Source organism: Nesoenas mayeri (assembly GCF_963082525.1).
Source record: "Nesoenas mayeri genome assembly, chromosome: 1".
NCBI classification, from domain to species: domain Eukaryota; kingdom Metazoa; phylum Chordata; class Aves; order Columbiformes; family Columbidae; genus Nesoenas; species Nesoenas mayeri.
In genome coordinates, this window is record NC_137541.1 from 148,372,042 (window position 1) to 148,516,220 (window position 144,179).

Genomic DNA, 144,179 nt, shown 5'->3' on the forward strand with positions numbered 1-144,179 from the left:
ATTTCTTGACCTAATTTGATAGTTATGATATAGTTATGACTTAGGGAAGTCATATAGCTATGACAACTGAAACAATTAAGGATAATATTGCAATTAAGAAGAAGTTCTTCTGGTGCTGGGCTAGGACATGGGAAGTAGTTCAGCTCGTGCTCCTTTCCAGAGCTCGTGTGTGACCACAGAGAAATTGCTCACTGCTTGAGCATGAGCTGCAGGAATTTGGTGACACTCGAGCGGTGGGAATGGGAGTGGATGTCTGTAGCTCTTCATCTTTCTGAGTGTCTGAGCTTTCAGTAAAGAATCCAAATAAGAGAGTGCTAATGCCTGGCATGCTGACCTTGTCTGTCCATCCTTAGGGCTGTCTGCAGGCAGCCTGCAGCTCGTGCTGCTGCCTTTGTGCTGTGTGCTGAGCCACGTCTTCATGTCTGCAGCAAATCAGACCTTTTGTTTCTGCTTTCATTAGCAATGCTGGAGAGGTATGATGAATGACCACTGCTTTGGGGTGGCAGCAGTCACAGAATCACAGAACTGCAGAATGTTTAGGGTCAGAAGGGACCTCTAGAGATCATCTACTCCAAGCCACCTGCTAAAGCAGGTTCATCTAGAGTGGATCACACAGGAATGTGTCCAGGCAGGTCTTGAATGTCTCCAGAGAAGGAGACTCCACAGCCTCTCTGGGCAGCCTATTCCAGTGCTCTGGCACCCTCAAAGTAAAGAAGTTTCTCCTCATGTTTAGGTGGAACCTCCTGTGCTTCAGCCTGTGCCTGTTGCCCATCATCCTAATGTTGGGCACCACTGAAAAGGGTCCCATCCTCTTGACATCCACCCTTGAGATATTTATAAGCATAAATAAAATCCCCTCTTAGCCTTCTCCAAGCTGAACAGACCCAGATCTCTCAGTCTGTCCTCAAAAATGAGCAGCACTCTTTCTCTGTATCTTCACCTCTCCTTCATGGCAGCAGCAGCCACGTCAGCTCTCCGGGAGCTTTCATGTGCATGAAAGAGGTGGCAACACTGCAGCCAGTTTGTTGCACCCAGAGTTTGCTCCCGCAGGTGGTGTCCTCACTGTGCCTTAGTCTAAGTTGTCCTGCTCACCAGATGGGAGAGGGAGGCTTTGTGCCAACTGGAGGTCTGCCACAGTCATACCCAGGCAGCGACTAGGCTGCCTTTGTGCAAAACTACATATATTTTTCATTTTAGACAAGAAGGGTTGTTGTAACACTTTAGCCTTTAAGGAGAGGTGGGATGTGGAGGCATCGGGGTTGTTGCTTGTGTATCTCCATGGCTGACAACAGCTTTAGCCAAACCTGTGGCTGGGCACTGAGGTCAGTGCAGTGACGTGGTTTGGCCAGGTATGGACCAGAAAGTCTCCAGCTCAATCATGTCCCTTTTATGGGCTGTGTCTTGCAGGTCCAACAGCTGTAGAAACTTTTTATAATCACTAGTTTAAGAAGACATATCTCTGGATACATTCAGGGAGCAGATCTGTTGAGGAAGCAGGTGCCAGTTTTCCATAGCTACTTTTAAGAGCCAAATTGTGCTTTAGTGCTGATTTTTAGTTTTAAGGCAATATTGAGAATTTAAAAACTCTTCTTTTTAATTTTTTTAATTTATTTTTTATTTGATCCAGCTGGAGCTTGTACTTCCTCTTTAACTTTTTCTTTTATTATTTAAAATCCTTAATTATCTGAGACAAAATTGGTAAGGAAATCTGCAGAATCTAGGGATTCCACAGAGCTCTCTCTATAAACACTCAGGCTATTCACTGTTGCCAAATAGACATGTGCCAACTCTGAAACACCCACCCACTCCCTCCTTCTGCCGCAGCAAACTAATAAGCACATTGATTACATTCATTTAAAGAAAAACACTGCTCTTTTAATCTTTGCATTCCGCATGCTTTAGATTTCTGATTACGAGAGATATCCTGTTTATCACACATCATGTGGTGAAAAAGCTACTTGACACACCTCAACACATTAGATATTTTAAAAGAATATTTTATAGGGTACCAGAAAGTGGTAGTAAGAGATAATTATCATTTCCTGCAAGCTGTTGTTGTACTATTCGCAAGATGAACAAGAGGTCTCTTAAATGTGATTTTTGTAAAGGTCACTTAAATGCATTCAATCCCCCCAAATAAAAATGTTCACACACAGTTTCTCTCTTCCTCCCCTCTCCTCTCACTGATTTTCCCCTGCCAAACCTGGAAGAACTTTGTTGTAATGATATGAGACAACAACATGACGCTTATTTTATTGCTCTACAGAAATCAGTCATTAAGAATGACAATTATATAGTTTTATATAGGTGCATATATATATATATGCAAATGCAAAATCATATGTATGTGTTGAACATGCCTTGATAAAATACATAGTGCATATTTAAACCAAACCTGAAACTCACATTTTTTAAAGAGTTGAACAACTTTTTTGATTTGAAAACTGGCAGGAGTTAGGTGTGAAATCCTTTCCAAATGTCCCATACGTAGACACAGCTTGCTTTGTCTCTGTACATATGTACATATGTATATAGACCAGCTTGCTTTCCTCCAGCAGACAGTTGTGGAAGGCCCCCACTAAACCCCACGGCCATGGCAGCGGTGCTCCCTGGGGTCTGCCCCAGCCAGGTCTCCCAGAGCTGCTGTTTCAAGGAGGGGAGGTGGGCAGGTCCCCAGAGGGCCAGCTGGTGCTGGATGACACCTCAAGCAGCTCAGAAACGAGCAGCAGACACCTACCAAAGCTGAGGAAAACCTTGCTTAAAAACTCTCCTCTGGGCTTGTTTGAGTTTGCCGCCATGCATTTTGGATCCTGGCTTTCCGCACACCTGAGCTGCAGTGATGTATTGGCCATGGCACTGCTGTACACCTAAAAGCATCCAGCAAGGCCATTCCTGATTTATAAAGGTGCTGAGGCTTCCAACCATGTGAAGAGGCTTTCACAGCCTCTTGAAAAACACCTCAAATCCAATATCTTAGACCAGGTTTTTAAGGTATTTACTTATGGTGAGTACGGGTGTCCAAGTATGACCCCTGTTTGGGATATAAGGCTTCACTTGTCCTTGCTTAGGGCCACTCTCAGACTCAGAGGGAGCAATGCCCCACTCCGTCAGCATTCCCATCAGTCCCCAACTGAGACCACCCTGAGGAAGGACCAGGAGCTGGTTCTTGCCCCCAGCTCAGATTTGATGATAGTGAATGCACAGCCTGTTCTTCTGAAGAAGAAGAAGCTGGCCTTGCTCTCCTAGCCCATCTCTCCTTGTTTTGAAGCGTGCCATTCCCCACGGCAATGGTGATGTCATTATAACAGCAACAGTTAAAGCATCTACTGGTAATGATTGCCATAATCTAATGTCAACCTGCAGTTTTTAATAGGAATTTCAGAAAGGAGCCTGGAAGTGCTGGACTAAGAGTCCCCATGGAAATTCAGGTTGATGCACAAACAGGTTCCCAAGAGCAACACATGGCTCAGTATGAGTGCCAAGTACAACGGGATGGGGAAACAGCACTGAGCTGTGGGTAAAGGGAGAGAAGATAAAGGGAGACCTTTCTGCAACTATTATACATTAATACAAATTAACAACAGAAATTATGCTTTGCAAGTCAGTTGGAAAAGTAACCATGCAGCTGGTAGTGGGCCTTAAAAAATTGATTTTGGAGGCTGTAAGGGAGACTCGGAGTGAGGGTGCTGTGGAACAAGGCAGAGTGTGAAGAGAAGAACCCTGGAGTTACAGTCTGTCACTTGCTCTTGCATTAAACCAACAGGACTGGAGGGAACTGGGAAGGGTGTTGATTTGTTAAATGGGGAAAATACCCCAAACCTAAGTAACACACCAGAATCCCAATTCATTCCCTTCACTTGAAATAACATACTTCTGGAGAGGTTCGATTCTAGGACACCAGCCACATTTGCTAACCAGCAACATGCCCCAGCAGTGTTGGTAACAATGCCCGGCCACAATAGTGCTGTGTTTAGTTTACAAGTCTGAGTACTTTGCACATCTGACCAGACCTTGACCTTTAAACTGGCAGTGTCCCCCAAGATCTTGCCAAGGGATTAAATAATTGATAAAGAGGCAGAGGGATGTTGTCTGTGGACTCCCTGGCGTCAGTCTATGCAGCACACCTGTGTGGAGGAACCATCCTGTACAGCTTTGTTTTTCTTTTTTTTTTTTTTTTTTCAGAAAGGATAGGTTATCTGCAGGTAGTAGAGAAATCAGTTGGGATCTGAGTTGTCTTTGCTACTGAAATTTGATATTTGGGATTCCACACTCGCTGTCATGTCTTACAGTAATAGAGTGCGGAGACCTGTGCATCCATAAAACCAGCCACCATAACCCAAATAACTTGTGGGCACGAGGCGGTGTGAGTTCTTAAAACCTACTCTGCTCATTCCTCACCTGGAGTACAACCTGTAGGGTTAAAATTCATTTGAGGTCAGAAGTCCTGTCCCTACATCACGCATCTGCTCTGGATGCATTTGGGTTGACGTTTCCATAGCTTCTCATTGATCAGGCTGGTGCCTGCTCTTATTTCTCAGTATAAGCATGTACCCTCAGCTGCTGATTCATTTTGCTAGTTACCTTTAATACAAATATTTATTATTAGCTGAAACCACAAATACATCTAAAAAAAATATCTTTTTCCCCCATTTGCTCTGTTGTCCTATACATTACTAACATAGATTGAATCACTCACTTAAACCCAGCTAAAGACAGATATTAGACTAAAATTGTTTGATTTTTTTTTTGTTCCATATATGTACAATTTTCATAGCTGCTCTAGTAGACTTTTAAAGGCAGCACTTACTAAGAATTCTTCCTAATATTTTGACTGCTAACAGTGTTTTTCCACTAAGAATAGCTTTTCTAATGGAACAATTCAGAAAAGGCACTATCATCATATCAGAATGTACCACGACAAGAGCTGTTCAGCTTTACATTTTGGCATTTAACGTATTCTCAGCTCTTCACCATGGCTGGCAAGGGAGACTTTAGCAACCAATATTGTAGAGAACTAGTTGCAAAAACTTTCTGTAGTAAGTGATCCAGGACAAATTATAGCAAATCTTCTCTTGCTGTTTTTCAATTGTTTTTAACACAGATGTGTTTCTGTCTGACATGTTACAGCAAAACTACAATATGCCATCTGAAGACTTCTATGACTCCCCTCTGCAAAGTTCCCATAGACTTTCCAAGATTTACTAAAGATCATCTCTGTCCTTGGAAAGAAGGGGCCGACTAGCTCACATAGAAAACCCAAATATTCAGAAATCATGGCTCACGGTAGAGGGATTTTGTTTGTAAAACCTAGTTTGCTTCCAGAAACTTAATTGAACTGTTGTCTAAATATGGATTACTTCATTATGGGCTTGGATATATATATCAATATAATAAAAGGGAACTTACAAAGCTAAATAAAGAAATAAGGAACTTACAAAGCTAAAGAGTAGACTGAATTTTCAACTGCTGACAAAAAGCCCTCTGTGGGTCTCAGTAGAAGTTGTAAAAGCATTTGTCTGAGACTAAAGGACTTGGAAACAGCTGAAAACATAAATTCATGCTGTAGAATCTTATTCGTATCCCCATGTATTTTTGTTGTTATTCCTGTTGAGACTTTCTGCTGTAGTGATCCTTCCAGGGAGGATTCCCAGAGGCCTGAAACCTTTCAGATCATATTGCTCATATTTTTCTTTTCTTGACTGAACAATATGAAATAGTTGACCTTGCCCACAGCAATATCAGTAAAGCTAAACAAGGCGACACTTGTTCTGTGTCTTGGTCAAGATCTGTCTAAAACACTTTCTGAGTTCTTGTGGAACATGAAGAAAATTTTTAGGCAGTTGAAATGCATGTGATTCTAGCCAAATGTTTCTTATTTGAACATGAATTTATGGGTATATTAATATGCGTGTTTAAAAAGCAGAAATGGAGTGGCTTGTAACTCAGAAGCTCATCCTGAATTTTTTATTTCTCATACAGTAAGTGAAATTCAGACTTAGATATCTACAACAGAAGAACCTTTGCTCTGAGCTAACATCTCTGCTTGTCAGGTGACCAGTGGAGGTCTGTCAGGATGCTTTGTCCCTCACATCAAATGTTGAAGAATAGATGGAGCCCCACTGACTTTAGGTACTGTCAATTGCACTTTAGTCAAGGTGAGCGGGGAGCCAGAGAGGACAAACAGAGGCCAACGGGGAAGGGGAGTACACAGCAACTTTCTGGATTAAACACAAGAAGACAAAAATGAATTATTGACAGACAAAACATCTAGTCTTCCTTATTTTCCTTTACTTGGAAAGGAACTCAGCACATGTTACATATAGGTCCCATTCATGCAGCCTTTGTGTCCACATGCTTAACTGGGCAAATATTTTAAAGTTCTAGGTCTCTTCACCTCCTTCTCCCCAGTGCCCCTGGGTCAGTATTGCAGGGGTTTATGCCCACATCACTTCTGTTATGATGCTTGGGCCACCCAGTGGCCCAGGTGGCCAGCCTGGGACAGGCCAGGGAGTTGTAACTGTCCATTTGAGGAGCAAGATGCTGCAACTTGTTCATGAAAATGTAGAATCATAGAATCATTTTGCTTGGAAGAGACCCTCAAGATCATCTAGTCCAACCAATAACACAACTCTGGCACTAAACCGTGTCCCTGAGAACCTCATCTATGCATCTTTTAAAAACCTCCAGGTATGGTGGCTCAACCACTTTTCTGGGCAGCCTGTTCCCATGCCTGACAACCCTTTCTGGGAAGAAATTTTCCCTAATATCCAACCTAAACCTCCCCTGGTGCAACTTGAGGCCATTTCCTCTCATTCTGTCACTTGTTACTTGGGAGAAGAGACCAACCCCCTCCATGCTACAACTTTCTTTCAGGTGGTTGCAGAGATTGATAAGGTCTCCCCTCAGCCTCCTTTTCTCCAGGCTAAACAGCCCCAGTTCAATCAGCTCATGAGACTTGTGCTCCAGACCCCTCACCAGCTTTGTTGCCCTTCTCTGAACTCACTCCAGCACCTCAATGTCTTTCTTGTAGTGAGGGGCCCAAAAGCGAACATGCAGAGAGCATGAACAAACCCCTACTTTGGACAGAGTTTTCCTTACCTGTCTGCTCTGGCTAGGTGAAGCTCTTTTACTTCAGTTCTCCTCTCTGCTTGCACAGGATGGATAGCACTGAGAAGAGGGAATCACAGAATCATAGAATCATTTAGGTTGGAAAAAGCCTTTAAGATCATCGAGTTCAACTGTTAACCTAACACTGCCAGGTCCACCTCTAAACCATGTCCCTAAGAACCTCATCTACGTGTCTTTTAAACACCTCTAGGAGTGGTGACTCAATCATTCCCCTGGGCAGCCTGTTCCAGAGCTTGATAACCCCTTCATTGAAGAAATAACCTCATAAATAAGATTATTTTCCTTCCTGGATCACCTTTTCTGATGATGTATTAGCTGTTGTGTATTTTTCCCCATACACCAGAGCCTTGCTAGGCTGGAGTGCCATTCACGGCACACTTCCCGTCCTGGAGATTGTAGTCAACACAGATGGCTCTTTGTTGCTAAGTATATGTGAGTGCTAAATTGAATGTGCGCTCTTGTCTAATATTTAACAAAGCACATTGAGTTAATGACTAATGTTTCATTATTGCAGGAAGCTTTTAGTACCAAAAGGTTAAGTGGTTCATTTGAATATTGCCCAAGTATCTTTGCCCTGTCATTTTTTTTTTCTAAAGTTAATTTGCTATTGTTGTGATCAAGTCTGACAAGTGGTGGGTAAAAGCAGAGGCAGGTTATGTGGGTCTGTTTCTGTGACATAATTTTATTGGTATTTAGCAAATTGGATTTTACTCAGCTGAGTATCTAATTTGCATGGACCCTTATTCAGGGTTGAAAAGCCAGTTTTGAGCATAGGCTGTCTTCTTCTGGGAATTGTTTGCATCAGAGGCAAAGGACATGGGGGGCAGTGATAGAAAAGTGGGCAAAGTCAATACGGCTAGAAGAGGTTACCAGAACTACCAGAAGAGATTTGTTATGCATTCACTCAGGTAGAGAAGTAGGCTTAGGACTTATTGTTTATGTAAAATTATAGTGGCTGAGTGCTAGTAAAGCACCATGGAAACACGTTTTTGCTACACTGACATTAATGATATAAACTGCTTGTAACACGTGGTCATGAAAGTGAAAAAAAAATATTTATAAGAAACAAAGCCCCCGTGTTACTTTGGTTATCTTGAACTCTTAGTTCTTTGCATGAGTTTTTTTTCAATGAAAAGCAGATTTCTAGTAAACTAGTTCACCACATCTTTTTCTGTTTTGTTTGTTGACAAGGGGAACACACAGGCACATCAAACCCACACAGTCCCACTTTGCTGCTTTCCTGTTTGCAAATTTGGCTTCTGAACCTCACAGGAAAAACATGGCTGTTGCAATTCATTATTCTTTTAAAAATTCTATAGTCACTGTAGTGAATTTGCCACCCTATGGCAGAATGTAATGCTAAATGTTCACCTGTGGCTTTGTAGCACTGGCATTTTCAGCCTAACTGCTTCTCAGGTCTGTGTGCTCCAGTTGTCTTTTGAATAGATTTAGATACTTTTTATTCTGAATCTTCAGTTCAAAATCTTTTTTGTTTCTGATTAATGATAAACCCCTACAGCTTTACCCATCTGGAAAGGGGATCTCACTAAGCACAGCAACGCTAATACCAAGAAAAAAACAATCAGAGAGTCTTTGCTTTTGAGGTAGTGTGTGTGTTTGTTTGGGGTATTTTTTAACTAGTTCATTATTACAGTTTCTACATCAACTCTTTAAAGAACTCTTTAGAACAAAAAACTCTTTAAAGAAAAAATGTAGCTTTTCAAGTAAGGCTTTGCATTGTTGCTGAGCCTTTAATGTTGATAAACTCATGTACCTCCTGGTTACATATTGTTGTTTAATATGTAAGACAGAAATGAAGCTTCTTTACGTGCGCTAAAACTCTTTGAATTTTGGCTGTTTCCACACCTAAGATGTTGATATACTAAACTCCAAAATTTTAAAAGAAAATTAAAAAGACTCATGTGCCAGTACAATTAACTTTTAAAAGTAAACTAAATAGACTACTTTGGCTGAATAACTGTGACAGCAGAGGTTTCTAATGAAGAGTGTGAAAAGTGTTTAATTGTTAAATCCAGACTAGAGACACATATATCATCTGTTGCAAGACAGCCAAAACATGGTCATCAGGAAACCCTTCAGCATGTAACAATCTGATCTGCCTTAAGCACTGGTAGGGAGAGTATCCAGGAGCCAGACTGAGAACAACTATGTCTGTGCACTAGTATGGGGGATCTAAATTAACTGTTATCAATTAATCTGACACACTTCCAGACCTCTTAGTCATAGCACTAAAAAGTTTAAAGTTCTTTTGAAAATACTTTTGTGGCCCTTTGAGTAGCCCTTTAAGTATTCCTGCGATGGAGTGATGCTTCTGCCCAGGAACATGTGTCTGCAGTGCTCCCTTAACTCAAGGGAGAACTACTAAACTACTTCCCCCAGAAATAAACCAAATTTTCTCTTTGTTTACTTTGTAGCTGGAAATATTCCCTCAAATGGTTCTCAATGGCTTCCTACGCGTCTTTGGAGCACAATAAACAGCTTAAAGATCAGCCTCACATTTTTCATGTTTCAGGAGTCCAGAGAATTTTGAGCTAAAATACCATTTTCTCCTATGTCGCTCAAAGTACTCTCTACAGGAAAAAACACTGATGCTTCTCTTCCTAAGTCGATATATTTAACTCCCTTAAAGCAAAATCTCCACAACTGTTATCAAAGCATTGTAATATCATACTGATTTCTCTGTAAGTGCTTTGCTAAGTCAAGGTTATCTGTGCATCTCAGCATCGAGATCCTGCAAAGGGTGTCAGCCCTCCTATTACAAATTCAGATCAAAAATGGGCACGAGGAAGTATTTTTGTAAATGTACTGTAATTCATCAAAAGGTATTACTCTCTAAGACCTAGTGAACAAGATGTTATGGGATTGACCTTATTTCTCTCCTTCAATATCATCCTCCTTTTTTTTCTTCACAGCTTTTTTCCTGCCTTATTACATCAGTAGATCCCTGCTACTGGTGGTATTTGGTCACGTCTGACAGTAAAATTCAAAGCACGTGTTTTAGCAAGCTTCCTCAAAACAGAGTTAGGCTGCCAGCTAAAACATGGGTACAAACTGCAGTCTGTATCAAGCACCATTGCAAGTGCATATCCTGAGCCAAGACACTGCGTCCCATTTAAATGACCAAGGAACAACCATTTGTTCACATTCTCAGGACCACTTCAGGAGGGACACCAAGGAAGGGGTGACCCAAAGATACGCCTACACTGGAGCACACACATCCTCTGATACAGAGCAATGTAAAATAAACATTTACATCTAAAGCCAACACTTCAAAGCCTCCACAGGTTCTTGTGTTCTTGCGATGCTTAACTCCACATACCCCATAGAAAAAAGTTTATGTGTTGTCTTGCATCCTCTGAAACAGATTTCCTCAGAAGACGAGTGCTTTTTTTTTACCTTTTCGTGTCTATTTGACTACGAAAAGCCAAAAAGGTTGAGAGAGACCTCAGAAGCCACTAATGCTTCCCTTATGTGACAGTAGACTCTCCCCATGCAATGTGATCTAGTCCTTGACTTTACTCTCACTGAAAATAGGGAACTTTGCAGTGTTGAGTAGCTGTGTATAGTTACTTATTCTAATGTATTTTCATAAGTTTACCTTTCTGGGCTTTGAATCAATGTAATGCTCTTCCCAGAGTCCTTCTGATTTGAAAGTTCCCTACTTATGTGTTACTCTAGATGTTGTTTTCTGCCATTCCTGAGTGTATCTGAAGTTCTCTAAATCTCTTTGAATTTTGGCTGTTTCCATACCTAAGATGTTGATATACTAAACTCCAAAATTTTAAAAGAAAATTAAAAATACTCATGTGCCAGTACAATTAGCTTTTAAAAATAAACTAAATGGACTACTTTGGCTGAATAACTGTGACAGCAGAGGTTTCTAATGAAGAATGTGAAAGGTGTTTAACTGTTTAATCCAGGCTAGAGACACATATATCACCTGTTCCAAGACAGCCAAAACATGGTCATCAGGAAACCCTTCAGCACATAAGTAACCATCACAGAACAGCAGGGAAAGTATCCTAATATGAGTTATTATCAGGGCAAAAGTGGTCTAAAGACAATAATGGTTAACGTATAGAAATCAAAGTAGGCTTCAGAGGTAGCCTGGGATGGATTTTGGTTTCTCCAGTGCTATAAGAAAATTGTATGGCCTCAACTCTTCTGCCAGCAAGGCACTGCAGCTCCAGGTCCACTCATGTTTTCTTTCTCTTTTCACCCAGAGGGTGGTGGAGCACTGGAACAGGCTCCCCTAGGAGGTGTCACGGCCCCAAGCCTGACAGTGTTCAAGAAGAGACTGGACAATGCCCTCAGACACGTGGTGTGAACTGTGGGGTTGTCCTGTGCAGGGACAGGAGTTGGACTCAATGATCCTTGTGAGTCCCTTCCAGCTCAGGACATTCTATGGTTCTATGATTCTATCTCAATAAGCCAAAGGCCTTGCACATGCTGAGCCCCCATCTCTCAGGATGATACACTGGCTCAAACTGCACGCTCATGGCAGGTCAAGGCTCAGCAACACTCTGAAGGACTAAAAGCATTTTGGTCATTAGTCATCTGTGTAGACATAAAAGACAAACTTATTCAAAGTAAATGCAGGAAGCTGCCTTAGGCTGCTTACCTCAACATGAAGACAATATCCTTATTTTTCATGCATGTCAGGACCCTGTCAATTGTTTTAGCAAGAAGGAAACTGAAAAGGGTCAGCAATGAAGTGAGGCAGCTGTGTCAAGCGCTTACAAAGCTGGCTAACACCCTTTGCCTACAGAGTTTTCACCACTGCAGCTGAGCTTGGTTTTCCACAAGCTTCTGTCTAGCTGTAACCTGCTGAGCTTTGTCTGTTACCGTACGCTTAGAATCACAGAATAGAATCATAGAATAGTTTTGGCTGGAAGAGACCCTCAAGATCATTGAGTCCAACCATTAACCTAACACTGTCACTAAACCATATCCCTAAGGACTTCATCTACACAACTTTTAAACCCCTCCAGGGATGATGATTCCATCACCGCCCTGGGCAGCCTGTTGCAATGACTGACAACCCTTTTGGTGAAGAAATTCTTCCTAATATCCAATCTAAACTACCCCCGTGCAACTTGAGGCCATTTCCTCTTGTCCTGTCACTTGCTACTTGGGAGAAGAGACCAACCCCCTCCATGCTACAACCTCCTTTCAAACACAGCATTTCTGATAGGAATTGTGTCTAACCACTCTAGTTCAGTGGTCTTTTCTGGCAGCGGGTGCGGGACCAGGCTGCTGCAGGGGAAGGTGCTGCCCAGCACCCGTGGGGCAGGGCTGGCTGTGCCGGCTGCTCCCGGGTATCGCCCGCACTGCTCTGCCGCCAGATGAACATCCTGCTCGCTCAGTCACTTCAGCAGATGTGCATGATTAATGGATTATTTACCTTTTGCTGCCTGATTATTATTTTTTCTGCCTCTAACCTTTTCACTTTTACAAATTTATTTTGACTTTGAAATTCTGGGGATTCCACTTATAACCTTTATGTTTATTGGTGAATTAGCTATTATTAGGCTCTTTCCCCCCCTCTTTCTAATTCTGGAGTTTAATTATATTTTTCCTTCTGCCTTTTGGTACAGGTGCAGTAATTAAATGGCATTAAGTCTGTTTCATCATCATTAAGTAGGCTTGTTATTGTCCTTTTTGTATGTATTTGAAGCTGCAAATAAGTCACCTTCCTAATGAATCCACCTGGTGAAACTTCAACATATCACCAAGATAGTGCTGCTGTGTCTGCATGAAGAAATGTCTGGAGTTAGGTAGAGTCCCTGGCCCTTTTCAGCAATCAGCACATAGAGGTCGGGGTAAAAAGGGACTGCTGCATTTGAGAGTATAGTATACAACTTGCAGATGGGATGAGCCAAATGGAGGAGGGGAGGCAAAGAGGAGAGCAGCAGGACAGAGATGTCACTTAACTCTCAGGGGCAACATTTTCAAAGCTCCAAGGCCATGTGTGGGTGTCTCCAGCTGGAAAGGTGACCCTAAGAGCTGAGTGGGCACTGAGGGATACTTGCATAATCTGATTTTTCCTCTGCCTTTCCTTTTTCTTAGCCTTGGCTTTTGTTCTTTTCCCCATCCTGCCAGCCCCATTGTCGAGGGTTAAGATTGTGGGGTGACAATAAAACCCTGGCAGATGTATTGTTAACCCCCTCTTCCCTCCCCACTTCCCCCTTTTTCCCCTCCCTCTCCCCCCTTCCCACTCAGGACAGGCTATCGGGAGGGAAAGAAGAACAGAGAGAAGAGAGTTGGAAAAAATTAAAGATGTTTTACTAATGCTACTAATAAGAATAGAGAAAATAATACAAAATATACAAAATCAATCTTGAAAGTCTCAGCAACTGCAGAGTCGGCACCCAAAGTCCTGGATTGGACTCTGCAGCCAACCAGAGCTGGATTCAGTCTGTCACTAGGCCTCAGTTCGCAGGGACGACTAGCAAGGTCCTCTCCTAATGTCGGCCATAAGAACAAGAGAAAAAGGGACGAGATCCTCGTGATCTCCCATTTTATATGAAGTATTCACGTGAATGGAATGTTATACACAGTTGGTCAGTTGTTTCTCATCGCCCCTCTCGCGAGATGTCCATCCATGCTTATCAATAAGTTTGCATTCCATTGCTAGGTTTTACCAAAACATGTGTCTTGTTCTCCAGGAAAATGCAGCTAATGTGAAGGCTTTAGCTGACAGGCAAAATTCACTGGAAGAGAAACTTGTTTTTAACAAAACCAGGACACCCGTCCAACCTTATCTCTGGATTTTTCATGACATTTCTATACTTTATCTGCTATGACACATTGTACTGAGTCTTTCCTCAGATTTCCTTCGGAGTGTTTCTCCCTCTCACTGCCTTTCTGATTGTGTGTGCACTGACCAGGCACAGACACTCCAGGGCCACTTGTTATGTTGTAGCTTTTCTCATGCATTCTCTCTAAAATCCAGTCTGAATTGTGCTGAACCTTAAATAATAAATTCTTAAACCACTGGAATTATTCAAGGATGAGTTTGTTTTTAAACTCAGGCTTGTGAGCTCAGGCCACTTGGATGAAATCCCTGACATTTTCTGTGGGTGTGGGTTATTTTCAGTGTTTCTAAAGTGCTGTTAATGGGAGAGTGTAATGTGAGATTTTTTAAAACACTGTTTAAGGTGTGAAACAATACATATCATATTGACACAGTGTGCATAATTTCAGAAAGGGTGAAATAATCAGCTTTATGTGATAGTTGTGCAGAAATGGAGCTTCCATTAATACAGACCACACACTTTAAAATACTGTAATGGAAGACAGCAAATGTAGTAGAAATGTCCCAAAGGTGAACAAGAGTGAGGAGCAGGGAGGAAAAAGAGGGTCTTCTTTGTAGCATAACTCCACAGTATTAGTGCTCTTTCCTGTGCTAGCTGAGGCTGGAACTTTGATCTCCATGATTACATTAGAAGAAAAATATACCCATTTTTTGGAAGGCACATACGCAGATTTTAAAATTTTCTTGTAACAAAGCACATAGAATTAAAAGCATGGACCTGAATAACCATTGCCTCCATGTGGTACATACCTCTTCATGCCACAAAACATATAAGTGTCAGTGTCTTTTGGATTGTGTGGATCTGTTTCATGACCTTTACCGGTGCCATTAGAACAAGGGGAAGTACGTGGTTTCTGAGGCCAGGCTGGGTAATTCAATGGTGCAAACAGCTCAAGTGCAAGAGCAGTTGGCTGGGGGCATCACCAAGTAGGCTGGGTGCTGCCAGTCAATTTTGGTTTTTTTAATACCATTGTTATTGTTCAGCTGCAGGGCCCATGGGACTCTAAAGTTTGTGCTGGTCTTTGGTGCATCTCTTCAGTCAGTGTGTTTTAAGAAGAACAGTGGATCTGTTGTATGGGTCTTTCCTTGGGTTCCTCCCACCAGCTGTTGGACTTGGTTGAAAGAAAACCTCCACAGGAGAAGGCCGAGTGAGCGACGGCCTTGCAAACTGCACATTTTGCTGCACAGCTGAGGACACATACAATCATAGAATCATTTCAGTTGGAAGAGACCCTCAAGATCATTGAGTCCCACCATTAACCTAACACTGGCGCTAAACACTGTCCCTAAGAACCTCGTCTAAACACCTTTTAAACACCTCCAGGGATGGTGACTCAACCACGTCCCTGGGCAGCCTGTTCCAATGCCTGACAACCCTTTCCATGAAGAAACTTTTCCTAATATTCAATCTAAACCTCTCCTGGCACAACCTGAGGCCATTTCCTCTCATCCTGTCACTTGCTACTTGGGAGAAGAGACCAACCCCCTCCATGCTACAACCTCCTTTCAGGTGGTTGCAGAGAGAGATAAGGTCTCCCCTCAGCCTCCTTTTCTCCAGCCTGAACAGCCCCAGTTCCCTCAGCCGCTCCTCATCAGACTTGTGCTCCACACCCCTCACCAGCTTCATCACCCTCCTCTGCACTCTTTCTAGTACCTCAATGTCTTTCTTATGATGAGGAGCCCAAAACTGAACACAGGATTCAAGGTGGGTTGACCCTGACTTACATGTCTGCCTCTTGTGCCGGAGCTGGTTCTCTCTCTCTCCACGGCACTGGGGACCTGCAGTGGGCAGGGTTATACAGGTGAGGACTTGCCCTTGTCTTGATGCCACCTGCTTTCACTACAGCCTGGTTACATCACCCATTGGAAAGTATGGTCAATAGAAGACGGTTTTAGCACCACAACCATCACTTCATTGATAGACCATGGCAGTATTCAAGGAGAAATGAGGTCCTCTTCTACTTCAGTTTCAGTTTTCTTCCCCTCAAATATTACAAAGAACAGCAAAAAAAGTTATTTGTATGTCAGAGCATTCCCAATGCTCCAACAACAGGAGAATAGTTGTGTAAAGCAACGGCAGGTAACAACGTACAAAATTAGCATATCCAAGTTGGTGGGATTTTTTTATGATTTCCTTTTCTGGAACAATGTGAAAAAGACAATTTATAAATTTTCTGTGGTGGCTCTGACCCCACACTGCAGGGAGCACACAACACTTAGGTGCCATGTTATACCAGAACTGAAGTATCTCAATAAGATGTGATAACATGATAAAAAAATATGTAGAGCATTTAGCTTGTCCTCACCTCCCTCAGCTTACCTCCACCAGAGACAGAGGTCAGCCCAAATGGGCTGAAAAACCCACAGCACACAAAATTTTTTGCCTGAAACCGGCATGAACTTCAGGCTCAAAATATTAGGCTAAAAAGAGAGGTTTTCTTCTTTAGGAAAATGCCATGAAATGATGAGAACTGCCCAAATGGGCTGGGTAGCTTTTGCATTTTGATGTTATGCTGATGTCATGAAAGAAAGTTCAGATGTATTATTTGTCACCTCTGTTGCCAAATGTTACTGCCTACTCTGTCACCCCAGGGCCAGGGTCTCAGGCTAGATGCAGAAAGGCTTGGCCACGAAAAATGAGGAACAGCCCAGGTCCCTGCACATTTGCCAAATATCCGTCATGCTCTGGTGGGGAGAGATCATTGGTTTGGGGTTTTGGAGACGAGGAAGAATGAAAATGAAGTTGAAGGTATCTCACAAACATTATTCCCGTAAAAAGCGTCCAGTAATTAAGCACTGGCAGTCCTCACCCCATTCCTTTTAGCCCAAATCTTGCTACTAAAGAGTAAAATGAAACAAAACTTATGGCAGGTTCATCTCCATTTCCTTCAGTTCAGAAGATGAGGATGTCTTTCAGATTCATGGCTTCAGGACTGGCAATTTTTTATTCAGGAGACCTCGTCTAAAACTTTTATTTTGCATGAAATCAGCACTTGCTCTTTATTGTATGCTGCAAGTCCACATGCAGGCGGGCTGCTCCTTGGCTTCCTCAGACTTCTGCAGACAGAGCTGGACAGAATTTGGCAGGACTGCTTATGAAAGCCTTCAGACTACTTCCAGTATTAAAACAGTAAGTTGATTTGTTAACCACTGTTTTCCTAGTAAAACCACTAAAGATGACATTTCACCATAAAGACTCCATTAAAATAGTGAGTGTATAGAAATGTTTCAACACAAAAGAAAAAATATTGCTGTCAAGTTAAGATACCTTGAATTCCTGTGTTAGAGCACAGCTTTGCTCTTTATTTAATTCAACACTCATTAATAAAGTCAGGAATCTCAATCTAGTTTTACTTTAATTTTATTTTATAGCATTTTACTAAAGCTTAATATCACACCACTCGAAGTTTTGATACAACTCTGGATGGGAAAGTGCTCAAACCCTGGCAGAGGGAGCCTCTATGGGCAGGGCAGAGCCTGCATCGCCCCGAGAGCCATGCAGCCCTTCAGCCAGAGATGGTGCCTGGAGAACCAGGTGCAGCCAAGCAAGAGAAGCAAGTGAGGAAGCTGCCAGGGACCGATGGGAACCTGTCGGCCCAGCGGGGTCTGGCAGCCCCTGAGAGCTGGACTCCATGAAAGATCTGGACCTGTTGGAGAGGGGCCAGATGAGGCCACAAAAATGATCAGAGGGCTGGAACAGCTCTGCTGTGAGGATAGGCTGAGAGAGTTGGGGTTGTTCAGCATGGAGAAGAGAAGGCTCTGGGTCGACCTTATTGTGGCCTTTCAGTGCTCAAAAGAGGCCTGTAAGGAAGATGGGGACAGACTTTTAGCAGGGACTGTTGCGATAGGACATGGGGTGATGGTTTTAAACTAAAGGAGGAGAAACTCAAGCCAGACATGAAGAAGAAATTTTTCACAATGAGGGTGGTGAAACACTGTCCCAGGTTGCCCAGAGAGGTGGGAGATGCCCCATCCCTGGAGACATTCCAGGCCAGGCTGGACGGGGCTCTGAGCAACCTGATCTAGTTGCAGATGTCCCTGATCGTTGCAGGGGGGGTTGGATTAGATGACCTTTGAAGGTTCCTTCCAACCCAAACCATTATATGATTCTGTGAGAGCTTGAGCAGCAGGGTTTATCCACAAGGGAGAAAGAAGAGGCTGGGTGGAGAGGGTTTTGCAACTTAGGAAGCAACCAAAGTCTGTTCTGAAGCCCAACATGAAGTTAAAACCTGATCTGGCAAGACCCAACATGGTGTGGGGAGGTAGAATTTGCTTGCAAAAGTCATCCTCACTACCCAACTCATAACCTCTTTTCCATTTTGAAATTGTTCTAGCTCATGATTTCCCAAAGCCCAGTTTTTGCATTCAGAACTCTCTTGGTGCTTTGGAGAGTACTCACTTTGAAAAAAAGCCCTGGAAGGTCTTTTTGGCTTCCTTTGCATCCTGTCATGCCATGGCTTCAGTCAAGAAACTCTTTCCCTTTCTCCTCACGCAGGGAGGTAAGTTGTCAGCACATGTGATTATCTGTACTAAACACTATGCACACTTGTAAGAGACTTGGTATCAGGCAGGTGGGAAAACCCAAAGCACAGGATGTCAATGTATCAATAACTAATTCCAGCTTAGCAAGAGAACTCCTCCCTCCTCCAGCACTGAGATTCCTTCAATTTGTAGTTTTTAGTTTTGACTATCATATTTCTACGGCCATTCAGCATTACAGAATGAGCAACTGCTGACAGAAAAATTTCTACTCCTGACATGATCACTGGAGTATCTAGGGGTGATGTACTGAGTGGCTGCTATCCAGAACAAGAGCTTTCAGGAAGCTTTAGAAGGAGGAACACTAAACCTTCTGCTTAACAAGCAAGTGTGTCACAACAGGCTGCAGAGGTGCTTTGAAATAAGATATGACAAGTTAAAACCTAAAGATGGATTAAATATGTACAGAAACGAAAACCTTCTTTCCTCTTTGCAAATATAAATCCCTAGTGCATAATGTTTTTTTTTTAAGAAGCAGATACAAATCCATCCTGTGCTCCTCCCTCCCCATCTTCAACTGCTTGTGGTTCAAGTAGAAAAAAACCCCAAAACATACTTCTGTCAAACTCTGGCAGCTTTCTGGCACGACACTGCAGAGTAACCTTTTATGTTACGGTTTGTGACTTTCAAACAGATATAAAGAACTTGCATTTTATTTGAATATATTTCTCCAGGTCAGAGAAGTGCCAAGAAGACATTCTTGAATCTGTCATCAGTAGCTTGTTATTTTACAGAAATTGTCTGTTCAATCGGTTGTTCTGTGATATCTGAAAGAAAGAAATTCAAACAAGTCCTCCAAGACAACGTACCTTTTAGCCATTTATCCACCACAGGGTCTTGTGGATGCTTAAGCAATACATAACTCTGGCGAAAGAGCTGACCAGGAGACATTTGAACCCTTCCCCATCTGGTTTCAAGCTTGTCATTACTCATTTAAAACAACACAAACAACCTGACACAGGCTGACCCTGTTTTGAGTTGGGCTTGGACAACACCGTCTCTGGAGAACCCAGACAGCCTAAATTTTCTGAGGATTTTAACACGCATCAGGGTGGTCGGGTCCCACCCAATGCAAGTACCACGTTGACAAAAGCAGTATCTTCAGGGGGTTACTGGCAATTATAGGCAATGGTAGTGTTGTTCATGATTGCTATTGGATTTTTTAGGCACAGTTATTATCAGCCTCATTACCTACTGAAAACCTGCTGTGTGTTCAGCTATCAGCTTTCTGTTGGCAGCCCTGGCCTCTGACCCTATGTTGTTCCGCAGCTACGGTTGTTGCACTGAACTGGACTTCTGGGGCTCGTTTCTGCCAAAACTCAGCCATGCTCTATTGATTATTTGTCTTGGAAGAAGTTGCCATCTGGATGATTAGCGTGGACCATTGTCTTACCACTGTCTAGAGGCAAAATCAGCTGAACTCCCACCATGACAAAGCCATAACTGCTTTTTTTTGATGTTTTCTGTGTTGCCTTACCCTCCGCTGACTGGATGGATGGTTGGGGAAATGCAGACCAGGGTGTATTTCCTGCTGGCTGAGCTAATGAAGAGATACTAGTTGCGGTAATGTTTTTCATCCCTTTCAACATCATGCTGCAGGCCAACCTTTGCATCCCAAACACCCTATTGTGTCCTGGGCATCCACCGATGCTCTCGCAGCCTTCGCTTCACCTAAAGGAACAACCTTGACCTGATAGGGCTATAGAAACTTTGCCAGGCGAACGTAGACCTGAACTTCAAAAGAAGAGCCCTTCACTGCAGTTAACACTGTTGGATTTTTACCCCTTCCAGCTCCCCAGCTACACAGTGTATAATCTGCCTTCAGCACCCAGTAGATGCCTGCAGCACTACTGGCACCTGCATTGCCCAGCTGAGGGCTTAGCCTGTCCTCTACTGCCTGAGCACCAAGATACTTCAGGAGGTTTGAGCTGAGCTCAGGCATAAGACACCCAGGATTCTCCCCAAAGTGCCTAAATGAGGAAAAATAATACAGACTATGCTTCTGATGAGAGCCACTCAACTGTCTAAGCAGTGGTTTCAGAGAAGTAGCAGAAAATCAGGGAAGAATTAACCTAACTGCACAAACTTTGTTTCCGCATCTTTCTTTCCGACCACCCCATGAGTTTTTAATGCACAAACCAAACTAAAGAATCAGCATGTTCACATTTGTTATTTGGCTTTGAGACATCAAATAAAACCACAACAGTGCAATACTGTGGAAGCCAAACTTGCAGCTAAGCCCAGGTTGACTGAATGGCTTCTGCTCAGCAGTCTTTATGGTATTATTTCTTTATATAAACTTATTTTTGGCTAAAATTGCAGCAACAAAAAGGTGAAAATACTGTGTCTGCAAACATGAAACAAGCAGCATGTCCTGATGATGAAACAGCACACTCAAAGAGCCAATTGATTGGCCTGGATGGCTGTTTTCTTCACTGAGTGAGAACTGGCTGGATGGCTGGGCCCAAAGAGTTGTGGTGAATGGAGCCAAATCCAGTTGGCAGCCAGTCACGAGTGGTGTTCCCCAGGGCTCGGTATTGGGGCCAGTTCCGTCTAATCTCTTTATCAATGATTTGGATGAGGGGATTGAGTGCACCCTCAATAAGTTTGTAGATGACACCAAATTGGGTGGGAGTGTTGATCTGCCAGAGGGTAGGAAGGCCATACAGAGGGGGGATCTGGACCAGCTGGATCATTGGGCTGAGGTCAGTTGTATGAGGTTTGACAAGAAAAGTGTCGGGTCCTGCACTTGGGTCACAACAACCCCAGGCAGCACTACAGGCTCGGGGAAGAGTGGCTGGAAAGCTACCTGGGGGAAAAGGATCTGGGGGTGTTGATTGACAGCTGGCTGAACATGAGCCAGCAGTGTGCCCAGGTAGGCAAAAAGGCCAACAGCATCCTTGCTTGCAACAGGAATAGTGTGGCCAGCAGGACTAGGGCAGTGATCATCCTACTGTACTCAGTGCTGGTGAGGCCCCACCTTGAATCCTGTGTTCAGTTTTGGGCCCTGCACTACAAGAAAGACACTGAGGTGCTAGAGCGAGTTCAGAGAAGGGCAACAAAGCTGGTGAGGGGTCTGGAGCACAAGTCAGAGGAGCGGCGGAGGGAACTGGGGCTGTTTAGCCTGGAGAAAAGGAGGCTGAAGGGAGACCTTATCGCTCCCTGCAGCCACCTGAAAGGAGGCTGTAGCATGGAGGGGGTTGGTCTCTTATCCCCAGTGCTAAGTGACAGGACAAGTGGAAATGGCCTCAAGTTGCACCAGGGGAGGTTTAGATTGAATATTAGGAAAAATTCAGGAATGAATGACAGAAACCTACTTAAAAGACTTTTTATTAAAAATCAATGTATTTATACATTTGTACATTCCACATAATGCTGTAGATATTCACCAACATAACCTTAAAGTCAGAAAGCATTAACAGTACAGATTTCCATCTGAACAAATTGACTGCAGGGGAAACTTCAGTTTTGTAATCAATCACTTTACAGAATGTCATTAACTTATTTTCTTCCTTTTCTTTTAGAAGTAGCAGCACATTTAATTATCAGTGTTCACAAGGCATAAGCCCCAAAGTGTTGTACAGCAAGAGAAAAATTAATTAGTAAATAGAGGCAATAGGAGAAGAGCTCACAATGAAAATGTATTAGTTGCTGTCTATCATAAACAGCAGGATGTTAATAAAACACTTCAAGCTATGCTGAATAGAGACTGCAGCGAAGTGTGAAGAGTAATAAAATAAAAAGTTTCTTCTTGATACAATTGTATAAAATAAAATATTTTTAAATGTAATTCAGGACAGAAGTTCTGCAAAGAACAGACATTACTATAGAGATTCAGCAGAATCAGGATAATGCCTTTGTTTTCAAATATGTTATAAAGGTCTCAGAAAACATATGCATACTCCATCCTTACCACCACCTTTCCACAACTGATGCTATTATATGAACTATATGAAAACCTAATAAAGTGACATTTTATTGAACAAAGACAGATGTGCTCAGGGGTCCACCCAGACCTGTCAAGATTCATGCCCATGCCAATTAAGTGGCAGAAGAGTGACATTGATCAGGCAACAAAACTCACCTGAGCCACCACAACACCGTGGGGCTGCCTGAAAAAGTCACTTCACAGGTACCTGTGGTGAGCTCTGTGTAACAAAAACCCATTGCTTATTTTCTCCAGACTTTGAGATCAGTATTCCTGTAACACTATCAATGTGATATCTTATTCCCTTTAAATCATAGAAACTAACTGAATTCTTTCTCATAAATGTACAGCCATTAATCTTATTTCTAGCAGAGTGCCAGACTCTGGGCAATTTTTTCTCATTAGTATTTTTCCTCTCTCTTTGACTTAGAGGGAGGAAAAAGCAGCATATGATGATGTATACACATCACAGGTAATTTTTATGTGAGGAAGCATGAAGATATAAAAGAGCAGAAAAGAGTTTAATGAGTGGTGTTTGTTTGCATTGGTGACTGTAACAGAGGATGGCTAAAAAATAAAGTCAGAGCTGCAATATTTCTGTCATTAGAAGCTACATGTTAAGCAAATGTGACTCAATATCTGCAAAAGCATCGGTGTGAGAGACTAATCTCATTTATTCTGTCCTGAATCACAGAGACACTGTCACATAACAAAACAAAATCTGCAGTATTGTTTCGGTTTCCACACACAAAAAGTTGGAGGAGACTCAGCAGGGAAAAAATAAAAAGGTGAGAGAGGTGAATTACAAACACAAATAATTTAGCAAGAACTAAATTATAAAGAAATATTTTGACAGAATCTCCTCTCTCCACGGGGAGGTCTAAGACATCACGTTCCCTAACTGCAGAGAAGAAGATTGCATCAAGCTTAAACTCCCAGAACACATTTAATTTCCAAACTAGAAGGATGGCCAAAGAAATATTCCTCTTTCCTGTCTCTCCTCCTTCATGCATCCAGTTGGCAATTCATAACTAGATTAATCATTCATTCCCTCCTTGCTGCTGCAGCCACACCAGAACTTACCACAGTGGCGATGCTTTCCTGGGGCTTCAGGTACATAAACGAAAAATGAGCAAACTGAGAGTGCCAAAATAAAAGGTGGAATGAACTCCTGTTCTCCAATGTGAAGTTCTCCTACCCAAGGTTGTCCTACCTAGGGAAAACTGAACGCAGATCCTTCATGAATCTCCTGGTGATAAAGTACAGAATATCACGCACTGTTCTGACATTGGCTGTCATCTCCTCTGGTCAAGTATCACTCGAACTGGTCAAGCGCTCTGTGCATGTACAGGAAGAGCATCCTCCACTTGCCACCTCCCTGCTGAGCTCTGGCTCTACCTCAGCCTCACGTCGTTTTTTCCTTTGCTTTTTCTTTCTGTTACCATTTGACTTCCATATTAATTGATCCAAATGAGCTCTGGTATAAGATTTAACTAAGAAAAAGGTAACAATGTATGAATCAAATGTCAATATTTTTTCATTCCACACTTCTGAGGGGTTAGAAAAATTAGATTCCCCAACTTCAATATTAATCACCCTTCTTCATCATCTACGATTGCAAATATGCTACCCCTGCGTTGCTCCGATTTTTGTATTTGTTCTGTATGTACGATTATTGTTACTGATGCATTTTAGCCAAAGTACAAATCTGAAAAAAATACTGAATATGAATAAAGAATTGTTTAATCTTTTACAACCATACCTTTTCATGCAATAACAATTAAGAACTTTCTCGTGGTCTGGAATGATATGATGGCTATTCCATCGCAACACTAGTTGACAAGACTAATTTCATGGCTACCTAGTGGCTAGAATTAGTCTTAATCAAGGAGAGTGGTCGTCATTTTAGTACCTCCTTATGAGATATGAACAACGAGCACACTGAGGATGCTTGCAGCAAAAGGAACTATTTCTTATGAATTGCATGCTACTGTACGCACAAGGCTTATCGCATCTTTGTAAAACCACTTCCTCTCTATCAGCAAGTATTTCGAGCTCTATCAGTAAGTATTTTGAGGACAGGGGACTACAAATTTGCCTACGTCATCATTGCCAGTTGTATGCACAATGTTTGAAAACCCTGAATACAATACAGAAGAGTCTGCTCATGCCAGTGCCACAGGAGAATCGCTCATGCCAGAATTAAGTCAGAAATGACCACATCTGTCTTTTCCAAAGGCGCCTTTCACTGAATGTGACTTGCATGTCTTTGTAGAAAGAGCTATAGAATTTCTTAATGGGATTTTATTTATTTCTTAAAACCCAAACTGCTATACTTCTTTAAATGTTAAACTCTGGCAAGAGAAAGATCCAAAGGCCTTTGGTTCACAGACAAAGAAATTGATATCTTTTTTCCCCTGGCCATAGTGTGGTTGCCCCTTCCTGGAGGCAGCACCGTGCTTGCAAGGCTGTTTCAGAAGCCAAGCCTCTTCGGAGGCTGCAGATCATGTAGATATCCTGTTTTGCTGAAAGTCTCTACTCTGATTTAGAACACAGAAACAGGGAGCAGTTGTTCTAACTCAATTGCATGCTGGTCAGTAAGCTTGGTATTTATTAGAGCTTTACAGAATTGGAAGAAATGCTTTGACTTGGGAATACTTCACTTCTATTTATAGTTGTCATTTTTGAATCTCTCTTGTGGGAATCTGCTTCTTTAAAATGGTTAAGTAGCAATACAAATACTTATGAGGGAAGTTAAATAAAGGATTTTTGCTGTTACTTGAAAAACATTATTTTACAGAATGTTTTGTAAAATACAACAAATCCATTACCCCTGTAGTGCACCTTTGTAGATTTTTTTCCCAATTATACCTTCTTTACATGATTTTGATTGCACGAAGTCATCCACAAGTATTAAAGCCTATTCTTGTGGAGTTCCAATCTGCCAAAGTTATAGCAAACATTTAGTATATAACCTGTACACTTATGTATCAGCTACATCTTTATTCTCCAAAGAAACTCTAGAACGATACAAGATCAATTTATTCAACTGTATGTACAGTGTATTTGCATATTAATAAATAAATCAATATTAAAGTTAAGGTCTCTTCCCCCATATAAAAGTGACTACAGCCTGATCAGATAAGCTTTTTTTTCTTCTAAGCACAGCTGTGTGACTGAGGCTGTTTCCACTCAGTTTATTACAGTAACTGTAGGAGTAGAAACCTAACAGATCAGTGCTTACATGTAAATTCTACACAGCAGAGGGGGCAAAATGTGTTAAAAAAAGTGCATCAAAAGCCAATAATTTGTAGAGCAAAACCAAGTTAATAGTGTGATCCTGGGGAAGAGAATCCAGCCCAAAAGAAGACATGCTGCAGCAACCATTACAACCAACACACATTTTTGTCTTGATAGTAAGTTGCATGATGCCAGTCTTGTCATGTAATGTTCCAAGAATTCCAACTCCAATAGATGCCATCTCCACCTCTACAAATTTATCAACACCACATTCAGTGCAAAGTGACATTTCTTAAAATAACTGTTTGCCTTGTCTCCATAACATTCATCCTTACTCTGAAGAAAAGGCTCATTTTCTTTTACTGTTTATTAGTATATACAGAAGAGCCTATATTTGCACCTCTCCATTTCTGGTAGTGAATTTTCTATCTACATTCATTAGAAATCAAAAAGATGAATGGTGATATTTCATATTTACTGGAAGTCTTCCCATTAACCTGAAGACCAGCTGTTCATCTTGATTTATACCTAAAGTAGCTGCACTTTGTTCTTTTCTGTAGCCCACTTTCTATGGGGTATAAGTCACGGGAATCTGTGAGACCAGAACACATTTCAAGTCTGATTGCTGGAGCTGGAAGAGTGATGAGTCACGTTTGAATTCAGTTGTTTGTTTGCAGCACAGTGTGTGTGGACCACACCTCCATTTGGGTACCTTACAAATACAGGCTCACAGAAAGGATTTTGGCACACTTGACAAACCTTTTTGTCTGAAAGAAGAATTGGATTTCCTTTTTGTTTAACCTAAAGAGAGGGGAAAAAAAATCCAACCATGAATCTAGCAAGAAAGGAAGAAAAATTATGAGGCATATAATTTCAACTGTACCAAATGGATAAACCCAGCCAACAAAAAAGGTAGTAGGAAAAAACAGCCTCAAATATTAAACTTGAATTCATTTTCCAAATTCATACTCATCCTATTTTATGTTTCCTCTTAAGTACTGCTTTTTTCTTTTCTTCTTTCTCTAATTAAAAAAAAGCACTCACACATTTAATGCAACTGAAAATCTGATGCAGCTTCCTAAACAAGGTCACAGGACAACTCCACAGGAAACTGAGCACTGATGCTTTTTTATTCCAGACAGATTCTACTGGATATACTATCATTAGAACTAAACATTAAGAATCTGCTGGAAGCTTTAAGCAACACAGCTCTAGCTAGGAATAGAAGAAAACTTCACAAGTGAATTTACCCCTAACTAAAGCTTCTAACAATCTTCAAGTAATACTAAAGTGCTGTATAAACTTTTATGCAAATTCTGACAGGTCTCAATCCTAGTGAAAAAACCCTAACTCACATTTGTTAAAGTTCCAGCAAAAACTTCCTTAATCTGTAAATCCCAGATTCACTTTCATTCAGCCCAGAGTTTAAAGTTATTACTATTTCAAGGCCCCCCACCTTCCCTTTTGTTTTACAGAGAAAGCATAAAATTAAGTTTAAATCTAGCAGTCACAGCAAAAAACTAATAAATGCAGCAAGTAAAATGGCCAAGGACAGGAAGACAACTTTGTCCTAATTGCACAAACTTCTTCTGATTATCATGTATCAAAAGACTTAAGCGTAAAACTTCAAAGTGCATCTATTAAAAAGGCAAAATAAAACCACAAAAACCAAAAAACAAAGCAAACAATAACTACCTTCTCGTATTTGTAGATTAAGTTTTCAGCTTGTGCTAACCCAAGTGCAGCCTGAGTCATTCTTTTTGTATGAACGCTTTGCCTCACTGCTCCAGCCAGGAACGGAGAGAGGAGCTGCACTGACCAGCTGTCAGGCACCAGCTGCAAAACTAGAGCCGCATCGAATTGGGCAGCGTGGTTATTCAAGAGATCCACAGCAGGCGTGACCAGTGCACAATCTGACGTGCCTGGGTCTAGGTACACTGACAGCAGCAGATGGAAAAGCCTCCGTCTGTACTGCACATCTCTGTTCTCGGAGTTCCACCTACAGTATTCTTCAGCAGCATGGAAGTCCTTTAACCTGTGGACAAGGATATGCAAAGCCTTCTCATGTTCTTCTAGTTTTCCGTATAAAATTGCACTTTCCATGTGAAGGTCTGTGCCCTGGATTTTATCTGTTAAATGAGAAACAAGGCAATATTTACTCAGTGGAGAAGAAAACTACTCCCTCTTCCAGAGTCAATGCAAATTAGCCCAAAGAACTCAACCCCTGCTAATTTTGCAGGTGTGCTGGCTGTTATAAAGAGGACAGATGTTTATGACAATGCCTAGATGCATGGAAACACAGTATCACAGTATGTTTGGGATTGGAAGGGACCTCAAAAGATCATCTAGTCCAATCCCCCTGTTGGAGCAGGAGCGCCTAGGTGAGGTCGCACAGGAACATGTCCACAGCTCTAACAAGAGAGCACCCAAAACACAGGAAAAAGAAATGACTAAATATCAGGTGATAAAAGGTGTCACTGACATCTTTTACATTCTAGCATGTCAGCCTTGCACATTTCTGCACACACTGCTATGAGGTATGATCAACTGTAAGATGAAGCTGTAATATTCTTAACCTCTGCTTCTCTCAATATTATAGAAGATTACAGAATAGTTTAAAGTCCATTAAAGACAAAGATTGATAGTACCTCCCTTTAAGAAAAGGACACTACAAACCCTTAATCCTGTCTGACAGTTTAAAGTTAAAGCGTCAGCAACAGGCAGGGGGAATGGCAAGTTCATGTGGCATTTCAAGATAAAGTAGAAAATACTCTACTTATTGTAAAGGCGATAAAGATTTGGCATAGGCCTCTGTTTTTCTCCCCAGAATATTTTGGTAATTGAGGAAGAACACACTAGCATGCATTGATCTCACCTCACTTAAGAATTGTCATATAAGAAATCCTGTGTTTTGAAGTACATGCATTTAAAGAGAATAATCCATCTTGTAACTCTTGCTCTTAAAAATTTGGTTAAAAATTAAAAGATGACAAAGAGCAAGAGTTTCAATGACTGTGTTATACTTGTACATTATCTATCACACAATGTTTTGTTGACTGGAAAGGTAAGCGGACATTGAACACTGGTAACTTATTTTAGTTGCTACTCCGCTATTTTTATTTCTACATCCACTGGATTTTTTTCACTGAATTTCAAAAAAACATATCACACCTTTCAGTACAATGGCAAGTCATTTCCTTTTCATTCACTGCACGGTACATTAAGAAAAGAGCCAAGAAAAAAAATTAGCTTATCTGTTGCTTGCCTTATACAAACAGCAAGATGCAGTTTTCACTCAGAGATGCTCATATTTTTGGTTAGCATGAACCCCAGCTTTTGGGCTGAGAACGGGTTATGGATGAACAAGTCCTTGGTACTCAGATTCCTCAAAGCTTTGTTTCAGTTCCCTGAGAAACAGATTGCTTAACAAATAAACCTGTAGCTCTTCAATTTGCAAAAAGGTTGTCACAAGTTACATGCTCATCATTAAAAAGAAACTGACTATAAATTAAGAAGATAATTGTATGAAGATATTTTTTCTAGCTAGTTACGGTATTCTGTCTTTGGTGCAGTGGCAAACATACCATTGTATCTCATGAGCTATAGAAGATCAAAGACAATACTAATAGATATGCTTTCTAAATTAACTTGTGTCTGTGAGAAATAGAGATGGGCAAGCCTATCAAGCAAAAGAAACCTCAGATCTTTTAGTTTTCTAACCTTAAGAGGATTATTTTTTAGCTTCCTTATGGAACTGACAGAGTATCTACAATAAACAACATGCATCTTACCCAAAATGAAGTGAATTCTATAAAGATCAGATTTCTGAAGAAAACTGCGTAGTTTAAACAGCAGCTCAGTTGTTTCTGTACAATTATCTGTGCTCATAGATTTTAGCTGAAATATTGCCTCCAAGTATAAGACAGCTAGATGAGTATGGTACTTTTCTTTCTACAGATGAAAAGAACAATGTTAGCTCAGTTTACAAAGAAAACCCCTTCTTCCCACCCATAACAGTGATGAATATTTACATAATTACATGGACACGTGTTTTAGGACATCTATTTAATTCCAGTTAGTCATAAAGTCTTTTGTTCATGAAGATAGACAACTTATTCAGACAAATTCCACAAGATATAATATGGGATTTGCTTTCATTAATATGGTTATTTCTGAAATGTAGATATGGAACATCTTATTTCTAAACCTCATTTCACCTTAAGTCAACAAGATCTATAAATAGCTTTTCTTGTGCAAAAATTACTTCATTTCAAAAGTTCATTTAATGAAAGACAACACAGTAAAGCTCATCTCCCTCCTTTGGAGCACAAGTATGATCTCCACTGTGTCTTCTCCTTTTGTTCCCCTTGTAATATGAGTAATTTTTATCTAATTCATTCGTCTTCATATTCAGGTATGTTCTTTGACCTTTTCTATTTCTGCAATAGAATTTGAGAAAGCCACCAGAGGCAGACAGGTATTCTGAAGGCACAGTGCTTTTTGCGTTATCCACTACCCAATATTCATCAAAACAAGTTGATGATTTGACTGCTTGAAACATTCTCACTAAAGCATTTACAATAACCGAGTACTTACCAAAGAGCAAATAATTTATAACCCAGCCTTTATGAGCAGGTAGAGTAGATTAAATTATAAATTATTTTTGTTACAAATATTCTACAAGGCACAACGTTTACCTCAATAAGCTTGTTTGAAAATATTCATGACATCAGAAACCAGAACATTAATCTGTCATGTTGTCACACACCTTGACATATTTGCAATAGTGACAGAGGGAAAACATGGATCTAATATGTGTATTTGAAGACTGTAAATTGGTGAACTGGTCATCAGGTCTGCAGAGTTCTTTCAGTGTTCATTTTTTTTGCTTTATTTGCAGGTTAAAGTAATGTCTCCTGTGCTCGAAATGTTTCGTAACCAAGTACCATAATGTTTGGCTGCTTCTGTATTGTGCTTGAAAGGTCAAGGGTAGAATACAGTCATTTATGACTTGTGAACACATCTTCTGGGCATTCAGCATCTACAGTGATTTGGAATCCTACAGTGAGAGGTACATGGTTTATTTCTATCACTAATTGCTCAAATCTCTCTAGAAGGACAGAATAAAACATATCTACTTGAAAAACACTAAATTAGCAGTTTTAATGTATTGCTGCCACACTCCAGTAGAATTAGCAGTTGCTCAACCGTTTTTCTATTATCTTATCAGAGAGAGGTTTGAGCCTTAGCAGTGAAACAGAAAAGTACACAATAAGCAGATGTTGATAAAAAACAGGAGTTGAAAACTTATAAATAATGCAGATATCTGCTCATCTTCTACTTTAATCTTAAAGCCATGCCCTCCCTACTCAGAGTACATCTGAAAGCCTTCCAATTATGCTTATTTCTTCTAGACTTTGACTTTTTCAGTTGTACATCACAGTCTGCATTCTGAATCCTATGCTATTTTTAATATTTGTAGCACTCACCTCTATTTTTCTTTCCAATACAAGATGTTCTAGATATTTAACACGTGCTTTAGGATATTTGTTAAGGCAACTGATTATATCATCTGGATTAATGTTGTTTCTCTCCTGTTCTTCCAAAGGTCTTTTAGTGAAAATCTGTACGCCAACCTACAAAGAGTTAATTGCATTTAGGAATGCAGTGACAATAATTTTATTACCTTTTAATTTTGAATATTTATCTAGTAGTACTATCAGATTAATTAGTACGTTATTCAGCAAGATAAACAACAGAAAACCTTGCTCTACACCACCAAGATTACACTACTCTGTGCTTACCATGATCTCACTTTACTCCTGTCTCCATTACCTCAATCTGTAGTCTACATGTTATCCATCCTATAAGCCTCATATTGCGCACATCCTCCACAAATAGTAATACAAAAAGTATTTAACAGATCTGAATAGTGGCAGAACAAGAGACTTCAGCTCTTTGAATTGAGAAAGTGTAAGTTAGAGGCCAGAATGTTTACAGCCTCATCACTGTGTATATCATCATATTTAAGACACTTCTAAAATAACCAAAACAAAAGCTTAGATAACATGCTGTATCTTTCATTGCACAGAATGACCTAAACTTTGTTTTCAGAAGGAAAAGAAACAATTATCACCAGCACTTGTTAACAGAGGGTCTTAGAAGAATTTAGAAAACTGGAAGTTTTCTTCCAATGATCACTATTTAACTGGAACAAAAACATTCTGTAAAAATGGTACAGTTAGCTATCAAGATGGAACAATGTTAATGAACACCTGAACACCATTACAGGAAGTATTTCGTATTTATGATGTTCTGGGAAAAGTATACCAAATCACAAACCTCTTCATTTTTTTGTAAAACCCATTCAGAATATTTCCACACTAGGTCTTGGTCTGAGCAGAACGTAAGGAAGTCTACTATATATTCATAGAGATCTGATCGTGTAGAATCTTGAATGTCTCCATCAACTATTTTCACCCATAACTGCAACAAAAACACACAAAGATTAAAGTGCTTAAAACATGTACGAACTCCTCCAACTAAAAATGTACGTTGAACTACTACAACACTTAGTATTAGCCATTGGTACCTGTGGAATTATGAATGGCTCCTAGCAAAAACAACTGGAAGGGCTTTAGGGGTCACTAAATTCATGCCTCCTCTCCATTGCAGGCTTTTCTTACACTTGCCATATTCAACTAATTCAGACATGGGTTCTCACATTCTGAGAGCGACTGGCTGAATACTTCAGGAACAGATACAGTAATCACAAAGAAAGCTTTTGATGAAAGTCGTTTTCTCCAATGTATGGTATAATTTTCATGTGTTCTGTGTGTGCAAAATTAAAAGCAAACAATATAAACTATTCAGAATAAAACCCGATTTTTTGCTCATTTAATTTTGACTGAAAAACTTTAATTACCATGTGACATTATTTTTATCTAAATTGTAACTGGAATTAAAAGGTGCTATATCTAACAGACCAGTTTAGCAATAAACCTTGTTCCTTGAAACAAACAGGTACACAATGGTTTTGTTGTCCTTGCTGGTTTTCTGCTGGGGGTGTTGATTGACAACTGGTTGAACATGAGCCAGCAGTGTGCCCAGGTGGCCACAAAGGCCAACAGCATCCTGGCTTGTAACAGGAATAGTGTGGCCAGCAGGACTAGGGCAGCGATCATCTCCCTGTACTCAGCACTGGTGAGGCCCCACCTTGAATCCTGTGTTCAGTTTTGGGCCTCACACTACAAGACACTGAGGTGCTGGAGAGAGTGCAGAGAAGGGCAACGAAGCTGGTGAGGGGTCTGGAGCACAAGTCTGATGAGGAGTGGCTGAGGGAGCTGGGGCTGTTTAGCCTGGAGAAAAGGAGGCTGAGGGGAGACCTTACCGCTCTCTGCAACCACCCAAAAAGAGGTTGTAGCATGGAGGGTGTTGGTCTCTTATCCCAGGTAGCAAGTGACAGGATGAGAGGAGATGGTCTCAAGTTGCGCTAGGGGAGGTTTAGATTGGATATAAGGAAAAAATTCTTCATGGAAAGGGTTGTCAGGCATTGGAACAAGTTGCCCATGAAGTGGTGGAGTCTCCATCCCTGGAGGTGTTTAAAAGGTGTTTAGACGAGTTTCTTAGGGACACCGTTTAGTGTCAGTGTCAGGTTATGATTGGACAAGATGATCCTGAGGGTCTCTTCCAATGAAAGTAATTCTATGATTCTGTCCTATGAAATTACTACTTACATAACTGATTTGAATGTATTCAACAGTGTTACTGTGATTCACAAACTCAAAAAGTCACACAGTAAGACAAACTACTTAAGTTACCGGATATGGTCTGAGACAAATATGTTATTTATTCACCAAGAACATATTAATTTTTTCTAGAGGAAGTTTTGCAGACAGAAATAACAAAATTATATAGTCTACAGACTGGTCCTAGTGACATCAGAAGGTGGGTGTTCAAAGAGGTTACTAATGCAGCTGAAACCCACACATCTTGCAGACTCTGTTCACTGTCCATTATCAGATAAGGAAATAAACACCCAGTTGCTGTCAGTGTCTGCAATGAGATTAAAATACTGCTTTGCTGCGTGTATAGGCTAATCAGCATAGGATATGTTCTTGAAGTCTCTCAAACACCTTTTTAAGTGATCTGATTATTTTAGTGCTTCTGACCATCTTTCAGAGCACAAACACATGTTCTGGTATGCCCAGTTCTGCTTAAAAAATAGCATACAAGCATCTAAACAGCCGTCATCTTCAGTAAGCTCTTCATGTTTTTCCACATGTAGCATACTGATTTATTCAAGGAAGTCTTAGCATGAGCTTCTCTTATATATACGCATCACTAATTTTCAAGCAGGCAAACTAGCACTTCAGATTTTATCTCAGAGGTACACTGGTATTTTTGGAATGGTATACAGACTACATTAAAACCTTTATTCTAACCTGAAGTGCTGCAGCATCCTGAGCATTGTAGTGATACAGGAGACCAAGGGCAAAATACCTTTAAAGAAAGAGAAAACAATATTAAAATTGCTAGATCTTCCAACAAATTTCATTATAGTTTGATTAACACAGAATAACAAATAAGTGCTTAAAATGGGATCTTTAGGTGACATGTACAGAGCCATGTCTACACTTGAACAAGTGTCTGTAGGCTCTTTTTCAGAATCAGAGAAATTCTGTCCTAGAAATGTCTGTGTCTCTCCTGTCTCTGAGGCTCCAAGTTAAAATGTGCATCAAATTAGAGATGATTCCCACACCACTCTTTGAATTTTATATACAGACTTAACACACAGCTCCAAATAATAAATACTCCTCCAATAATTAATCAGGTGTCATTAAATCCAATTTTTATGATGCTTTTACTCAGAAATCTGGTTTAGTGTCAGAAACATGTTTTCTTTACTGCAGCATGAAATCAAGTCAGGCAAGAAAGAGCTTTGTACAGTGCCAATACAGAGGTGTTTTTGTGTACTGGAATAAAGGTAAAGTTCTGTAATGGCTGTTTTCATGGAATGATATTCTACCATTCACATTTGTAAAACTTTGCCACACAAACCATACTTACCAAGAAGATTTAACAAAAACACCTGAAATAAATGAAATTACCCTAAATCGAATCACAATTAAAGACTTTGCCACCATTGTAGTTGCTGCTACCACATGACACAGTTTGAAGATTAAAGAAATTAAATCCAAGACAGAGACACTACCTATGACTAGAGTTTGTAGTTTACACATTTACTATCTAGTGTTTCCTGCTTAATGAGTAAGAGCCTATTTTCCACCTGCTGGCATTTCCAATTTGAAGTCTTTTGCAGTCATCTTAAGCAACCTCCTTTTGGTCAATCAGCAGGAGCACAGAGTGTGCTGTTCAAAAGTAAGATCTCTTTCCCTGACTAAAGCAACTACAAATTTAAATCCACTACCTGGTTAACAGCTTCTACCTGAGGTAGTGCATGCTTTAAGGCATATTTTTATTCTGTCCCTGTGCTACTACTGCATCCATTCGACTCACACATTGTCACAAGGGCAAACAAATCAGACTTTTTTCTTTTTTTCAGATTTGTACCAACCCCTTATTTTTGTGTTAAGACACAGAGACTTTCAGAGAGAACTCTGTATTTATCAGCATAACCATCAATTAATACCTTTTCACTAACATTTTTAAATGCTGACAAGTCAGGCTAAATTGTCTTTTTGAGCTGAAAGCACAGAAGCTATGAAGATTTCAACATGTTACTCTAGAAGCCAACAGCATTTAAGATATCTTTTCCCTCTGATCTCAAAGGTGCAATACTCAAAAAAATCCACTCACTTTTTGTGTTTTTCCAGCCAGGCAGCACTATCTGTTAAAAGACAGAAGTTCTCTGAAACGAGCAGATCCAGTAGGCTTTCATGATTTGCCTCCGCGTACAGTTTGAGTAAAGCTGTGTCAATATCTTCCTTGTAGCCATTTGCAACCTCAGTGCTGCGGACTTCGTTCAAGTAACTCATGAGGAAACGTTTGCATTTTGTCATCTTCTCCTGGTCCCCTTGGGTCAGCTGGTTTAGGTCCGCGTACTCATGCAGAGGGGGATGAGACCGTATAAATGAAGAGGAAGTAGGCAACAGGAAGGGGTAGAGAGAGATCAGCTCCCGGACATCAAGCTGGCCGCTTCTGCAATTACAGTGTCAAACTAGATGAAGCAAAAAGAAAGAAAAAGTATACATAGGCACAAAAAAATAACATACTGGGAATGTGTGCACACATATGCTTTGAGTTAGGACACTAACAGGTTGTCAGTTTCTGAAGTTGTTGCCTTCTATGCTGGAGAAAATATACCCAGAACAAATTTGCAATTGTTTTTGCTATTTCTATCCAGACTTGTTTATCATTCCTTTTCCTCCTTTAGACATTGAGAGCTCTGAGAATTCAGAGACTGGTCAGCCTTTTGCTTCTGACATCCCACAGCTGTTCTGTGGTATATACAAACATCACCTGAACAGCCTTAGTGCAGTTCCTAGGACTGTCCTAGACTTCATCTGTACATTATGGGAGCTAGCCCTCTGATGGAGGCAAAATAAAATGGAGAGAGTGAACCCTTTCAGGCAAGCCACACTGTGCAAAAGTATAATTCTACAGAAAACAGAAACTTCTTGTAGAAAACTGAAGTTATTGGACCAGGTACTTTGATGATGAAACATTTTCCCTAACACTGAAAAGCACCAGATTCTTCTTTAACCAACTTCTTAAGGAGGTTCTGAAAACAAACAGTGAATACTGATCACGCACCCATCTAGCCAACAAGCACTAGTCTATTCTATAGGCATAGGTCTTGGGTGTACATCAATGGCAGCTGCTACGGTGGTGCTACCACTTTGCTTGTGAAGGGCATTAATACTTTATCCAGGAGCAAGTTGTAAGACAGATCTCCTACACAAAATTATTTCCTTTCAGCCTAGATTGAAGAAATTCCTCAAGCATTTGGAAAGTGCATCTTGGGACAGAAGAATAAAATGAGAAGTTTTGTCACACATGGGAAATAACTGCCCAAGTTCCACAGCTAGAATGAGTCCTCCTCCCAGGCTTTGCTTTGGACGAATAGCAAGAAATCAGGATTTATATTTTATTTCCCTGTCAAAATCATTACTCAGAATTCATCTTTAAAGATGAACAGATGATAATGTTGCTGAAAAAAACAAAATCAAAATGAATGGAAAGTTCTCTAGAAAAACGCTGGTTAGTTACTATTTTGTTGCAAATTTTTTAAAATTGTTCTTATCTATCCAGTGATCAGCAACCTCAAAAAGATTTCCTTTTCACAACCTTGATTGGAAAGAACTCCAAAAAGATAAAAGTTGTAACAACAGAAAACAGATGAAGCAGTGGATTTCTGCAAGTAATACAGTGTGAAAGATCCTCACCATCAGGCTCAGCCCTTTCCTGCTGTTGTAAAGTAACTGTGACACTGGGGCATGTCCTGAGTTGTTCACTTCTTGCCAGAGAAACAGTTCCAAAACCATCCAGGAAATACGAACTAGTAGGAAGTATTGCCACAACAACACATACTTAGAACTTTAAAAAAATTTAAGACAGTAAATACTGTCCTTTGGCTACAAAATCTATTCCAGAAGAACAAAATTCTGGGAGACAGCAGCAACTGCCAATTTAAAAGCAGAAAGTACATGGTTTGAGAACCTAGCGAGTGCAAAGCATGGGAACAGCAGCACAATCAATACAGGGGACCACAACAGAGAAAAAACTGAATGTGGAAAGCCTCCCTGTGAGAAGAGGTTTGAATAGCAAGCTTTTCTGATTCGTTCACACAGAGCTCCTACTGAACACCTCCACACTATAAAGGCCAGCCTCTGACCGAGAGTGAAGTGTTCATGTCTAGATTTCTGCCATTGAAATTTCCTTTTGGTCCCTCTTTTCAGACTTGATATTTGGTTTTGAAATTCTTACATCTACATTATGATAGAAATCACAAGTTGATGAGGACTTTTTTTTTTTTAGGAGGCAGAATAACCAAGAAGGAGCAAGTTCTGTCAGTGATTCAAAAGTGAGTTCAAAGATGGTTCAAAGAGCATTTGGGCTTTCAGTATGAACTAATCTAACTACAGCTTTGGCTAGTCTGACTACTGCTGAAAGTTTAAGCCTTGTGGACCACCAGAAAAAATATATTACATGAGATGTATTACACTAGAAAATTAACCCCATTTAAAGAGATTTCCCCATAACCAAAGGTTCTTCGCTGATTTCTTTTATAACAAAAGCTAGCCCGTAACTTCAACAACATCAACAGTCTACTCAAAATTAGTGCAGAAGCAAGGAGTCTTGATAAATCTGGAGAAATTCAAGTGTAAACATTGGATCCATGCCGGCTGTGCTGTCAAATATTTGGAGATGGCCTAAGCTGAGATGAAGACTATGACCACGGAGACAGATGTTGTTAAAAATGCTATATTTAAGATGACACTTTTAATAAGTTTTAAAACATTTTCTACCTTCTGTATCCTTTAGTTCTACCAACTAGCCTTTCCTAGATGAGGAAGTAGACAGCTGCATCACTTCTGAACTTTGTGAACTCTGGCCTTAATGACCATCTGTTTCCAAAGGAGGAAGCAAAACCAGCTTCCAACTCAGGGTACCCCAAGCCCTGGGCTGTGAATCACCAGTGGTTCTCTCAGGAGGTTTGACTCAAGCTCATGTTGTACCGTTTTGCCCTCCCCACAGCAAAGATAATCAGCAATCAAGCAACCCCCTTAAAATCATTGTATCATGCAGAACAAACTTGTTCAGAAAAATATTAAATACCAAATACTAAACAATGACCCCACCTGCATGGATGGTTCACACTTATCTCAAGGCTTATGGCTCCTGGGATCTATGGATGCCTTTTTGCTTTGGCTCCTTCCACCACATTTGGAGGAAATGGATTAGGAGAAGTCTATGCAACTTAGGTGCTTTGCCTAGATCCCACTGGCTGTAATAAAAGCTTATATTCTTGAATCAATTTTGAGATGCACATCTTGCACTGAGTTCTATTTCTTATTTCTGGTTTTTATGCCATGAGATATTTTTTAACCTTTCCAGTACAGGAGTGACTGTAGCTATAAGTCTCTCTATAGCCTTTCCCAGCTGAGATAACACTGGGAAGAGTTAACATTTTGTTTTTAGAAAAGTTCTAGTATCTGGTGTGTCAGATGTAAGCAACACCTAACCAGTGAAAGCAAACCAAACACACTGGAGAGGAATGGTTTCACTGTGACAGCTACCAACATCTCAGTGAGACATCTAGAATACAGCAAATAACCTGCTTGGTCTAACTGCATGCAAGCCTCCAATAATATAGCAAACATATATTATATAAATCACAACTATATAACATAATCAGAATTCTGTTATTGCTTATAACAGAATCTGTCAGATAAAAGAAGTCCCTGTGACAGCTCACTGAGTTTAATGTTAATGTATCCAACTAAAGAAAGTTCTGCTCCCTTTGTTGAACTATTTGAGTTTCAATAAAGCTACCACTTCCTTCCTTTTTGTCAGCCTTCTTCAGTATTCAGAAGTATCAGCATAACCAAAAGGAACTCAGTATTCCTCTTAGAAGTTTCAGAACTTAAGAACTATGAAGTTAGGCATAAGATACAACTGCATCTTGACAAGGCTATCCACAAAACGTTATTGATGCAAGAAAAAGAAACCTTCAGCCCAACATAATTATTTCCCTTGCAAGCCTGTAACTGACAGATATTTTCTGAGGAGTGAGGCAATCTTACTTCATATTTGGCCAGAAGGCCCATGTCTCACCAAGTTCTTGGAGGTACTGCTACCATTCTGTTCCCCTACTTAATCCATCTCTTCTCAGATAGGTACCAAGTTTCCCCTCAGCATTTTAAGGCTGAAATTATTTCTGACTAACGCTTGCTTGAAACACTTGCGGAGCAACACATGGGGATGGGAGGAAGTGGTTGCACAGAGTGCCATTATCTTGCCCATTTGAGCAGCAGTAAGTCTAAAATAAACAAGACTGAATGTGTATCAGGGCATAACCTTGTACTTGACCTGGGTGATCACCAGGGGTGCAAATTAGAGGACCTGGATCCCATAAGGATTTTTTCAGAGTCACCAAAACATTCTGATTAGCTCATATATGACTGGCCAGAAGAAAAGCACAAAAAACTTATCTGTGTTTTCTCCCCCTAGAAGACTTCACCAATTAATGAACTGTTGTTCTGCTTTGGAGTTGCAGCTTTTAGAGGAAGGGAACTCCCTCAGATGCTGACACAGATCCAAAATTCACGCCCGGACAGCACATTTTCTTGTGAAACATGTTTCTTTCTATAGAGGAGCTCCCACAACCCTGTTCATTAAAGCTTATTTGTCAGATGAACCACCAGCTGGATGGAGACTGTACAACTGATCTTGGTTCCTTCCACAAGGTGCTGGAGGCTCCCCACAAGATATATTTCCCCCTTTTTACTGCTTTTAAAAGATCCTCAAGCCACACCAAGCAAGGCAGAGTCCCCAGATTAGAAGCCAAAGGGAATTATTGCCAGGCAGGGTGGAATAAAGTAACAGAAAAGAAGCTGAGGTTGAAGTGTCAGCCATAGTGAAGAGAGCTGCAGAGCTACACAGTTCTGGCCACCTAACCACAGCTAGACAACAAAGACACTTTATAGCCAGTACAACCTCAACAACCTATTTTACCAAAGCTGGCCACACTGGAAAAACTGAAAAAAGCTCATGGGAAAGCCACACAGAAGGGCTTTGTGGGAATTTCGTAAAGGATTCCTAATGATGTCCAGCTTGTAATTCTTCAGACGTATAACACAGCACTGATTCAGCCAGGAGGATTACAGGGAGGAGGAAGACTACAAGATGCTCACTAATGCCAACAATTACAATGAGATACAGAAAGTGGTTGTGGTCAGAACAAATTGTCACTAAATGCTGTTTAGGCTTTTCCTGTCACTTCCTAATTTTCACTGAGTGCTCATTCAAGACCAGTGTCTCCCATTATCCTTGTGAGCAGGAGGCAAAATGGAGAAGTCCCTCATCAGCAGTAACATTCCTCAAAGCTTTACTTTCCTTGTTACATTTCCATAAACCCAAGCACACCTTTTTTCCTATACTGTACAAACCTACAACATACAGCAAATTGTCTAACCTTCATCCTATTCCATAGATTTTAAACTGATTTAAAGTGAATTTCAGCAGATAACAAGGAGAGTTATTGTATGTGGTCAGCATGGATTATACTGTGGACGGGGCCACATCACAGAATGAGACAGGTCTAGCAGAAATTAAGTTATCAGGGAAAACAAAGATAATGAGCACACTTTTTAAATAAAAGTAGAGTACCAAGGTCAATTTGTAAACAAGTGGCTGCTGAAACAGCTAAATCAGGAAGGTTACTACAGACTTCAAGAACAAATAATCTGTCTTCTGGAAAAAGCCTAGAAGAACAAGTGTTAAAACAAATTCAGTATCAGCATCCTCAAAAAAATAGTGCAATTGTGTCAAAAATACTTAAATTTTAACTAATATTTAAATTGTATTTTTTTTCCATAACAAAAAAAAAAAAAAAAAGAAAAAGAAAAAGAAAAAAAGAACCAGGCTATGTTCATGCTGTAAATCGCAGCACAGGCTCAATAATAAAGCCTTGACCTTCATGGGCATAAAGTAAAAAACAAATCTCCATACAACATTCCGATTACACAATTACAGCACTAATGCTACTGTATGTTAGCATACAAAAAACATCAGTTGCATTAACTCTTCAGTTACAAAGTTGTTTCAATGTTACTCTGTTTTTACCCCCAACAAAAACATTTGAACACAGGTAACTCTCATCTGCACAAAAGAAAATTAAAATCAAGCTAGTAAGTTTCTAAAACCAAGAACACCAACTCCTTATTTAAAGAAGATAAATTAATAAATTTCTTGTCATACAATTACCTGAAAAGTTCTTTTGCTTCAAGGAACTGAAGCTGTGCAAACTGTATAAAACCTGCTTGCTGCAGGATTCGTTTGTACATTACCTATGAAAGACAAGGGGGAAAAAAAGGTTTATTATATTTGTAAGGAGATATTTATGTAGTGCAAGTTACTACTGCAATAACCACCTGCCAGAAACACTGAACACATTATCTTCAACCAGACCTTGTTACATGCAACATAAAGCCTTGATCTTCTACATTTTATATTGCATGTACCTGAATATACCGAATCAGTTACTAAGACCCAGTTTCTTACATGGAAGTGTGTGAACACAGCCCTGTTCCCAAGTACTTATTAAAAGCAAAGTCAACAAACAGCCAGTTTAAGTTTTCATATTCAAATAATGACTCATCTGACATCAGTCTGACTTGCCTCAAGTTTTTGTTCATGGTATTTACAAAGGTAAAAGCCAATGGTCACCTCTGAATTTCCCCATAATTCAGCAGACACATAAAAAGACATCTAAACTCAAGGGTGGTCCTACCTGATCACAAAGCCAACTTTCTCCCTGTTTCACCTCAATTTTGCAGCAACCTTGCTGGTGATTTTCATATTTTCATCCCCAGCTGACAACCAACCATACTTTTGACTTTTTGCCAGGTTGCCTTTGTGTGGGTGTTTGGTTTTTTTTTTTGGTAATAAAAGTTCTTCCAAAGAAGTTCAGCATATCCACTATGAAGTACATTATGCAATGTACATAAAAATATGGTTAAAAAGACAAGCACAAGTAAACCATATGAAAAGCTATGTGTTACGAAGTTTTACTGTTAAGATTGTGCCTAGACAGGAAAAGGTTTACAAAGAGTTCACTTGAAAAAGAACACAAAACTACTTTAAATGCAAGGTATTTATTTAATCTGAATAGTCGGTTAATTACCACCAGATTAAATAAGTCTTCATGCTCAGAATACTTCCAACAGCAAAGTGAGGAACCTAAATGGTGCTCTGCAAAGTATCCACCTTTTGTGACAACACTGGTATTTTGCAAATACACCCAGCTACATCCACATGCCCTCAGTTTTTCCCTTCAGTTTTTAATGAACATAGAGCTATCTAATATTTAACAGTGGACATTAATGCTGCTATTAATAACAGACACCCATTTTCAATGAAAATAATCAGAAAACTACAATACATTCAGCAATGTATTCCAGGAAGGAATTGCTGAAGAGGGTCAGGCTTCAAGTAGGGAGGACTGATACTCTAATTAGTGATTTTTCACCTTGATTAAAGTTTGTGGATTTAGGAAGAGAAGAGCTTCTCTTAAGTTCATTTAGTCTGTGCATGCTTTACTAATGCATTATTTTAATGAAATAATCTCCAACATTAGCAAGCTATTAAAGCTTATTGATTTGTAAGGCTGTGGGACTTTTCTTGCCTCCCCAGTGTGGGAGAGAGAAGGGAAAACAGAAGGAAATGATATCTGGCACACCTTTTCAGACAAATATAACAATATCAAAAGAAAATAACAATACTTCATGATATCTTTATATTAATGTTACTATGCTTTACATCCAAGTGCACTTACTCCCAGTTACCTAAAGCTAAAAGGAAATTTAATTATGGTAATAAAGTAAAGCTATCTCAGGTGAATAACTTACAAAATATCCAAAATATTTTATTGATGTAAGAATACAGCTGTAAATCCAAATGTTAATCTGAACTGATGAATACTTGTCTGGTCACATTCTTAAGGATGTTGGTAAAGGATTTCAACCTGCAATTAAATGCATCTTGTGGCATCAGAAAAACTACAGTCTTTCCTGAGAAGTCTGATGCCAGATTTTGAAATAGAAACATTTTTCACCCTGCTACAGAGAGGTATCAAAAGTAGAGTGAGTTTTGGTGCTGGTGGTTGTTGTTTAAGTCTGTTTTCAGTCTTCACAATGAAGTGACCACTAATATTTACATATTTAGTGAACTAGGATATTGGAATTAAGTTTGACTTCACCTAAGACACTGAAAATACTGCTTTGATTGTGGAGCTTAGTCTGTACAACAATCTTTTCAACTATAAGGTAAGAAGAGCTCGTTGATACTCTAAGTATAGGTCCAAGGAATCAGTTTTAAATTTGAGCTGATTAAGTGGTATTCGCTGTCATTTCATTCATATCTCCACTTGTCCCTTAAGGCCATGACACAAAAAAAAGCTGTAGAGTGTCTACAGACAGACACTGCCTCAACCTTTTGAAGACATAGTAATGGGACAGGGAGCATTCAGGTTGATTTTTATCTGACAAGATAAACACTAGACATTAAGATGTCCTGTGGTAAAGATTATGGAAGTAACAGACCAGACCGTAGAAAACTCAATATTCTCTCCTTCTCACAGGGTTTTAAAAATGGGCTAGACATATATGCCAACCACATACAGTTAACTTTTGTTTACAATAGAAAAAAAGCACCTTGAGTTCTTCTAGACCCATTTGCCAGAATAGCACGGTAATAAAAATTCAACCACATTGTTTATTCCCCTATCATTTTTGAAGAACCACCATAGGACTTGACATGCTTTAGGCAAATTCCATATTGTTGACTGAACCCACATTAAAAAAACTAGCTACAAAAACATGAAATAAGACCTGTATTAATTTGTATTTGAAAAAGTGCTAGAAAACATAATGATGACTGCTGAAGCTGTGATAGTTATAATGAAGCCTTAATTCTCTCAACTGCTAAAAAAAACCCCTTTCTAAAATGTTCAGAATTACCAACTAGATTGCCAATAAGACTTTTTCTAGAAAGTCATTTCAGCTTTTGGTGAGGTTTGGGTGCAGTCAATGTATTTTTTTGAAACTAAAAAGAAATGAGAAGAAAAAAAAGTTTTAAAAAGAGATACCTATGTAAGATGTGTGTCAATCTAACCAAGGTCTTCACTACCATCAACCATGATTTCTGCAAACTTCAGCTGTCCTGAAAAATTAATAAGTAGTATTCAGTCATTTCATGGTAGCATGGTAGAAAGCCCTTTGTACTCTTCTATCAAAAATGATATCCAACAAAGCCATCTCCTAGCAACATTTCTGCTAAGTGCTTTGTACCTAACAGTGATTCTCAGTGTTCAAAGATAAAGGAATTTTCATCTAACGTGGCACAGATAAATTTGCCATCTGCAAAAACCATGGGTTAAATAACAGGTCAGAGCTACTAATGCAAAATGTGCTTCTTTCCAATAGCTACATATTGGCTGTGCAAAATAACGCCAGGAGTACAGTACTTTACTGCTTCAATTCTGCCATTATTCTGAATTACAAGTATATACATATATTTATGCTGATGTAATACTGCTGATACAAAGAGAGAGCATGCACCTGTGTACGCATGCAATGACAATGCAGTATTGAACTGTAGGAAAAAACAAACAAATAAAACGTCCTCAAGAACCATCCTACAATGCCATGGTTGAGGTCAAGTCATACGTAAGATGGCAACAGTCACTGCAAACTGCAGAAATTAAAGCAGCATGTGGAAAAGAAGGCACTATACTACACATATCAGACAATTATTACCACTTTTCTGTATGGGTAAGTCACAGTGGCTGGTCCAAGTGATTTAATGCCAAACCTCTGCCTTCCTGCCCCTGCTTGTATAAAATGTCAAAATAAGGCCTTGAAGGTGACAAGTACTCAGGAATCAGTAAAGCTTGCAAAACAGGTATCCAAGGATATCTATTGGAAGGTACCTACTACTTACCTAATATTTATTATCTGAAAATATCTATTAGATAGAAGTTAGAAAAGGAGTGACTATGTGATCACTTAAAGCATGACAAAGAAATGTTGCAAAAGACATATAAGGCATGTATTTTGGTTGAACTCTATTAGATTTATATTATGCAAGCCTACAGCAAAAGAAAGTCTGATGTCCTTGTAACAAATCTGTAGTGACAGCATTAAGTATCAGAGGCACATCAGAAAGCCAGCTCAACATGTTATGTTTCCCACTACAGATACACTCTGCAAAACTGGACTGTCTCAACAACTAAGCCAACTTGAGTCATTTTAACATGAGTTCAGTGGGAGATTCCATCAATTTAAGCTGATTAATGTCAGTCTGCAAATGCAGCCCAGAACTAGAACAGGCTGTTTTGCTTGTAAGCAATGTTTTCTGTATTTCAGCTGTAGCACTGACTCAAAGCAACACCCTTGAAAGCAGGTTAAGTTAGAAAGAATTTACAATGTTACTGGAAACAGTAAATTCAGGAAGACAGACATTCAGTGCACATGAGATACATGTGAACAGAAATTAACTTATCCTTAAGACAGAAAAATCCTAAATGCAAGAAAACTTAGGAAGAATGAGATTCTACATCACATTTTTAGATAATGAATTGCAGTTCATCCTGCAGCAAAACATAGCAAGACATATCTCCTGTTAAATCTACATAAACTGTACAGAAGTATCTGAAGAACTAGAGGTCATCATACATAGAAGACATTGATTAGATCACACATCCCATCCTCACAGCAGGATTTTAGTTTGCTTCTTTAAACAGACTGCAAAGGAAAATTTGAAAGTGAAGATGTACAGCAAAACATGCTGGAAACTGAACTCTGTATTTGCTTAAATACTTCTCAACCTCAAGTACTTCCAGGTAGCTGTACCTTAGGAAAAGAATGGAAACACTTTTCTGGTCAAGTTTTTTACTTCCAGCAGCCTCCCACCCCTTCATTCAAAGAGGATTTAAGGATCAAAATGAAAGCTGACACAAACTTCATGTAATTTAATGACTGCTATGACCTTGGCCAAAATTTAAATGACAAGGAATTAAACGAATTAAAAAAAAAAAAAAGTCACGAGAGACTGAATCATTTTCTGCTGCTGCAATTCTGTAACTTCAACAGTCATGTTCCAAAATTTACATCTTCCTAAGCAAACTGAAAGTAATGCAACAGGTACTATTTTAATGGCAACAAAATGCTCCAAAGTATATTAAAAAACAAACTAGATTTTCTGCAGGCTACAAATCAAAATTTGCTTTTACAAAAGAAAAGAAACTAAGTCAAATATTTATTCACCTACTTGGTGAGTAGAGATTTCATGCTACTTTTTCCAAGTTTCAGTCTCTAAATGACAAATAGGAATAAATACAGCAGAATAGGTATTGTAATATAAACCAGAGGTAGAAGGAAATGAACACAAATCTCTAATCAACACTCTAATCACAGAGTAACTAAGATACTTTGCCACACAAAAATCTGAAATATTCAGTTACACACCAGTACAAGTACTACTTGTATGAGTTCAGAAGTAGGATGCATTTGCTTTAGATTTCCCATCGCTTAACTTCGAAGTTGTACTGCTGTGGAGTTTAGGATATGGTGAGAATATCCAATAAAAAAAGTAAAATCTAAAAACTCTAATTTGAAATAAAGCATAATTTTTAAAAAGCAATAGTAAATAATAACTGAACCTAGTACTAAGGAAGCATTGCAGTGGATTTTCTATCACTAATTTTTCAGTTTTGTTTTGTTTACAATTTTTTCAAGTTATACACTTGAAAAAACACAACTCCAGAAACATAGAAGAACAGCATTCATCCCTGCCAACATCACAGCATTTACAAGTACAAGTCCATTCAGCAGCACACTTATTTCCTCAGGCTGAAAACTTTAAAAGTATTCTATTTATCTTCAACGTAAATTCCTCTCCCACCCTCTTTAGTCACTTGACCACTGGTATACATGGCCCCACTGTGAAATTTATAAAGGAAGGACAAACCTGAAATTTCTCTTTTGGAATATTTCTTCGAGCTCCTTTTGCTAGAACAAGGGCTTCTTCCACTCTGTGGCTAGCTAGAAGGTCCTGAATCTGTTTTTCCAAAGGTAGTGGCACCAAGATATACACACCCTTATTAGTGGCAACAATCACCTTTCCTGGACAGAGCAAACAGATAAATTCAGTTTATTTTCTCTACAGAAAAAAAACCACATTTCATAAATAAGCTTTAAGATTTACTACTTAAGATACCAGAACCTAAAGAGCGTGAAAATTCCAAAACTCTGTTTGTTGTTATCATATTAATTAGATAGCTTAGTTTACCTGTAAATTGCACCTCAGAAATACAGAGGTAATGGTAAATTTATTTACAGCAGATTTTGTTCTACGCTGAATAAATGAAACTGACTATAATCTCTCATGATGAACTAAGCTATAAAGGCTACCACTGAACCAATGAAACTACTGCCCAGATTCCAGAGAATAGGGGCTTTTAACTGACAGGTATTTCCACAGGCTTACATTAGAAAACTGTAACCTGTACCAAGGCAGCAAATAACACACAGCTCATAGTGCTAGAGTTGGCAGCTCTCCTGGAAAAAAATTAGCAATACAATGTATTCCAACTTAAGAGTTCTTAATTGAAGAATAGATCAGAATGAATTTTTGCATTTCTTGTTTAACAATTCTTTATGAAATATCCTCTTTTAAACCTCTTACACAGATATGTTAGAAAGGAATACAGAAGAACAGTTTAAAATGTTACAACTTTGTCAGGATAGCCAATGGACAAATACCTGTAGCTCACAATTATTGACTCATAGCATGAAATTAATATTGCTCCTTGAAAAAAATAATCGAGTTACAGGAAAAAGCTCTAAATCCACAGACTCCTACCTGACAATTAACTTGACAATTGGAGCACATTTAATGAGCATACATTCTGTTAGGAACATGGAGTTTTGGATGACTAAAGTTTTCCTGTCATAGTCTGCAGGAATCCATTCAGGAAAGCATTAACTGTTGAAACTAATTGCAAATGTGCTTCTAAGATATTCTGTTTACAAAACAAACTGAAGCGACTGACCACAGTGGCGGTTGTTCCAGAATTACTGATGCAAAAAAGCGTCCTTTCTAATACCTTCGAAGTCCTGTAGAATGTGACCTTCTTTAAAAGGCAGGGTTTGCTTCTGCTGCTGGTCCAGCATGCTGTGCACTGTAATGAACTCATCATCGAGAGCAACCACATACGGGAAGCACAGAGCCGCTCCAATCACGTTCTCTGACCAGTGCACTGGGGCACGCTGTGAAATGCCGTCTACAGTTGCAAACATGCCTACAAAAAAGGAAAAAACAAAGCCTGAGGCTCGTGCTAGTTGAAGACTGTTGTTTTCCCAATGTGAAGTGTGGGTACCAAGGTATAGAAATAAAGAACAGATGCAGTATCAGCTGGCATGATGACAGCAAATCTCACCTCCTTGGACCTTACAGACCTGTTGGTTAATTCGGTTAAATTTTTTTCCATTTCTCATTCACTACAGAAACAGACAACGTCAAAGACTGAAAAGGGAGGGAACAATGAAAAAAAACTAACAAGAATTATTCTAGTTCAATAAGTTTCGGATTTCTTTTTTTTAAGTAAGAATTACTCTATGTTGTTTGAATTAATTTCAGAACACAAATATTTAGTGAGAGCCAACATTCAAACAGTACAGCTTCAGTAAGAGTTGTAAATCTGCACTGTATGACAATACAGGGATGTTTGTTCCTTATAGTATCAAATATGTGAAGAGCATTTTAGTAGAAAATCATGTTTACTTATACTTCTTCACTTTTGCTTTGGTAACATTTCCATAGAACAAGGGCTCAGCTCTTTGGGTCAAGTCACTTCCTGTGAGGCATCTGTCTTTTCAATCATTTAAAAAAAATGCAGAGGCATATTTTCCCAAAAGCCAAGCACAAAGACTTCTAAAATATCCCCACAATACCTCCTATGCTGTATTAAAAAGAACCATATTAAATCTTCACGTAACTTATGTTTGCCTTTGCCACTATCATTACTCTTGTCTATTCTGTCCTTCCTTCTCCTAGCTTAACAGAAGTTTGACTTGCTTTTGGACCACACACCACTGGTTCTATTTATGCTACTTCACATTCCCCAGTTCTTCCCAAGACACTGACTGAAGAAAAACTCTAGTCAAATTTTTCAGATCTAGTTCAGTAACCCTTTGCCAGCTGAGCCATACTAAAGCGCAATGTAAACTTCTGCTCTAAACATGAAAGCATACTCCTTAAAAACAGTATTCTCATTCCATGAAAAAAGACATGTCCATGAAAATCGTTATCGGGCAGGAATGAGCCACTTGACAGTTGTTAGAATGAGTCTGAGCTCTAAAGGACAGAGGAGATTAAAAGATTATGTTATTCAATTTACAAAATCTCTTCCAAACAGAGGATAATGAGGTGAAGATAGCTGGGTAGGAGGACCATCTCGGTGGGGGGAAGTAGATTTTTTTATACAATTACAGTGTAGAGACTAAGCTTCTGGATCCTGTGTAGCAGCTTTGAAATCAGCCCTTTCCCTTGACTAAGGGTGCAACACAAAATTATAATTCCACATCTAACCATTAGCAAGTAATGCTATTTGCTTTTTCAGTATAATTATCAGCTTTTCAATCAGAGCGCCTTACAGATTTTTTTTCCATAATATATAATCCCCAATTTCCTTTATAGATCTTGATATTCTTATGGATCAGAAGTGGAATTTCATGTCAGGTAGACTGCACTATTCATTTTAATGCCTTCTTGTTGTTATTCTGTCCTAGAATCCCATTTCAAAAAGCGAGAGAAAACTTGAGTTAAATACATACTACTCAGTAGAAAACTCAGGGCTAATTATATTTGATAAACTAATTATTAGAATTTCTGATTTCTCTAACATTCAAATAAATATTATAAATCCTGATTTAAAAAACTTCTATTTTAAATGACAGAGCTCTTTTTTAGGTAATTAAAAAAAATCCGTTATGGAAGTAAAAGGGTATGCAGAGCAATGTACAGTACTTATCCAAGTCAATGTCTCTCTCCACCCCTCTGCCCTCAATAGCTAGGGCTTCTGTGGTAGAATGATGCATTTTCTGTCTTCATCCAGCTCTCATCTAAGTATAACAATAAATATGAAAACTACAATCAGAAACCATGGCCTTTTTATAGCACAGGAACGTGTTTGATGAAACTGAGATGAAGACAGTAATCAATTCCATATTAAAAATGCATATGCTATCCAAAGGCCACAAGAGTTACCCAAAACACAGCTCCACTGTTTTTAGCACTAAGAGATCTATAAATTTATAGAATCATAGAATAATTCAAGTCAGAAGAGGTTTCTGAAGGACATCCAGTCCAGTCGGTCCCCTGCTCAAAGCACGATCAACTTATACCAGGTTACTCGGACTTCGTGCAATATAGTGTAGATTTTTTTTTTTTTTTAAACAAAAAGCTTCTCAGTGAAAATATATGTTAAAAATTGCAATAACATTTCTTTGCTGTTATTATTACTTGTTTAAAAAGAGATATGAAAACTTTCAGTTATTGTAAAAGTTGACAGCATGTGGAACACTATGAGTGGGTCAAAACCAGAAGGAATATGTTGGTTACTGTTGACCACCGTGCTTTATGCAGTGTCATCAGCTATGAGAAAAGGCACTGCATAATCTTCTATGAATCATTCTGCTTAGTACCTCTGTGCCTGTTGTCAGTTATAAGGCTCATTTCTCCAACTCCATTTGTAGTTTACTCAGGCACTATGCAACTGTTCATTCCCTTCACTGAACTTCATGAGGTTCCTGTCAGCTTATTTCTCCAGCCTGCCAAGGTCCCTCTGAATGGCAACACAATCCCCTAGTGTATCAGCCACTTATCCCACTTTTGTATCATCTGCAAACTTGCTAAAGGTGCACCCTGCCCCACCACCCATGTTGTCAGTGAAAATGTCAGTATTGACCTCAGTACTGGTGCCCTGGGGTACACAACTACTGACTGGCCTCCAGCTAGAGTTTGTGCTGCTGACTATAAACCTTTGAGCCAGGCTTTCAATCCACCTCACTGTTTGTCTAGTTCATTCTTCACCTGTTTGTCTACAAGGATGCTGTGGGAGATGGCATGAAAAGCCTTGGTGAAATTCACAGTATTGCTGCTCTTCCCTCATTCACCAAGCTAGCCATCTCATCACAGAAGACTATCAGGCTGGCCAGACAATTTTCCTTTTGTGAATCCATGCTGATTACTCCAAATCACATTCTCGTCCTCTGTGTTTTTAGAAATAGCTTCCAGGATTTTCTCCATCACCTTTCTGGGGAGCAAGGTAAGGCTGGTCAGCATATAGTTCTGTGGATTCTTTCTCTTGCGCATCTAAGACAGGAGTGAAGACATTTGCTTTCTTCCATACCTGAGGAACTTCCTCTGATCATCATGACCTTTTAAAGATAAGAGTGGCCTCACAATGACATCGACCACCACCCTCACGCATTCATGGGTGCATCCCCATCAAGTCCCATGGTTTTGTCTGTCCAGTTTATTTAAATGTTCCATTACCTGACCCTTGTCTACTGAGGGCAGGTTTTTGTTGCTCCAGATTTTCCCACTGGTCCTAGGGGGCAGAGGATTCCTGAAGGGAGTTCATACCAGTAACAACTGAAGTAAAGGTGGTATAAACAGCTTAGTGTTTTCCATGTCCTTTGGCACCAGGTCCCCCATCTCATTCAGCAACGGATATATCTTAGTCTTCCCTTGCTGCTGATATGCTTGTAGAGGCTCTTTCTGTTGCCCTTCATGGTGTTCAACAAAGTCACTGTCAGATGATGTTCGGCCTCCCTAGCCCCATCCCCACATGCTTGGACAGTGTCTCTATATTCCTCCCAGGTCACCTCATTTGCTTCCCTTTAATATCTGAGTTTAGTCAAGAGCTGCTTGTTCATTAATGCAGGTCTCCTGCCACCTTTGCTTATTTTCCTGCTCACTGGGATGGATCACCCTTGAACATGGAGGAGGCAGTCCTTCTGTCCAGAACCATATTCCATGGGATTCTTTTAAGCAGGATCCTGAACAAACTGAAGTCTGCTGTCCAGGCTTATGGTCTTTTTGCCTTGTTCACTTCTCTCAGGATCCTGAACTTCACCACTTCATGGACACTGCAGCAAGGCTGCTCCCCTGACATTTGCATGCCTAACCAGGTTCAAGAGAGCACATCCCCTTATCAGCTCCTCAGTCACCTATGTCAAGAAGTTAACACCAATGCACTCCAGAAATCTCCTGGACTGCTTGTGCCATGACTTGCTGCCCCTCTAGCAGGCATAGGAGTGGTTCAAGTGCCCCCTAAGAACCAGGGCCTGCAAATGTAGGTTTATTCCTGTTATCTGAGGAAGGCCTTACCTACATCTTCTTTCTGATAAAGTGGTCTGCAGCACACACTCGCCACAATGTCACCCATATTAGCCTGCCCTCTAACCCTAATCCATAAACTATCAGCTGCTTCATCCTTTGTTACAAGGCACAACAGTACACCTTCCTGCTGCTCTCATGTAATGGGTAACCCCCACCTCAGCTGCTAGCACACAGCTGTGTTGATGTCTCAGTAAAAGTGAGAGCGCTTTCATCATCATGTTGTTTTGTACACACTTCTTTGTGTGCATATGCCTGAAGCAGAGCCTCTTCAGCCCTGTTTGTCGATTATGAAGTCAACCATCCATATCATCCTGTACCTTTTGTTTGCCATGTCAGCCTACAACCACCATTCCTGGTTTAAATCCTCCTCACCAGGTTGGTTGGCCTGTTGGCAAAAACACTTTTGCCTCACTTGGCCTGGTGGATCCCATACCTTCCTTAAATAGGGATCCATAAAAATAGAAGCCAAATCTCTCATCACCACAAGCTGTGCAACCAGTTGGTGACCTGCACAGTCCACCCACTCCTACTCAAGCTGTTCTTCCTCATCAGCAGGACTGATGAGAAAAATCTTCATTTCCAATGTGAGGGAGTCTCACACTATTATTATTCACTAATCCTGGTGCTACTGCATGGTACAGGCTCAGATGATTTGTTAGAAAGAGCTACCTCCTTCTCACCTGCTACCAGAATACTGAACATATTCTATAGATGCAGATCTGCAGGCAGAGTAGGAGAGCTCTTCCTTTTACAAGAAGTCACAAGTTTCCAGCCTTTGCCATCATAGAGCAAGCCTGTCCTTTCCTCAGTACAGTCTGAGGTTCAGGCTCATGCCTGGGTCCTGGAGAAGATTTCATTTTCTTTTTGTTATCTCTGATGCCACACACTCCGCTGACCTCTTCCCGCATCTCCTTTCCTTGGTAACACAAACGCTCAAATATATTAATGCAGAATACATCCACCTCAGTAAAAGAGACTGAATGTAGCATTGATGCTCTACCAATTGCCAAACAAACATGACAAGATGTACAAAAGCAAACCAAGATTAGAACTGAAAATTTACATCAAGTCTTTTCAAGTTCATTCGCTTTATAGCAGAGGCCTATGTCAAATGCCAAGATATATGATGCTTAGATGTTATAAAGTTGCACAACTACCTTCACAACTTCAAAGACACAAGTATTAAAGGCACTAAAAATTTTACCAAGGAAGAAGAGTAAGGTGGATAATACTAATCAAAGCAACAGCGGGGAAGGAAAAAAAAGAGATTATTAAAACCAACCACACAAAACCAACCCACAAGCTGAATCAGGCAAAGAAAAGCTATACAATCCCCAGCAAGCAGTCTTTGTAAGGTATCTGGGCTAGTATAAGGTACACTTTGCCTGTATTACGGGAAAAAGGGAAGTTTATAGCACGTTTAGAGCTACAGAAGGACATTCACTTAAGATATCACATATCTGGTATTTTAACCCCAGGACAATCTCCTTATACAAGGATGTTGAATTTTATGAGTAAACGTCTTCTTGTATGGCTCCCTTCCAGGACACCAGATAAAAGCAAAAGTTAGACAAAACAAAATTCTGCTTTCTGACTAAAAACAACTATGCTTTTGAAAATATATCTATTTTACTTAAGAAAAGAAATTAATCACTTGAACAGAATCTGAGATTTCCTTAGAAACATTCCAAAGGGGAATACTTTCAGTCAGTCAATTCACAAATTCTAAGTTTCACAGCACTACTAAAACGGTTAATGTCCACAAATACATGTCCACATTTAAAGCAACTAATAGTTTTAATAAGTGGGCAACCAAGACTAAGAAAAACCCAATATCTGAAAAAAACCAAAACAAATTAATCTCGGAACATCTTTAATTTGCATAAACTGATCTTCTAAGGAATGCCTACTTCTAAGAAAACCTGATGAGCTGATGCACATCTCACATTCTGGTCACAGGACAAAACTTCAATATAAACAACGGATTGCATGCTTGCTTTTCTTTGGAATTTATACTAAAAAACCAAAATCTATGCAGACTCCTGAATTAAGGACCTAAATATTCTTGATCTTTGTGTTATGCTATTCCTAAGGTGTCAGGGAAGACACGAATTGCATGTCCTAAATGAATAGTCATATGGCAAACAGCATGAAACCATCCTGTCTATGGTCTGTCAGCTCTGCAATACTGCAGTTTTTTGTTGTTTTAGACAGATTACAACAGCAGCAGTCCTTACATTCATCTGTCTATTAGACAAGAGCATCACTTCACATGATCTAACTTTGGTTTTGCAATACCTAAACTATCATTTTCTGTAATATGGAGCTGAAAAACACTATTAAAAATTAAGCAAATAGGAGAATAAAAACTAGGTAGTATCTGACAACATCTACAGTTAGGACAGAGTTTGCTTCTACAGCAATTAGGATACAGATTGCTTCCATCAACATTTCTTACTAGTACTGTAGTACAACACACCTATTTGCAAATCTGTTACAATCTATAAAATGGACTTGATATGAGCTCCTCTGAATAGCAACTGAGGGAAAAATTGACTCATCTACAACAATTTAACAAATTTATAGCAACATGGGGCTCCTCAAACCCAGTCCGGCTAGTCACTACAGAGACGCTATCAGCCTCCGAAATTTCACTCGGTAACAACCAAGTTTTTAACTCCTGGTTGCAAGATACTACTACTGTTAACTGTCTATACAGAAGTGATGCTTTCTACAGACATGATTAAAATACAAATAATCAGACTTTTTGTGAATTAAGGAAGCAGGAAAGTTGTAATAATACTTAGTACCAAAAATCTACCATCTACCTTTTTATAGCAACGTTCCAGTATAGCCCTGTGAACAAAGTTATCATTATTGTGCACACCATGTAATTAATTAAGCTTTGTTTCCCAAATTGAGAGAAATTAAGAGAGAGAAGGTAAAAAAATTGCAAAAAAAAAATTACAATCCTTAGTCTCACCTAGGCCTCCGGGGCCAGCCAACAGAAACTCTTGTCTGCCTATCCTTTTCACAATTGGTCGTTTCTCATCACTGCAATAAGGAAACAGATCCTGGGAGACGCCAGTATTATAATTCAAAATGATATACTGTGTAGTAAGAGCAAGACACAAGTAATAACCATCTACAGCCACAGCACAGGGTTGCTCTGGAGTAAACACTTCCTTCACTATCTGGACTCTGTCTTCAAACACCATGAACATTTGAATGGTCCGTCGCTTGACCGAGATAATGCAGACTTCAACACAGAATGGATCCCCACTCACAGGGTTTTCATTTAACGTGAATGTCACAGCTCCTTTGATTCTCGCACCAGTGGGGACAGGTTCCAAGTTCATCATGTTAACTAGTGCTATTGTGTTGTCGCAAAGCACAAGAAGCCTGGTGAGGGCAGAGGCTGCTTTCAGCTCACTCACAGGCTTCTTCAAGCCCAGGTATTTATGTAGTTGCTTGGTGGCAGCAAAAGTTACTTTTCCAGCTGTTGATATCTTTTCATCCAACAGAAAGTGATAGATAAAGCAGTCATTGGTTCCGATATAGAGGTTCTTTCCACAACACTCAATGCATTCGATGTTGATGTAATTCTTGTCTCCCATTAACATCTCCCGCTCAACAGCAGAAACGAGCTTGAAAGCTTTAACGCTCATTGTGTCTTCTGGGTGATCTGATTAAAGAGAAAAAACACTATTTACCTCCACACACATAATGAAATTCGAGGGGTAGCAATTTAACATTCACAAATATAAAAATTTCATTGTTACATTTTTTAATAGTCTATACTCTATTTCTAACCTGATTACACAAGTGAGGATGAGTACATAAATAACCACAGGAATTAGTAGAATTGTATGCTTCCACTTCAAGTCTATTCTGAAGCAGATTCACAACAGCACTCAGCTATGTTGAAGTGATGCTTTATCCACAAGTAACCAGCTTATTACTGGTTCTCTCAGGCACTCTGGTGTTCCAAGTAGTTCCTGCCAGTACTTTTGTGATTTATAAACCTGTCATTCACAGACTTATACCAGCTGTACATGCAAATATACAATCTCAGATTTCTAGGAAAGCCATGAGGCATTTAGTACCATAAGTTAACATCTCAGGTTGCTTTACACTCAATTTGGGCCTATTAGTGTCTGTTTTATTCAGTGCTACTTAAACATTCTCTGTATTAGACTATTTGCACCAGCAATTATAAAGCACTTTCACACAGCAAATTTGGAAGCATGGTCCATAAAGCATTCATTAAGTTCAAAATGCAATATCACAGAAATTAAAAGAGTTTCTGTTCTCTACTATCACAGCCAATCCAAAAGTCTATCTTTAAGGGCTGAGCAGCACTTCTATATTAATTCTACAAACTATACCTACCCTTTGGCAATCAGGCACTGTCAAGAGATGGATGCAATTTATGAAGCAATTATTACAATTTTAAAAACACTCCATGTAATTTTACTATACTCCAGACTTGTGTTATTTTTATGAGACACTTGTGCTCAACACTCCAAAGAAGAGCGGATGAGAAATTGCTGACCTTGTTTAATCACCTTTTAATTTGTCATGACTCGCTTGTAATGACCACTTAGCTAATACAGGGGAAGACAGCAAACTTCTTGAATGGATTTAAGAAATAACATATACAATTACTTCTAGTTCACATGTACAATGGAGGTATAAAAGATCAAACCAAACTTCTACAAATCTACAGAGAGACCAACATCAACAAGATGCTATTGTGAACAATCGTGAAACTAAACATAGTCCAAATGAATTTAGTTTTAAATTATTATGTCTAAAAAGACCCTTTGCTTTTGCAAGAGAACAATGAAAACCACGACAAAAATTTCCAAAACTGAATGAGAAAAGGTACACAACTCACAAGTAACCTCTAAATAAATTCATACCAAACTAAGGATATCACCAGAAGCAAATCATGTTACAAAGAGACAGCAGTGATCCTTTTTGCCAATATTTTTTTTTTTTTTTTACAAGTTAAAAATATTTTACTTTGGGTTTCTGTGACATTTTCCAACTGCATCCTCACCTGGGGTGCACATTAGTGTTCCGACCTTGAATAAAAAAAACAAAACAAAACAAACACAAACCCAGGAAGTACTAGGGAAACAGCCTAACATAAAATGATAATGCAAGTCTCTGCCAACATGGCTGTGTTATCCTCCAACATCATCAAAAGACACACAGCACAGCAAGTTAAAGAGAGCTGCCCAGCTGTTGACAACCATTTTTAAGAGCCGGTGTGTAGCCTAAAGTGATAAACTACCTTCTGGAGAGATTAGGCAGCTTTCATACCTGAAGCTGTCAACAACTTACCATTCCTGCAACCCAATGTAAAACTGTTAATATATGCCATTGGGAGAACTACAGAATTTTGCTCTTGACCAAGATGTATTAAAAACCTCCAAAAGGCTTATTAAATTAAATTAGATGAAAAGTAAAAGAGAAATCAAAATAGATGCACAGTCCCTGAGCAGAACAAAAAATAACATAGTTCTACATAACTCTGGTCAGAAAAAAAAATTAAAAACTCATACTAGAAAAAAAAAAAGCTGTGAAAAAAAATGCTTTTAAGAACAATAAATCTCAACACACATAATCTGCATGTGATTATTTTTCTTTTTTACATTTATTTTCTTCTCATTTATAAGATCTGAAGGGCCTATGTGCACTGCAAATTATCAAGGTTCTGCAGAACATGCTGTTCCTTTAAAGAGCAAGAGGCCGTCCCAGAGTTGCAAATAGAAGTCAGTGTGACACTTTTTAGAGGTTCACAACTCTGGAAAACAACACAATGCGGATGTTTACAGTTAAAAAATAATCAACAGGCAAATTATCAGTCCACTAAGCTGTATTTTCTTAAATGCATTAATAACCCTGCACACACTCATTTCCGGTAAGAACTGGAAAGCAGCACTCCCCCGCTTCCCACTTCAGTAACACCTCACTTTGCACTTAAATTTTGCTTGCTGCTGCCCTGAAAGCCAGCACCGTGCCTGCCTTACCTGTGGCCACTGCTCTCTCACGTACACATACTCCTACATTCTGTGCAATTAACTGCGTGGAAGCTCTAATTAACCTTCGGGTACGATTCCACAGACCCCAGGTGCAGCCCAGGGGGCGCCCGCTTCACCCCTGTCCCCTCACACACCCGCAGCTCGACCGGGCGGCGCAAACCAGGCCCCGCAGCGACCGGCGACGCGGCCCCCGCACCACCCCGGCACCCAGCGCACTCGACTCCAACCCGGCAGGAGACGAAACCTCCCCACCCGCTCGCCTTCCCCCAGCACCTGCCAGCGCCAGGCGCCGCCGCGGCCACACCGAGAACGGGGCCCGCCGCTTCGAGGCCTTGCGGTGCACTGCCGGCGGCTGGGCCGGGCGCCGCCTCAGGCCGCGCTGTCAGCACCCAGGCCTCGCGGCGCGCGGGGGTCCGCCGGTGGGCGGGGGAGACGCGCCGCTTCCGGTGTGGGACAAGCCCCGCCCTGCGCCAGCGTCGCCTCAACAGCGAAGGGCCAGTGCTCTTCCGGTCACGTGGGGGAGTGGCGTCCGTAGTCCCAGTGTCAACGGCGTGCACGGGGAGGCGCCCCGAACCCCGCGCGTTGGGGGTGGGGCGGGAGGTGGGCGGGGCGGGCGCGCGCTGGAGGCGGGCTTTCGGCGGCGGGCGGGGCGGCTCCGGGCTCCCCGAAGCGGGAGAAAGGGAGGTGATTAAGGGAGCGGAGCTTATGAGGAAAGGCTGAGGGAGCTGGGTCTCTTTAGCCTGGAGGAGACTGAGGGGTGACCTCATTAATATTTATAAATATATAAAGGGTGAGTGTCACGAGGATGGAGCCAGGCTCTTCTTGGTGACAACCAATGGTAGGACAAGGGGTGCAAACTGCAACACAAGAGGTTCCAGTTAAATATGAAACTTCAAAGTGAGGGTGACAGACACTGGAACAGGCTGCCCAGGGGGGTTGTGGAGTCTCCTGCTCTGGAGACATTCAAACCCGCCTGGACACGTTCCTGTGTAACCTCATCTGGGTGTTCCTGCTGCAGCAGGGGAATTGGACTAGATGCCCTTTTGAGGTCTTTTCCAATCCATGGCATTCTGTGATTCCATGAGGGGTAATCAGGGCCTTGTGCTGCCCTGGTGGCCACTGGGCTCCCGCTGACCCAGTGCTGCCTCACTGATAGGCAGGCTGAATGTCATGGGGTGCATCCAACCCGTACCCCTGCAGAGAGGAGGGTCTGGCCACGCAGTGCACACAACATCCACTGCACGTCACTCCAGCAGGACCAAAGAGAGCTGTTAATTATTTCTAACTGGTGCGGCGGTGTTACAGATGGTAGCTACAGAGCAGGTCTGACCCTGAGGTACAGAGGATAAACACAGGTGGGAAAAGCGGCTCTTTCAAGAGAAATCCAGAAATAATAGCAGCTGTGGGTGGCTGGGGAGGAGGGGAAGGGAGGGAACATAAGGAAACAAATGGCATACTCTGCCAGAGGGCAGGTGTGAGGACATCATAGGAAATACTGTTGGGGAAACCATATGACGAGCAGCTAAAGCCACTAGGTTTGTTCAGCCTGGAGGAGACTGAGGGGAGACTTCATGTTGGCTACAGCTTCCTCACAAGGGGAGGAGGAGGGGCAGGTGCTGATCTCTTCTTTCTGGTGACCAGTGACAGAATCCAAGGGAACAGCAGTAAGATGTGTCAGGCAGGTTTAGGTTGGACATTAGGAAAATGTTCTTCACCCAGAGGATGGTGGAGCACTGGAACAGGCTCCCCAGGGAGGTGCCACAGCCTCAAGCCTGACAGTGTTCAAGCAACAATTGGACAATGCTCTCAGACGCATGGTGTTAATAAGAGGAACAAAAAATATTTTAGAAACCCCTAGGCCTAATGTAGCAAGACTAGGCATAATGTAACCAAAACCTAATAGAGAAACAACAGCTCTATAGAGACTGGACATGATGCAAAGCAGGATGTTCTTGGCTTGCAAGCTGGGAAAGCGGAATGTTCCAGTAAATGAAGAAAGAGCTACATGACTTTTGCTGAGCAGTAGCACAAAATGGCAATATGCATGCTCAAGAAATTAGGTCAAGAAGCCAACACCAGGGGGGCTACCAGGCTGCAAGGACCACCGGGGACCACTAGAGACCCCTGATGAAGACTGGAATACCAAAGACAGTCTGCTGGCAAAGGGCGGGCTTATGTAAATAATGTTTAATGAATTAACTAAGCAGTAGAAACAAATTAATATGCAATAGGTATATGTGATCAATACCAAGAAGTGCAAATCACATGCACGCTTGATTACAGGAATGATCCTCCAAGTGTCCAGCATGCTGCAATAAAAGTGCCTGCTCTTTAACAGTTTTGAAACAGCATTAAGGAGTCTTTTTGCTGACTTTTTGGTATCAGTGTGAACTGTGGGGTTGTCATATGCAGGAACAGGAGTTGGACTCAATGATCCTTGTGGGTCACTTCCAACTCAGGACATTCTATGATGAGATGAAATGTTATTATGTTGCTTACTTATACAATTAAATTATTTTTAAAGACTCAAAATTTGAATACATATTCTTAGAAGTGCTATATATGTATATAGCAGTAATGGTACATAGGCATATATATGCGACTTGTTCTGTGTGCGTGTATTTTTGTTACATCACTCGTGTTAAATTGCCGCCTGCGCCTCTTGATTGTGTAAAACGCACCCGGTGCTTCAAATTACAATTTTACGTTCTAAGGACAACATGTTTAATTTACTAACATAATCATTTGTAATTCCTTATCCTGCTTTTAAACACGTAAGCAGACTACTAACTCAAATGAGCAGGAAGTCACTTTACCTTGGAATTATAAAGCAACTTTCGTTATCGCAGGTCATGGGGGGTCATTTGGCTTTTTAGGGGCGAAACTTTAGACCCCGTTCGGTGAGGTGGCGAAGCTCCCCGCGCGTAGCAGCACAACGGCTCTGTGCGCCCTTACGCTACCGGGCGGAGCTGTAATAAAACACAATAAAATAGGTTTCGCTTTTCCCCTTGGACAGCGTGACGTCACGCGCTCTGCGTCACTTCCCGCGCGAGCCCCTCCTCCCCTCCCCCCGCTCCGCGTGGCATTGTGGGAGGCCGGAAAGCGGCCGCTGGGGGTGGAAGATGGCGGCGCGGGGAAGGGGCCGGGGTTGCGGCAGCGCGGAGGAGCGCGGGTCCGGGCGCCCCGATTCGGAGCTGCTGCTGCACCCGGAGCTGCTCTCGGAGGAGTTCCTGTTGCTCACGCTGGAGCAGGTGTGGCCCGGGAAGCCAGCTCGGCCCTGGGGCGGTGGGCCCTGAGGTGGGGCTGGGGCGGGAGGTGCGGGGCCTGCCCTGTTCGGCGGGAAAGGAAAGTGTCCCGGGCCTGCAGCCCTGCTGCTTCGGTGTGGGTCCCCTGTGCCTTAGACCTCCCGTGTTTGTTTCTCCGCTTTTTTTTCGCCCCTCAGTTCAGGAAGGACAGGGAACTGCTTGAGAGAGTCCAGCACAGAGACACGAAGATGATTAAGGGAGGAAAGATGATTACGAGGAAAGGGTGGGGGAGCTGGGTGTCTTTAGCTTGGACAAGAGGAGACTGAGGGGTCACCTCATTAATGTTTATAAATATGTAAAGGGTGAATGTTATGAGGATGGAGCCAGGCTCTTGGTGGCAGCCAATGATAAGACAAGGGGTAGTGGGTGCAAACTGGAACACAGGAGGTTCCACTTAAATTTGAGAAGAAACTTCTTCTCAATGAGGGTGCCAGAGCACTGGAACAGCCTACCTAAGGAGGTTGTGGAGTTTCCTTCTCTGGAGACATTCAAAACCTGCCTGTACACCTTCCTCTCTAACCTCATCTAGGTGTTCCTGCTCTGGCAGGGGGATTGGACTAGATGATCTTTTGAGGTCCCATCCAGTCCCTAACGTTCTGTGAATCTGATTAAACCGCAGGGAAACTCTTATCTCCAGGTGCCTCCATGGACTGTTTTTTCACAGCCCTCTTGCAGTTTCCAGTGATTGTACTGCCCTGAACAGGTACTTAGGAAGCCTTTATAAAAGTTTAGGGAAATGCGTTTAAGATTGCATGAAAACATCAGTCATCAACAGTTTGTCTGTCTAACTTTTTCCTTTTTTTTTGCTACTGTTTTAATTGGGAAAAATTGCAGGGCTTTGGATGGCGGCCTGCAGGATTGATCTGTGCAGGCAAAGGTGATGAAGTGCCCAGTACTGGTTGCAGCTGGATCCAGCTGTTTCTGACACTGATGTAAACAGCCCTTCACACACCAAAATTTAAAACAGAGGAGCTCATGGCACCTGTGCTCAAGTGTAGTTAGCTAAGAGCAGCAGTCATTAGGGGCAGGAGATACGTGAAGAGATGGCGCTTATAGGTTGTGGAAAAAGAAACCGCTGCAGTGACCCAAACATCCCGCATTTCCCTTTGCCTCACTGAAGAGAGAGACTGAGTCTAGTCCACACAGAAAACAAGCGAAGCTGACAGTAGGAAGGCAGGAGACCATGCTGTCATTGGCAGAGGGCAGCTCATGGCCCCTCCTTACCAGTCACCTCTGCAGCCCCCTCACTTCTGAAACCCTGTCATTTATGCCCAGTACGCTAAAGTAGCTTTTGAAAAAAGGAACTATGCCACTGAGATGTTCGTGCATTGAATTTTTCATAATAATAACTTTTTTCTCTGTTCCCCACAGAAAAATATAGTAGTAGAAAATGATGTGAAGATGGACAAAGATGGTCTCACTGATCTCTATATTCAACATGCCATTCCCCTGCCTCAGCGTGACTTACCAAAAAGTAGATGGGGGAAAATGATGGAAAAGAAAAGACAGCAAAATGAGTTGAAAAGTAATAATGAAAGGTAATTAAGCTTTTATTGCACTAGACTTGGAGAATTTAGGATGATGCATTTAGTTTAATCTTTGTTTGCCTGATTAATGAAACTTCTACAGCTTTTGGACATGGTAACAGTTTACAGAGAATGCTTTGTCAGGTCTCCTGCATTAGAAGCAAGAATAGGAAAAAGGGGAAGATAGTATTTTTTTGTCATCCAAATATTAACGGTATCTAGCTTATAGTGCTTCTTTTAATAGAATAGCAAAATGGTTTGGCTTGGAAGGGACCTTCAAAGGTCATCTGGTCCAACCCCCCTGCACTGAACAGGGACATCTACCACCTCTCTGGGCAACCTATTCCAAGTGTTTCTCCACCCTCACCGTAAAACAAGATCTTCCTTATATCTAGTCCGAATCTCCCCTCTTCAAGTTTAAAACTGTTAACCCTTGTCCTATCACTACAGTCTCAGCTAAAAACTGTGTCCCCATCTTTTCTTAGAAGCTCCCTTTCAGTAGTTAAAGGCCACAATAAGGTCTCCCCAGAACCTTCTCCAGGCTGAACAAACCCAGCTCTCTCAGCCTGTCCCCACAGCAGAGGGGTTCCAGCCCCCTGATCATTTCTCTGGCCTCCTCTGGACCCTCTCCAACAGGTCCACGTCTTTCCTGTAGTGAGGGCTCCACAGCTGGATGCAGAACTCCACGTGGGGTCTTACCAGAGCAGAGGGACAGAATCACCTCCCTCGACCTGCTGATGACACTGCTTTTGATGCAGCCCAAGATAAAACTGGCCTTCTGGGCTTCAAGCACACATTGCCAGCTCACGTCTAGTTTTTCACCCACTAGTACCCCCAAGTCCTTCTCTGCAGGGCTGCTCTTGATCCCTTCATCCCCCAGTCTGTATTGATACAAGATTATTGGTGCATTTCAAGGTACTTTATAATGAAGAAAAATTAATTATTTCTTGTTTCACCATATAGTTGTTAAATAATAATCATATTTACAGTGTTTAATAAAAGTACCAACAGCATGTTTAATTGTGCCTGCTCCCTAGACAGGATTGGTCTACTCTAGAGTCAGGGGTGTACATGGCAGCAGTTTTGTGTGTCAGATTCAAAAATAACAGCTACTTTCTGAATGAAACACTCTGCCTTGTTTTTTCTATTTGATCAGATAGCCAAATCTTCCTCAAAAGTTTATTTTACTGAGTTTCTTCTCTTCCTGACCTTCCCCTGCCCACAACTTTGATGTATGATGTGCATGGGTGGCATTCTTACTTAGTTTCAGCAGTAAATCCTAAGGAAAGATGGATGGACATTCTTATTATAATGTTGCAGGACTATAACTTGTTGATTTCATGAGTCTGTTCTAGCTTTACTGAGATTTCTGACTTGGAAGAGCTAAACAAATTCTGTACTTTATTCTTTCTTTTTTGGTTGTGAATTTTTAAAATTTTTAGCAGTGACCAGGACACTGAATTGTCTTAAGTCATTTACTTTTTTTTTTTTCCCTGTGCATAAAAGTTTATAATACCTCAGTTTATTTACAACTTGCAACTTCAAGATGAAAGCATGAGGTTAGTGTTTGAATAACGAACTGTTGATGTGCTGAAATATGTGCAAACATTTTTTTTTTTATCAAATAAAGATAGCAGGGTGAATGTTTCTGAGAGGAGGTGGCAGTGTTAATTTTTAGGTAGCAGAACGGCTTCATCCAAAGTGTATATGTAGAATAAGTCTAGGGGCTCTTATTTTGGTATACTAAAATTCAATAATGGTTAAAACTATCTAGTATTTGCTGGCAAAAGAGTAAGTACAAGGAAACATGTTTAATCTGCCTATCTGCTTTTCTTTACTGGTTGCTCTTACAATCTAGCATGCTGGGCTTAGTCTTTTGCTCTGTTGCTGACAGTTTTAAGGTTTTCCAGCAGTTACTGCTTTTACTTGTATTACATCTTTCATACTTAACAAATATGCTGGCAAAATGCTGTCTAGAAAAGTCAATCTTTTACTGCTAGAATTACTGACCCCAGAGAAATGGGAGATAAAGACTTGCAGTACTTTTAGTAAGTAAAAGTTGCACAGAGAAATCTTCTAGTTTTAGCATGTTGATGGGAAGAATCAAGGAAGATCAATCATCTTTTGGGGTGTTAAAGTATTATACTTTTCCTCATACTTGCGTGTACCACTTAAGAAGAACTGGCACAATGCCTTTGTACAGACGAGGAGGGAGAACTTGGCCTTATTGTTTTTAAAAACAAAGCAAAATTCCTAGGTATTGTGAGACGGTGAGTTACGTGCAAGTCAGAGATGGGATCTAAGTGTGCTGTTAGTTTGGTTTATAACTCAGTTAAACTGATGCATCGTATGGACAACAAGAGTCTTCTGATGAGTTCCTCTGTGGAAAGCATGGCTTTTACAATGTGCACTGAAATTAATATGAGGCTTGGAGACTTGATCAGCACAGCTCGGTGTGTGTTTGCATCCCACTAGTAGTTACAGATAGGAGGTAAAAACACATTGAAATTTAAAAGTCAGTGTTGAATATCATATTTAGTTTTACCATTGGTGTTTGATGGTGTACCCTAAAGAACTTGCTGGATATCAGCTGAGCTGCAGTAATATGTTATACCTCAATAATACAATCAAATATCTGAGATCACAGATTACGGTTTATACACTCTTATTGCTGAATATTTGAGCTTGCAGATAATCGTACCAAATAAAAACAAATGCAGTCTATCCAACCTTAAACATTTCAGAAAATATTTGTCTTCAGGGACAGTTAATTTTGTAGATCTATAAGATCGTCATGCCCACTGAAAGAAAGAGGATGGTGTGAATCTCAGAACACATATGTAGTTTCTCAAGTGCCACGCTGTCTGAAGACTCTCACCTGCAAACTCTCAGTCTCCAGGAGCACTGTGGCTGTGTGTGCTCAGAGCTGTGGCCTTGGTAGAGTTCATTGTTTCTCCACAGTCACCCAAGAGGCTGCTTCGGCATCCCATGAAAACTATGAATGCGCTGATAATATTGAGGTCAGGGGAAAACATGGTAGTTCTGACCAGTTTCAGACATTCACAGAAGAGGTGGTCACCTGCCGTTTTAGTAACAGGCAAATATTAAGGATAATCAAGGGGTAGGAACTAAAATCTGCATTTCTTTCTGGTTTTAGGGTGCTACCTAAGTACCAGCTAAGCTAGACAAGAATAGGAGCATTTTTAATTAAATTGGCCTCATAATTGGGAGTTGCTCAAAGGCCATCCTGACTGAGTAATCACGTGAAACAGTGGAAACCTGGATTGCTGGTGTAGAGAAGCTTTTGCTTCCTCTAGTAAATCTCGCATTCTTTATCATGCTCTACAAAGTAAACAGCACGATTAGAGCATGCCTTCTGTCCAGCCCAGCCCAAAGTGTGGCTAGAATGAAGGAGATGCATGGAAATCTCGGTTTCACAGAGTGCTCCACAGGAGGGATCATGATCCCAGAATGGGATCATGTCGGTGTCCTCCGCGAGAAGAGTGCTGGCTAACATGGGTCCTACTCTGAAGCTTTTAACCCGCCTGTACTTTATATAAAGAAAGTGAATGTTACACCTGAGGTTCTGTGTTCTTCTGTGAGCCATGTATGTAAAAATTAGATTAATTCTTGATGGTACAGCATCCAAATGTCTTTTGGATCTTTACCAAAGATTTCTCTGGGAATATTACCTGTATTGTAGCCTGTAGTCATTTGTACAAGTGCTATCATTCTAAAGTTCAGTTTATAATAGATAACAATCCTCCTAGGATTGCAGTTAGTTCCAGACTTGCTAGTCTTCACAAAGCTGAATTTTAAAAACAAAACCAACCAACCAACAACAACAAACCAAAATAACAACAACAAAAACAACCAGCAACAACAACGAATCAGCTAACTCCATAGGAAAAGCTGACTATGTTAAAGAAGGTAACTGAAAATAGGTATACAATCTTTTCTTTCTCATAGTTTGTAAACTATCTTTTCAAAAAGGGGACCGTGTTCCTTGTTGGGAGTTCCTTGTTGGGAGTCTTGAATAAATTATTGGATAAAGCCAAAGTGATCAAAAAGTATCATGTTTTAATTTTGAAGTGTGTCAGATTTTTAGGCTTTTCGAGTGTAATTATACTTAATTTAATGGATGTGTTAAAAACTACTGTTGTTTCAATAGTATTTAGCTGAAACCGTGTGTGTGGCTGAACACTCCTGGAAGCTAGTCTCATTTTGTAGAAGTTCTCCTCCAAACTGCATCTGCTGTAGATATGAGCCAAAGAGTTGTGTCCAATCTCTTGACAAACAAGTCCCAAATGAATTAAAGGTCTCTCTTTGTCTCTATCTGTTCTGGGAACCCAATGAATAGAAAAAGAGGAGGATTATGTGACATATGTTGTTGTGAGCAGATAGTAATGTCAAAGCAAATCTGAGTAAGAGCTGAACTTTCTCTTGCTGTATGAGCTCTTAAATTGTAACTCCTTTAATTTTTATTGAGGAAACCCATCTTGAGAGAAATTGTGTAAGCAATGTGTAATTTCTTAATACGTTTATCAACCACTAGTAACCTAATGTTTTTCCAAGTCAAATGAATCAAGTCTCTGCTTGTGGCTTGCATTGAAGAGTGTTGAGATATGCAACGTGAATATTGGCCAATTTGTTAATTGCAAATTAATTACTATATTTCATTGTTGAAAACACTATAGTTCAACGTTTATTCCTCTTTTTAATATGAGATGATTAAATAGTTTGTACTGAAAACTGGTTTCTAAGCAAGAATATTGTATAAATTAATGATGGGGTCTTTTTGTTTGTGGGTTTGTGTTTTTGTTTTTGGTTTTTTTTGTGGGTTTTTTTTTTTTGATTAAATATGTGCTTTTCAAGCACCTTCTCTTTGTCATTCTTGAGCAGTGCTTTTCTAAAACTTTAATGTACAGTGAGCTATGATAACTTTGTGGTTTGTTTTTTGGGAGTCAGGATGTTTTCTGATAGTACTGTAGCTTGATTGTATTCCTTTTTCATGATTCAGCTGTTACTAAATTGGCCAGCTCTGACTGCACATAGGCTTAAAGGCACAAACTATTAAAAATATAGTCATTAAATCAACTTGGGATTCCTGTTCAAGGACAGCTTATTTCAAAACAGGTGTGCTTTTTTTGCTTAATGGTTTTATTCCTTGTCTAATAGTCTTTTAGACTATCTTAACATGATTGAAAGCATCAGCATGTTAGATGCTGTTCTTGTAGGTAAGGTGGCATGCACTTTCTCAAATATTTTCTTTTTGAAATACTTAACAGCTACTATCTTTTTAGTTACTCTGAAATAGCTACAATGGTATAAGCATACAGTCCTTGATCATACAACTGTAACTGTCTGCCTAGAAAGTTCCTCACACAACCCTCTTTACTGAGAAACAGTGTGTCTTGGATATACTGGTTTTGGATCATTTAGCTTATATTTCTGAGAATCTTACGATTTGTATTTTCAGTGTTACAACAGTAGAAGGCTTAAGGAAACGGCCATTAATTGTGTTTGATGGCAATTCAACAAGTACAAGCATAAAGGTGAAGAAGACAGAGAATGGAGCTGCTGATCGCCTAAAACCTCCTCCAGCTGGAAGCACCACCAACACTGTTAGAAGATTGTCAGTTCCTTCAAATGCCTCAACATACATTTCAGCCTCCACTTTATCAGAGGACGCTAAGCTGGGTATGAGGAATAACGAGGCTAAGCAGAACAATATTTCAAAGACTAACATCAGTATGTTGTCTAGTCTGAAGGTGTACCCTTTGTCTCCAGTAGCGGGAACTACTGTTGTGAAGTTAAAGAGAGCTATTCCAAAAGAAGAAGCTGATTTGCCGGTATGTACTTTCAGCATCTTGTTTTGCAGGTTGTATTTTAATCGAAAGTTGCAGGAGCCAAAGGTAGACCCCATAAGGGTTTTCAGGATTATTTCGGAATAATAGTAGAGTCTTAATTTAGAAGCAAGCGAAAGAGTAGCTGGTTTGGAAAAGATCAGAAGGGAAGAAATGAAGTACTTTGTACTTGTCCATGGGAAATTTGTGTATGAGAGAGGCAGCTTTGTAGAAAACATGCAGGTAACTTTAAAATGAGTAGAGAGGTAATACTTAAGGTGGTGCTGGTAGTAGTCAAATAAAACACAAACAAAATAGTCCTACTGATAGGTCTGAAAGAGAGAGAACAGGCATTATAGAACAACACGAACAGCCTTAAAGAGAGGACAAGTGGTCTGTTTTCTGTAGTAGGGAAGAAAAGAATTGAATGATAGCATTTGTTACAGTCACACTTGAATGGTTGAGTAGGACAAGCTTTCATTTGTCAAAATGAAGGAAGAGATGTTACAGGAACTGAAAAGAGATGCTGAGAACTGTAGAATATATCCTTATAGGAGGAACACCATCTGTTTTAAATCTCATACAGGAGTTGGCAAGCTAGAGGAAGGAACTGGATGTGAAAATCTGGAGAGCTGCCTAGATTGTGGGTCTGAATGAGAAACCATAACAAACCATGCTAGTTGAAGTGAGAGACCAAAGGTCAAGTGCTCATTTTGAGCCGTGGTGACCTTAATCAGGTACCTGGGCTTCTGTAAGACTATGAGTGACATGCTGAGATCTTGAACAAAAGGGCGCTCCTCTGAAGTAGAAGACTGATCACTGAGCTGTTAACCATCAAGGTAAATAGTCAACTTCTTTCCGCAAGTTAGATTCAACTGAAAGCTAATTTTCTGTAGAGGACTAGACTACAGGTAGGGGCAGAATAAGGCTGATGAGTAAAGTGATGAGAGAAGAGCTAAGACGGGATATGTGATTTCAACAGGGCATATATTTGAAAATGTAGGTAATAGTGCTGAATGTAGGTGGCAGCTGGAGAAAAAGGTAGAACAGCGGTTATTTTTGATGAAGGTGCAATTAGCCTTTAAGGGCTTGTCAGTAAGCGAAGAGCAATGGGCCTTCTCTTTAAAATGTGCTGCGAGGCAGGGATAAGTCTTATTTGTGTTGTATTGACTCATGATACAAATTAAGGAATTGTCATGTTTCCACTGGAATATAATTCCACAGCATCCTTGCAGCTATACTGAGGAAGTGTGGACTGGATGATTGGGTAGTGAGGTGGACTGGGAACTGGCTGAAGGAAAGAAGCCAGAGAGTCACGGTCAATGAGGCAGAGTCTAGTTGGAGGCCTGTATCTGATGGAGTCCCTCAGGCGTCGGTACTGGGACCAGTACTATTCAATATATTCATCAACAGCTGTGCTGCCATCCAGTGAGACCTGGACAGGCTGGAGAGTTGAGTGGGGAAAAATGTAATCAAATATAACAAGGGCAAGTGTAGAGTCTTGCATCTGGGCAGGAACAACCCCAGGTTCCAGTATAAGTTGGGGAATGCTCTCCTGTTAGAGAGCAGCGTAGCAGAAAGGGACCTGGGGGTCCTGGTGGACAGCAGGTTGACTGTGAACCAGCACTGTGACCCTGTGGCCAGGAAGGCCAATGGCATCCTAGGGTGTATTAGAAAGGGAGGTGGTCAGTAGGTCGAGAGAGGTTCTTGTCTCATTCTACTCTGCCCTGGTGAGATCGCATCTGGAATATTATGTCCAGTTCTGGGCCCCTCTGTTCAAGAAGGACAGGGAACTGCTGGAGAGAGTCCAGCACAGAGCCACAAAGATAATTAAGGGAGTGGAGCATCTCCCTTCTGAGGAAAGGCTGAGGGAGCTGGGTCTCTTTAGTCTGGAGAAGAGGAGACTGAGGGGTGACCTCATTAATGTTTATAAATATGTAAAGGGTGAGTGTCACGAGGATGAAGCCAGGCTCTTTTTGGTGACAAGCAATGATAGGTCAGGGGGCAAACTGGAACACAGGAGGTTCCACTTAAATTTGAGAAGAAACAACTTCTCAGTGAGGGTGACAGACACTGGAACAGGCTGCCCGGGGGGGGTGGGGAGTCTCCTTCTCTGGGGACATTCAAAACCCACCTGGACACATTCTTGTGTAACCTCATCTAGGTGTTCCTGCTCCAGCAGGGGGATTGGACTAGATGATCTTTTGAGGTCCCTTCCAATCCCAAACATTCTGTGATCTGAAATAAGTCTGGGCTTCAAATGAAGAAATAGAAATATCTGTTCTCAGTTGAACTGCAGGGGGAGCTTTAGATATGCAGTGTACAATTACATTGATTAAAGTTTTCCTAACGTTCGTTTTCTCAAGATTGCCTCATGAAATACTTTCTATTAATCTCTTTTTTTAAAAAAAAAAAAACATTTCATGAAAGAGTGCAGGTGATATCCTTGCTGTTCCATCAGACTTCTTTTAAATATGAGCACCTAAACACATGGCTGTTCTGAAAGACAGCTTTAGCAGCTTTTACAAGAATCATGGCTGAGGCCCTGAATCAGATTTATGCTGTGGAGATGTATTTCCTACTGCCAGTATTATAAACTCCAGTAATTTAGAGCTCTTCAATGTATTAGTCAGATCTGAACCTACAGAGCTTTTGAAACTTGTTAAGTATACATCTCACAGCTTCTTTAATTTAAATGTTTTGTAGACACAGTGATAAACACTTTTAAGTGACACTGTATCACTGACACTCAGAAGCTGTGACCTCTGGCATTTGACTTTCTTCTTTAGCCACAGTTTTTGTTCATTATTACCAGTAAGTTCAGTTAAAGTTGGTCAGACATGTTTGAAGTTAAGCAAGTGTGATGTATGGGTGTTACTGTCTGAAATTAAAAAGTATGTTGAATAATAAGTGATGCAGCCAGGAAGAATCAATATACTTGGCAGATGGCTGTACAGTGTAAAGCCTGATATTGGTATAAGGACAGTAATGACAATTGCCTTTTCAAGCAAGTGGCTGTTCTCTGACTTTCAAGAAAAACTGAAGTTCTCATGCTGAATAGCACAGAACTATCCCTCTGATCTTTGGATCTAATTCCCTTAAACCTTTCAGTGGTTGCAGTCTACAGTATTGCTGCAGATAACACTGAAACTCTTCTCTGGGTTGTGCTCCCCAAACCAGTGTGTTGCAGAATGTTCTTGGAAATGTTTATACCTGTCTTTACTCTGCTTGTGTGAACTATTAAAGCTCTAATTTCTCAGTTTTTTGTTTTTTTTTTTCCTTATTTTAGATAATGAAAGGTAATTACTTCACCACTTCAATCTGCCTTTGTTTACTTCAGACTTGCTTGATTTCCAGCCCCCCACTCCTCCCTGGTTTCGTGGAGTGGGGCTTGAAAGATAAGTTCGTCTGAGGTTTTGACAATTTCACTTTTTTGTACAGGTCACTACAAAGAAAGACCAACTTTTCCTTCTGTTTTTCTAAGATTTTTACCATTTTACAGAAGTAAATTAGTATCCTAGATGTTTGTTTGGATTTTTTTCTTATACAATGCTGTTTCAGATTGCCTCCTTAAAATACTTGTTGAAATAACTTTAGAAGTACATTTTGAAATTTCTGTATGTACCTGTTTCTAAGTTACATAATTGAAAGTTGTTTTTGCATAACTAATTTTAGGATTAAGAAAAAACAAAAGGCTTACATGTGATTTGTAGGTATTTAAATTCATTTGCTGTATTTTTTATCTTCTCTAGGGAAGTTCTGTTATATTTAGCTTTTTCCACAAGATGGCAATAGAAAGCTGTTGTAATAGCATACAGCTGAGTACAACAGAACAGTAGGCAATACCATATTTTACTATGGCAGGTTAATTACAAGCTTCTACTTGTGCAGTATATCTAAGAATACTTATATATTTTTGTGTGTTCCAGAATGACCTAAAGCCTACGGAAGCAAAGAAGAAGATCCAGCATGTTACATGGCCATGAAGTAGCTAATGGTGCTTAAAACATAAATGTTACTTCCATATTTTCAAACAGATAAGTCATATTTAAACTTTTTTAAGTACAATTCTTTTTAAACCTTACAGGGATTCAGATTGCTGTGAAGTTTTAACAAGTTTAAAAGTTCCCTGTTGTAAAGCTGGAGTCATTACCACCAGTCACCTTAAGAGTGTCTACTCTTGAACACCAAGTAGTTCATTACTTCTTTTAAAGGTGGTAATATTGCGATATACTAAACCCCCCACTTTCAGTTTTCATGATTATTATAGTTCATCTCCTGCATGTCACTGCAATTCACACATATACATATATAATTTTTTTGTTTCAGTAAGATTCAGTTTTGTTCCACTTCTGGTTAAATGGTTAAAATAGCTATTGAGATTCAGAGTGATCCCAAGAGCCTTCTTGGCTTTAAAAAGATAATTCATTTAGATGAGAAAACTGACCATTCTGCTGATAAGATAGTCTGATACAAATTTTTTCCTTTTCATTGCGCAGAACAGGAGTGTGGAATTCACAGTGCCAGTTAGGTTGGTAATAAGAGATGAACTAGTTTAACAGCATTACTTCAAATTGAAGTTTCTCTTATTGAAGTGTGAAAGAAGAAATGCACAGGTGGAAGTATGTTATTAGACTGATGTGAATCTTTGAGAGGTAGTGGTGAATGGATTAGTGCCATGTTCTCCTAAATACACAGGCATATTTTATACATGCATAAGTGTAAAAATGTGCCGATGCAGCGAAACTTTTTGTTTTCCTGGTTACAATCATGCTATAAAATATCAGGAAAACCTGTGGAATGCAGGTCAGTGCTTTCTCAACTTATAACAGTTGAAGAGGGACAGGGATAGGAAGACGAAGAAGTACCTTGGGAGCATTAGCATATGTGATTGCACTCTTTTTTTATTAAAAAAAAAAAGGCAAAACCCCACCTGTTTTCCCTTCCTTTGATAGTTTAAGGCAGATGTTAGTTTTCTGTGAAACTTAGTGTTTCATCTGGATTATTGGTGGTGCCTTATAAGGCAGAAATCCAGTTAAGTTGTTGGAAACTTTATTAAATCTCAGTGGCTCAGAGTGAAGCCGATTTAGATCCATTTTGGATATGGATAGTACATAATAATAATGCTTCCAAAGTTAGTAAAACAAAAAAAGAATCAACTTCTGAATCCACTTAGTTAACCCACTGAAAGAAGCTGTCAGTAGTGATCTGAAAGCTTGTTTAAATTTTTAACATTAGTTAATATTGAAAACAAAAGCTGTAGCTTCATTTATTACTGACAGAAGTTCTCCATTCACAGTTAGGAAATAAAAGGCACTTCTCAAATGCTGTAAAATGGTAAGAATGTGTGTTTTGAAATATTGTGTGCAGTTTCCCTTTTACTAAACACTTGTGCAGTTTTTTGTACTTGAGTACAGCAAACTTTAACGTAATGTACATTTTGTATGTAAAGAGTTGTCTTTTAAGTAGCCTTATCCTATTTAAATAAATTCAATTAAAAGCAAACAAAGTAGCACTGACTTGTTTTTGTGATGTAATTAAACTTGTTCATTTTATACAGTTATGTTTTAGGAGACTTGAAGTGATTAGAACTTAAGAAAAAGTTTACAGGGTAAAAAAACTCAGTAGCTGCTTTGGAGTTTTAGCAGCAGTTAGTACCATGTAAAGTGCTGGTCCTTGCACTAGCATAACAGTCTGGTAGGAGTCTGTTTTGTGGGTGGCTTCTGGACAGTGGTTTGGAGTCTAGGCTGTATTTTGTTGTAGTTCCAGTTGCTAGGAGCACGTATGTGTTAAGGACTGTTCTGCAGAACTGTAGTGGAATAATAGCATGGTGCTATTGCATGGTAACAGGCTTGTTTTCAGGCTGGTGTGCTTTCCAGCCTTGTCACATTTCGCCTACCTTTCCCCAAAGCTGGGACTGTTTCGTTGTGTGTTGTAGCACTTGGGGGGACAAGGCACAATCTGTGCTGCCGTTACTACCTTACTCTTACCCTTCTTCTCTCAGCAAAGTACTAGAGCAGAGCTGCAGTGTGCTGGGGGATTGCCAGACCCCAGAGAGAGTGAGGTGCTTACCCTCTTATGGGAGGTGTACATATGAGAGGGGTTTTTATGGCTATTCTTTACTACAGTCTTCAACACAGAATGAAGTCACCGAAGGATAGAATTTAGTCATTCAGTGAGATCAGATTAGTGTGGTGTGTACTTAAAAATGTCAGCTGGCCAGCTTCTTCAAATGGTGTGTACAGTAAACCAAATCTGATCTGATGCATCTATTCGGCTGGTTGAATTACTAAGAGAGGAGTGAGCTGTGAGCATTTACACTTGGCGCAAAAGGAGACAAATTCAAGAGTGGTGGCAGGAACTAGGAGCAAACTTTCCCTGCCCAGTTACACACAGAATAATTGTGTTCCTAAATTGTCTTTCCACATCTGAAAATTCCTGTTGGAAGTGTGACATACTACTTTCCTCCTTTTGCTAGATACAACCCATATGGAGGGTGTACGAGGATCATACATTGTATAACATGGCCATATTTCGTGAAGTTTGCTTTGGGAAGAGAGTTATCTTCCTTTGGATTGTTTCGTCTTGGTTTCATTGTCCTGCCAGCGTGTTGTTGTTGACAGTTGCCTTTGCAGGAAACATAGCAGAAATGGTGCTAGAGCAGAAGGTATTACATATTGCAATACAGAACAAATTTAAAGCATGCCCTTGTATAAAACTTGAGCTTCAGACTTTTGCAAAGATAAATGTCGTCTTAGTTGTCTTGATCTCTGTGCTTGCTGTGAAGAACAATATTTTGGTTTTGAGTTTAGAACCTATGAACACATTTTTATCTGCTGCACTCAATTCAGTATTTTCACATAGTTGTTTGGTTTTGCTGATTATTTTCCCACTGATTTCAGTTAGTAGAAGACTATGTTATATCAGCAGGGACCATCTGAGGATTGTCTAAAGTCCATAGTTTCATAATGACTGGGTGCAAAAAGGATTGTGTTTGTATGGCTCTTCTGTCGTGTTTCTTCAGACTGTGAAAGCATTTTATTTGTAAATATCTACTATGTAAATACAATTAAACCACAACCACAATTTTGTTTGAAATGGTTTTATTTTGAAAAATACAATGTGCAGTGTAATGTCGACTAATACTGACACTGTCAATCAGAACTTGAACTTCACACAATGATCAGCTAGTCATGCAATAAAATATGTGCCTGTTACGAAGTGCTCCCACTTCAGCTGTTTTATCATTATCTCTGTATGGCATGGCACAAATCCTTGTACATTGAAACACCCTCTACATTCGCAGTCTTTCTACACACTTGACAGCACACGAGGCATGTAGCTCAAGAACACTGAGGCGAGACCACAGCCTTATTGAAATCAAATGGGGTTTGCCATTTATTTCAGTGGGCTGAGGGTTTCACTATGAATATCCATCTATGAATGTCTTGTGCATGGCCATTGTAATCCTTGAACTATATCACTTGCTTGTAACTGGAATATTTAGTGGAAGGAAAAAAAAAAAAGTATGTTATGGCAATAACACCCAAATGGTTTTACGTCTCAGGTTTTGCATTAGTTTTGGTTAGCTTGTAGAAGTCTTAAATGCCAACGCTGCTTCTAGAGATTTTGAAATTGTTTTCCCCAAAGGTTTGGAGAGTTTGAAGAAGAAGGTTAAATAATGTTAATAGTACAGCGAAACAGAGAGTGGCAAAGCTGATTCCAAACAGCCGTGGATTTCAGACTCTATACTGCAAGCACGGCTTTCTTCTCCTCTCCCTACCTTTAATTTTGAGCTTTAAATATCCTTTCCACATTCAGGGCAAAGGATGTCATCCCTTTCCGTGAGGAAGCCACGACCCACTAATGAGAGAGAGCACTTCTTACAGTTGAAGCAATCATTGTGCCACTGCCGTTCCTCAAAGGAGATGTACTTGGTTCCTCCGAGTCCTGTTTGAAAACCAGAAGCATTCTGTTACAAGAAAAGAATAGCATTATCAGCCATCAAGTGATGCTACTTCAGATTCCACTCATGGATTGCTATGGAGTTCAAACATACACTAGTGAAAAAATGCCTCTTATGTCTCTTAGAAGTGATTATCTCTTGCTTAACCTACGAATGGCAAGCAATTTTAATATGATGCATTGGAATGACTAGCTGGAAGTCAGTGAAAAGATTTGACTGGGCATATCTCTTACATGATGTATTTGTTTTGTTTTGCTTTCAGTAGCAACATTTTGAGAAAAAAAGCCAAAAAACATAATAGAAAGGGCTGCAATGTTCAGAAGAGAAATGTCTCTGTTATGTGAGCAGAAAACAGAACCTGTGGTGTTATGTGCTGACTTTTCTAGAAGTTAAGCAATCAGGTATGTGTTAGTGAGGTATATGCACAAGGGCAGAGCAATAGCAAGAGAGAAAATGGTCCAGATATAACCCAGATTTGCCGCCTTGGACTGTATGTATCATGTTGTTAAATGCTGATTACTTCATAGAGGAGGCTGGATTTTTATGCTAGGTGTTTCATAGTAAAGCTCTTAGCAGTTACTCCTTTAAGTACTTCTGTACTGGAAAGCAGTATTTAAAAGCCTTGTGGTTTCTCACTTGCTGTGCTGAAAAGTCAGCGAATTTGACACTTTCTCCTGGCGGAGAGTCTGTTGTAACTGAGATCAGTGGTCCCACACAAGTGGAATGATGCACAAAGCATGCATATCCCACTACAAGCTTAGTGCTGTTACTGCATATCTATCTGTTCCATGAAAATCAGGTGAAAAGAAGGACTGAGGATCCCTTCCACTCTGTTTTGTTAGGCACTTGAAAGGTATCGTAAGTATTTAATGTCACACATCTTGAATTATATAGTGTCTCGAGTCTTTCAAGTTATTAGAATGAATTATTGAATTTTTAATATTAGAAGAAGCTGATTGAAAAAAAAATTAAAGGCCCTGAAACCTACCACTGATTGGGTTTGTGCATCCAGCACACTTTTTAGCATAGAGGTTGCAGAAGCAGCTCAGGCAATATGCAAACTCATCCCTGGAGGTAAAGCGTTGTCCAGACAACTGCTTCTTGCATCCAGTGCAGACAAAGCACTCCTTATGCCACGGCTGCTCCCGGTAAGTAACACCTCCTGTAGTGATCGCCTGTTTCATGGAAAGACAGAAAGAAGGTGTTTCCTTGAGGGTCGCAGGTTTGTATCTTGATTTGGTAGAGAGGAAAGGTGGTGAGGTTCTTGTGGGTGGGAGGAGGGAATGGTGGTTTAACAGCAGCAAAATCATTATTTTCACTGGAGTTGACCTTGAGAAAATCAGACAAGTGATTTATTATAATTTCCTAATTTATACAAAGAAGCCCCATACTAAAAGTACTTTATTCTCCATCTATAGTATAGTCGTACTCTTAATTGTCCACTGTTTTTTAAACCTAATCTTTGTATGTCGTTTTTCATATGTGTGTGCTAGGATTTGTCCATCTCTGTTCCTTTGCCTGTCCCATTCTTCATGGTGAAGGAACTACCTCATGTGTTTCAATTTCCCTGTTACTTTCCTTGGCAAAGACTGTTATTTCAAATTTTAGCTGAAGTCTTTGCTTTCTGTTTCTCTGGGCTTTGGTGTTTTTCTCTTATAACAAGTTGTTGCCTACAAAAACAGCTCCCCAGATGTTAGACAAACTAAACTTTTTTGACCCTTTGAGTATTCCTAAGAAGGCTGTAAAATCAGACAGTTTCATTTTTCTTCTTTTCTTTCCTTAACAGAGATTCCCTGGGAATCAGACTTGTACGTGGTCATGCTACCTAATATGTGTATTCATTTGTGTCTTTGCCTCTTTCCCAAGTATTTTTGAGCCTGTTCTCAAATGTGGTTAAAATTGGATGCTAGACAGATTTTTTAAGATACAAAACTCCTAGAAGCTTCAGAAAATTGATGGACGGATAGGAGGTAGTAAAGGTAGCTAGATATACTTTAGGTCAAAGGCTGAAAGAAAAATTTAGCTTTTACCTGTTTGGTTTTGCCTGTGCAACAGCAAAGATGGAGGCATTTCTGGCCAGCTGGGATGTCTGACCAGATTGCAGCTTTGCCTGACTGGAAGGGCAAATGAGCAGGTAGCACCCATGGGAGAAATCAGTGTATTATGGGCAAAGGTGGTGGTTGGAGGTATGCAGGGGGTCAAGGGACACAAAGAGTGGCAGTGAGAAAGGGAGTTCAGTGTGGATGTAGCTGTAGTTTTGATTGGTTTTGCCTATGCATATATCCATAGGAAACAGGTGTGCTAGTTCCTTAACAAAGGAGACAGGTTTTTTGTTTGTGTTTTGCTTAGTTTGTTTTTAAAGAATTTTAAATTTTTTTATCTGTGTAAAGACTTTAGGAGATTCACAAACAAAAGGTCCTTAGCCTAGAAAGTCATACTCTGAGCATATTGAGTTTACCAGTGTTTATTTTAGGAATGGTGTTTGCTCTGTGTAAAGCTTATCTCTCTTGAATGTCATTAGAATATTTAAATATGATCAGCATTAGCTCATCTTCCAGTTGGAATGTTTGTTGTATGATATATGATGTGTTATACCAGAATGAGGTTATTCCAATGCAGAGTTGTTTGGCCTCTTTTTTGTTTTCAAAAATGTGTTCTCTATATGCTTTCAATACTAAGAGATCTTTAACCTTGCGAAAGGATTCTCACTGTAGTAAGTGCTGTTCCTGGTGCAGGATGGGAGGTGAAATCATATCATTCTTAAAATCAGCTGATGCTGAATTTTCTGACACATATAGAAAAACAAGATATTCTACCTACTTGGGTATAAAATGAGGTGGGCTTCAATCCCTTAGGTTTTAGGTAAGTAAAATAAGAGCACTACCTTCTTGCACTGGACGCACTGCATGGCAAACTGCTTTTCATAGCAGGGTACGCAGAAGTTTTGATTGTCCTTAGGGATGAAGCTCTTTGTCCCAATAGGCTGTTGGCAGCGGTAGCAGATAAAGCAGGTCTCGTGCCAGCTGTTGCCCTTGTACTCCATCTTCCGAGTACCTGTAATGAGACCAGAGCATCGACTGAACTTCTTCTGGCTGAGGCTGACATGATTTGTTGCTCTTGTTTGCCTGACAGCTGGCTGTCAGCCGATAAGCAGCGCAGCTGTGAGCAGGGGGCTATTTCATGTTACCACCAGCTCTACATGGTATTGAGTATCATTGTAAGTTTTGGAGAGTGAGCAGTTCTCCTATAAAAAAGAGAAACATTTACTGCCAATAATGAAGGCTTAGGATGCCTTTTAGAGTTAATGATGAATTCCAGTGCACAGGAAGATTCTGGGGAATTGGTGAGGCACCAATAAAATCTGCTGTTAGTGCTGAGTGAAGGTAAGGCCATTTCTCGTTGAAGTTTGACTTCATTCATTCCAGGTCCCTTTTGTTTCTTTTTCAGACAACTGCAAGATACCTGGTTAATTCCTGTCAAGCTCCTTGCCTCCCTTTCCAATGAAGTATATCACTGCCTGAGAAAAATAACTATTTTATATTAGCTCTGTGTCCCTGTTCCTATCCTCGTTGAAGTCCACCATAAATTTGCAATATTTTCCAGCTCTGCATCCCCTATCCTAAATGTCTTTCTGTCTCTTGAAACTTTGAGTTAGAGAGAACCTTTTTCTCCATCTTTTGTTGTATTTAAACTGTAGTTGCAAAACTCTTTAATCACTCCTTTACTGAAAAGCAGTATCGCAGTTAGGAGCTAAACATGCTTCTCTAGAATGAAGTTTTAGAGTACAGATACTGCACTTGACAGGTTCAACACACTGTATGATGCCTTCTTGCATGGACAAATTTCTTTGCATGCTCTTGCGCACCAGTCCGGAAAAGGAGATGTGGAGGTTTGTTTTCTTTTTTTTGAATACTCTAGAATTTTATTTTCAAATGTTTAGCTGTTCTGTCTTTGGGGTTGTGTTGTCATTGAAACACAAGGCAGGGGGAGCCTTGTTTGTTCACTACAAGGCTGAAGTCAGTGGGAGTTTAGTTTGCAGAAGGACCACAAGATCAAGCTTGTAATTACTATAGTATTTAATGGGCTTGTCCAGTAATGCTTTATTAAATCTAAATTGTGCATTCAGTGGAGCAAAGCAAAGGGCAAGTGTAGCATCAACAGTTACCATAAAGGGTATCCAGCCACTTGCTGGTTCTTTCAAAATGAATTATGCTTCAGTTGGTGATCATAGTGCTCGGATGTAGCTCCTCTACTAATATGGTGTGCTGGGTAAGTAGAAAATACATGCTGGCTGTACTGCTTTCTGAATGTGGTGACATCATGGCTATCTTGAGTAAGCAGCTAAAGACCACTTGGTGGTTGTAAAGTTTCATAAAAATTGTCTTCTGTTTCAGATTATAATAGAAGAAGGTATTCTCTGGGTCGCTGAATCCAGCCTCCATTAGTACGTATCAATCCGTAGCTGGCATAATAGGCAAAGAGAGATCCACTGGGTAAATAAGCTCACTGATCATGAGGATGAATTTGATGACCAGTCTTAAAAATACATACATATATGTAGTTTCAGCTTTAAAACTACCACTAGCTGTTACCAAACATTCTAGTTGTTAGTGCTGTATTGTAAAAACAGGTGCACGTGGAATGATAGAAGGAGGTGCATAAACTCAATCATGAATGAATAGGGCTATATGCTTTTAAATATGGTCAGGCCCTCATTTTTGCACCTTAGGTTCACAGCATTGAGGTTTTCAGCTTTTGTCTAAGACAACTAATGTCAGAACCAGCCAAGGAAAAATTTTACTGAAAAAAGTAACTAGTAATCATTATGGAGCACGTATGTAGATTCTTCAAATTGCCTTTTAATATTTTATGCCTGGACCAATATTCCTTCCACTTTAAGCCCTCAAATCATCACAGAATGCTATACTGTTGACAAGAGCAGATGAAGTTTTAGCAATCTATTACTATAGACTCGTGTTTCATGTTGAAAAAGAAAATAGCTCTTTCCTGTTTCTTCATATCTTCACACTCAAGAAAGACCTTAGAGGCACTTTGACCAATTTTTCATTTTTATTGGAGGAGCTAAATTTAGAGTAAATACATGAAAAGGAAAATAATGAATTAAGTAAGCTGTTAAATTTGCAAGCTGCCTCTGATCTTCAAGCAGTGGAAGCCAATCAAGACAGAGCACAAAGTTGGGATTGGACAGAAAAATCAGTTTTGGTTGTCCAGCCATCAAAAGCCTTTTAACAAATACTACAATAGCATATTATAAATCCCATTAATAAAAATGCTAAATGAAATAATTACTAATTTTCAAGAGTAATCCACTTCATGCGAACAACACTTTTATCATTATCCATTATGAAAATTATGTGTTCAGGTCATGGAAATGATGTAGAATGCACCATAAACTGCATTTCCCAGAGTTCACTAGGATTTGTCAGAGGTAGTGAAGGAAAAACTTTGTCACAAACGTTGCTAATTTTGGACTTGATATTTAGCCTTTTCTTAGTCCAAAAAGTGAGCATCCTTACCTGGCATAATAGTCTTCTTGCACTCATTGCATTTGGAAGAGTATTCGTTGGAGTAGCAATCAGTACAAAGTAAATGTTCTTCTTTTGCAGCAAAAGGTTTGTCCACCAATGAATTCTTGCACTGGAAGCAGTGGAAGCAGGTTTCGTGCCAGTGACGGTCCTTGTAAGAAAGATCCTGTAGGAATCCAAAACCACAGAGTAAGCAGAATAAACAATTTGCACAACTGGAAGCTCAGAGAATGTAAAGCACATCCAAATCTGAACCACGGCCAGGAGCTGATTTGCACAGCTCAAGAAAACAAAACGTTCCGATGGAGGTGAACTTATTTTGCTGTGATTACCAAGAAGAGCTCATGACAACTATTGACCCTTTTTCACTTCAAAGTAACCTTAATTTTTTGTATGCAGCAGAGGAACAGCTAATTTCATTTAGGTATTTCCTTTGAGAATAAAGTCACATTTCCGAGTTAGATTAAAAGTTGTTAACCTTATAGATATAATAGACTTTCCTTATTTGTCTTGGCTATTGCTGATTTCTAGGTCACTTCGAAACTCTTCATTCGTAGACAAAAATCCTTTTCCCAATTACTTTCTGGTATTTATTCAGTTCAACAGATTTACACCAAGGGCAGAATTGGTCTGATCTCTGTTCCTTTTTTTTCCCACTGTGACTGAATTTTAGTGACTCTGGTGTTTTTATTTACTGATGTTTCAAATGTGGATCAGACAGAAAGATGAGACCACATTGAACCTGCAGCTGGTGATCCAGAACACTCTAGCCAATGGATTAGCATGGGCATCAGACTATTTAAAATACTCTCTGCATTGCTATTTTTGTTATTAAAAAAGAAAACAAAACAAAGAGTCCTAAAAATTGTGACCTAAAGGGATGGCTTGTGCCTTTTAAGATTTTAATTAAGGTGGCCTAATTATATAACACTTGAACAGTGTCTTTGGACTTCCAACAAAACGAAGCTTAGGTCATTACAAGAAAGGGTGTCTACCCCTTTGGTTTGGGAGGATGATGGGCTAGTATTGTCATGAATGGGGAGTATAAAAATCCAGCAGAAATAATGTATCAGCTTCTAGCTCAAGATTCACTACGTGATAATTACAAGCTGGTTATCTAAAGGAAAATAATGGGTTGTAGAATATCAGATTTTTTTAATTGTGTAAATTGAAGCATCACAAAGTGTTTAAACAACCTGGCCTAAGATGCTGTGTGTCAGTACAATCATAGGTAACTCCACATGTGCAGTCTTAGCCCAGAGCAATAAAAAGATTCTGTGTATTTAGGTTAGCCTAAAATAAATATGCTTTATATCTGCAGGAGCCTTCTTGTCATAAATAGCTAACAGGAAACACTGAAATAGTTTTGCCTAGCTCAGCTGATCTGTGGTAACTTCTTAAACTGTAGTAACTTCAGTCAGAATTTGACTGTGCAACAAAGAATTTTGTTTGGACATCTGTGCTACTCACCTACGTTTCTTCAATCTCCATGAGTAAACAGTTGGTACCCAATGTGTCCCTCACCTGGATGTCTGCGCTCTGAGATAGAACATCTAAGCTTCCTACTTCACAGCTTTCAGACAGTTGTGTATTCAGTTTATCTGATCTCAGAGGGGAATAGAATTTTCAGCAGCAAAATACAACATACAGCCAACAGAGTTGCCCAAAATGTGAAATTTCCTTGCTAGAAAATAGAATGACAACAGATCTGGTGTCTTTTCCGCTTGCTGCCTTTTTCCTCCTTTCGCAATACTCCACAAGCTATTTTTTTAATCTCCAAAATTCATACGCTGATACTTGCATGTGTTCTGCCTTGTGTTATCAATAAAATTATATCCTCGAGAAGGTGCATGCCTTTTAGAAGAGGAGTATTTAAGACAAGGATTAAGTGTCAATGATGAAAGGTTTAATTCTTGAGTCAGTTATGATGGCAGGCTTGTATAGACACTAGCTGTGGTGAAAGCAGCAGATATTTCATCATGGCACAACCCAAAGTACCCAAGATACAGACTGACTTGAACGACCTTTAGCTGCCTTGGGTGATTATAACAGACATTGTCATGAAATGTAGAGGGAGTCTAAGATGTCTGGCTTTGACATGCCTGCAGCAGAATATTAGACTGATGAAATGGATATTTTCTTCTCTCTCTGAATAGGTCACATCTGAAGCAAGGAAGTCCAGGGTACTGATCAAACAGTTTCTGCATCATGGTTGTTCTTAGATCAGTGTAATAAAGTCACCAGAGATCAGCTTTGGTCTGCTTTGATGTGTTGTGTACTTTAGCCCTTGGCTTGTACATAAGCTGTGGCTGTATTGATCTGGAGCAGATTCTAAGCTGGAGAAGCTGTATGTGCAAAGCTGACTTCAGGCTTGTCTGGCCATTAGGCTGGTCCTCAGTTAAACTGGAAGAGCATTAAGTTTACTCTGTCTGTGAGCTCTAGGTTACACTAGCTAATTGTAACCTTAATAAATCTGTTCCATCACAGAATGTCAGGGACTGGAAGGGACCTTGAAAGATCATCTAGTCCAATCCCCCTGTGGGAGCAGGAACACCCAGATGAGGTTACACAGGAATGTGTCCAGGGAGGTTTTGAATGTCTCCAGAGAAGGAGACTCCACAACCTCCCTGGGCAGCCTGTTCCAGTGTCTGTCACCCTCACTGTGAAGAAGTTTCTTCTCAAATTTAAGTGGAACCTCCTGTGTTCCAGTTTGTACCCATTACCCCTTGTCCTATAATTGGTTGTCACTGAGAAGAGCCTGGCTCCATCCTCGTGACACTCACCCATCTGAAGGTACAAGTGATATACAACTAATTTCCATTTATTGCGTAGATTTCCAGGAAGAACTAATAGAGAAAATTATCATTGTGGACTCAGAACTGGAGTGTATCATTAAAATATGAATGAGCATGACTTCCCAGCCACTTTATGCAGCCCGAGGGAAATCAGTCCCCAGTGCTACATATTTTAACTATAGTTTTAAATGCAGCTTCTGATGTTGCCTAAAAGAATTTTGAAGAATGACTCTTTTTGCAATTGATCTGTGCATCTGTCTATGAAAACTAACAGCCACGTGCTCTTGTTAGATAAAGCACACAGAAGCACAGATAAGAGACTGAAGAACTACCATGGATTGACATTTGATAAGTGGAACAGTTTTTACATATATAGAGATGCATGCACACAGGTGCTCATGGACACAGTCTGTCCTGCACTCAATTTTGCAGCTGAAGTGCAGAGAGCTCCAGACCAGTTCCAGATGTGCTGCTAGTGAAAAGAGGAGGAAGGCGATGCCTCTCTGCAGAGCTGCAATAAATTCTGTAGCAGAATTTGTAGGGAGAAATATTTAACACTTAATTCCGTTGCATTTCTTTTGAGCATTGAAAATAATCCTTCCCTTGCCTGGTTTCATTTGAAGATAAAAACGAACAAGATTAGCAGTCCCTGAAATGACTCAAATTTGAATGGGTGCTTTTCTCAGCCTGATCTGAGAATCAATCTCAGCTGAAAATTCCTGCTCAGTGTGCTTTGGGACAAGCAAATGAGCAGTGAATCCTGGGATGTTTCTCAGATGTCAGAGAGTTGGCCAAGTGGAGGTGCTTTGTACACAGATACCTGACTGTGAGAATACGATGCAAGCAAAACTTAATGCAGATCCTGTTTGTATCCAAAACACTTGTATCCAAAAGATTATCCCTTGCGAAATGGGTTTGAAATTTATGGTTTGAAAAGCCATTATGTACTTTTCAAGCAATTTCATTTTCACTTATTTTCCTTATTTCCTTCCCAAAGAAAACTTTGTCAAGATAACTGTTTTTGACATTGGCACAATCACATTTGATAGTTCCTCCATAGTTCTGTATAGTTTTGATCCAGCATGGGCCTCTAGGATGGGACTGCTGATGACTACTTTATTTTTTTTAAACTAATAGAGCACCAAGACTAGAGTTACCAGGTAACTGGGTTAAGCACAGGCTCCTCATATCCTGCAACTGTATTGTCTTCTATTCTGGCTTTATAAATCTGAGTAAACTTAAGCCATTTTGTATTACCTTTTCTTCTGAATTGGCTTTCAGCAGGGACCCAACAGGAAGGAGATTAGAGAGATTATTACCAGAAGAGTAACTTTATATGCTTGCCACAATGCTCTTTTCAGAAGGCTGAGCAGAGGAAATGGGGTATGACAACAAAATGCTGTGCAGACTTTAGCCATACACACCCTGTAGCAAAATATTTAAATATGCTAGACTAATACTTCCCTATGAAAAGTATGTTTAGAAAGGGTAAAAATAAGTGATATAATGTGCTGAAGCCAGAACCTTAGTCGTGTGGGAAGAGATGGAGGTGTCTGTTTCTTCTACCATTCCACTTCACAACAACTAGTCTGATGTTCAGTAATGCACTGAAAAAGTGCTGCATCTCAGGAAAGGGTTTAAACATTAAAAATTCGGAAAACAACTATTTTTCCCTTATCCACATTACCAGAGGCTTTATTTTTTTGTTTAGTTTGAGTGCAAGACCAACCCTTTTGATTCATGTTTGGCCTGTGTGCTGACATTGTAGATTTATCTCACAATCTCCTCTTCATTTCATTCTCACATTTTGCAGAGAGTTTGCACCCCCTCCTGCTTGCCAAGGCCAACTTGTGGACTGCATTAAACACTGGAGTACTGTAGGTATTTCCTGTATTTGTGATGGTTTCTGTGCCATAGGCCCTGCAAGGAAACTATTTTAAAAGCCAAAATCAACCAAAAGTCATACTTCAACAGTTAAGCAAATGAGAACACGATGGATGGATTTCCAGAAAGAAGCATGAAACTGTAGGTCTGGTGAGAGTTCACCTGGGATGTAGTCAAAGAAATGCCAGTTCTTTTTAGAAGGAGCAAATTTTGTTTAGAACCTGTTGGCAAATGGATAATGTGTCATAGCTGTGAGAGAAATAGCATTGCGTTTTTCTACTGCCTGCCAGTGCCCCCTGCCACTCAATTTATGACACTTTTAATCTGCCTGTGAAAGTTACATAAACATCAGCTAGAATTGTTTACAGTTAATGAAATGGCCTAAGTCCAAAGATGTCATTCAGGCACATGTTGTCATTCTTTAAAATAGATTGGTTATTACTCAGTTACATTTGCAGTTACCCATCAATTACCATAGGAAGATTGAAAGCTAGTGAAGTAAATTATCTCCTGATTTTAATTCAAAGAAAGCTTGTTTTCAGGACAGTTTGTCTTATGGGATCTCTGTGCTGTAGCTAAAACAGAAGGTGAAAATCTGGCATCAGTTTGACCCTCTCAGAGCCTAGTGCTGTCAAAATTGAGTATTACCAGAGTCTGAGCAGGCTTAAGTTCAACTTGGGTGAGAGTTGAGAGAGCTTACAGCAGCCTTCTAGTACCTAAAGTGATGCCTACAAAAAAGCTGGAGAGGAACTTTTTACAAAGGCATGTAGTGACAGGACAAGGGGTAATGGCTTTAAACTGAAGGAGGGTAGATTTAGATTAGATATAGGAAAGAAATGCTTCGCTATGAAGGTGGTGAAGCACAGGAACGGGCTGCCCAGAGAAGCATCCTTGGGAGTATTCAAAGGTCAGGTTGGATGGGGCATTGGAAACCTGGTGTAGTGGAAGCTGTCCCTGCTCATGGGAGTGGGATTGGAACTAGATGATCTTTAAGGTCCCTTCCAACCCAAACCATTCTATGATGCTGTGTACCAGTGCTGATACACTACAGTAGTGTCAGAGAGGGAGAGCTGTCTGTCCTCCTGTCAACACCTGTCTTACTTTGGTGTAACCCTTTCAGCTATGGGAGGGCTGCTTTTAACTGGGACGGCTGGTAGGAGAGTTGTTTCTGACCACTAAGAGAAGAGTCTTCTTGCTTGTTTGTTTGGTTGGTTTTGTACAGTAATTTTCACCCAGACCAATAAATACGTGAGTTGCTATCAAAGCTAATTCTTGCTTTGCACTCTTTTAAGAATCAGGAGCTCCAAATTTAATCCTAGTTGTTAATCTCATATTTTGCAAGTCCTAAGAAACTTCCATAGGCTATATATCCATCTTCAAGAAGGAAATTCTTCTCAGGGTGAAAATAGAAACATCTCAACTGCAGCTGGATTCTCAGTTCAGCACTCTCTGTGCAGAAGGTGGCTGAGAAGGGACTTGCAAAGGAGGATCTGAGGTGACAGCTAGGTGGAGCTTTTCAGGTTGTAATGTGGATGTGAATATGGGTGTCTCTGCAAGATGCAGAGGCCTGGATGTGACCCTTTCTGTTAACACTGTCACTCCATTAGGTTTTAGTTCCAAATTTTACAGCTGTATGAAGGCTGTGTCAGAACATACAAATAAATATGGAGTCTATTTTGTATGTGCAGTAAACACACTGGCTTTATTCCTAAACACAGTACCTTTTGTCTTCTTTTGTTCAGGGGAAAATAGAAATGCAATGTGTACAAATAGATATATATATATATAAAAATACATATGTGTCTGTGTATGTATATATGTGTATTTTTATTATATGTTTATGTACTTATGAGCATATATGGTTTAATGAGGAGCAGAAGCGTAATTTCTTGTGACTTTGTGTTTCAGGGTTGAATTATGCTCAGCCACACTGTGCACAAGCTTTGACTGAAACTTATCTTGTGGTTGAGGCACTTACAAGGACTCTCTCAAATGTATTCTCTGGTGTCTATTTCTGTCATTGAAAAACTACTCTAGTTTTCCTCTCAGTGGGACATTAATACGATCTCTTTTTCTACTCAACCACATTTTTTTTCCAGAGAGCCTGTAGGAATGTAAGTTCACAACTTTTATCCATCCATCAGAATTTGGTTAAAATTGGTCAACACATTCAAAAGCTGCAGCATAAAGTATAGACAGGCACAAACAGCACTCACAGAAACAAAAAAGGACACATTTGTTTCTGGCACACTTTATAGCTCTTTAAGAAATCTTTGTTTACTATCTTATAGTTGTGTTTTCCATGTATAGTTCTGGTCCTTTACATATATAAAGTATTCCTATATTGCAGACAATTAAGGGGTTTTGTTTCTATCTGCTATTAGAGTGTGTATTGCCTAAAAGTACAGAAAAGCAGTATATCGAATAACACCCACACTCCCTAAATCCATAAATCTGAGTTGAAAAGTTCAGCTTGATTAATTCCTGAATACTTTGTCCGAGATTTGTTGAAGCTGGTCCAAGTTTTTAAATTCTTGAATATCAACACATGGAAATATCTTCTCAGGGGATTAGAAAGAGACCTTAAAACAAAAGCGCATTCTGGAATGGGGCAGAAGTATTTTGCTTTTTCAGGTCAGACCAGCTGTATCTCTTCTCTAATCTGAATATTTATGAGCTGTAGGAAAGCTGGCAGTTTTATACCCTCTTACAGATTATTGCCAGTTCCCGGTCATGAAACATTCTCACCTTTTTAATGCTTTTGAAAGTGGCTTTGCTATTGATTTGCCATTAGGGTGAGATAGATCAATTTGGAAGACATGAGACATTTATTTCTCCCAATCTGAGTAAGCATATATTTTTATATATCTGAACTAGTGATAGGGTGGTAGTATCAATAATAGTGACTAATTGGTGTTTCCAGAGGTTTGGATGAGCAATGCAGCAAATCAAACATCAGACCTCATACCAGTCAAGAATCCCATGGCCATGCAATGCAGATTGCTGCTCTAGTGCAAACTCAATTTTCTGGTGAAACTCTTGGTCAACTTCAAACAGGTCAGTTTTGTGCAAGGAGGATGCATATTGGATGAAGTCCTATCTGTAGCAGCCCACCAAACACTTCACTGAATGGCTCAAATATCATCTGTATTCATTCAGTCAGAGTAAAACTGGTATGACCTCCAGTTGTTTTGGTTAATTTAAAAGAAATGCAGGTGGTCACATTTGTATCAGGTAGATGTTTCCATGTGGTGCAGTCATACAATAGTTCAAGCATGCAAGGCCTCTGCACTCTCCTTTGCAATCTGTAATTAGACCGCACCGTCATTCTGTATTTAAAAGGCTAATTATTCTGTGTTCTGACTTATTATGTGGGTCAACTTTTATCAGACTTTTCTGGTCCAGGAGTTGGCAGATTTTCTTTAGCATGTCTTGTCTCTTGATGACAACTGAGTTGTGGTCACTGCAAAGCCAGCGGTGGCTTAGTTCCCCCTGACCCTAAGGTAGACAAAATCATCTGCCACCTTTCCAGATCTCAGCTGGCCTCTCCTAATGAATTAGAGATACTTTCTAACATCAGGTGATCAGATCATTTTATGCCTTACAGGAAGAGAGGGATGTTCTTCCACTTCTGTTATTATAACACGCTTGATAAAAAGGATTTTCCAAGTGAAGTGGTGAAAAGCAGATACAGGGGTAAAGAAAACATGCTCTCCCACCAAACCAAACCCCTAAGTAGCTGTAAAACTGGATTATTGCAAGTGATGGCACCATGTCTCAGATCTATCCAGGCTACTCTTTCAAGATCTTTGTAAGAAGACATTGGCATACCTTGCAGTCAGCACCTATAGGTTTCTTGCATTCCTCGCAGGTGTTGGAATAAAGGTTCTCATAGCATTTCACGCAGTAGGGGCTGTCCTCCTTGAGGATGTACTTCTTACCAAACAGGGACTCTTTGCAGTGGTGGCAGTCAAAGCGTTCAGTCATGTTGTTGTCTGGAGTCCAGCTATCCTGTCACAAAGACAGAAATAGGCACATGTCAGATTGAGCTACACATGATCCAGTCCCCGAGAAAGGTTTATCAGTTCTGTTTTATCACACTGTACCTCAATTTTAATTCAACTTTCAGTCAGATAAATCAACAGCATAGGAAGAAACTGGATGATAAATTTTGCAGTGCTGGGTAATGACAGTAGCCCATCTACTTTAGCCTTCCACTGACCTGTCTTTGACCAGAGCTGATGTTAGAGATGAGAAAGAGGAATGGGGTTTCACCAGTAGGTCCAACGCAAGAAGCCATCTTTGTAGGGGATGGAGGAAGCCAAGTACATTAAAAGAATGAGCCACCTTATCTTCAGAAGGAGCAACATATCCTCCACAAAGAAGGAGAAAAGTTTGCATTGTGTAGTCATGCACAGCTTATTGGGCATCACTGTTAGGTGCTTCTGCTCCTCCCTTTTCTACATTCTCTATGAGCCGATTGCTGGCAATCATTGCATTGCAGTGAGACACCAACCCTCCATCTCCGCTTGTGCATGGGACTGTTAACAGCAGGAGATGTGGGGTCAGCGATTGTATGTCTGATTCTTCTCTGGGGCAGCTGAATGAGTTATCCAGCAGCTGTGGTGTACTGCGACTCAAACAAGATCTAGATACCCTGGTTCAGGCAAATGTTGAACGATGATTACCAATGGGGAAAAGCAAGTGGAAGGAACTGCAAATAATATGTCAGCTTGTCTGAATTAGGGATAACTGCGTTTTGCTCCTCAGGCCTTGTAATGTCTTCAGCATTTTCTGGGTGCACACACAAACAGGGACACAAATGCATTTGATTACTTGCATGAATGTTCATTATCACCTGGGACAACTGATTTGGGGTTTCATTGGAGACACTGGCTTCTTTCTTAACCTGAGACTTGCAGTGTGTGTTACACTTGAAATCTATTTGGACATTATAGCTGGAGCAGGGCATAGCTGCCTGCTTAGAAGGGGAATTTCCCAGTCAGAAAGCACGTTCCACCTGGACTGCATGATCTTCACTGCCTGCCAGATCTGATCCCTTCTTTAAGCCGCATTTGATCTATAAAGCCTTAAATGCTTTGGGTACTAATGGTGTAACTGGCTACCTCTGTCTTTCACACACAAGTGACATTTACAGCAGCTACGGTCCTTTTGCCAACTTCAGCTCTCAGTTTTAAACAAAAAGTTGTTACTTGCTTAGTGTTCTTGGCACAGGGTGCTCGATTCTGGAGTTTGTCCTCTCCTGGCAGTGGGAGTCACCATTAGGACATTCTGAAATCCTGTATTCTCCTCCAGGATTTCAGTTTTTGTTGTTATCTTGTATTCCCTGTATTTGGGTTTTGATTAATGTTTTAGGGCAGTCTGAATGGGCAAAGTTTGTTCTCATGTCTAGAAAACTTTTTTTAAAATTTATTTTATTTTTAATGCTCTGTCAACTGCTGAATTGTGTGGTGACTAGCACAGACTAAGAGTAAAACATGTCTCAGCTCCTGGAAGGTCTTTTGAACTCCAGGTAACTACTAAAGAAGAAAGTGAGACAAACTACCAACCCCCAAAATGTGCTTGGAAGAATAACCCCTACAGCTGGTCATCTGTGTCATGACAAACCCAAATGGGGTAGCAGTCCAGCTGTTTTGACCCTACAGATGATGTAGGGATGAACTGACTCATTTTTTTATACCAAAGGAAAGTTGAGAGTATGTTAGGTGCTCTTGGTCCTTAAGGAGTAGACAGGATCAAAGGGACTGATAACAGAAAGATTAAAAGTAAGAAGAATTATGCTGAAGAGAGAAGTGCAATGACTACCCAAAGTTCCCCTCTATCCTGTCTCCAACAGCAGTGCCTCACAATGAAAGTGTAAGGGAAGAGAGGGAGAAACAGGGCTGGTACAGCGTGAACTTTCCGTAATATCTGCATCCAGCAAGCTGGTCTCCTCTTGAGGCAGATATGCAGTATTTATTTACCACAACATTAAGAAGATGATGGTGCATTTATTTTCCCCTCTGTTCTGAAGCCATTTACAACCCCAACCTACATAACACATTTGTACTTCCCATGAAAGAACTACAGAGGACTTAATTTCCTTCCAGGAGTTATTTCAGCAAATTAATGGAATCAGACCAATATAAACTGATGTATGTATGTATGTGTATATGTATGACTGAGTCTGAGAGGACCGAAAGCTTTGTCCAAATAGTCTGTGTTTAGGACAGAAATCTGCACTTTTTACCAGACTGTGTTAGATATTTTTACCAAATGATACAATTTAGTTGCACAGTAAATTTGCATTATTACTAAGTTAAATTGTGAGCAGAAACCATTTCTTAACTTGCATTTATCTCTCTTCAGAATTAGTTCTTTCTAGCCCTGAGTTAGAAGTAGATATGTGATACCAAAGAGTAAAAAATTTCTCTGCAGTCAAGATGTGCAAAAGCAAAAAAACACAGACTGTGATTCCTTTACAGGTTTATACCAGTTCTGTTCTTCATCCAAAGCTGCTAAATGTATAATATAGAAGTGGTTTGTGACTGGAGGCAGGACTTTTCCCTTAAAAGTAGATATTCCTGTCTCTTGGTCACAGAAGGTTTCTTATTGAGTGCTGTGTTATTTTCTGGGTTCTTTCCACAAGAGCAGAGGGAAGAATTTCTTAATAGATTTATTAAATTATTTATTTAACTTTTTGATAATTTTTAATAATCTATTTAATAATTATTTAACGGTCACTGCCACTGTTTTAGAAAATAGCCAGGCACTTGCCTCACTATCCTGGAAGGGATCTAGTTTTGTTAAATGTACTCCAAGTTTGTTACAGTGGATTGTCCCCCTCACTCTGAGGAAGGAGAGGCAGACCTGATTTCTATGTCCCAAACAGTCTGAGGGGTGAACTCTGCTCTGTTAAGACACTGAAGGTGCAGCTCTGGGTGAGTTTTGAGGCACAACTGCAGAGACCTGGGAAATCAGAAGACAAGAAAGGAATGTTTGCATTTTGGTTTTAGTTGAGTGAATCTTTTATTAGGTCTAGGACCAGTTTCATACTCAATATCTCTTAAAGTTAGGAATTCAGGTTCATGTGGTTTCATTCAGAAAGCTGGAATTTGGGGTGAAACATCCCAGATTCCAGGCTGTTTAGATCTGGGGCTTGGATTGGATCCCATGATCTATTATGTAGCATTCTGAGGATATTTTACAGGTTTTTTTCTCCTCTGGAGAAAATGAAATCTAAAGTAATTATGGGTCCTGTTTACAGAAAAATTAGCAGGAATGTCAAACAAATAATTTCACTGTTGTCTTACAAACAAGACACATGAAATCATACTGAGCAATGTTTTATGTTTTTGCTTGTCACATTCTACACGTGGTACTTTACATCACCAGTCCGTTTGGTTCTGTCACATAAAAAAATCATGCATAGCTCAGTGTAGGCTTTATGCACTGCTTAATGCTTAAATCACAGAATCACAGAATGGTTGGTGTTGGAAGAGACCTCTGGAAGTCATCTAGTCCAACCCACCTGCTAAAGCAGGTTCACCTGGAGCAGATCGCACAGAAATATGTCCTGGCAGTTCTTGAATGTCTCCAGAGAAGGAGACTCCACAACCTCTCTGGGCAGCCTGTTCCAGTGCTCTGGCACCCTCACAGTAAAGAAGTTTCTCCTCATATCCAGATGGAACCTCCTGTGCTTCAGCTTGTGCCCATTGCCTCTCATCCTATCGTTGGGCACCACTGAAAGGAGTCTTATTTCTTCCTCTTGTGTTTGATACTTGTTGACTGTAAAGCTTTGTGGGCCAGAGGCTCTACTTTATTACACTTCTTTCTGGTACAGAAAGGTCCTAAGATTTTATCACAGTAGTCATCTTATGCTTTTTCAGATTGCTCCCAACACTATCATGAAAGACAAATTTATTTTTCTGCCATACAGTCTTCCTCCTACAACATTAGACATAACAAGTACATTTCTGAAAGGAAAAGAGCTTTCCATTTCCAAAATGATTCTATGCCCAGAAGTTACAGCTTATGCCAAATGTTACCGCTACCCACTTAGTGTCTCCCAGGGTGTAAGAACTGTTATGAAAATTACTTTAAAGTTAGCAAGATGCCTTAAAAACTATGCTTCTTTCCTCTTGTTCCCCTGTTTGCTCAGTCTCATCTTGCTAGCAGTCATTGTTGAAGTTATCATATTACCTCCTAAAAATTAGGGCTCATAATGTCATTAAAAAATTATCCGGTCTTCTCCCATCCCATGATACTATTGACTCCTGGAAAATAGGGCTAGGTCTCTCAGATCTTGCCTGCTTTTTCAACTATGTCTGCAAGCCTAATACAAGATGTCCTGTGCATCTCTGGTTTCAGCCGCTCTTGGGGGGTGTTGAACACCAAGAGGTGCAGATATACATGGACAAGAGAGAGAAAGAAGCCAAGGTGAAGCTATCTAAAAAATGTAGGAGTTGTTCAGTTTATTCAGCAAAGTGAAGCTCTGATCTCTTGCTGTAATGGTATGTGGAGACACGGCATTAAGCCCCTGTAGATGCCAAAGGGGGCCCTGCTGTTGACCCCAGCTGAGTCAATAGGGCTGGGGCTCTACCTGTGCCCCTGGAGCAGGATGTTCTGTTCACCACCTGCACAGGAAATAAAAGGTCTTCGGAGACACCCATCTTCCTCCATGGTGTACACACATTTCTCCCACCAGACTTTTTTCAAGAAGAACTGCGCACATGGAGAATTTTCTATCCGTTTATTTTCCTTCCCTTGAGAAAGGAAGATTTGAGTCTGGCAAACCCAGTGACATAAGCCATGCAGGTCTAGAGCATTTGGAAACAATTTATGTTAATGTTCCAAAGGCTAAAATGCAAAGATTTATGATATCCTTTGCAACTATGAGCTAGCAGTTCAAACTGTGCTTGTCTTTCTGGCAAGAAGCGATTATTTTCCTGTAACTTAGCAGCTATTGCCACATTTGTTATCTATCATCTCGTTGCAGCAACTGCAAGCCACTCTTCTAAGAGCTAATCATTTTTCCAAATCAAGCTGTGATGCCATGCAAGGGGAAAGGGGGGAAAGCTAATTTTATTTATTTTTCATTTACTTTAGGAAAATAAAACAATGACCAGTAGCACTGACAAGAATAAAAAAAGAAGCAACATACAGTCGGAGTCCACCTGAACTTCAGGAGTTAGCTGGAGTAGATGTGCATCACAAACATCCAAAACATGCACCGTGTGTGTTTAGACTTAATAAATCACATCAACAGGCAGTAGCCTTCTTTCTTTGTCTGGGCAGGTATAGCTTATGCTTTTATTCATGGAATGAGTGCCCACAGATACCATGGTGACAGAGGGAGAGCAAAGGGAACCTGAGTGCTTGGAGGTCCAGCTGGCCATAGGGCAGGTGTTCCTTGGATCCCTGATCCTCCAGCAGCAGGCTCCTGGCCATGGGGAGCCAAGCCAGCTGATGCAGAACAGCCATGTCTCCTTCCATAGGTCACAGAAGGACGTTTGCTCCCATATGCTAAAGAAGGTCAATGCAAAAGCTAACCAAGTGATTAGAAGCGTGTGATACACAGCTTATCCTGTAGGAACTCCAACCAGCTGCTCTTCTCCATCCACAGGCCCTCTGTCCCTGACAGTGGTGGAGTCACCATCCCTGGAGGTGTCTGAAAGATGTGTAGATGAGGTTATTAGGGACATGGTTTAGTGGTGGACTTGGCAGTGTCAGGTTGACGGTTGGACTCAGTGATCTTAAAGGTCTCTTCCAATCAAAATTATTCTATGATTCTAATGGATTACCACTGGCTGAAGGTGCATTTCTTGACTAAAGAGAAGGAAAATACTTTTGCAAGGTTATTGAAACACTGAAGATTTTTACAACGACTGTTGTTCATACCATCGTCTTTGTGTAGGTCCTTAAAAAGGGTAGTCATGATTACAGTAGGGGACAAGTTGTTGCGCTTCCTTGTATCCCATGATCTGGGGTTTATGTGAAGCTTGTAGATAACACAAGGATGCTTAGACAAATGTGGCTGTACTCCTTAATTTTTTAGGTTGAAAAGAAAGTAGAAGCCTTTTGCTCTTGCTGATGCTATGGAAGAACAATCCTGTAGTAAGCCCATCAAAAGAATCTGGCACCCTGTCTTCAAGAAATCAAGGCCTTATAATGTCATATGTCATTGCTTTATTGGAAGAGCCCTGTTAACAAGCACAGACTTCTTTACCGATGTCCAAATTAAGGTTAGGATATCAGAAGCATCTAAATACGGAGGTGATCATTGCTGCTTCTGAAGGTTTTAAGCTCAGAGTAGATATTCACAGATGTCCTAGAAGTTCCCCAGCAAAAGCCAGGAAAACTTCATTTGATATTTGAACATAACACTAATAATAACACTAATAAAAATCAAAGCCAAGTAAAGAAATCTCGTCCTAATTATCCCACTTAGGCCTTTCTATATATGTGCTAAATATTGAAAGTTATTTACAAATGTTTAGTTTTGAATGGACTTTTTAAAGTTACCTTAAAACATCCTTCAAAATCACAGGTTTTTCCAGCAACTCAGCTTCCTTGCACATGGCTGACTTATTTTGCCTATGGTATAACATTCTGATGTCTCTTTTTAAGTACTTCAGAGCAATTTTCTGAGCAGACAGACTGCATTAACATGTGCAGATAACCAAAGCATACCTGGTTCCTGTCTGGATTGCACAGTCAGCCTACCATGAATAGGAAAGTGGATAGTCTGCTATTTAAGATTGTTTTCCTTAACATCATATTAATAGTAATAATAGACCACCAGAAAATGTTTCTTGTGTGTTAAGGCTCCTCATGCACCCGGCTAAAGTAATTGTAGCTATAGTAGTGGAGAAGGAACACTCTAGTTGTGGTTTCTGTGTGGTTTGTTGTGTTTGGCAGTCAAAAAGGTTCTGCTCAGTTTAGAGCCACTCCAGCAGAAGTAGAGCAAACACCAGTAGTAGTAACTCCAGAGGCCACAGAAGAACTGAGCACTGACACTTTGAAAGTCTACACCACGCAATTTACACTAGGATTATCTGAGGTTGATATTGAAATGGCTAGAGGATGTATGGTCTTACCAGCATTCCTGCATACATTTCAGTTACAAAAGGAGCCTATTGAAATAACATGGAGCATGACTCCTAAATCTACCAGAGAAAGGAAGAGCACAGTTCGAGCGGAAAGGCTTGCTCTTCTATTTTAAAGCCTTTTAAAACTGCTGTCTTCCTATTTCTCTCGCAGAATAAGCAAAGGCTTATTCAAAGAGAAAGATCAAATACTTGATATTACTTAAGCATAGAAATTCATATTTCTAATAAAACCATTTAAACCCATAACAGAAAATGATAAAGGAGAAAAATAGTGTAGGATTAATAAAACCGATTGTTGTCTCTGGCCCTACCCTACAGAAATAATGTATAAGCTAAGTGAATGCAGACACTAAACATTAATGGAGGTTTGTTTTTTCCAGAAAACATTTGCTTTCTGTCATTGACAGGAACACTGCTAATCTCAAAGAAATTAGACACTAAAATAAAAATACCCAGAAAATGCCATGTGCTACCATGCAGTGACATTTCTGAATTCTCCTATATTTTTAAAATCTTGTATAATACAATTCAGAGCACAAAAACAGAACAATGTCCCACATATTCTATGTGTCTTCCTTTCTAGAAAGGACAGAAGCAAAACTGGGAGGAACCTATGGAGAAGGAGTGCTTTGTTATTTGTTCTGGCCTCTAGCAGAAGAGTTCTGGGTCCCTCTGTCTGGTTCTGCTTACAGAGGCAAGACCACAAAGCCCCTTTCCATCTCAGATGATTGGCATGTGTGGTGATTCGGAGGATCAGTTAATGTACCTCTTTTGGCTACTGTATAAAACTGCTATAGCAGTGATGGCCCAGGGCTGTGAGGCGTCCACACTTCTCTGCTCTGCTGCTGTGACATTGACTTTCCAAAACATGGCAGAGGAGGCTACATGAACTGTAGAGGTGCCTGCTCAGCTGGGCACATCATAGCAGAATAGGTTGATTGCACCTGAGTGAAACCAGTTTGGTCCAATTTGTTTGCTGGGGCTTGGGGCTGGAGAATGGACACAGAGAGCAGAGACCAGCTATTGACGTTGAGTCAGAGTATCTGTGGTGCATGAGAGATGCAGGAGCAAGCTTGGAAAGGCACAGAGAGCCAGGGGACAAGGACACAGGCCATCTTTGTGTGGGTGAGATCCTTTCTAATGGAAGAAGGAAGAAGTTGGGTCCACCATGGAGAAATGCACAGCAGAGTATGGAGGGAGAGAATTCATCAGAGGTGGGATCCTGGTCTCTGAAGATACTTTTGTTCTACATTTCAAGAGTGCTTCAGAGCAATGACAAAATAGAGCTAGGTAAATGTTTACAGGTATTTTATTGTTTCATGCAACTTGTTACTTTTATTATGCAAGATGAATTAAAGAGTGGTGGGTTTTGAGCCCTTGTGCCTGTGCTTGCCAAGGGTTTAGAACTATCTGCCACCACTAAAAGTGCAACCTTAGGCTTTACTCTGCTGTGGTTGATATATTTGCAGCTTTAAAGTAGAAAATTTGCTGTGAAAGTGAGAGATGAATACTCCTATGTCAGTGTTATGCTCACCTATGTTTCTCTTATAGCATCTTACTATATGTACAGTAGCCATTTAGTAGCCTAGTTAGGATTATCCAATATAATATAGAAGGGTATGGGTAAAGGAACAAAATTAGGACTGTACATTTTTCACCTGGCATGAGTGTTTTGATATTCAGCCTTAAAAGAAGCCTCCAGTGGTTTTTAATCAAACTCTCTCTGTGTATATAGCTAATTAGTATTGTTGGAATGTTAATGCTTCAGTGACTGTCAGTGTATCCAAGATTTATTTCCGTGAAACCTGTCATTACCCTGCCATTTCACACCCTCACTTGGGGTGAATCTGCATCACAAATAACTGTGCATATGTAAATGAAACATCAAAACTACACAATTAGAATTAATCAGTCTAAAAATGCAAATTATGAGATCCCTAATCTCTGAAGCAGTACCCAAGTGAGAGAATGTGACTGCCTACAACACTACACCATCCAGAGTTTCTCTGAAGATGCTCAAGACTGATGTATCTATCAGAGAAATATGAATGAGCCTCAGACCTGCACATAACTGGTCTGTGAAGACCCTGAAAGTGTGGCAGTGTGCTGGCCAGGAGCAACAGGCATTACTTCAGTTTTCAGCCTGATTTTCATGGAGAGGAAGCCATTTCTTCTGACTGATGGTGTTAACATTTATCTGACCCTCCCTTAGTTCTGAATGACCTGACCCTTGTGAGGTGAGGTAAGGAGGTGAGGACAACAGCAGGTCCGATATTGCTTGGCTCTCGGGCTCTAGGCTCAATACCTTGGAGAACTGATCCAAGAGTCACGCAAGTGAATATAGGTTTTTAGAACCCTTCTCATCCTTTTGTTTTGCATAAAAACTTGAATTTGCAGTGCAATGCAGCACGAACTGCACCAACCCTTTCAATTGCAGGAGTTTTACTTTGTCACCAACTTTATTTTTTTTTTGGCTCCTGATGTTTGAAGTGTGATGGGATTCTGGAGGACAGTGTTGTGTGTGATTGAAGCTGTTATCTGATTTTTTTCTAAGGCAAAGTGTGCCATCTGGGAGTGCTGATATCTGTACGAATAGGCTTCCCTCAGCATCTTTAAGAAACTGTTCAATTGTTGGTAGGAAAAGGGGCCTTATCTGTACCTGCATACTTTAGTTGGGTATCACCATTACATGCATGCTCTTCATGGCAGGACCTTGGCATATACAAACAATATCTGACACAGTATAGCCACTGCTATGACATAACAGTGATCTCACAAAAATTAGTAATATTTTGCTATAAAACCCAACCACCTGCAAATGACTACATGCTACCTGCATGTGTACCACTGCTGACTCCCGTGGGAGCACATTCTGTAGAATGGTGAGAACCTGCTATCTTGAGATCTCCTAAGCTTTCTGAAAAGACCTCAAGAAGTGGTCCATTCCCAGCCTCAGGCTTGCTAGTCAGGTAGAGAAGTCAGGTGGAAACTCCAGGTGACTTTTTGCTCTCAGCAATAGTGGTTTGTGAACTTTCAGCTGCCCTGCTCACCTCAACCCCGTGTTGACTTGGAAGCCAAAGATGATTATCTATGCTACAGGTAGGATAAAAGACAGTATTATTGGTGCTCTGGTCAGATTTTGGATACAATAGTGCCACTATGACAGTGTTAGGAACTGAGTTTTCAATAAATATAGTACTTTATAACCATATTTTCTTTTTCTCCAAATGTGGTCAAGAATGTACACAGGTTCTATTAACAGAGCAGCCTTTGGAGTGCATCCTTTCCCAGTTACATGTACAGGGGCAGAAAATAGATATTTTTAGAATTTTTTTTAAAATGTAAGATTTTTCTGCTTTCCAAATTCAAATGCCTGAAGCAATAATTTTTGAAGTTTACCATCTGGCTGATAAAAGGCACAAAAGATTTTAGCCAGAAAGCAGGGAGTCCTGTAAATTTATGAACTGGTGAAAATAAAGTTCATAGCAGAAAACAACTGGCAACCTTAGGCATAACATCCTTTCACATTCGAATGTGTGTGAGTATCTAATAACACACAGCCCTTCTGGGACAATTCCTGTTGAAGACAGTGTACAAATATGTACAGCCAACAATAAATGTTATAACCACTGACTGTGGCAACCTCAGTGTCAATCAGCAATCGGCATTCTTATTAATATACCTCTAAATAGGAGTCAGAGGAGTAACAATAACAATAAATGACTGACTGCTGCTATATAGTTTTTATAAGGTTTGCTTTCTTGTGACTATGTGTGTGTCTCTGTACACAACAAAGCTGAAATATGCAGGTGTCTGGTGAACTAATAAAAGCTGTATCACTTTAGCGAAGTAGAAACTTTACAACAGCCATTAATGAAAACAATGAAAGTTAGTATTTCCTTTATTATGTACACAGAGAAGTCCGTGTTAGACAGCATACATTAAGGACCTGGGTTACTGTGGCTGCACACACATGCATGTAGAGAGAAGCACGGAAAGAAGAAATTCAAAGCTAATAATTGGGATTTGCCTTCTAATTTATTCTCTCCATATAAAAAAAGAATAAATACGATGCTGATGGCTCTCTCTTTTCTCCATACACAATCTGTACACAGTGTTTGCCTGCAAAGAGGAAAGGCTACCTTTGTTTCATGTACATCTGCTCTTGCTATGGTGCAAAAATGCTCCTTTGTTGAGCTCGGCAGCAGGAGTGTGCACATAGGTGTGAGGAATCTAAGACCCCAGCTTTTACTTTTTGTCACCTCCCTGGTGGATTACACACACAGCATAATACAGTCATTAAATCTAGTTACACGTGAAATGACCCAGAGCTTCATCAGCTCGCTGATGTGTCATTTTACGGACAGACATGCAGCAGTAATTGCTCTGATAACAAATTTGTCTTTTTTCTCCTCTTCGCACCCCTCACTATGTGCTCAGGAGAAAGGGGGACCGGCAGTCTCTCTCCTCGCATCCTTACCCAACAACCCACTGGGGCATTAAACAACCCTCTCCTCCTCTCTGCACCCATTGTTTAAAGCGACACCTTCAAAGATACAGTCCGTGGGTAGCGGGGAGGGAGGGGAAAAAAAGGGATATTTACTTACAGAGCAGTAGCGGGCAGTTAATGTCACCTCCTGGACCAGGGACAGGGGGTCACATCCATTAACGAATGTGTAAAGAGCAAGACTGGCCTGCTTGCAGAGGAGAGCTGTACAGAGAGCCGGGGCTTTCCACTGCCTGCCAAGAGCAGCTCTTCCGATTTCAGCTCTGCAGTCAGTGTTGTGTGGAAAGAGGCTGCTGCCTTCCCCAGCCCAGTGAAACCCCTCTCTATCATTTTACCATATAAGGAGACAAAAGCATCGGAGACACTCATTCTTTTAGGCGCTCTGCAGCTGGCATTCGACACTTTCTCTATTCCAAGGGTGTCGATACTTCCCCCTCCTAAACATCTTGTCTTTCTTGGCCTCTTTCCTAAAATAAGGCTCCCCCTCCCCTCCTCCAGCCTTTTGTTTCTCTAAACCCCTGATGCTTATTAATAATGTAGCTTTGCTAAATCCGAGTGATCACACTTTACAGAAGGGAAGGTTTTACGGCAGCTCAAACCTAAACATTTGTAAGGCTGTTCACCCAGCTGAGTGAAGTGTTTGGTTAAAATTGGTATGAGGCTTTATTCGCTTTGGCTGTTTTGTCTTCTGCAACTTAGTGCCTTGCCCAGAGAAGGGTGAAACAAGCTCTCTCTCTTCTCCTTCGTGGAGAGGTGCACATTTTTATGAGGACCAAGTACACAGGCATTTCTTTATGAGCGTTCAGAGCTCATTCTAGTTTCTCTCCATCCTTCTTTCTTTGCAAGTTCCCCCATAGTGAGCAGGGAAAAGAAGAAAAGCAGGGGATATTAATGAAACAACCAAAAAAAGACCCCTTGTGTAAGAGAAAGCCAAAGGAACAGATTGTCTCAGCACATGCTCAGGACCCAGCAGAGAGCCCTGCCAGTGGGCACATGCTAAAGAGACAGGGAACCATTAATCCTGCTATAAACAGGAACTAATTTTTCTGCTACAAAATCGAATTTCATCTATCAACCATTCTAGCAGAAACACATTTTGTTAATAAAAACAGTGAGGGCCCTGGGAAACCTCCCAGAGGGAAGAATTCGAATCAGAAACACACAGAAGTCTGGTCTCTAGCATTTGAGGGGTAGGGCGGGGAGGCATTTCAGGGTAATACTTGAGTAATGACTGGTGCTTGTCAAAGAGAGGTGCTTTGATTTGAATGCTTTCAACCTTAAGAGAAACCAGTAGGATAAAAATGTAAAGCCCATTATCTCGAGATAGTGTTGGTGTTGTTCTGCTTCCAGATGATGCAAAGTAGCCCCATTTTTTTGTGTTTCACACTGGGTGGTAGTGCTTGGGCGGTGGCATAGGTGTGCATATGAGCTGGTTAAGGGTTTCTCCTGAGAAACAAACGTATGCCAGAACCCTGACCTGTATTTACAGTCCTTTCATGCACCTGAATTCCAGTCAGATTTGGAATGGGAATGAAATATGTTATTCTCAGTGCTACTGAAAATCTACAAAAGCACAGACAGAATAAAATGGCGGGAAAGGACCATTCCTAGTTCTCCTATAAGGAACAAAACCTCCTTTACTGACACAAGTTGTTTTGATGATCAGCAATGCCTGTGGATTGCTCTGTCTGTTGCTGCAGTCATTGTAGTTGCATTTTCAAAACACAGGTGTTGTGCCCTGGATGACCGACCATGGGCATATGGTATTAAGTGGTTTGATTCTATGGCAATTAAAGCTTATTTAAATCAAAGCTGCCTCATTCCCCAGCCACATGTCCCTGGCTCCTCCCTTGCATTTGCACTGTCAGTGGAAGATGAGTTAAACCAAAGAGTGAACAATTTTTCAGTGAGCCCTTGAACTACTATGGAGCTGCGCCTGTGTCTTGGGGGAGCACTGGTTGGGTTTCCAGCCTCATCACTGACTTCTTGGATGCCTTTGGACAAGACATTGCATCTTTCTGGTCTTTAGTTTCACTGTCTGTAAATACAGAGCTTAGGATGGCCAAAACCTTCTATGAGTTGTTAGCAAATTTACAAGGGACTAGTTAGTACAGAATAATAATTATTTCTTTTAAACTATTGCACAACAGCAACAATAATAATTAATTTCCATTTTGGTTACAGTTCTTACCTCAGCTCTGATTTAGACATGCATGTAAAGAAGAAAAGTAGAATCTTAAGGTGATTTAGATTTTGGCTAGTTGAGTCAGTTTATTTCCAAACCTTTCTAAAACAAATCAAATATTCCAAACATATTATTTGATTTTTTTCTTCAATTTCCATGATATTTTCATTTCCCTTTCTGTCCATTGACAGCCACTGCAGCAACTCTGCCAGAGATTTTTTGATGTGATGTGATGGAATACAAGTACTTTCCCCACTTAGAAGTTAAACTACATACTGACTCTCGCTGAAATGGTTTACTTTAACTCCTACACGTCATGGGTTGGCTTTAGGAAGATAATATCACTTCTGCCTGATTTAATCTAACATCTCTGAGTCCCTGAAGGCAGAAGAATCTCTTCCAATTTAAAACCTGATGATCTGTGGGGCCATGGGCTCATTATGGAACCTGATGCTCCGCAGCCACATCAGGACTGTTTGGAGCTGTGAAAGGGATGAGGGAGAGTTACCAGGCAGCTCCTTCCCTCATCTCATGGGCTCCATGAAACACTACTCAGCATGGCAGGGGGAACATCTGAACCCTTGTCCTCCTTCAGTTGGTCCGCCCCTGCTCACTTCAACTTTTTATCTGACAATTAAATATTCATCAGTAATTGGCAAAAAGCCCCACACTCCCTTTCCTACCAGCATCAAATCCACCAGAGGAAGAAAAACAAATTTCCTTAGTGATAATTAAGGAAGGAAAGATGAGGAGGAAAGAGCAGAGGCTTTGATTTTTTTTCCTGACAAATTTAATGTTTAAGTGACGCACTTTTCATTATTGTATTTTTTTTTACTTCATTGGTTCTCTGATTAGCTCAACACAGATCACTCATCTTCAGGTCTTCAGAGGAGACATTGCAATGAAAACAAGGGGCTATGTTTCTAAAAGGGTGTCTAAATTTAAGGTTGAAAATGAAAGTACCATTCAGTGCCATCCTGTGGTTTAGAAACATACCCCATGGCTTATATATTTGACATATGTGTAATGTTTCTGTAGCATATATTGCTTGTTCTTCAGTGGTCTCTGCTTTACCAGGTTCAGTTCTATGTGGAGAAGGCCATACCTCACACATAGGAAACAAAGTGGAAAAAGTATTATTTTAATAGCAGGATCTCTCAGTCATCTTAGTAATCCTTCAGAAATCTCACTTCGGCTACTGGGTTGATGCAGGTATAACTACCATTGCCGCACTCATCTCCTCCTCTGGCTGAAAAGAATGAACAAATTAAAATAATGGAAAGATACAGCTGGAATTGGAATATTTATTTTTTCACCAGTTTAAGTCACAGAGAAATTTAATGTCTCTGAGAGGGCAGGGGGTGTGGAAAACTACACTTTTAGGTTTGAAAATGGCTAAACTACTGACTGATTTGCTCCACCACTATTTTATCCTAGAAACTAAGTTATTTTATCAGAATTCAGCAAATCCCTTTTTAATGCTGGGACCTGTGTAACACCAGCTTCAAATGAATATGAGAGGTTCCATTTAAGAGAACTGCTATTTTTGGCACTGCTGCTTAGGAAGTAGTATAAGCTCATGCAGACATTGCATTTTCGTTCATTAAACCTAAAACAACAGCCAAGACAAAATCTTCCTGAAATTTCATTCTCATAAGATATTCTCAAATATGTAGTTTTCCCCAGGCATATAAGGAATATGCAAAGGATAAATACAGATTTTTTTAATGTATATTTTATCTCCCCATTCAGTCTCTCTGTCACAAGGCTTTTTGCAATATTCTGATATTTTCTTCCCCTAGATGACTTGATCCTCAAGTAGAAATATACAGCAAGTAAGAAGTATCAGAGTTTTGCAGACTCTGAGGAAGAAATTATGGATACCTTTGGACAATCCGTTAAAACCACTGCAGCCAAGGCAGATAGGGAACTTTATGTGAAATGGAAGTCTGTCTCCCTTGGGTTGATGCAAGACTTCTTTTGATTTTGGGAGGGTGTTTAGCTTAAATCAATGTTTAAAGCTTAGTATTTTAAAAGCTCCAGTCTAATTTGTGAAAAAAAAAAAATCCTTGTTTGCTTTCTTAATGTGTTTGAATAGTTTTCACATACCATCTTTAACAATTTTCTTCAGTGAATTTAGAGAAAGGTACCGTGGCTCAGTAGCACTGAAGAACTTTTGGTTTTCTATAGAACAAGTTATATTTAAAAGAATAGTATATTGCTAGGTGATAAGATAGATGATACTGACTCAAATTCAAGGCTGGTTCTGTGAAATTAATATAATGGTCTGGGATGGATCTGAAAGCACCTCAGATCATTGTGGTTCAGTCGGACAATGATTTTGTTCCATTTTCAAAGTTAATCAAGACCTTCTTTTCTATCCAGTTATCCCCAGTTTCATTCAGAGAAATCTATCTCCTGAAAATGATGTTTCAAAGTAAATGTGGCAGTGTGACACCAGTTAACATGTGGTCTGCCACTGTCTAAGTAGTTGCACCTCTGCCCCTTTCTCCATGGACAGTTGAGATGAAGAGATGGTTTACGAAGGATGACACAGGCAGAAGGACAGCTATGTCCCTGCTGCTGCTGCTTTCTTCTGTCCCAGCTGTAGTGACAAAGAGCTCTTGACACAGATGAGGGGTGGGACATGAATGGAGGGGATGACAGGGGCGAAGAGCAGAGGTGCTTGAGGAAGGAGGGGGACAGACCACACCAGAGGAAGTTTCAAGGAGAAAGCCAGGGTTTTAGGGAACTGGTATCTGCCAAGGAAAATCCCCCTTGGTGATGGTTGAGCTTTCAACAGCTTGGAAAGCTGAGTTACCACATTACAGGACTGACAGGTCGCTCTTTGGGCAAACAGCATTGTCAGAAGAGGCATCCCATGTCTTCATGGGTTAAAAGAAGTCATAAAAGTCTTCACAGGATAAAGGAAGCCAGTCAAACAGCTCCCGCAGCAGCAGGTATCTGTGCCATGTGGGCCAGACACCCTTGACAGCCCTCACCAGGCTGCTGACCAAGTGAAGAAGAAATCATGAAGACTTCTAACAAAGCAAGTGGAAAGCAATGATAGTCTTCTTCCCTACATTCCCAGTCATTCTTTTGCTTGCTTTCTTTCTCTTTCTTTCTCTTTCTTTCTCTTTCTTTCTCTTTCTTTCTTTCCTTCTTTCTTTCCTTCCTTCCTTCCTTCCTTCCTTCCTTCCTTCCTTCCTTCCTTCCTTCCTTCCTTCTTTCTCTGTCTCTCTCTCTTTCTCTCTTTCTCTCTCTTTCTCTCTCTTTCTCTCTTTCTTTTTCTTTCTTTTCTCTCACCAGAGAACAGATACTGACTCTACTTTTAAGGAAACAGAAGAGAAACATTTTCATCTGTGCCATCCTGACACCTCTTTAGACTCTAAACATTCCCTGAACCCCTCAACTCCATAGTTTGTTCATACATAAAAAGAGATAGGAAGCCTGGTGATGTCTTTGGGAGCACTTTGGGATTCAAAGACAACCTCTGAGAAGAGGTGAGTGGTCTTTAGGAACGATGACTCTAAAAGACGATAATGCAGAGACCTATGCAGAGGAGCTGTTGTTTCTTTCCTTTCCTCTGGCTTCAGCTTGATTGCCATGTGGGGCCCTGAGTATGACAAATGGGAAGAGGCTTTTGGGGTTTCTACCCCTGCGGGTGGAATCCAGGATGTCAAATTACTACAGAGTTTGCAGTAATTGCCAGTCTTGTGAACTGGCAAATACTACTCCTTAATTTAGGATTTATTCATTTTAGTATAATCATGATTTATGGTTCCCTGTTTCAGACACATGAAACAAGCACCCTATGATTGTTCCAAAAACTAATTGCTCAGTGTTTTTGATAACACAAGAGGCATGCAATTCTGTACAAAATAGCTCACATACCTAGTATTCCCTGCAATGTTTCCAGCACGCTCCAGTGTTTTTAGGCAAAGCACCCTTTCCAGAATCCTCCCCCTCCCACTGCTCCACTGCTCATGGCTTCTTCTCTAAAATCTGACATCTGTGTGAACGATTTCCTTCTGGTCCCCCTCATGCTTTTTCTGCCTGCATCCCTGACATCTTTTATGACCCTCTAGAAATAGTCAACAGTGATGTTTGTAACTGCCATTTCTCCTTATCAGCCAGCCAGAGGCCCTGGGAGCTTATGAGCAAAGAGAGGTTTGTAAAACCGAGCAGCTGGCAGGCACCTCAAGAACTTATCAAATTCATTCCCAAGGCAGGAGTGACAACATCTAACTCTTTCCTGGCAGATCTTTGTCTAATCTACCCTTAAGGAATAACGTTAAGTCTCCACAACCTCCTAAATCAAATGAATGTAAGTTTTGTCAGTCCAACACAGAGGGAAGAAAGTAAAAAAAAACATTCAGACCAGAGTTTTCAGTCTAAAGTGAGTGGTTGTAAATGATGACTAGTTTCAGGCAGAACCTGTAACTTGTAGATATTCAGATCATGCCTCAGCAGTATGAGAACTGTTGAGCAGAAGGGTTATTCTAACTTGTTATCTTATTCTTAGGATCTAATAAATGACTAGGGGAAAAAGGGAAAATAGCTGGTAATGCTGTCTCCTCATAATATTCTTTCAGCCTCCCACAGCTTTTGGCTCAGGTATTTCTCAGCCTGGAGGCAGTATCCATACTGAATATCACTTCAATGAACCTGTACAGTTCCCTCCTGATCCCCTGGAAGGAAATCCACAGATTCCTGTAACAGTTGGCTCTACTCTACATTGTTGAAGAACTGTCTCCTTGTGTTCATTTTGAACATATTACCCACTATCTTCATCTGATGTCTCCAAGGTCTTACATTTGGAGACATAATGAGCAAGTGATCTTTATTCACATTCTACAGGCTACTCATGTCTTTGTCAATCTTTATCCTATCTCCCCTCAGCCACCTATCTTCTAGACTGCAGAGTCCCAGCCTACCTAGTTGCTCCATATGAAAGCTTCTGCCTGAGTATTATCATTCCTCTCAATTTTTTTTTTTTCCAATATGACAATTTACTTTTTCAGATGAAGTGGCCAGAACTTTTATATTCAATTTGCTCTTTGACTATTTTCGAGCACTGAGCAATTATTTTTGTAAACCTATATAACCACCAAATTTCACAAGTAGGTGGTCAGGTCAGAACCATTACTTCATAGCTAAAGTTACATTTTTCCCCATGTGCACTGCTTTATCTTGTCTACATTCAGTCTGAGATGCTCTTCCAGTGCCCACTCATCCTGTTGCCTAAGATCCCTCTGTTTCTCAGTCTTAGCAGAATTCCACTATTAATCTCATATTAATCTCCCTTTACTGCAAGAACTACCTGTTTATCTTTCAAATGATTTTATGCAATACATGCAAAGATCGTCCCTCTTATCCTGTGGCTTCTCACAAGTTTTTAAGGGTATTTGGTGAGGACCTTTGTTGAATACATGCAAAAGTGCAAGTAAACAGATACTGCCAATCAAAGATCTCCTGTAACTGCATTCTTATTAGCATCTTACAGGAACCTGATGGATTTGTAGGGCATGATTTGCCTTTATAAAGCTGTATTGAATTTCTCCCAATGTATCACATTTATCCATCTTCTCTATCCTGCATAGTAATTTCTACCAAATTTATCAAACCTACCAGTCTCTAATTCCCCCAGTTTCTCTTGGAACCATTTAAAAAGGCTGGCATCCTACTAGCTAGTTTCAGGTGCTCAGTTCTAAGCCTGCTTTAAATAAAAGGCCATGCACTATTATTATTCCAGCTAATTCATCCTTGAGTCCCTTTAGATCTCTTGGTTTAACACCATCTGATTCTAACATTTTCTTCCTGTTAATTTTGTTTATTTGTTCCATACCTCTTCTACAGACACTTCAGCTTGAAATAGATCCTCTGATGTTCCCCATAAGGAAGTGTTCTGATGTGGGAAGCTCTCCAAGTTCCTCACAGTGAATATAGGAGTAAAAAGAATTCATTTAGATTTTTCTGTTACATCCATCTCTTTCCTGGGGACTTCTTTTATACCCTGGTTATGTATTTGCCCTATAGTTGCCCAAACCATTCAGCTTGCCTTGAGTTCAAAAGAGGCATACAGTTGCAAATTACTTCCTTGATAACTTCAGACTCCTAATATTTTGATGTAAGTAGAAACAGTTGCCCTCTCTGATCTGGATGTAACTGGGGGCATCCAGTTTTGCAGAAAGATCCTTCTGTATGGCAACAGTTATTTTTCTGCTCAACCACTGTTTGTGTATACTACCTATAAACTGAGAGGATCTGAGACGTAGGCTCAGACATCTATTATGACTGAAAATATGAGCTTAGATTCTGCACTTTGAAGTAGAGTCCTTGCTGTTGATCCTCTTAGGCCTGTGCTTACTTTGAACTCTATAAGTGCACAGGCCCTTTAAATAATAGGATTAAAGCAATCTTCTAGTTGCCGATGTGAATTTCATGTCCAACACTTCACATGGAGCTGAAAAAATATACCATCTATTGTCAGCATGATAGACATATGGATTGTGTTTGTCTCTGCCAAGTTTATATTCACACGGTTGTCTAGTGGAGTTGCTGTCTTAATATGAATGAAATTAAAATGTTGTGAGTAAAACTAAATAAAAGCTTGTAATAATGCCTTGTCTTGAAGATAATGTGTCTCATGCTGGAAGAGAAGTAATTTTTTTGAGTCATTAGGGAGGAGTCAGAAATCATATAATGAAGCAGCGCTAGTCCTTTCATTTATCCTTAGTGGCTAACCACAAAGTCTAGCAAGTCCTGGCTGGGTTACCACAATACAAATGCCTTACACAACTGAGCACTGCCCGCCTGGCTGGCTGCTCCTGAAGAGCTGGTCCACAGTCATGTTGACTCTTCCTTATACCCAGAAGGATTTCCAGGAATCCACACTCCTCATTTGAAAGGAGAAGTTCTTAACACTTGGGTGCCCCCCAAAAAAAGAGGGGAAGGGACTGACTTCTCTGGCAGCAGACACAGCACTGCAGGCAGCAGAAAATTCAAGTTCAGGGGAGGGCAGAGGAAGGCCTGGGAGGAAGGCAGGCTGCTCTGCTTGGGTGCCTACAACTCTTCTACAGCCATGCTCATGCTGGCTTTCTTTGTGAGCATGCCTCAGACCCAGAGCTGTTTGCTATTTCCTTTAGTAAGCTGCATATCCACCCTATGTTTGCATTTGTGAGCACAGAGGGGAAAAGCAGAAAGGAGGCATGGCTGCAGGTACTTGGGCAGATATTCAGTCTGAGAGTCTGGTCTCAAGTCCTCTTCCAGCAGCTGGCACAATTGCCTGCATAACCAAACCTTACCCTGTCCCAAGCACGATGAGCTGGACGTGCCCAGGCCTCTCACATGCTGGGTTTCTGCTAACTCAGCTGCTTTCATTCAACGAATTAGGAAACCATTACCAAAAGCAGGTACCTGAGATGAGTGGTAGATTCCAGTAGGAAGCAATGATAACAGCGCTACAACAAAGGGAAAGCTATGCATGGACCCACATGATCCCCAGCATGCAAGCTGGGTGCTCCTGCTCGTGGGAGAGGGTGGCCTGGCCAACCCACCCCTGTGTGTACATTTTGCCAGTGGAAGCAAACCAAGGGCTGCTGAGGAGAAAAGGATGGATGGACAAACTGCCCTCACGTACTGCAACCTCCTTGCAACCTCCTTGTGCCAATGACACAGAGACCCTCTGAGGGCGACTCCATCACCCATTCCTCTGTCCCCTCTGCCTTTCCTGCCTGCATCTGTACCAGTAGCTTGTGTTGGCCCAAACACAGCAGAGGATGGTCCACACTGTCCAACTGTAAGTGCAGCCCTGGGTCTGGTTGAACCCAAAACCTCCATTGCTCTCCCAAGGGGTGTCTGTCATGGTCCAAGAGCTGGCCTGCTCAAAGGATTGCTCCTAAGAGGAGAGTGGATGTGTCCATCTCATTTTTCATGGTAAGATAGTATAATTCTATGGACATCATCTGTGCCAGTTGGACTCATGGCAAATATTTTGTTATAAACCCAAAATGTTTCCAATTGCAACAAAATTAGCTAACATAGAAACATGACAGTAAATTAGATCTACCTATATTCCACAAGGATGTCTTTAGATAAACTGTTCCTGTGATTTCTATGGTTTAGTTGATGTAGACTGTTCCTCTACCTCATGCACCATTTGTTCTTCAGGGTCAGGACAAAACAGCTTTGGCCTGCTTTAGTCCCATTGTCTTGAATCTTTTGCTGCTTGTAGTTTTGTGGTCACCTGGTCTTCAGACTTAGTGGAGCGCGGAGGTAAGATCCTTGAAACAGACTTGTTTGCTGATTGTTTTTCAAGAATGTGCTGGGGTGCCAGCATCTGCAACCACTGTCTTCCTCACTTCTGTCTGCCTAAAGGTCTTCTTAAGCAGATCAGTGGCTTTTTACTATGCACATCATATACTATGTTCGTATAATCAAGTCCATATAATTATATCCTCTGCTTGGCCACCAATATTCCGCAGCAACAAATAATTGTAGCCTAAAAGACACAAATTGCTCTAATAAATCTAGATCCTCCTTAAGTTATGGATTTGCAAGTTATTGAACTGTGAGATTTAAGTAAGATGACACTACAAATAACACCATGGCTTTATTTATAGTTGTGGTATACAAAGAAATGTGAATATTATTACAATGAAGCTCAGAAATGCTTCTGCAGCCAATCTTGGAGGCCTCTGAGTAAAACTCTTATTGAATTTGATGAGATGGGAGGAGGGTGAAACAGTTTACAAATGAATGACCTTGGTATTAGTCCTGATGAGGAAGTGTCAATTGTCTTTTATAGGAGGTTATTTATAATGATTGAATATTTTCCCATCAATTGCCTTACTAACAAAATTACATATGTACCTTCCATTAGTACTCCAAGTTCTGGTATTTTTATTATTTTAAATAGTCATTCTAAAATGGGAGACACCAGTGTCCTAGCTGTCTGATTGTCATTGTTACCACAGTCACACTGATGTTTTTCAAAAGCAGTTCAGTAAAAATAATTAGGTATACAAGTCCAATTCACAACAGCAGATTGGGAAAGTACAAATCACCTGCAAAACTTCTTATTTCCATTTAAGATTTCTACAAAAGACTGTTAACATTTCCATCACAATCTTCAGTTTTTCAGAGAGCTTCAACTTTGAACAAAAACGTGCATTGGATTGAAACTTTTTCAGGTAGTGTTGGCTGAAAAGATTATTGCCATTACACATATTCAAACAGGTTTGTGTCATTTTCTCCCTGCAGATGAGAATGGATGACCTAGAAAAACATCACTGTGCAGTCTCTCCTCCTAAGTTTCTACAGTCTTCCATAATCCTTTATTCCTAAACAAACAATTTCACACCCCTTTGTTTTCAGAGGCAAAGTAACTTCTACAGGCTGTTGCTCACTGTTACAGCCTCACCAAGTGAGGAAGAAGTCCTAACAAGATATTTTCACTTCCTACATGGATTCTTGTTTCTACCAGAAGCAATTTGCATTCATCTGATGTGCTCCTTCTCCCACTTTGCACCTGGAAGTAGAATTTCAAGTGTTCCTACAGCACCAGGATAGCCTTGGTTCATGTCACGAATCTCCAAAGAAAGCCGCAGAACACTTCAATATACAGGAAAACCAATAAAAGAAGTAAAAATGACCATGGAGAAAGATGAGAAGTAAGCACAACCCAGTTCTTGTTACAAAGAGTCTACATTACCAAAGCTCATAAAAGTAGAAAGGGGGGAAAAGTTTCTAGGTAGTAGTCAAGGACCTGTCATGACACAGACGTTCCTCATCACCAAAATGCTTTGTGTAATCTGGGCAAATAATCCATGGTGCAATCCATTTCACCTCCTTTTAACTGACCATATGTTAGCTGATCCAAACAAGCCATCCACGATCCCACTATAGCAGATGGAGAAGGAGAATCACTTGTGAGGGATGTTTTGTTAGACACCTATTGGGGATGAAATGGACCACCCTATAGATGTGCTTTTCTTTCCCCTTTGAATCTAGAGTTAAATCCAGTTGTCTAGTTCAGTTGGATGCCTGATCTTGGATAGCTAAAGCATGGCAGATGTGTACAGGCAGAATTCACACTCCTGTATTCAGGCACTACATACATCCCTGTTTAATTGAGCAGAACTGGACACAACATCACTCATGTTGGCTTAGAGGATTTTTAAGGCAGATGAAAGGAAGAGAGGGGAAAGCCCTGGGTCACTGCAGCTGCCAATCCTCACTGCACTTCTGTGCTTGAATCTGCCATCAGATCTAGCCCTTATTGCTGTTTTCTGAATTAGGAAAAAGTGCTACTCTTCTCCCCTAAGAGGATGTTGAGACAAGAAACACTCGACAATATGAAATATGGGCCATAAGAGTACGTAATAAACAAAGTGTTTAACCTGTGCTCATGCGAATTCCCAAGCCAGGGCTCACACCCAGAAGTTGAAAACTTCCACAGATAAGGTTTATTCTGACAGTTTCCTCTCTTATATTGTTCTGTGCTATGCAGCACTGGCACATCTCTCTCTTTGTATTATAGAATGTGACCTAACCCCTTGAGTGTTCTGCTGCCTTCTGCACCCAGCACTAGAGGCTGTGGGGCGTGTTGCAGTCAATGGACTTCACGCATAGGAAATTAGGATACTGAGTATTCAAAAAACGAGATAAATGACAGAATAATGAGCTTCTGTGTGGTGGTATCTGTGGATTGTAGGTATTCCTCTTTTCGTATGGTAATCTCCAGGCATGCCAGGCTTGCTTCCCTAGCTGCAGACTACCAAAAAGGAGAGCAAGTCAGTGTTACCTACTTCCTTCCAACAGTAAGCATGCAAATTTCTAGTGAGACTTTGGTGGAAATCCGTTAAGCTTGACGGGGAATATGCTGATCTGAAAGCCCACTGGCTTTGTTTGTGAAGTGTGTGAGACAATTTCTGTCCCCATGTCTGTGCCCATTCTGCTCCCACAACAATGTGGTTTGATGGTGTACTTATTTTCCTTTTTTCTTAAGGAGAGTTTTCCTCTCATTTGTTGTGATATGGAAGTTTCACAGAGACAGCAGGAAAAAAAATTACAGAAGAGAATGTGTACAACTGGCTTCGCACAAAATGTTACTGAAAATATAAAGTGAAATTGGGGGAAAATATTTTTTCTTCTAGCTCTTTCAGTTTCACTGCTTATTGGTGGCACGTGTAATGGTAGCCAGTAAATCAACCTAAAGCAGAAATGTTTTGAGTTTTATGAAGTTGATGGATCCCTTTTAAAAGAGTATGGTAGTGCTCCTTCCATGTCTGTGTCAGAGTGAGCTGAGCAAAACCAGGCAGAATCGCTCCATCTGCTTTCAGAAAAACTAGAACTCTGTGTAATATGACCTGTGCTTCTCAAAGCTAATCAGTGTTAGATGATGAACATTGTTGAAACAGACTGAGATTTATCAGCATGAAACTGTACTCACTGTGATGTAAAGCCAAAGATAAAATATTGCAGCCAGTAATAATTCATCTCGCTGAAAAACAAACTGAGTCAGAGTGCCTGTGCTCTGGTTAGACAATAGACAGCTACAAATTAGGAAAACTGGTGAGGAAAAATGTGAAAACATGCTTTGGAGGTGAAAATCTACACAAGTTTGGCACTAATAAAACCAGAAGGAAAAGGAGGAGATCTGAGCTTTGCTAAAATCAGTGGGTATTTTTGAGAAAACTCCTATCGATTTCAGTGGGGCCAGGATTTCACCCCCAAGACAGTCTTCACATTCACTTCTTTCTCTGGTTTTCTTCCTTGTAAAATGGCCTTTTACATTTTCTGTATTAAAGAAGTGGTTGAATGTATCTGCCCCCCCACCACCAGCCTCTTGCCAGCTGCAATGAAAGGTCTGCCTTGTTCTGATAACTTGCTGTTTGGAAGGGAAAAAGTAAAGTTATTCATCCATTAATCATATTTCAAATCCTAGGTAAGAACAAAGTATTATTGTTGGAAACACTGCTTTTAGAATGGGTTCACTTTGGGAACAGGCTTTGGGTTGTTTTGTTTTATTTCACTTTAAAATTCAAATCCAGTGAAAAGTCACTGCATTAGTATGTATGTTCCTGCATTTTTTCAAGCTAAAGGCCTTTGGCCAACATGTTTTTTTAAAAAAATCATAAAAATTTCCTAATGTTTTGCTGCACATGATTGGAATGTTGCTTCTGTTTCTTCTTTTTAAGAGGGAATACTGTCGACAGACCAGTGGTGATACTTTAACACTAAGTGCCCAATGAGAACAATTTTGTTATTTTTATTGTTTTAGCCTGAGACTTGGATGATAGACAAAGAATTTGAGGACATGAGAATATTTCTAGTATGGGAGAAGTGAGACTATTCCATAAAAAATATTAGTTTTGTACATGATTTCTTTATTGCACAATTTACTGCAGAGGCACATCAGTTTAGCTTAGTAGCAAGATCTTGGAAAAAAGAGACCAAGTGGAGCAGCAGGACTGGCTAAGGCAGCTGCCAGCTCCTGCTAGTGGCTCTCTAAGAGCCAACGCTGAGCTCTCTGGTGGGACACTCTATGTTTGGGCTCCAGCCAACTTGCAAAACTCATCTCACCCATGCTGGAGGGCAGAAGATTGGAGCCCTGTGCAGATCTGAACAGAACAGACTCTGGTCTAGCAGTGAGATCATTGCTTCTAGAGAACAGAAGGATGTGCAGAGACATGAGCTGTGGTGTTGGAAGATGTTAGGCTTTCCAAGGTATCTGTTTGACGACAGTAAACCCTGAGAGAAGATATGCTTGTGTGAAGACAATTTGATATTTTACTTTGTTTTTTTCTTTTGCTTAAGTTGTCTGCTGTTCTTCACATAAAACATGGAGCAAGCTTGATCCTAGGCCACCTACACTGACAGTCATGTCCCCCTGCCAGCTTAAGTCTGGAGAGCTTGGATGGATGGGACATGTTAACCGAGGACAATCACCATAGGAGTGGGTCTCCATCACAGCTGAGGTTGAACACATGGGGGAACCCTCAGAGACTATGTCTGTGCTCATAAATTGAACAGGACCACAGGACGTTCCCAGGCATTGAGACACAGTCAACCACACTGGTTAGGTGTACAGGTACCAGCCAGGGCTCTCCCACCTGGGCATGGCTTGGGAGCAAACTGTTCCTAGGATGTGATTTTGGATGTGGTCACTTGGTTTCAGAGGCCAGGAGTGTGTAATGGCTTGGATACAAACCCAGGGCTGCATCTCCCACAGGAGCATGGCCAGAGATATTGTGCACACTGTCATGACAGAGCCTGAGAGACAGTCCTGGGACTGGACCCAACTTCTCCATGTCCACCTGTCCAATCAGCACCTGGTGTAAACACCCACCTCTCGGCTAAAGTCAGTGCGTCTCCAACAGCTTTGGACCAACTAAGGACCTACCCTTTCACCTTTGAAATCCTCACTTAGGGGCTGAGCCCAAGCCCAAACACTTTGAAGTGGGCTGACCGTTCCTACAAGCCTTGTCTTTGGGTCAGGTCTAGGGAGTCTTGCTCCCCAGGGGTGCCAGGAACCTATGGTCCTGTCAAAGCCCATAAAGCAATGGTCTCTCAGCATTTTGAAAAAGAGCCTTTTAAAATTTAATTTCATAAATAATGGAATACTAAACAAACACTCTCATGCAAAATGTGATAGCTTTACTTCTTGGGCTTAAAGTAAATTAATATTTCATACCTTTGTGTCATACTTTATGATCCTTGGATTAAAGAGACTTTCATTACAAACTGTTTATATTAAAAATACGTGTGTAAATGCATCCAAACAAATGTACACACATGCACAAACAATCTTATTTTTCCAAAGAGGTCTTCTTTGATTGGCTTCATTTGAAAATTAATGCTCTCATGTGATGAGGTTAAAAGTAATTTAATGTAACAATAGCCTGGTAATTGGCATTTGGCAGTTATTGCTAATGCTATTTTACAGGCTAGTTCTGATGAATTCCTGCTTTGAAAGTCAGTTATGTTTCAATGCTTTGCTTTCTTTTCCCTTTTTACGCAGCTGCTGTAATCCATACCAAGTGATTGTTTCAACATAAAACCAGCAGGCATCGCCTGTAATTTGCATTTCTTTCACAGCCATTAGGAAATGGTCTGAAGGAGGGGGTAAAAGCAAAATGTTCCTTCTGTCCTTTTTTTTTCCCCACTATCTATTCATTTCCCAGATATTCATCATAAAGAAGAAATTGCTGATAGAAGGAAAAAAACCCAACAAACTAATGAGAAGCTTTCTGCCCGAAGTCATTCTGTTTGCTATTCAAACCAGGGAAGTGTCTATAGTTAGGCGTGGTTGTGTTCCCTGAGAACATGAAAACATGACAGCGTATTATTAGTGCAGAAACTAAAGAACAGCTGTTAGTTAGCACCTGGTTCCCAAAAGCAGACAGGAAATACAAAGAGAGATGCTCTGTACGTGCCCTGGCAGCAAGAAGGGAACAAACATCTTAAAATTCACTCTTCCCCTAAGAAGCAAGCACTCACCTCATGATATCTACACAGAGCCCTGAGAAATTGCCAAACCCCTTCACAAAGGCAAGGTAAAAAGGAGAAAAAGGGCCCAAAGGACAGTGAAAACCAAAATAAGTCACTGTCTTACCTCGCTGGAGCCTGGTGCTGCCTCTGCTTGTGAGTCTGCAAACAAGAGAGGACAGGGACAGATTTGCTGCTTTATTGGATTGTCCAAACGATGTGTTTAGTAGTTAGACAGTCAGGCTTTGGATGAGCTATAAATATAATATCTCCAAAGTACCAGCCACCAGCAGGAGATAAGGACCGCAGCACCTCTGTGCTACCAGCCTTTTAAGGCATCGTAGCTGGAGTGGCACGAGTGCCCTGATGCAAAGGGCTGCCCAGATCCTGAGTGGCCCTGGCCCTTTGCTCTGCTCTGTTTGGTGGTGCCTGATCTTAAAATATACTCACCTGGGAGGTCCTCCAAGGGACCCCAAGGAGCCAGTGATATTTCAGGGTTTGATATCTCAATCAGATTATCTGTTAGGGTTTTGGGACTGACAGAAATACCTTGGGAAATGCTGACTGCTCTTCAGATGTAGCAACCTCCAACTCCCCTTTGTCTGTCTGTCTGACCATTCCAAGTGTGCAGCCTTGATGCACGGGAGTCCTGTGCCTCATGTTTAGCCTCGTTTTACTCCTGCACTGCCTCATATTGGGGAAGGTAGTGCCAGTGATACCATTTCACAACAAAAAAGACAGCAACTTTAGAGATTAGCTTGAGGTCACGAAATAAATCCACGTGGGCAGCGGGGTCGTAGCTGACGAGCGAGCTCTCTGCTCGGGGTTCCCTTCTCACTGCAGTGCAGGTGGGATGCTGGGTGACAGGGACATTCGTATGGAAGGAACAAGAGATTAGAGGTGGAAGAAAAAGCTCTTCCAGCAGGCCTCGTGGGCAGCATCTCACTGGATCTGAAGGAAACCTGTCCAAGCAAGGCTCAGTGCAGAGCTGGGGTTACAACCTACCCACCTCCTTGCCAGTGTCATGTCCAGCTCTGCATTTCAATGTACTTCTGCAGAGAAAGTTGAAGCAGACGCATGGCCCTTGATACGAAGCTAAACTACTTTAAGGTTTCTTTCTTTTTTTTTCTTTTTTTTTCTAAGGGAGGAAAAGAGAAATATTTAAGACAGGAAGGTGAAGAAATAGCACTGAGAAGCATCCACCTGCAGGCATATGACTTTCCTTTACGCAGCAGCATACTTCTCTGAAGAAGTGCTGTCCTGAGATTGCCTGTTTTCTTCCTCCTGGATGAAGCAGGAGTATTTGCTGAGGGATTTGATTTCTCTGCTGGATTTATTTATTACTTCCACAGTCCTAAAGAATCTCCCATTCCCTTCATATCCCTCTTCTCTCATCTTCAGACTGCTGGTGGAACAATAGTCTTTAAGAGATAGTGTCATGTCTTAGCTTGTCTCTGAGCAGTTTGTTTGGATAGCAAGCATGGGTCAAGCTGTGGAGACTAGATGCTAACAGAAACTGTGTGCCAGGTTTTCTGACATGACAAACTGATTTATCGTTTGACATGAAGCCCAGTCAGGTTTATGTTTTTTGACTCCAAACCAATGAGAAGCTGGCATCTGGAGGATTCATCCTAACATAAAAAAAAGCTCATAACAACATATCCTCAGCCCTTGCCAAGCGACATGATTTGACAGCCTGAGTCAAGTCTCCTGGAACAAATGACTTTCACCCATCTCCTTTTGCCTATGCAAAAACGCCCGGCTTCCAAGTGCTGTGCACAAGGAGCACGGCCTAGACTAGAGACGCAGGTTGAGGAGATACGAGAAATGTCTCACAGATTCCTGATGAAAACATTGTTCATCCAAGAGTTAGCTGTTTTTGCCACATGTTCCTTTAGTTACCATGTAAACCGCTCTTTCTCATTTCCCAGAACAATAAACAGTTATGAAAAGCTGTATAAGCAGCACGAATGTGGTAGTTAGGACATATGTTTGGACAGCTCTGGAAAGCCTCAACCTTTTCATGTTAGCCAATTTTTTTGTTTGCATGATCCAAAGGTCCAGGTGACATTGCAGAAACAACCTGGATAAAAGATGGTCACCCCCAGCCACAGCCCAGGCTGTGCTGGACAACAATGACATGTTTAATCCCCAGGTGTCAGCCCAATTACAGAGCACATTTGGATCTGGTATAAACATCGAACAAACAGGGACCAGCTTGGGATAAATGTGGCCACCCAAAATACTTCATCTAAATACTTGAGAAGGTGGATTACAGATTGGTTAACACAAACATAATTGCTTTTCTCTCTGAAAAAAAGCAAAAGTCCTGTAAGACTGGTTCCCTCACACTGTCCCTCTAATTAAACTGTCCCAATTTCATTTCGGGTATTGCTTTATTATTTGATGAGGCTCACCGAGGAAAGTATGACTCTCTAAAAAGGATGCTGCCAGAAGGCTAAAGCATTGGCAACAAGTCAGGATGCTGGGCCTGATCCTGTGCTCCCTGCAGCAGGTAGCATCTGAACTCATCCCCTGAGACAGGCAGGGAAGTTCCCCCATACTCAGGGTGCCAGCACTTCTGAGATACAGAAGGATGGCAGGCTAATCACAGAATCATAGAATCATTTTGGTTGGAGGAGACCCTCAAGATCATCAAGTACAACCATTGACATAACTCTGGCACTAAACCATGTCCCTAGAACCTCATCTATGCATCTTTTAAACAGCTTCGGGGATAGTGAATCCACCAGTTCCCTGGGCAGCCTGTTCCAATGCCTGACAACCCTTTTGGTGAAGAAGTTTTTCCTAATATCCAATCTAAACCTCCCTCAGTGCAACTTGAGGTCATTTCCTCTCATCCTGTCACTTGTTACTTGGGAGAAGAGACCAACCCCCTCCATGCTACAACCTCCTTTCAGGTGGTTGCAGAGAGCGATAAGGTCTCCCCTCAGCCTCCTTTTCTCCAGGCTAAACAGCCCCAATTCCCTCAGCTGCTCCTCATCAGACTTGTGCTTCAGACCCCTCACCAGCCTCGTTGCCCTTTTCTGGAGAAGACGTGGGTGTTGTCAGGCTTCTTACTTTTATAGCAGGACTGGAATTTAGCTCTTTAAAAAGAGGGTTGGGGGCTGAAACTCTGTGGCCCAAAGCAGCAGTTCCACACTGGGCTCCTTTGCCATCTCCATGTGTCTGTGACATTGGAGCCAGCCCTGCTGATCCCACAACTAAGGCATGGGAGAAAGCAAAGCAAAAATTTCAGCCAATTCTCTCTTCCAAGGTGATGGGAAGTGTGTGTGCTAGGAAAACTGCTTTAGAATCTTACAACTATTTAGGTTGGAAAATACCTTTAAGATCATAGAGTCCAACTGTGCTTTTGAAATGCAAGGGAAATACTGCAAGCTTTAAAGCACAGCTCCCTGTGGAAACCACACCAAGGTCCTGTCACCCATTAGTTACACTGAGATTAGAAATTTTACCACTGATCACTCACAATTAGGATTTGCCTCACCATTCTCTGCAAGTCACAGAAGATGCCAGAGTGTGGGCATCCAAGAAGGATATAAATCTTCAGGATAGTTTTAACAAACAAAATCTCACCAGCTTGCACTGGTACTGCCTTTCCTAAAAGAAGAGCTCTACTGACAGATATTCATGGTAATCTGAACTTGCTGTCCTGACATTTGTGTTCATGGCAGGTAGCACAGAGATTAAAAATGCGTTACAATGTTGTTGAGCCTTTAATCTAATTTGGGGGATTTAGAGGTAGGTTCTGTACATATGATATTGACTGCCAAAGACTTAGTAGTAGAGTCAGAGTGTAAGAGAGAGCCTGTGGAGATTTTGCTGGTAGCCAGTTTTTTTGCAAGCACTTTATAATCAGGCCCTTGTAGTGAGGAAGATGGGATTAGCATTTGCCTCTATGAACTGGGGATTTGGCTGTGCAAAGGCAAGCCATCAGCCTGCCTGCTTCTTCTCACCCTTCTCAATCACAGGCCACACCAGTACCTTCCAAATAAGGCATTTAAACATAAAACCCCAAACCTAGCTGCCCTGCCCCTGGAGGAAGAGCATGCACCAACGCTGACCCCCATGCAAACCTGCGGGCACGCAACCCCTTGCCAGGAGGCACACAGGGTGTCAGGAACATTGCACATCTTCAGGCCTCCCCATGCCTGTGAAAATGCTTGTGGCAGGCAGTGTTTGGGCTTCAGCAGCTGTGGCCTCATGGACTCTGGTGACCTCCAGGCCCCTGGGGACAGAGGAGCACCAGGAGGACCCCAGAATCCGTTCCCTCCTGGTGGGCAGCAATCCTTGCTGCCAACACTGCGCCCAGGCACTGGAGCACAGGTGAGGTGGAGGTGCTTTCATATGAAGCAGCAAAGGGTGTGTGATTTCCAAGGGCCTCATCTCTGTCCAGCTTAGCCCATGTTTCCAAGAAGATGTCATCTTTGCAAAGCTACATGCAGGCTAGAAGGCAGGCTGAAACACACGAAGCTCTGTGACCTCTGTTTTCCATGGATACTATCATCAGCAGTTCACCTCACCTACTTTTTGCCATCAAAAGCTGGCACCTAGCATAAGCCAGTTATCTGCATGCTGTTAGTGAGTGGAGGTGCCTATCTCCTGGTGCTGACTGCAGGGGGACAAGAGATGACCCACAGCAGACAGCTAACTTCTGGTCACTCAAGTTATGTGAAATGTGCCTCACTCACTGAGGTGCCCTTGCTGTGTGAAGCGTGCTGCAAAAATGCCCATCTTGGGCCAGATGTAGGTTAACCTAGCCTATTTTCTTGCCTACAGCAACGGCCAATAGCCCATGCTTGAAGATTCCCCAGAACAATTCCCTGAATTCCCACGGGTTTTGTTTTGGGGACCCTCTGAGACAGAACCAAACTATATATAATGACCTTGATGGATTTTTTTTTTCATTTTCTTTCTGTGAATTTCTCTCTCTGTTTCTGAACTCAAATGCTCAGGGCATTTGGTCCCCTCCAGCCCTGGGGGCTGGCAGAGGCTTAGCGCACAGACAAGAGCTCTCCCTCCACCACAAACAATACCACATTCAGGTAAATGGGGCAGATAAGCCTTAGTTTGAAAATTCAGACACCCAACTCTCCAATACCTCTAGAAACAAACTGTGCATGGAACACGTAGGGAGCTTTCCCTTTTCTCTGCCTCTCCATCCCCTGCCCCACTCACTCAGAGGGAAGTCCCTATATCTGAGGGTTCACTTTGCAGATCTAGTGACAACGGCACTGGCAAATGCCATGAGTAAAGAGAGAACTGGATGGTACCTCTTTAGCCAGAGGGAGCTCTGGATAAATTTTCAGAGTACAAATAAGTTTGGAAAAGGCGGAATCATTTCTTCTTCACTCCTCCATTTATCTGCCCAGCAAATGTTACAGCTCATAAAAGGCCACTGCTCTTAGCAGCTGTTTCATGATCCCACCTCTGCCCTTTCCCATTTTGGCTGAAATACTCGTTTACTGCACTGTAGCTGCTGTTTTTGGATCATGCTGACTTCTTCAGTACAGAACTAAATCTGCCCTCATAATCCACCAAACTAAGTCCCGATAAATCTAAGTAGGCTTCACTTAAAAACAAGCTGAGATATAACCATTTGTGGGTTGCAGTGACAAAGGCATCCAAGTAATTGCCTGAGTTGAAAGCAGATAGGAGAAGCAATCCCAGTGACACTGAATTTCAGAGACCCTTTTGCACACTTACCTGCCTGTTTGAATCAATGTCCTTTCTACACTGTACCTAACTCCACCAGTGAGTATATGTGCAGAAGAAACTTTCAGGACTCCTTTTCAGAGAGAGGTATTTTCTCAGGAGATGTGTCACCTGAGACAACTGCAGTGCTGTGAACCCAGCAGTGAGAGTTGGGAATTGCCACCAGCAAAACTAAGCAAGCAACAACCCAGTCTCCTTTGCCTGCCCCCAAGTACAAGGGTGTTTGTGTGGATGAGGAATTTCAGCCTAAGTAGTTTTATTTTGGCATGCATAGAAACCAAAGAAAACTTTTGTAATAGAAGCTGTAGATTGCCTTAAGCATAGGTGTAGTCACCAGCCTGTCCATAATAAGTAATAATAATGCCAGTTCTGGCATCAGTTCATTGTGTGACCTTGGACATGACACTCACATCCACATTATCAAACCTGGCAAGTGTGTGCAAGTCCCACTGAAGGACAGAGGAGCTGCAAGTGCCAAGCACTTAGAAAAAAAAAAAAAAAAAAAAAAAAAAAAAAAAAAAAAAAAAAAAAAGCAAATTAAGCTCCCTGGGGCTCAGGTTTCCTACTTATAGGGGAAACCATGACAGAGATTGTTGCTGAGAACAAGACCCGAAAAGTTCACTGAGATCATAAAAAAACCCCAGCCCTCAGAGAACTAAGAATTTCCCAGACCTCCACAGCCATTAGAAGGATCTTTCTGGCAGGAGCACATTTCCCAGCAAAAAGTCCCAAGATTGGCTGTGAGAGGCCTTTCCCTACATCTTCTGTCTTAGGGTTCATGCTGGATAGGGGGCACATTGTCTCAAGAACCCCAGAATTGTCCTGTCTGCATGCACTATATTGCAATCTATAGGCTGTTATTAGGACATATTAAGTAGGACGTTAGTCTTTCCTTGCAAAACTAGTATGACATTGTACTGCCTTCAGAGGCACTTCCCAAAACAGAGCAGAAATAGAAACTCGAATAATGCAGCTGACAGTGGTGATAAATCTAAAATTTGCCCCAAAATGCTTAAGCCTTCATCATCTCCGCACACCATGAAATAGGGCAGTGTCCCCCCATTTTGGTATTGCCTTGGTGTAAGCCTGGTGGCTTAGGTTAGTCTGCTGAAGGTCACTGTATTCAATTTGAAACAAGCTCAGCAATATTAAAAAGTTGTGTTTATAGAGAGCAGCTGCTGGTGTTGTAGTGTATATCCTTCCCCTGGAGACATAATCAGCTGCATAACTAGTAACTCAATCTTCGCTCACAATTTGTTGTGTTGCTGCCAGAAGTGCAGCCCAGGGCTACCATGTACCTCTTAGGCCATTTAGCGCAATCTGAAAAATTTCAGCGGAGAGCCTAGATTAGCCTGGATGCAAGTGTCAAAACTGATGTCAAACCTGACACCTACCATTTTCCTTTACCCAGATTCTGTGCATGACTATGATGATCCTCAAATGCTTGTTTTTTCTCTTTGTTGAGTCACTGATTTGCCTCTTTTCCTATCCATAATGTAAAAAGTCTTCCGCTGATTGTATTACTATTTCATCTGTTTCAGTGATGCCTTTTGTGAGAGCCCACAGCGATTTTACTTGTGGCTGAAAAAAATCTATGTGCATTAAAACTGGCATCCTTATTTTATGGCCAAGTTCAACCAAAACCATGACATTTACTGGAAGGACAGCTCTTTCTGGTATCACACAGTATCACAGTATGTTTGGGATTGGAAGGGTCCTCAGAAGATCATCTAGTCCATTCCTCCTGCCAGAGCAGGAACGCCTAGGTGAGGTCACACAGGAACACGCCCGGGTGGGTTTTGAATGTCTCCAGGGAAGGAGACTCCACAACCCCCCTGGGCAGCCTGTTCCAGTGCTCCATCACCCTCACTGAGAAGTTTCTTCTCAAATTTAAGTGGAACCTCTTGTGCTCCAGCTTGGTCCCATTACCCCTTGTCCTATCATTGTTTGCCACCGAGAAGAGCCTGGCTCCATCCTCATGGCACTCACCTTTTATATATTTATAGACATTAATAAGGTCCCCCCTTAGCCTCCTCTTCTCCAAACTAAAGAGACCCAGCTCCCTCAGCCTTCATAAGGGAGATGCTCCACTCCCTTAATCGTCTTTGTTGCCCTCCACTGGACTCTCTCCAGCAGTTCCCTGTCCTTCTTGAACTGAGGGGCCCAGAACTGGACACAATATTCCAGATGGGGTCTCACCAGGGCAGAGTAGAGGGGAAGGAGAACCTCTCTTGATCTACTAACCACTCCCCGTCTAATACACCCCAGGATGCCATTGGCCTTCCTGGCCACAAGGGCACAGTTAAACAACAGAACTACTGCTGTGACCATCAGAGCTGCTCAGGTTTTTCAAAAACAGTTTAAAGAAAAATAGTTCTATGGCCATGCATTAATTTGAAAGTCTTGATAGACATGTTTAGCCATTAAGTTGTCGGAGTACAGAAACCAAAACCAAAGCATGCTGAACAAGGAAGTGACAGGTCTTTCCTATGTATGTCTTGTCAGCTGGGACTAGCTAAATTGTTAGTTACATGCTGATCAAAATACACAAAGAGCTCTCTGATTTTCAGATTGTTGAGAAAAAAAAAACACAGCATGTTTTTTTCATGCTTTAAAAAGACACACTTACATACAATATAACTGAAGGATAGTGAGATTAGTCTTTTTCATGCAAAATCTGCGTTCTGTTTTTGTACATATCCTGCCTATGAATTTGTGGACTTTTTTCTAGTTGCCACCTGTATGCCTCATAAAACCATCATCCAATGTAATGAAGCACTACCTTAGCATTGCCATCATTTTCTTTGCATTTTTTCCCATGTTCCACCATCTCTTCTCCTATCGGCTGTTATGGCTGGCACACCACATCCCTCCCCTGCTTCATTTCTGCCCTGGGCACCTGCTCTGTCAACAGTGTGGTCTGTCCACCTCCTCTTACCACCTCAAGCCATGAAACCTGCAAGCTAATTTTCTTCTCCTTAGCATAGAATCATAGAACAGTTTGGGTTGGAAGGGACCTCCAAAGGTCATCTAGTCCAACCCCCTGCAATGAGCAGGGACATCTGCAACTAGATCAGGTTGCTCAGAGCCCCATCCAGCCTGGAATGTCTCCAGGGATGGGGCATCTCCCACCTCTCTGGGCAACCTGGGCCAGTATCTCACCACCCTCAGTGTAAAAAATTTCTTCCTCATGTCTAGCCTGAATGTCCCCTCTTTTAGTTTAAAACCATTACTCCTTCTCCTGTCATATCAGGCCCTGGTAAAAAGTCTGTCCCAAACTTTTTTTATAGATCCCTTTTAAGTACTGAAAGGCCACAATAAGGTCTCCCTAGAGCTTTCATCTTGTCACCACTTCTTTTCCCCCTAGCTATAACAGGTGGTTCCTCAGAACACCTGCCATTTTCCCCTTTCACCTCATTCCCCACATCTCCCTGTTTAACTTTATCTCCTGACAGCACGTTATTCCTCTTCATTTGCAGTTGACAAATGTTCATCAAGTCCTGCAGAAATGTGTGTGTCTGCCACCCTTTTGGCAGGGCACACTGAACCAAGACAAGAGCTGGAGCCATCTGTTGCAGCTGTTGTTTTAGGGCTCCTCTGCCGTGCTGGAGCACACCCCTGCCTCGCAAGCAGGAGTCTTGCGGAAAGCAGTTCAAAACCATAAATCACCCAGACATGCAAGGTATGCCCAGCACCAGTGATAAGGGCAGTTGCCAAGAACAGCCCAAGCATCTCTTGGAAAACACTTGTGTAAACAAATCTTGTCATTTAATTTTTGGGCACCAGCATTAAGTATTCTGGAGAGTGCCCTGCCAAGATGGGGACGAGAGGTTCATACCCCTCTTTGATGGCACTAGACTTGGATTCCTGCTCAGCAGGCAGCAGCACTTGTTTCTGTCTTTTAGGAAGAATGTTCTCCTTTGCAAGAGTGTATTGAGGTGTTTTTCAGAGCCCCAGCATGAGCCATGGGCATCACCCACAGTTTGCAGTTGAGCATTGGCCTAAAGAGGGTCAATAGCTGCCCAACCTAAAGGAGTTTAAAAAGAAAGGCCTCCTGTCAATAGAATCTAGAACAAAGGGAGGTGAAGAAGCGGAAAGAAAGAGTTGTTACCTCTGTCTTGCACACTGAAATGTTTTCAAGGCATTCAATTCTGTGCATCATCACAACAGATCCTAAAATGACACCAGATCCCAGAGCTGTGGGCCCTCTGGCCGTGATCTGGCTTTGGTCATGATCTATTGTTGTGTACAAGAAGGGCTCCAGTGACAGCTTTGCCCTCTAGAGATCAGATTTTTAGGAAAACAAATATTGAATTGTGTAGAAATACAATAATTTCATTAATAGAATCTAATAGGCTGGAGGAGTTTATATCTTAAAAAAACCACCCAACCAACTAACCAAACATAATAATAATAAAACAACAACAACAAAAACCCAACAAAAATTTGAGTGCTACAGAAGAGGTGTGAATCTCCATTTACTTTACAATTGGGCAACAAAACAGCCCACACAGAGAGTGCTTGCTCACCTACAAAGCGTACAGGATGGCTTGTACAGAGCCATGGAAGAGCATTGGCAGGAGTTCACCTGGGCAGCTAAAGGGTTCAGCGGTTCTTTACATTCCCCTGGTTTATGGCATTAAGATTAAGGACCTAAAGCTGAGGTCTGTGATGGGGACCCCTAGATGTCCTTCCTATGGGGTCTCCCACTGCCTCAGCCTTGGCACATTCCCTGAATTCTGCTGCAGCTTCACCCCAGGGCCAGGTCCAGCACCCATGAGGCTGCCGCAAGCCCAGGAGGAGCTACTGTGCAGTCATAGCCACCTGTCATCAAACATGATGTGAAGTCACTTCCCTGTCTATAAAAGAGGGTTATACCACCTCCATTACACATGTTGCAGGGCAACATGGCTTGGGGGAGGAGGAGGAGAAGGAGGAAGGTGTGGTAGGGGAGGCCCAGAAACACAGCTCCCAAAGTCCCCTTTCTGGCTCAGTTGTGTTAAAGGCATGAATAAAGAAGCCTTTCAAATGTGTGACCTATTGCTGCTATGACAGAAAATTATTTGTATCATCTTTCAATGTGATGGTGAGCAACAGAGCATTCCTGCTCCTTTTCAAACATGGTATGATGCTAATAGCTCAAGTTGCTCACCTTTTGCTTGGTATCTTGATAGATTTGAATGCCAGAATCTTATCAAGGACAACCTTCCTGCATAACACCTGTCAGCCAGCAGTGTTTGTGCAAACCAAAATAACTACCTTAGCATTGCCATCATTTTCTTTGCATTTTTTCCCATGTTCCACCATCAAACATCATTAGGTCAAAAATCATTATTCACAGGGGTGAGATCAAACCCAAATCAACCCAAAATCATTCCTCTTTATGTTAATGTGACAGTGGTAGGTATGTTTCCAGCCCTTACAAAAGAAGCAAAAACTTTTGCCATGAGTGCCAGTTTTGAAATTTTGCAGGTGAGTATGGGCACTAGTGTAACATATGAGACCTAAATACAGGGACTGCTTGATGCAAGGCATTGGCCAACATGGTGCCTGGATTTGGGAGAACAGATGGCAAATGGAACTGTGTTAATAGAATATGGTGTATAATAAATGACTTTTGGTTTTAATGTTTTCAAAAAATCTTTAATCCAGTATTTCCATTCCTTTGAAGGAATATAATGCACTCATGGGGTATTGTAGGGGCTTTGTTCATGCCAAGCATGGTCATGTCATTGTAATCCTGAAATAATTTGGTTACTGTTAATTCTTGTCTTGATGCAGATGAGATCAAGTTAAATACATGCATTATTACTGTTTAAATGTTTATATATACTATGATTGTTAGCTTATGCTTATATATGAAATGATGTTTTGAATGCATAAAGAATTAATGCAAAGAGGCTTGAATTCTGCTATGCCTTTAGTGAGAAGCTTTCTTTCACAGTCAGTATGCATTAAGGTGGAGCACCAGGATGGTGATATTTTTTTCCTGCCCGGGCAGGAGATCCCACCTATCCATCAGGAACCAGCACTTCTCAGGTCAGGTGACGACACGAAAGGGAGAGATATGAGGGTGACTTGAAACATCCCAAGGGAGAAAAGAGATGTGCGAGGACACACATATCCCTAAATCAAGATCACTTCAACAAAATATATGCTCTGAACCAGGTCTTTCTTAAAGACAAGTTTCCAGCTGAAAGATATGTAAGCATGCTGAGAGCTTTTCAACTGGATAAAACAAAAGGCAGAGTTAAAACAAGCAGTCTGCAGCTGCAAGTTTTGTTTCATTTCTGCACATCTGCCTCTAAATAAGGAGATCATACTGCTGATCTTTGGATTCCTGAATAAATTCATTCCTTACTTTATCTTCAAGCCTGTCTGTGGTAGAAGTGATTTAAGGATAACTGGCAAACCACCATCATTCCATTCCCAAAGAAGCGATGATTCAGTAACTGGGGGTGTTGGCCTGTTCTCCTAGAAAAGATATAAACCCAGAGGTAGCCAGATGTTTCTCCCTGAGATGCATGGGACATTTTCAAAGTTGATAATGAGACTTGATAGGAAGTCTTCCTGGGACAGAGTCTTTCTCTGGAAAGCTAGGAAAGTGCCTCAACATGGAGTCTCCAGCAAGTTCTTAGTGTTAGGGGTGGCTAAATCTGGTGAGCTTCAGGATGTAGGTGAGACTGCTGCAGCTCCGTATTCATGGATCCAGGCTGTAGTGAGGCTGAGCGTGCATGCCAGATAGGAAAACACACACAGACACAATATACACATGGCCAGTCACACGGACCAGAGTGAAGAGGAATCAGTGCCTTTATTGGCACAGACAGCACAACACAAACATGAACAATACAATCAGCCCATCATCTCTGTTCCCCTTCTCTGAAGGATCAGGGTTGAAGTCCAGTACTTCAGTGTGGGGACACCTTATTGTGGCCTCTCAGTACTTAAAAGGGATCTATAAGAATGATGGGGACAGACAGGACAGGATAAGGGGTGACAGTTTTAAACTAAAGGAGGGGAAATTCAGGCCAGACATGACAAAGGAATTTTTTACACTGAGGATGGTGAAACACTGGCCCAGCTTGCCCAGAGAGGTGGTAGATGCCCCATCCCTGGAGACATTCCAGGCCAGGCTGGACGGGGCTCTGAACAACCTGATCTAGTTGAAGATGTCCCTGCTCATTGCAGGGGGTTGGACTAGATGACCTTTGAAGGTCCCTTCCAACCCAAACTATTCTATGATTCTTTGATACTGGGATATACACACAATGCATGGGTCACTCATGGATACTGTGTCCTCTAGTTGCCATCTAGCTCCTGGTGTCCTCCAGCTGCTGCCACTTCAATTTCTGAGCCTCACAGGTTCATGGTCCCCCTCTGGGTGCTAGTACTCTCTAATCCTACTAAGCTGATGTGAAGATTGGTAGCACTCACACAAAATAACTCAGGACAGAGAGTGCATTCTCACAGAAGCCAGTTTAGTGACAATACGGGATAGATGGTGGTGATGAAGTACACAGTTCAGTCAAGCAAGTGTACAGTGAACTGGGCCCTTTTATCTCCTTTTTCCCTGCATTTCCTCTTGTTGATTATCCCCAAAATTCACTCTGTGAATTCCTGTAAAAAAATTATACAATCCTCAAATTTTCCTTCCTGTACATACTGTGCTAAATCCTGCATCCTTTTAGGCAGTATCTCCCTTTCCTGTGTGTGTCTGTCTGACGCATTTGACTGTCCCATCATGAAGTGTTTCACACCAGTAATGGTCTGATCCTTTCTCTTTGATGGTTGGAGGGAATTGCCAATTCAGTGGGTCCTGTTTTCACTGCTCAGGTCACTATGCCGCCTCCATCTGCCTTTGATCCTTGCCGATCTTACTGTTTGCTGTGGTTGCCCTTTAGTCACATAACTTAACACACAGAAACCTAACATTGCTCTTTGTATGGCTAGTAAAACTAGAGGCCAAGCAGAGGTTCCCACAGGGAGCCATGCTGTCTTGGCATGCGTGGCTGCACAGAGAATGTAAAAACCACCTAAAAGTACTTCTTTAGCATGGAGGAATAGGTGAATCTCCAACTCTCCTTGCGTACGTAAGACAAAATTTCCACAAATAAGCTCGATGGCTTCCGTCTTGGAGCATGCAACCTGAAATGCATGAAAGAAGCAAGATTTCTAGAGGATTCAGATGCTAATTAAATTCCTCTGAAAGCTTCATCCTCATACAGAACAGTGTCTATCCCCTTCTCTGAAAGCACAAGTGCCACATTTATCCTTAGCATCTCTGCCTCAGATACTCCTGGAACTGAAAAACTCTGTTTGCCGTAATTTAATGAAAGGATGGGTTTGAAATGTCTGAATTTTTTATTGAGACTGTGTGGAAAATATGAGCACAGATAATTATGTTAGTTAGGAATAATGAGACAGCTTGCTGTGCAAGATTAGAAAGGCAAATGTTCGGTGTGATCCAAGATGAGAAATCCTGAGGTTATGGAATTAGGCTGTTCCTGTTGTCAGCTGCTGAAGAACTGAGACTCTAAATGTTTATTTTAAAATGGGCATCCAAAGGCATGTTCTAGATCATTTGTTAGTCCATAGTGTAATTGTGCATATTCCCTTAATATCCACTACTGACATTAGCCAGTGCTTGATACTGCTTGAGCAAGAGTGCAAGACCTGGACTTAAATGTTGGCAACATCTAGATCACAGAGATGCTTAGACACTGACCACAGCTAAGGAGGCTTTGGCCCCTTTTATTTATACTCAGATGGCTTTTTTCTTTACTGACATCATGTTTATTTGCACATTGCTCAAACTGAAGAGCTCTCCCGTGAGAAAGAGGAGAGCTGTAAGGAAGCATCACAGCAGCTGCACAACACTCTCTGCCTCAGAAAAAGCCACTGCGTTTATCAATCCTCTATATCCTGGGTGGGCAACTTTGCTGTGTGGCTTCCTCTGGGCTTTGCACTTGGCTTTAGCAGCAGAAAAACCTGTGATGGGGCTGTAGCTGTAGCTTTCTGCTCCATCCTCCTGCCCACTTCAGCCCTATTGAGGGATCTCCCCAGCCTCAGCCCCTCCTGACAACTCCTGCTCAGGCAGGTGGGTGTTGCAGCAGGTCTGATATTTGCAGGGACACAGCTGGAGGTGGCCATTAGTGGGGAGAAAGCGGCACCATTATGCTTCCTTATCTTTCATGAACATACTTTGAATAAAAGACCATAATGCTTGTTGGTTTTATTGACATACATTAAAAACAGCCTCTGACAAGTGACTGGGAAGTTATGGCAGCTAATTAGTAGAAAAGCCATTAAAAGGCTTTCTATCTTAAAAGTTGCAAAGTGTGAAAACTGGTTTTGTTTGTAAGGCTGATCTGTTATGCAATGTCAGTTCCAAGGCCAGATCACAAAGCAGGGCTGCTTAAGGTAATCATTAAAAAGTAAAAATCTTGATTTTCTGACTCTTCTAAAGATGTTATTTTTAGGGTGTGTGTTCCTGCTAAATGTATCTATGTGCTCCTAAACCAAAAGGATGTGAAAAGAAACAAATGTGAGACTTTTGTTTCACATCAGCAGTCTGGCTGATAGGGCTTTCACACCAGGAGCCTGCTCTCTGGGCTCTCTCAAAAATGGAAAAGCAAAGCCTATTTCAGCCAGGACACAAACCAGAGCATTAAGACTGACTTTGGGCCAGGCCCAGACTAAACAAGAACATGGCTCATGTTAGCCCAAATCAAACCTCTGTCTTTTCTGGAGCTTGCTCACGAGACTCCTGGGGTAGTCACAAGGACTGCTGTGGGTTTGTAGGCTCTGCTGTTGAATCTATGGGCTCAGGGGTCACCCCATTACCTGGTGCAGCTGCACCCGCTGCTGGTCACCTTCTACTTCCACAGCAGCATCTGCCTAGCACAGCTCTGGGGAAAGGACATCCGAGTGTGGCCCTGCAACCTTGTCCTGCCCTGGTGACCCCCTTTTCCCCAGCCTTTTGGGAGCCCCAGCTGCCATCTGGGTCATGGACCGTGTTTCTCTGCAGCAGCTCCTGCTGCTCTGGTTCAGCTGCCTGCTGGGCTCTGTGGCCAAAGGCCCTGTGGGCTGTTCTCCTTAGAAATCACAACAACAAGAAGAATGTATCATTAAAAATAATCCAGGCATTAGATTATGAGCTGCTGTGGGGAAGAAAAACCCAAACAGCCAATAGTAAAAATCCCCAACAAACCCCCGAACATTACGGTATCCTACTTCTCTCTTACTTAACTATTTTCCTGGATCTTTCCAGGGGAAAAAATAGTCAGTTTATCCTTTCCTCCTTTCAGGCTGAAGTAAACCAAAAGTTTTCAACATGTCTGAATCAAGCCCTGAATGCAGGGTGGCAAAAAAAGTGTATCACTCAGGGTGAAACATACACATCCTACAAGTGTTGCACCTTAGTGCTCTGTAAGTAGCCCTCTCCCTTTCCCTGTTTCTCCAGCACACAAACAGGTCTCTCTCATGATACTGTAGTTGAGCCTCTTCTCAAAAAGAAAGACGAGTCTGGCTACCTTTTAGCAATGAAGTTGTTGTTAGCAATGGGATTGCACATAACAGGAGTGGTTCTCCTCCTGGTTCTTGGCTGCATAATTTCACACAGCGCCCTGTGGCTGTGCCTCTGTAACCATATGACACTTTACTTGGTAACGCCTGGGTCTCTGTACAATGTACCATCTGCTTTGGGTCAGGCTGAAGAGCTTTACATGATCTCTGTGAATAGTCACCAAACCATCCACTTGGCCCAGGCCATCTGTGTTTTAAACTGTCAGCCTTTAAATTTTGTTCTCTGATATGAAAGCAACCTTATATATGAAATTTTCAGAGTCAGCCTAATAGATGAGACATTGGCTGTTGCCACAGACAGATAAACTTCTGCAGACTTGAGTGCTTACTGATGTAAGCCCTTGCACCAAGGCTATTAAAGAGGCCAGATGAGGATTTGGCCATAGAAACAGTCCCACATGCAGACAGACAGACAGACAGAGTGGCAGAGGCTGCGATGACAAGAACTGTTCTAAATCCTCTGATTTATTTGAACTACTGTGAGTTAAACCAGCTTTGCTTCCCAGACCTTCTGTGCAAATAGCTGAGGTGAAGGCTAAAAACTCACTGGTGACTTTATAAGCTTTTTTTGGTACCATTTGGGCCAGGCACAGCTCAGGACAAGGTTTGCCAAAGCCTCTCACCAGGATCTGTCATAAATGTATGAGGTCATGAGGTCCCTTCCAATCTCTATCATTCTGTGTGTGAGTGTGTGTGTGAATCTTGTAGCAAAAACCATGCACTCCCCACCTTGCTCAGCATTGTATTGTAGTGAAAATGAAGGAGGTGCCCGTGACCTGGGTGGGTTAGGGTGGGCAACATGAACACCCTGCTGTGTGCGTTTCTGCATTGCACCAGATTGATTCGGAACAAAACTCTTCTAAGATTCTTCTCCCACCTCTCACTGCCTGGCGTGGTAAAGGCAAAAGGGGTGAAGCACATCTGGCCAGCTTTACCGTAGATGCTCAAAGAGCGTGACCAGTGGTGACACCACAGGTGGAGACATGTAAAGATAAGCAAGAAGAGTTGTTTGTGTGGGACTTGTTTGTTTGTTTTGTTGTCTTGTTTGTTTGTTTTCCATGAAAACGATTTGCTGAAATTCCTCTTCTTGGTACTAGTTATTATGAAAGCTGTCCATACATGTACAGCACAGAACTCAAGAAAACAAGAGTCTGATCCAGGTCCTCAGTCACCTTGCATCTTCCCTTCCCTGCTATCAGAAACTGGGTCATTGTGACCTCTACATCACATGGCAGAAGAATCACCCTTGCTACAGTGTTAGCTACTCATCTTTGTGAATGGGTTATATACACCTACCTCACTATGGCAGAAGTAAAAACCAAAAAATTTCCTAAGCCAAGATTTTGTTTCCTGGGGTACTATGATTTCCCAACCGGCTGGCAGCATTGTACAAGACCACACTGAGACAAATATTGCACAATATGTCTAATAATTTTGGATGCCTAAACAAACTTTAGAATGAGAACATTTTGTTAGCCTGTATGTATAGCCAGACAAGTGAGCTATCTGTGGAAAATGTGTCAGTCCCTTGGAGAATGATCCGTTCCTCCATAGTGCCATGGCACAAAAATCCTCTGCCCTAAGGAGTGTCCCTGGCTTTGTTTAGGATCATTGCTGTGTACTCAAGGAAAGGCTCTTGGTTTGGATTGTCTGAGGGGGGTTATTTTTCTCAATTATTATTTTGCTGCTTAGACTGCACATGTTTTCATAACCCACACAGACTGTGCAGCAGATCTTAAAAATATGCAGAGCTGTTGCTTTTTTTTTCCCCTTTTCTTTAATATGCAGCGACTTTTAGGGATCGTGCACTGTACAGCACGGCAAACAAACAACTAAGGCTGTGGGGCAGTCAGACCACTGTGTGCAGCTCGTCCTGTATTGTTTAGTTATAGTCATTGTTGTTATTAGTATCGAAACTGCCAACAGTGGTAAAAATACAGCAGCTGGTTTAGGTTAGCTTCTATCAGCATCTCCCTTTCTAATAAAGCAAGGTCCTTGCTGAAAATGCTTCCTGCTGCAAAAGATTATTCTGAACCACTTCTTCCATCACACTTGCAACAGACACTTTCCAGATATTCTAACTCACCAAACACTCCTTGGAAATGTCAGATATATCTTTTGTGAAGAGCTCCTGTTTTTAACAATATATTAATATTTCAAGCAAATACTTGGCAAGTTTTCAGGTTTTGCCAGTGAGTCTTAGGATCTTTGGAAAAAAGGAGATTTATGGGCAGTGCTGGTGGGTGGAGGGGTATACATCAGGCGTGTAAAAAGCATACTTTGTGGTTTTAGTGACGCATGAATTATAATCACAGATGGTAGTGGGGTGCATTCCAGTCACTGTGACAGAGATAAAAGGCAAGGCAAAGATTTGCGATACTAATTATTTATGGGAGCCTGATGTTCAACTATGCAATGCTACCATGGGTAGCTTGCCTTTCAGAAAAGTACCATAACATTAGTTCTCCCCCAAAACATTCCTGCTGTTATTTATGCGTAGATGAGCAGTGACATGGCAGGAGTGGTACTTGTCGTGCAGGTGTGACTAGAGTGCGGGACACTTGGGGGTTGCTCAGTCATGTTTTACTGAGGAGCCTGAATGGAGCAAGGACATGTGCAGCTGCCCTGAAGAGCTGGTCTCACTCATCCTACTCCACCCAGGATGAAACTCCAGATAGGTACAAGTTCTCTCCTTCCTGACCTTTCTTTTGCCCATTCTCTCCTCCCTTTCCCTTCACTCCAGATTAGTCTGGCCCATTTTAATATGTCATCTGTCAGGCACCTTTTAGCTTACTATTATCAGATGGCTTAGACAAATATTGCCTTCCCCTCATCTTGGCTGCTCATGCTTACTCACAAATTACCTCCCACTCTAAGCTGAAATAAGGTGAGGATTTTTTTCAAAATTTTGTCCTTTTTGTTTTTCATTTGATTTATTTTGTTTTGTTTTCATCCCAACCGAGTCTGGTTGCTAGATCAGTCATGGCAGCAGGAGCAGAGCTGTGGGAACAGGGAGAGGAGGTGACTTTATAAGCCAGGTCCTGCAGCAGGAGCTGCCATGTGTAGAAAACAGAGCCCTGGTCAGCAATGAGATAGACTGAGAAGAGCCCTTCACCCATCCCACTCTGCTAAGTGAGTGTAGAAGCAGTGTCCCACCTAAGTATTTCAAATACAAAGGGAGTCTCTGGCTTCAACTTGAGGTCATTCTTGAGTTGCCAGACACAAAGGTAGGTTTTTCATAGTGTAAGTTTAGTTGTGTAACACAGTAGTTTTATTTCCTGCAATGTATAGTCAAATATTCACAAATACAGAAGGAATGGTACCAGCTGATAGAATCATAGAATGCCCTGAGTTGGAAGGGACCCGTGAGGGTCATTGAGTCCAACTCCTGTCCTTGCATATGACAACCCCAAAACTCACACCATGTGTCTGAGGGTGTTGTCCAGTCTCTTCCTGAACACTGTCAGGCTTGGAGCCGTGACCCCTCCCTGAGGAGTCTATCCCAGTGCTCCACCACCCTCTGGGGGAAGAACCTTTTCCTAATGTCCAACCTAAACCTCCACTGGCACATCTTCCTGACACTCCCTCGGATCCTACCATGGGTTACCACAGAGAAGAGATCAGCATCTGCCCCTCCTCCTCCCCTTGTGAGGAAGCTGTAGCCACCATGAGGTCTCCCCTCAGTCTCCTCTTCCCCAGGCTGAACAAACCAAGTGACTTTAGTCACTCCTCATATGGTGTCCCCTCCAAACCCTTCACCAACTTTGTGTCCTTCTGGACACTCTCCAGTAGCTTTACATCCTTTTTATCCTGTGTTGCCCAGAACTGCACACAGTGCTCCAGGTGAGGCCGCACCAGTGCAGAGCAAAGCGGGACAATCACCTCCCTTGCCCGGCTGGCAATGCTGTGCTTGATGCACCCCAGGACAAGGATGGACCTCTTGGCTGCCAGGGCACACTTGCACTATTGGCTACAGTTTAAATATCTACATCTGAGTGAGTCACCTCAGGCACCAGGTACAGCCTGTGGAGCCCAGACCACCGTTCAGCTTTCCTGAAAGTATGAGGACATCCACACTTGTCTAAACATCCACACTTGTTTAAACATCCTCACTTGTTTAAACAGTGAGCACTGCTATAACAAAACAAGACAAAAACCCCAGCTATTAGCTGTAAAGAGTAGTTTAGGAGAAGAGCTGCTGCAAGTCAACCTCCAGTCAGAAATCAACTCCTGGTGTTCTGAGTTAGCAGAAGAACCCTCCTGTGATCCACAAATACCTTTTTTCAATGTATCCCTTTTGCCACTCAGTGTTTTTCAGACAGCTGTGGCAGCTGCAGCAGCAAAGCACCAAAGGAACGACACCACCACCTCCTGAAATGAAGCTAATCCATGTACACGCCAGGCTGGGCTGGCTGGGCTGGCAAAGGCTTGCAGAAGAAGGTTTTAAAGCAGAAAGCTGCTTAAAGCGTGCTAGCGGATGGCAGGTTATTTGCATGTCAGAAAACTCTCCTCCTGGAAACAAGCATCCGTAAACACCGACCCTTTAGAAGCCTGGTTTCATGCTCAAAGAAACCTGATGATCAGCCATGTGGAGGAATCATTTCTTTCCTCTCCATAGCAGAAAGTTCACTGAAATGAAAAGCAGCTCTTACAGCTGAGTGCTTCAACTGGAATTATTAACTGTATTTTAATAGCTGGCAAAGTGATGTATTCATTTTATCTGTTATCATGCAAATAGTTGGTACTAAATGCACTAAACCATCTTTTGCAAGATTAGTTTGGATTAGACACATACTATAAAAATTACTCTTAATGAAAATGTTTAGATGTGAAAGAGGATTTAAATACTATTTTCTATCACTTTAGGGCCTTTGTATAAAGGAGAATCTGGTCCTTTCTGTTTAAATGGTTTAAAGCATCCAGCTTAAACTGCATTACTCAGGATTTTCCCTGTTGCCATTAATAGGCCACACTTAATTTGAAGCACAGAGGAAGAATACTAATCAAAACCTGAATTTCCAGGCATTTTCTAATTCAAACTTATCTCACTTCCCTATATTAAAAGATTCTCTAAGTTCACAAACTCTTAAAATAAGACACTAAAAACAGAGGTTTACCTGAGCTGCCTTGAGAGTCCTTGTATATCACACGCTTGCCTGGGCTGAGATGTTAAGGCTGAGTTAATCAGGATTTAACAGGAAAGCACTGTCACGAGCTTAGCAGACCAGCAGGCAAAGCTCCCTGCAGGGACACCCTCCTTCTCCACCTGCGTCACTGCTGTCCCTGCAGACAGCGGTGGCCTCCTTCCTCAAGTCAGGCTCACCAAGTCTCAGCCAGCTGTCCTGTGGCTCCCCCACACTTTCTCCTTCTGCAAGGGCATCCAAGCCCATTCTCTGGGGCAGGAGAAGGCTCTGGCTTTGGGGATGGCAGCTGTCGAAGCCAGGTCTGGGTGGAAATAGGGTGCATCGCCCTCAGGAGCACCAGTGAGGCTGCTGCAGGTGCTGTCCTGCCCAGGGACCTCCATGAGTGCCGCCTTCTTCCTCAGCTCATCTTCCCTGACCTCGAGCTGGGTTTCATGTAATGCTGCCACATACAGTGGGAGTTTGAATATAGCAATGTAGCTATCAGATGAACTGACACCACTGGGAACAGACATTTCCTCACAGAGGCCATTGCTCTCATGTGTCTTCTCCTCCACACTTCCAAGATTAAACTTGCATCTTTCCCCCATTGCAATGGGCAAGAGGTGCCAGAGGTTGGTCCAGTGAGGTGAGGGAGGTGGGAGAAAACATCTACAGCTTACACAACAAGATACCCACTACATTCTTGGTACCTGGATCCATCTCTACCTCACTCCCGCTCTGGGATCAGCTCCCAACCTCTGGTTTTGAGCCTGTGATACCACAGCCTGAGGAAGACATCTCAATCTGTGCTAGCCCTAAGAGCTGTACATACTCTTGATGTGCCTCAGGCACACATTTAAATCTTTTCCTAACCCAGGAGTCTTAAGCACAGGCTCACAGTTTATGGATCGGTTCCAGTGAAATCAGTTTTGTAATCTGGAAGCTACTTCCCAGCACAACTCAGACATTCGCTCTACTTGAGTTATTGATACTCAGCCTGATGACGACTCTTGAGTACAAGTTTGGGGAGATCTGAAAGATGCAATTGGAAAGAATAACTGAGGTGTCCACCTTTGGCTGCAGCCCTTTTCACTTCAGGGCACAGGGACATGGCTCTCTGCATTGAGGTAACACTCTCAGCAGGAGCTCTGCAGCCTGGCTCAGGAGGGCACAATTCTACTTCTGCAGTGTCTCCCCCTCACCCACGGGCACACATCATGATTAAAGACGATTTAACAACCCTCAGGCCTCTACTGGGGTTTTTTTAGCTTTTACTGGGGAATCTTGGCATCTTTCAGTACATTTTATTTTGGAACAAATTAAATCACTTCCACTTATACGCTTAGGTGGTTTAAAAATGTGTTTTTACATTACACGAATGGTGAGTTAATACTGTACAAGATTTCATATTCCGGAAAAAAGGCCTGCATTTTTAACCACCTGTTAAACCCCAGAATGACTAGCTCTCCGGAGCCGTGAGACCATTTAATAAGCACATAGCAAGATGACAAGCCTGGCTGATTCTGAGGGACCAGCCTGCACCTTTCTCCTCTCTAATCCCCTTATGGCATGACAGCATGTGGTTAGGGAACAAGGGTTATGTCTTGGGCTGTCCCTGGCAGGTTTGAGTGAAGTGACCCCAGTGTTCACATGGCTGATCACACTGCCTGCTTTGCTGGGCAGAAAGAGAAGAGGGAGCAGCAGGATTTTCACCAACACAAAATCAGAGTCACAGAATGGTTGAGGTTGGAAGGGACCTCTGGAGATCATCTAGTCCAACCCACCTGCTAAAGCAGGTTCACCTAGAGCAGATAGTACAAGAATGTGTTTTGAATGTCTCCAGAGAAGGAGACTCCCCAACCTCTCTGGGCAGCCTGTTTCAGTGGTCTGCCACACACAAAGTAAAGAAGTTTCTCCTCATACTCAGATGGAACCTACTAAAGCACTTGCAAAAAGGCTAGTGTTCCCCACTTGCTTGTTCACTAGTGAAACATGGGTTTTCGTGGTGAATTTCAGCTGTGAGGCAGCCTGTCTTTGGAGAATTATGTTGGCTTTCTTGTTTCAGCCTTCTGTATTCTTTTTTTGCCTTTTCTTCATTTCACAGAAGGTCACTGAGAATACTGGAGTACCTGAAGGAGATTTTGAGCTGGTTTTGGAGGGGTTTTCTGTCTCTTTTGACCCAGAGACATGATGTCCATATCATCAGTCCAAAACAGTGATTCAAAAAGACCTCAGAGCTTCTGCTTAGGGGCTGCCTTACGTACCTCTTCTTTATCTACTCATTTGCTGTGTGTTGTTCAGCTCTGCTCCTGCCTGCCTGCAAAGACCTCTCCTTTCTCAGGGCTGAAGTCCGGGCATTAGGGTCAGCCACCTACTGCCAATGGCTAAGTCCCTGCCCTTACAAATCTCTGTCCCATATGAGTGCTAACCCTCTGCTTGCAGTTCTCCCCAACTGGAGAAGCTCATTTTGGTCCCAGCAGCTTAGGTCTTCTGTTAAGGGGCAGCATAAGACAGCAGAAAACCCAAGCTGCGAGGGCTAAGCATGGGTCACAATGGCCACAAATGTGATGGGGAAATGGCTGTTTCAGACGTAGGAGCTGAGCGTGTCTAGTAGCCTATAAATAAACAACTTTGGGGCCCAGGCTTCAGACACATGTATATGTCACAGAAATGCCTGTTACAACTCTTCA

At 41.2% G+C, this 144,179-nt stretch overlaps 3 protein-coding genes across 11 annotated transcripts; 1 reads left to right on the forward strand and 2 right to left on the reverse strand.

Moving 5' to 3' along the window:
- Positions 1 to 21,825: 21,825 nt before the first annotated feature.
- Positions 21,826 to 59,291, reverse strand: TGFBRAP1 (transforming growth factor beta receptor associated protein 1). Of its 2 annotated transcripts, none has more exons than XM_080346499.1 (12): positions 59,153 to 59,291; positions 55,810 to 56,511; positions 48,526 to 48,720; positions 47,388 to 47,542; positions 41,625 to 41,707; positions 35,493 to 35,834; positions 34,118 to 34,175; positions 32,016 to 32,159; positions 31,163 to 31,309; positions 29,465 to 29,624; positions 27,369 to 27,802; positions 21,826 to 26,474 (listed from the first exon to the last, which is right to left on the reverse strand). In XM_080346499.1, exons 2-12 carry the CDS (start codon positions 56,492 to 56,494, stop codon positions 26,286 to 26,288), a joined length of 2,592 nt encoding a protein of 863 aa, XP_080202625.1. In that variant the 5' UTR covers positions 56,495 to 56,511; positions 59,153 to 59,291; the 3' UTR covers positions 21,826 to 26,285. The 2 variants fall into 2 exon arrangements, with proteins under 2 accessions (XP_080202625.1, XP_080202626.1); XM_080346500.1 differs by lacking the exon at positions 59,153 to 59,291 and adding an exon at positions 58,868 to 59,107.
- A 2,706-nt stretch (positions 59,292 to 61,997) lies between these two features.
- On the forward strand, positions 61,998 to 84,074 carry LOC308044895 (ashwin). 8 transcript variants are annotated; one of them, XR_013922686.1, is made up of 7 exons: positions 61,998 to 62,130; positions 63,556 to 63,722; positions 69,190 to 69,562; positions 73,486 to 73,553; positions 80,970 to 81,411; positions 81,917 to 81,966; positions 83,150 to 84,074. XR_013922686.1 is itself a non-coding variant. In XM_080351848.1 (6 exons), exons 1-6 carry the CDS (start codon positions 62,002 to 62,004, stop codon positions 83,169 to 83,171), a joined length of 651 nt encoding a protein of 216 aa, XP_080207974.1. In that variant the 5' UTR covers positions 61,998 to 62,001; the 3' UTR covers positions 83,172 to 84,074. The 8 variants fall into 8 exon arrangements, 6 of the variants coding, with proteins under 6 accessions (XP_080207974.1, XP_080207972.1, XP_080207973.1 ...); XR_013922687.1 differs by lacking the exon at positions 80,970 to 81,411 and having other exon boundaries at positions 83,150 to 83,171; XM_080351848.1 differs by lacking the exons at positions 73,486 to 73,553; positions 80,970 to 81,411 and having other exon boundaries at positions 69,190 to 69,410; positions 69,501 to 69,562.
- On the reverse strand, positions 77,039 to 91,752 carry FHL2 (four and a half LIM domains 2). Its single transcript, XM_080351904.1, has 5 exons — positions 91,579 to 91,752; positions 83,060 to 83,234; positions 80,407 to 80,576; positions 78,511 to 78,697; positions 77,039 to 77,506 (listed from the first exon to the last, which is right to left on the reverse strand). The coding sequence occupies exons 1-5, from the start codon at positions 91,732 to 91,734 to the stop codon at positions 77,355 to 77,357; spliced, it is 840 nt and encodes a 279-aa protein (XP_080208030.1). The 5' UTR covers positions 91,735 to 91,752; the 3' UTR covers positions 77,039 to 77,354.
- Between the last annotated feature and the right edge of the window lie 52,427 nt (positions 91,753 to 144,179).

Bases quoted from the DNA above. Each gene is read 5' to 3' on its own strand.
- TGFBRAP1 (XM_080346499.1), bottom strand. From the start codon at position 56,494: ATGAGCGTTAAAGCTTTCAAGCTCGTTTCTGCTGTTGAGCGGGAGATG. The intron at 48,721-55,809 runs GTGAGACTAAGG...CCTTTTTTGTAG, and splicing joins GGCTGGCCCCGGAGGCCTAG to GCATGTTTGCAACTGTAGAC. The intron at 47,543-48,525 runs GTATTAGAAAGG...TGCTCTGTCCAG, and splicing joins CATTCTACAGGACTTCGAAG to GAAAGGTGATTGTTGCCACT.
- LOC308044895 (XM_080351844.1), top strand. From the start codon at position 62,002: ATGGCGGCGCGGGGAAGGGGCCGGGGTTGCGGCAGCGCGGAGGAGCGC. The intron at 62,131-63,555 runs GTGTGGCCCGGG...TGTTCCCCACAG, and splicing joins TGTTGCTCACGCTGGAGCAG to AAAAATATAGTAGTAGAAAA. The intron at 63,723-69,189 runs GTAATTAAGCTT...TTGTATTTTCAG, and splicing joins TTGAAAAGTAATAATGAAAG to TGTTACAACAGTAGAAGGCT.
- FHL2 (XM_080351904.1), bottom strand. From the start codon at position 91,734: ATGACTGAACGCTTTGACTGCCACCACTGCAAAGAGTCCCTGTTTGGT. The intron at 80,577-83,059 runs GTAAGGATGCTC...GTCTCATTACAG, and splicing joins CAAGAAGACTATTATGCCAG to GTACTCGGAAGATGGAGTAC. The intron at 77,507-78,510 runs GTAGGTTTCAGG...GTTTTCAAACAG, and splicing joins ATGCACAAACCCAATCAGTG to GACTCGGAGGAACCAAGTAC.